Source organism: Theropithecus gelada, chromosome 8, assembly GCF_003255815.1.
Source record: "Theropithecus gelada isolate Dixy chromosome 8, Tgel_1.0, whole genome shotgun sequence".
Classification (NCBI taxonomy): Eukaryota; Metazoa; Chordata; class Mammalia; order Primates; family Cercopithecidae; genus Theropithecus; species Theropithecus gelada.
In genome coordinates this window covers 143,536,894-143,658,962 of record NC_037676.1, presented here as the reverse complement: position 1 = coordinate 143,658,962, position 122,069 = coordinate 143,536,894, and the positions used below count along the sequence as shown (strand labels likewise).

Here is a 122,069-nt window from a genome sequence, read left to right as displayed (position 1 = left end):
TCAGGCGGTCCTTCCACATGGAGCATCACCCCCACCTCCCAGCCTGGTACTCTGCACTGTGCCCCCCAGGCCCCTCCTCCACACCCCCTGTAACCCTGCCCCCCACCAAGGTGGAGCACCCCAAGGCCCCACCTCCATGCCCCCTATTCCCCCGTACCCCTGAGGAGGAGCACACCAAGGCCCCGCCTCCATGCCCCCATTACCCCATCCACCCCAAGGTGGAGCACCCCAAGGCCCCACCTCCATGCATCCTGTCTCCCAGGCCCCCAAGGTGGAGTATCCCAAGGCCCCACCTCCATGCCCCTGCTCCCCACCACCCCCCGAGGTGGAACACCCCTAGCTGTAACTGGGAGGCTTACCAGCCTGTCTTCCCCGCAACTCTCCTAGACTGTGAGCCTCTTGGGGCAGAGACATGGCTACACAGGGCCAGCAGAGGTGACCCCAAAACTTGGCTGGTGGATTGAAAAAATACAGCAAACTTCACCCAACACACATCGGATTTACTTGAGTTCCAAATGTGTTTGAGGAAAGGAGAGAGTAACCATCCGGGACAGCTGTTGCCCTTTCTCCACACAGGAGTTGGGGGAGCCAGGTCTGTGGCCCCCTTAGCCGTGTGTCAGTCTTGGAGGCAGGGCTGCTTGAGAAAGGGCTTTTGGGGTTTCCACATCTCCCCATCTTATCCACTGACCTCCTCCAGACCTGCCCCAATTGCTTCTTGCTGGAACCTCCTGGGGCCCCAGGACAGAGACCACTCCTAGGCTCTCCAAACCCTGGGGCCAGCCCCAGGCCCACCTTCCTCCCAGCGGGGGCCATGCCCGCCGTGCACCCTGGCCTAGGGTGGGGCCAGCCCCAGGCCCACCTTCCTCCCAGCGGGGGCCATGCCCGCCGTGCACCCTGGCCTAGGGTGGGGCCAGCCCCAGGCCCACCTTCCTCCCAGCGGGGGCCATGCACTCCGTGCACCCTGGCCTAGGGTGGGGCCAGCCCCAGGCCCACCTTCCTCCCAGCGGGGGCCATGCCCGCCGTACACCCTGGCCTAGGGTGGGGCCAGCCACCAACACAGACACAGCACCCAGGAACACACGAGCATCCAGTCCACGCCCTCCAGCAGGCTCCGGTCCAGGCCTCTCACATCCAGCCCCAGGTGCCCAGGAGGTACCCTCCCTCCCCGGGCTGATGGATGGAGCCTTCCTCCACCTGAGCCACCACCTGCACCCTTCTCTGCGCCTCGGAGCCTGAAATGTGGACACCTGGTTGGGGCAGGACAGGGACCAACCCGCCGGACACAGGCCCTGAGGAACTGCCAAATAAATCCCAGCCCATCCTGCAGAGGACAATGCTGGTGACCCACCTCGCCTTCTAATGTCACAGTCCCGAGAACCATCAACACGGCCACCCCGCCCAAAGCAGGGCTCCCGCCTGGGTTTCAAGACAAGGCAGGCCGGCCCCTGGGTCGGGGTGCAGGGACCCAGAGCGGCCACCAGAGGGCAGCGTAGGAGCACGCGGGAGCCCCATTCTGGGCAGCTGCCCAGCATCCCGACAGTGGCCTCCTGAGCCCTCCGGGGGCCCCCAGGCCACCGGCCCGCCCCGCCTGACGCCTCAGCCCACTCCACACACACACGGCCACGCCACGGCTCCTGATTTATTGCCTTCGAGTGTCCAGAACACCTGACTGCCCTGGGGTCTAATAATTTAAGGTGCCGAGAACAGGTCAGGGCAAGGGTCGCAGAAGACGGGCTGGGGGGGCCCAGTGGTTACAAAATGTACCCCCGCCCTGCAACAAACAGGCCAGAGGAGACCGGCCTGGGCTGGTGTGGGAGGGGGCGGGCGGGGGTCCAGGGAAGAGGGCGCCCGACCCACCTCAGAAAGACAGAGCCACGGCCAGCGCTGCCAGAGGGAGCGGCAGAGACAGGAGAAGGCCCAGAGGCCACACAGGCCAGGGGCCTCCTCGGACACAAGTGCGCGGAAGCGTCGGGGAGGAAAAGGCGATGTGGGGCCAGCCAAGGCCTGGAGCCCCTGCTGGGCTGGGCAGAGCAGGACTGGGCAGGGCCACCAGGCCCGGTCAACGTCCTGAGCTACATGACACAGCAGCGGGTCTTGTGCGTGTGTGGGTCTTTGAACCGCAGCCTCTGTTTGGGCCGGTATTTCTCCAGATAGGTGAGCTGCTTGCTGTTGATGGCTCCACGGCGCTTCCTGGGAAGAGGGGGACAACAGGGACAGGGTTCATCCAAGGCCCTGGCTCGGCCACCTCACCTGTCCCAGGGAGCTGGAAGCTGAGAGTGCAGTGAGCTGGAGTAAGGCCTTGCGGCTGGCCAAGCCCCTCCCATCCCAGGGCCTTGCCACGGCTGCTCCCAGAGTCACAGTCACCCTTTCCTGGCCTCCTGCAGCTTACCCCTGCTTGCCTTCCAAACTCACCTAAGCGCCACCTCCTCCAGGCTGACTCTGGGCTCCCTACGGCCCCCAGGCTTCCCCAGATGGGTAGGACCCACCCCAAGGCCATGAGCAGGCAACAAGGGTGGTGTCTGGGCACCTCTACCATCCAGGAAGGGGGGGCCTGTGAGTAAGGGAGGGGCTGAGCCCAGAATTCCAGCCCAGCTACACGACCTTCACTTACAGGGACCTCGGTTGCGTGCTCACCCTGTCCCCACCATCCCTGCCACCTGGTCCTTATAGCAGGGACCTGGGCTGTGTGCGCACCCTGCCCCTGCCACCTGGTCCTTACAGCGGGGACCTGGGCTATGTGCTCACCCTGTCCCTGCCACCTGGTCCTTGACCACAGGTACCTGGGCTGGGGTGGACAGGAAGACTTCCTGGAGGAGAGGATGCTGCAGCCACACCTGAGAGACCCTGAGGTGACAGGCGTCCGGGGCCTGGGGCTGCCCACCCAGCGCCTCTGGAGACTCATCCATCCTCACCCGCCATGGCCTCAGGTGTGCCCACGGGCTGGCCCTGGCCAAGGAAGTGGGAGCGGAAGTAGCGCGAGGAGTCTCTGTCCAGCAAAGCTGCAGGCACCCCGTGTGGCTCCAACATGCTCGCTTCCTCTGCCCAGCCACCGGCATGCTGGGGAAGGCGCAGCCCTCAGCCAGGCCTCCGCATAGGGCCCCCACCCACAGACACGCAACAGGGGCAAGAAACACCCATGCTGTTCTGGGCCTGGCCATTTCTGCAGCACCGCCCAACCTGTCCTGACCAGCGCAGCTTCAGGTGCAGGGAGCCACACAGCAAAAACCACAAGGGAGAGACAAGCCCTGGCTCGGTGAGACGTGGGGTCAGGAGAGGCCCCAGGGAACGTGCTCGCCTGTGTGCACCCGCATGTGTGAAAATGCATGTCATGTATGAGTGCACACGTGTGTTCATGCCTGAGTGCATCCATGTGTGTCTACGTGTGCACCCACTTGTCTGTATGTGCCTGTGTTCACACACCTGCCTGTACGTGTGTGCCTGCATATGTCTGCGTCTGTGTGTGCACACGTGTACTTATGTGTGCGCCTGCATGACCCCCATGCGTGTCTGTGTGTGAGCGTGCACATCCCAGGGCCCCCAAAGAGACCTGAGCACCTGCAGGCCACGCTGCCACACAGACCCACAGGGCAGGCCACGCTCTTGCACAGACCCGCAGGGCTGGCCACGCTCCCACACAGACCCACAGGGCAGGCCACACTCTTGCACGGACCCGCAGGGCTGGCCAGCCAGTATGGCCGGGAACAAGCCTGCCTCTGGGAGGAAGAGATGGCCTCGCTAGCCAAGCCTGTCCAAGTAGCACGGGTGTGTGGCACTCATGGGCACGCACATGGTGGGCTGAGCAGGGGCAGGCTTCAGGTGCCACATCCGTTCCTCCAGAGTTGGCCCTGCTGTCCCGGCCAGACTCCCCCAGGACCCCCTGGGCAGTGGGCAGATGGCAGCCTTCCCCAGAGAGGCCACCAAGTGACAGGGATGGGGCAGGCAAGCTGGACTGGAAGCCTCCAAGGAGGGCGGGGAGGGGTTGAGCTGGAGAGCTCAGGGTTGAGGGGAAGGGGTGGTGAGCAGCTGGACTCAGAGCAGCTCTGAGACACTAGCCCAGTGTGAGCGTCCCTAGGGGTGGACACGGTGTGGTATGGGGTTTCAGGCTCTTGTTTTTCATGGAGGGACTGAACGGGCTGGCTGAGGGTCCTTCCACCCCCGTCAGGATGGTTGGGAAGGAAGGAGCTCCGTCTGTGGAGGGCGGGCAGGACGGCATGGCGAGTGGTCTCGCTGTGTCCCTGCGTGGCTACATGGTCCCTCAGGGGCTGCTGTCCCCACCCATTAGAAACACCTCGGATTTCCCCGTTTCTGCAGCAAGTCCCAGCTTGTGCTGAGCGACGCAGCCTCAGGGCAACAGAACCACACAGTCAACACCAACACCCTTCGTGGGCAGCCAGATCTCCCCTCCCCCAGCGCTCACAGCCCACCCCGCCACCTCGGCCACTCACTGGCGGATGAACTGGATGGCGTCCTCGTACTTCATCCCACTCTCGATGAGGGCCAGCGCCACAAGGACTGGAGCCCTGGGGGCAAACAGAAGGGCCGGGGTCTTCGGAGCCTGCGCACCCCTGTCCCCTTGGCAGGGCACCTGCTGAAGACGCAGGGCACGGGGGCCCTAGGGGTCCAGACTCCCTGCTGCCTGAAGCTCCCCCATGGAGGCCACAGCCTCAGAGCCCAGCCTGAGCACTGGGTCCAAATCCTGGCTTCCTCCTAGGCAACCTCTCTGCGATCTGCTGGGGGAGGGTTAAATAAGGGCTCCCGGGTGAAGTGCTAAGAGCTGGATCCGTGCCTGCTATCAACCCTGCTCGCCTAGGCTTCCCTCTGAGGATGGGGTTGTCCCACTGGTCATTTCATCTGATCCCAGCTGCCATTCTTCCTCCCGTTCTCCCAGCAGGGGTCTGAGGCCCCAGCTGTGTGGGGGTGGATCTTTGTGTCTGGAGAGGGGGACGACAGCCCTTTCCTGAACAAGATGTCAGGATGGTTACAACCACAGCAGGAAGAAGTTGGGTTAGACTTTGGGAAGCACTTCCTCTCTGTGATGCTGGGAGAGGACCAGTCTGGGAGCCCCAGTACTTGGGGCAGGCCTCCTGGGAAGGTCGCATGGACGTGTGTTCAAGACCCACATCCAAAAGCGAGGCTATCAGACCACGAGACGCCCAACCACCTGACACGGCGAGCCCCACCCTGCCCCGACACTCACCGGCCCAGGCCCGCCACGCAGTGCACAGCCACGCAGCTGCCGGGGGCCTCACAGAACTTGGCCTTCACCAGGCTCAGCCAGTCTTCCACTACCTTGCCGGGCGGGGGCGCCCCGTCATCAAACGGCCAGTCCTGCGGAGGGAAGCGACATGAGGACCTACAGCTGCGGGAGAGTGGAGAGGTGGCCCTGGGGCTCAGGTGAGAACAGGGAGCCCTGAGAGGCAGAGGGTCCCAGGAGCCCGCTAGGGTGGGGGCAGCAGATCCAGAGGGCACACAGGAGGCGTACAGTTTGGCCATGGGCACCCCATGGTGGGTGCTTTAGACTCCTCATCATTCCCTGTACACTGCAGCTGTCCCCTCCTCCAGGAAGCCTTCCTAGACCACCCCACCCCTTTCTGACTGGAGCCTCGTCCAGAGTCACACAAATCCAATCCCCACACCTGTCAGCCCGAGCTCCGGTTCTGGGGTCACAATCCCTCACGCCTGTGTGCCGGCGGCAGCCTGACAGGTTTTGGGTCGGCTGGTGCAAGAGGTCTAGTCCCCTGTGGTGGCATGCAAAGACGGCTGGCACGTGCCACACACAGCCCAGGTGCCAGGAAGGACTGAAGACAGGGTTATGGGGCGAGACAGGGCCCGTGTTTCCAAAGGCACTCGAACCAGGCGGTTCCACTGGGACCCCGGCCCATTGTTCCTGGGGGTTAATTTGGTCTTAGAAGATGACCTGTGCTTCCCACTGTCCCGTTCCCCAGCGCCCTGGATCGGTGGGCAAGTGAGTCTTCCCAGGGGAGGGCCCGGGCCAGAGCGCTGCGGTGGGAATGGACACGTTTCAGTCTTGGGAAAGAGAGTTCGTGCAGGGCCGCGGGACGGTGCCAGGCCTGGGGCTGTCTGGTGCCAGGGAGAGCCCGCTGGGCCCACTGAGCAGACACGCAGCCTTTGGGGGCATCTCACCCCTCCCCAGCCTCCAGGCAGGGCAACTCCTAGAGACAAGTGGTCTGCACGGCTACTTACGTCTGACCCCAATCCCTCCCACTGCTGTGGAAGAGGAAGGAGGGTGTGGGTGCACCCCACGCGACAAGCGGGGACACGCCTTCACCTCCCATTCTTCCAAGCAGCCCCGCTTTGAGCTGAGGAACCCAAGGCTCGGAGTGACCTGCAGTGTCACAAGGCTGGGGAGGGCAGAGGTGGGACGCAGCCCAAGGCCTATCTGACCCCAAAGCGCCAGCACTGCCACCACTCCAAACCGCCAAGCTGAGGTTATGAAACAGCAACCACAGCCAAAAGCAGAGTCCTGGGATGAAAAGCAGTGACTGAGGGGTCACTCAAGCTCTGCACTGAGGAGACAGGCCCGGATGCAGCTGGGCGGGCCTGCACCAGGAGGCAGTCGTCTACCAGGCCAGGGGTGGACCCCCCTGCCCTGGGGCCGGCTCTGGGCCTGCAGCTGCTGTGGCCCACCCCCCAAGGATACGGCAGCAGAACCGCCCCACACCCCGCCCAGACCTGGGTCCCCAGGGCCAAAGGAGCCAAGGAAACTGCCCAAGGGTCCTCCCTAGGAACCTGCTGCCTGGCAACAGGGCCACAGCCACCCGGGCAGACTGAGATGGACCCAAGACAGGATGGGAGGAGGATCTGAGACAGGCGGAGGAGCCCAACCCCCACCTTGGCCCATGCACCAAGCATGTGCCAGCCACCCCTGCCTGGTGAGCCAGGCTGGCCCGATCTAGAGACAGAAAGATGGGGTACACAAGGGTGAATTTCTTGAGGTCACAAGGCCCAACACCCTGGCCTTCCCTTGATGTACCCAGACACACACGTGGCCCAAGCACAAACATGTCCAGGGCTGCCACAGGAGGGGCACCAAACCCTCTGTGCAGGCCCAGAGCCCCCCGCCCCACCCTCCCCCGGTGGCAGCAGCGACGAGGGTCCCCGTGGCCAGGGTCCCCGTGGCGCGCGCCTCACCACAACTGTGATGCCGTCCTTCTCCAGCGGCGTTTTGTCATAGGTCACTTCACACACGCGCACCACGGTGGTGGCCCCGTACTTCTTCAGGTCCTGAGCGGGGAGGACGGAGGAGGCAGGGCTGGGCTGGGGCTGTAGTGCTCAGGGAGCAGGACCCACTCACCAGGGCTCCCAGGGCACAGCTGTGTCCCCCACCGTCACCCAGGACTTGGACATGTCCCTTCAGACCCTTCGGGGTGGAGCCCTGTCCCCTCAGACCTCTCGGGGTGGAATCCTGTCCCCTCAGTCCCCTGGGGCAGGGGCATGGTCCCTGAAGCCCCCAGGGAAGGGCATGTCACCCTCCAGCCAGGCAGACCCTGACGCAGTGAGGCCCACCAAGAGTGGACTTCGGGCTCCGCGACTGGTCAAGGTGGTGTCTGGGTGTGAAAGAGCCTGTCCCAGGTCCCTTGGGCCACCCAGCAAAGGCAAAGGTGTCCCCACCTACATTCATGGTCACCGGCAGCTGGGACCCCAGCTCCCCAGCACACCACTCCCTCCTCTGGGGTGCTCAGGACCCCACATCTACCAGCAAGGACATTTCTTCCAGAAAAGCTACTGGGTCCCCGCAGCAGGAACTGGACCCCCCAGTCCACATGTGAGCCCCTGCATCTGAGCAGCGACCCCAGCTGAGCCGCAGGGATGGGTCCAGTCCAGGGGGACTTTGGGGTCTATGAGGGGCGGGTGTCAGCTGGGGCACCTCAGAGCAGGGAGGGTGGGCACCACTCAGATGGCGGCCAGGAGGGAGCTGGGCCCTGCACGCCACCAGGGAAGCCCCACACGACCAGGGAAAAGGTCGTGGTAGTTCACAGCCAGGCCGATATTTATACCCCCACTGCGGGGGATCCACTTCACGGGGGTCACGTGTGAGGGCTGTTCCCACCCCACCTGCTCTCACAGCTATTTTGGGAGGGGTGAGGAATCAGCTGCTGGGTCTTGCTGGTCACGGGACGGGTACCTAGAACACAGAGAGGCCAGTACCCAACTATCTGAGAATGCAGGGAGCAGGCGAGGTGCTGGGCTCTCTGGCCGTGGGGTACCTGCACCCTCAGCAGAGGGAATGGCCACCCAGCCTAGGACTCAGCCCTGGCCCTGGTCACAGGTTGAGCCCTTCCTGATCCTGGTCACACACTGAGCCCTGATCCTGGTCACATCCTGAGCCTTGACAGTCACACACCTGTGAGCCTTCATCCTGGTCACATGCTGAGCCCCAACCCTGGTGACATACTGAGCCCTGATCCTGGTCACATACTGAGCCTTGATCTTGGTTGCACACTGAGCCCTGATCCTGGACTGAGCCTTAACCCTGCTCCCTAACCCTGCTGACCTACTAAGCTCTAATCCTGGTCACACACTGAGCCCTGATCCTGGACACGCACTGAGCCTCGATCCTGGTCACATACTGAGCCCTGATCCCAGACACACACCAACCCCTGACCCTGGTCACACATGAGCACTGATCCTGGTCAAACACTGAGCCCCAACCTTGGTCACATACTGAGTGCTGATCCTGGACACACACAGAATCCCAACCTTGGTCACACACTGAGACCTGACCTTGGTTACAGGCTTAACCCTGATCCCAGTCATATTCTGAGGACTGACCCTGGCCACTCACCATGATGTTCTCGCCAATCTTTCTTATACATCCTGCTGTTATCTCAAGGGTCTCAGCTGTGAGAGGGACAGCCATCTTCTGTAGGGCACCTGGCTCAGTGTCCAGGGTCCAGGCTCCCTGATGGCAGGGTGCCCAATGCGTCCTGCTGCTCTACAGTTCTCAATACCCTCTCATGCCCAAATCCCTGTTTCATTATGACAAGACCATGATGGCTTATCTCATGTCACAGGGGAAAGGACTCAGTCATAAATGACCCTGCACACAGCTGCAGCCTCTGACACAGCTGGCACAGTCAGAGGCTGTCAACGGCCCCACACACCGCTGCAGACTCTGCAAATGGCCCCAGGCCTGCAAACAGCAGGGCGCTCTGCAGAGACCAGGCTCCTCTAGGAGGCCACACAGGTCTCTCCAGACTCCACTCCCAAGATAGCTTCTGTAAATGCATCTGGTCCCATCTGCCAGGGTTGCCAGTGGCAGGCATCTCTGCTGGCTCTCCAGGGCACAGCGGTCCCTCCCTTCTGTGGCCAGTGCTGACCTTTGCTCAGTCCCTCCTCACATAGAGATCTGGGCCCTGAAGCCCCCTGTCCAGCCTCGTCTAACCTGAGGTCTCACCCAGAGCCCAGCAGCGTGTGGAAGCCTGGGCTAGCCATGGAGCCGCCCTGCATACTTGTCCCCCATCTGCCTGTTTCCCCATTAAGCAGCCACTTCTCATACCAGGGCACCTCCTGCCTGCTCAGCCTATGCACAGAGGTCAAAAGGACAGCAAAGGGCTGGGGAGGGCCTCAGCCCAGGCCACGGCTGAGCACGCAGAGCCTGGCCCATGTATCCCCCCACCTCACCCCCTGCCTCTATCCACATGGCATGGAGTCCCTCCTATCACATGCCAGCCCCCTGCAGGCCTCCCAGGGGACCCAGTTGATCCCCCGACACCCTCACCCCCGACCCCCAGGATACCCCCATGTCTCTCTCCTCCAGGATCCTGCAACGGGGACTGGGCTTTGCTTCAAGGCTGTGAGCCCTGTCTGGCCAGCGGGGGCTGGGGACCCCTCTCGGGAGGCCTCAGGCAGCTCAGCCGGGCTTCCCAGATACCTGGGCCCCCTGCCTGCCACACCTCCGTCTCCACTCACCTCGATGAAGGTGCTGAGCGTGGCGTTGGTGGGGTTGTGGGTGATGAGGAAGCGCATGTGTTTGTAGCTCACCTCCACCGGGGCCGGGCGGTTCATCCGAGCCATGGCGCCTCCCAACAGGCCCGGCAGGGCAGAAGGGGCTGCACAGAAGGCTGAGGACACGTCCTGAGAAGTCCCCACGTACCCCCCAAAAATGAGGAGAACAAGATCCCTGTGCTTGTCCAAGAAAAGCGAGATTTAAAAACCCACCCCCATACCCCGCACAAATATTGTGCAAATACTTAGGTGTGGGGGAGGAAGCTGCCCAGTGTTTGGATAATTAAAAAAGAAAACCCAAGTCTTAAAAAAGAAAAGAGAAAAAACAGCCCCCTCCCCGCCCAAAGTAAAGCGGGCAACGCCAAACTCCTGTCTCTCACAGCTGGATAGTCATAAAGAGGCAAAAAATAAAAAGAACAACCAAAAAAAGCTCAGCAAAGAAAACTTAAAAGCCCAAAGAGAATCCGGCCGCCAAGCAGTGTCCAGAGCTGGACCCCACGCTGGGGGCGCCCTCTCCACATCGGTGGCTGGGCAGACAGCCCCCTTCACTCAGAGGTGGGCCCCAAGCCCCCAAGGGCCAAAGGAAGAATGAACTTGAACTGAACCAACTCCAGCAGCCTTGGGCCAGGGGTCACGGGCAGCGGCTGTGGGGACAGCGGCCTCTGACGTGCGGGGCCTCTGTCACGTTACCCCATCGGGGTACGGTGAGTCCTGGAGGGGGGCAGGGGGCTCAGGCGGTAGAGCTGGCCCCAGGCTGGGCAGCAGAGGCCATCGGCAGGCGAGGGCAATGGTGAGAGCCAGCAGCGTGGGGACTCCTCAGCAGCAGGCACGGCGAGCCTGGGTACAGCAGTGCTCAGGGCTGGGCCCCGTGGCCCACTCCATGAACCCCAGGCGGGTCCGCAGCACACAGCATCTGGGGGGAAGATGAAGAAAATGAATAGAAAGGGGTCACAGGGGGCCCCACCACCCACGAGGGGTTCATGCCTGCCCTGAGCCCGCAGTCACAGGCGACACCTCTCCCAGAGCGCTCCTCCTGACCATGCTGAGTGAATGACCCTCTTAGGTCTGTTTCCTTATGTGGGAGCACGAGGAAGCACGGCTCCTGCCAGGACTGACCCAGCGCCTGAAGGCCATAGGGCAGCCACCACACAGCCAGCAGGGCATGACGGAGGACAGAGGGGGACAGGGATTTCAGGGACACACACCCCCCCGAGGACATGATGAACCCAGCACACAGACAATGGGTCCCTCTGTGGGGACACAGGCCGAGTTCCCCTAAGAAGCCTGAGCCTGGCCGCTGCCCACCTGCCGTGATCTGTGGAAACCCCACCCCAGGACAGCTGCCCTCTCCTCTTCCGATTCTTGGCTACTGAGCCCAGGTCTCTCTGGGTGGCCCATCCTCAGGGCATGGGGCCCAGGCACTCAAGCTGCCAGTACAGGGAGGTGAGGGGCCTGGCCCCACACGCGGCCGTGGGCCACCCTAATTGCCTCTTGCTTTCTGCAGAGTCTCCTGCCTGTCAGTAGCCCCCTGCCCACCAGTGTCCCCCCGCCACTGTGTCTCCGCTGCTCACACAGGGCTCAGCCAGGCTCAGAGGATAAACAGGCCAGCTCTGCCCCTCCAGGAGCTCGCGGAGGCGGGGACAGACCACACCAACAGGCCAGCCATCAGGCACACATGCCAAGGTGGTGACAGCACAGGTGGCCAGGAGTGGCTTCACACCGTAACAGGGCCCTGAAGAGGGAGGGTGCAGGTGGGCCACAGTAACCTGAAGCACCTCCACGCCTGCCTCTCTCCCTCTCTGGGTCTCACAACCCCAAAGCTCCCGGGCAAGGGGGTTCCAGGAGCACGCAGCCTCCTTCCCTCTCTACGGAAAGGCTGGGAGACCTTGTACAAGGTGCCAGCCTCTTTGTTACCCCATTAGCACAACGAGGGGCCACACAAGTGACCCAAGCTCCCTCCGGCTGTGACCCAGCTGTTAGCAGACTCTCCAGCCCCCTAGACTCAACCCAAGCCCGGCCCTGTCACTACTGTCTACCACCCAAGGAAAGGCACTTCAGGGTCCCTTGTCCAGCAGAGCTCTCCATTCCCCAACCCACACCCTCTCACCTGTGCCCCTGCCCCAGCCCCAGCACCCCTTTCCCTGTTGCCCACCAGGCAGGCTGGGCCCTTGGAGTCTCAGCCCAGGCGCAGGGAGGGCTTGAGGCCTGGGCCCCTGGACTCGGAGGGTGGCTGCATGGGACCGTAGGCTCCTCCTTGCTTGCCCTCCACACCCTGGGTGGCCGCCAGTGCTCACGGGCTCCGAGCAAGCGCCACACCTCAGGATCTGTCCACTGCGTGGTTCTGGGAAGGTTAAAACAGATGGTGGGTGCAGTGGCTCATGCCTGTAATCCCAGCACTTTGGGAGGCTGAGGCAGGCAGATGACCTGAGGTCGGGAGTTCGAGACCAGCCTGACCAACATGGAGAAACCCCATCTCTACTAAAAACAAAAATAAAAAAAATTAGCCAGGCGTGGTGGTGCATGCCTGTAATCCCAGCTACTCAGGAGGCTGAGGCAGGAGAATCGCTTGAACCCAGGAGGCAGAGGTTGCAGTGAGCCGAGATCACGCCATTGCCCTCTAGCCTGGGCAACAGGAGCAAAACCCCGCCTAAAAAAAAAAAAACGGATGGTGGGGTGGGACCTCCAGCAGGAGGTAAAGGTGGAGACAAGGATCCTGCCCCTGGTCCCGCCAGCCCCCACCCTGCCCAGCTGGAGAGAGCACAGGCTCTGAGTGTGGGTGAGGGAAGCCACCGTGTGCTAACAGCACACAAACACCTGGGTCCCTCCTGGGACGGCAGGATGTCCCTGTGCGCGGGAGCCGAGTTCATGTTTACAGAAAGAAAGGAGGAAAAGCGCTGGAGAAGCCACAGCATTGGGCCTCTCCCTGAGGGGCTGACCAACCCCTCACGCCCACAGCTGCCAAGGACCTAGGAAGACCCCACAGGCAACAGCACGTGGCCTGGCCCTGCTGCCTAGTGGCGGCCCTGGACAGGTCCTCAGGGCTGCAGGCTGCTGCGAGGGAGGAGGCTCTGAACCACCTCAGGGGTCACAACCCAGGCTAGAACGGGGTCAGGGGTCCAGGGAGAGGCTAGACAAGGCTGGGCTGGGGTCTTGCCACATACCCCACTTGTCTCTGCACCCTGGAGCCCCTACCCCTGCCCCAGGTGAGAGCAAAGCAATGATGCCCTGGCACCACTATGTGGCTCTGCCCTGCCTGGTGGCTGTCCCCCAAGGGAGAACACCCTCCCTAACTGCACGCCCCCACTGAGGTCACCAGGTAGGGCCCTGAAAGCAAGGATTAAGGATCCCCAGGGATGGGCACTGAGAACTCCCTGAAGCCAAAGCCTCAGGCTTCCCATCTGCGAAATGGGGACAGGTTGCCCCTGCCTCCGTGTGTTGTGAGTCGCTACCACCCCCACCAAGCTCGTGGCCCACAGCACAGGGACCCACTGGCAGCCACGGCCCCTCCTTCCCTCCTGCTACCAAGCCCTGCAGCACCCTTCCCGAGATCCGGCTCAGCCTCCTCGGGCCAGCAGGCCCAGAGCCCTCAGCGATTTCTCAAGACCCTTAAAGGAAGAGTCCATCCTTGTCCCTGTTGGCCAGACGAGGACACAAGCCAGGGAGAGGGGAGGACATTCTCGGCCAGGGCCACGCCAGGCGTCCAGTTAAGTATGTTCTTTCTGCCTCAAGTCTAGGAGGCAGGAACAACACAGAGCCCCCTGCACAGAAGAGGAAATCGAGGTTCAGGGAGGCTACCGCCCTCCTTCCCGATGGCACAGCGGGTTAAGAAGTTTGAATCCAGCCCCCTTCACAGAGGGCCCCCCTGTGATACTGGGGAAGGAGTCTGGAGGCCCGGGGCTCAGTGGGTCTCAGAAGTAAGGCTGTGCCGCGGTCAGGGCTGAGGTGGGCGCTCCGGGGAGTCCCGGGGGACCAGTCGCGGATGGGGTCGTGGTAAGGGGCGCGGCCCCCTCCCTGGACGCCAGCGGGGCTCCCGCCCAGCCCTCCGGAGGGCGCCACCTCCTCCCCGGCGGGGCTGGGGTCCCGGAAGGCCTGGGTCCGCCGCGTCCCCACCTGCCAGGCTCACCCGCGCCGCAGGCGTCCTGCCGCCTCCATACGCGCCTGCCGGGCGGTGCCCACGGTGCTGGGCCCGGGTCGGGGCGCCGCCCCTCCGCCGCGGAGCCGGCTCCAGGCGCTGCCGCCACCGCCGCCTGCGGCTATTTATAGTGCCCGGGCGTCACGTGGGGGGCGTGACCGGCGGGCGACCCGGCTGCCGAGGGCTCCCACACCTGCCGCCTAAATATAGCCGCGCCCTGCCCGGGAAACAAAGGGGCCGCGCAGGGCGGGCGCGGGGAAGAGGAAGCCCGGCCAGGAAAGGGAAGTGCGGGGCGCGGCGAGGGCCGGGGGCGCTGCAGCCCGGGACCCCTCCTTCCTCCCGCCGGCCGGCCCAGCGCCCTCTCCCGTTGCCTGCCCTCCCTAGAACCTCGGAGCTCCCCCTGGCCCCTTCACGGGGCTGGGGGCTGGGGGTCCTGAGGGCAGGAGCCGCCGGGCTGCGCTCCTGGTGGGGAGGCCTGGAGGGAGCACGCCCAGCTTTGGAAATGTAAATGCGGCACCGCTGTGCAGGTGCTGTCCTGCACCCTGAGGATTAGGGCGCCCGAGTCCCTCCTGTTCAGACCCCCTGCCCAACTCACCAGCCCACAGCCCCAGCACTTTTCCATGTGTTTACTCAGCACCTGCCGTGTGCCAGACACTACTGTCCCCTCACTTAATCCTCACGACCCAGCTGTGGCTGCTACGCTGGTCTCCCCTAGCGTACTGGTGAGGAAACTGAGGCACTGAAACGAGGAACACACTCAGGTAACACCGGCAGGCAGGATTCAGCCAGGAAGAGGGCTCCACAAACTCCGAGGCTGGGCACTTCCGAAGCGGCGTCCCCTCTTCCAGGAAGCCCTCCCAGATCCTCTCAAGCAAAAGCCTCCCTGGGACTCCTGGCTCTGCCTCCTGGGAGCATTGTGCTGGGAACTCATGTGCTCCCCAGACTGGCCACCCAGAGCAGGGTGGAGGGGCATGGGGGGCACCCCCAGCACAGGGTCCCTGGAGGCCTGGCCTTGCTTGCAGCTCTCAAACAACCTGGTCCCTGCAATCTGAGGTCATCAAGGGACCCTGCTGAGAGCATGATCCACTCTCCCCCTGCCAGGCTCTCCCCACCCACACTTCCAGACAGCATCACCATCAGCCTGGCCCAGCTGTGCTGGCAACCCTCGTCTCCTCCCACCCCCAGGTGGGCAAGCAGGCCAGGGGCCGAGGACAGGAGGACTGTGCCCAGTCTGAAGGGACCCATGGGAGCCCCCACCCAAGGGCGCACCAAGCCAGGTAGCCCTGCCTGCCAGCTCATAGACCCCCCCCCAAGGGTGTGAGCTCCCTGGCAAGGACACCCACCCACATGGGTGCACCCAGCACCACAGGGAGACACTAGGCTCTGACTCCTGCCCAGTGCTCTCAGCTCACCACTTCCAGCAGCATCTCCGTGAAGGTCCAAGGCAGGAATGGGTCAGCTTCAGGGACTCTGCCCCACCAGTCTCCAACCTCAGCCACTTTCTAAGGATACCAGGCTAGACACTGCATTCCCCGAGCAAGGCACCAACACCTGCCACACTGCACTGGTGAACCACAACAGCTCAGAGAAGCTCAGCAACCCTCCTGAGTCACACAGCCAGAAGGCAGAGGAACCACAGTTGGAGCTGGGTCTTGCTGCCCCCCAGAGACCCTGCTTATCCCAACTCTAGCCCTCTAGGAGAGAGGACCTCTGGGGTAAGCTGCTCCTGCCACCCCAGCCTCAGTTTTCTTATCCATAAAAGGGTCTCAGAGTGAAAGTTCCCATCAAGCTCTGTGACGCTACAACCAGACAGAGCCCATCATGCCTCTGGGGCTACAAAGGTGGACCCCCGCATCCTCATCACCCCCACCCGGGCTCCACCTCCTTGCCTGGGGCCCTCTGGCCAGGCCTGGGGGGCACCTGCTGCAGCTGGCACAGCCCCAGGCCTTTCGGAGAAGTCTATTTATATCCGGGCAGGAGCCGTTCCTGGAATCCTCCCAGAGCGAGCCCAAGTCCGCCCATTGCTAGGGGGGCCAGAAGGGTAGACCCGAGCAGGCCAAGCCCATGCCTGATACGCTAGGATGCCTTCCCAGAGTCCTCCAGGCCCCTGCACCCGGCAGCTCCAAGAGCCCAGCTCCCTCACTGCCACTGCCCCCATGCCATCCTATCCCCTCTCCCCACCCCATCCCATCCCCTCTCCCCACCCCATCCCATCCCCTCTCCGCACCCCATCCCATCCCCTCTCCCCTTGCTATGTGTCCTTTAGAGCAGAGTGTCCCAGGCCCCAGGGAAGGCATCCCAACTGAAGGAGAGTTGAGAGGTCCTCAGTTTCACCCCACCTCCCACACAGGCCCTGGCACCAAGAGGGCTCCCACTTGTTTGTGGAAGGAACAAATGACCCAACGTTCTGGGCAGAGGTCCAGATCTGGGAAACATCTAGAACCCATCACAGAATCTCGACCCCTGAGGTCTAGAGGAACCTCAAAGGTCACCTACGCCACACCTAAGCCCCAGCTTGCACACCTCTGGTGATGGGGACCTCACTACTCCTTAGCATCCCTTGTGCCCTCCACCTTCAGGCAGCCTCTCAAGCTGTCCGTCCCAGGCCCCCTCTCTGGTGGTTCTGAGCAATCATTGCAGGGACAGGACCAGCAGGAGGAAAGCCCCTGAGCAGAAGCAGCCCCAGGGTGGCAGGTGATCTGGAGGGTGGGAGGTCAGGGGAGGATTCCTGGAAGAACTGGCCAGGAGGGAGGCAGGCATGTTCCCGATGCCTGGAGTCTCACATCAGGCTACTACCCCGACTCCCTGTGTAACTCTGGGCCAGTGCTAGCCCTCTGGGGCCCATGGCCACCTTTACAAATAGAGACACTGCCAGAGAGGAAAGCCACCTTCCGAGATGGTGTCAGCTCCAAGCCAGTCATGGGGTGCCTGGCTGCCACCTGGAAGCAGAGCTGTTGGGCAACGGCTCGGGTTCTACCCACTGGGCATCTACAGATGAGTGTGGGCTCCAAGGACACACCCCTGTGTTCAGCCACTGCTCCTCTGGGCCGCACACAGCTTTAACAGTGCCTTCTGGGGCATGGCGCTAACTCGCCAACCCAAGACGCCTGCCCTGCTCCTCCTGAAGCTGCTCACATGCCGCCAGCCACCAGCAGTGCCCAGGCAGGCCAAAGCTCCACCACAGACCTGGGGGCTGTAACCACTGCTTCCACAGGCAGGCAGGTAGGTGGGCACCTGGCGAGAGCATGGGCGAGGCCATGGGGCTCCACTCAGGCTGCCACTGGGCCCCAGGCACCCAGCATCAGGCAGGCAGCAAGTGATGCCCGCCAGGCACCAGGAGCCTCCCAAATCTGTGGCCACTCAGGCCCTGCCAGGCCCACCTGGAGCCTCCCAAGCTCCAATGGCACCAGGAGAACCACCCAGTGATGGGTAGAAACCTGACCCCAGGAGGTGCTTAGTACCACCCTGTGGCCTGCTGCAATGACCAATCCCAACCCAGGACTCAGACCCTACCCCCATAGCCCAGCACCAAGCCCCAGCCCCCCACATCTGGACTCAGCTCAGCCAGCCTCACCCCTGTGGGCCTGGACCGTCCCCTAATGGAACCAGGGATGCCAGAGGAAAGGAGCAAGGGAGCAGAGGTGGCAGGGGGAGGACGTAGAGGAGGGGGACAGTCACAGGGAGGAGTTCTGACCCCACTCACAAGGTGGCACCAAACCACGGCGGTCAGGACTGGGCTCTGGGCTCACAGGGCCTGGGGTCAAGGTCGGTGCTGTCTGTGACTGTTTCTCCCCTCTGAGCCCTGGTTCCCCACCTGTAAAAGGTATGGCAAGCCCTGGCTCACCGGGGTCTTGAGGGGACAAGGAGACAGTGGACACTGACAGCTGGAAGACGAGGCCCCTGGCAGCCGCTCAGATGAGGAAACTGAGGCACGGCCAGGGGAATTGTGACCCCAAATGTGGCCTTGCAAACCCTCCAGGTACCCCTTCTGCCACCCTAGAAGCCCACCTGGCGGCAGAGCAGGTAGAGCATCTTCCCTGCCTGGGGGTGTGACACAGCCAGGCCCCCTCCCAGCTCCCCTCACCCTGCCCTTGTCATTCCCCCAGCACCCCAGCCCCCCGCCTGCCCTTCCTGGGGGCAAGGATGGGGGTGTCAGTGCTTGGAAAGCATCCCAGCAGCCACTGCCAGCCAGGCCACCTGTTGACACCACACGGTGCCACGCTCCGGCACATAAGGCCTGCATCCTGGGCTACCTGCCCTGCACAAGGCCCACCACCCACCTCCCCATCCCTGCAGGGGCGTCCTGCTCTCTACACTGCTCTGCACCCTCCTGAAGCTCAGCAGTACCTCTGAGCCTTCCCTACCCCCACCCTGGACCACAGGACTCCCACCAACGAGGACTGGAGACCAGGCATTCATCCACTCATTCATCCATTCATTCATCCAATTTGGCAAATATGTACTGAGCACCTTCAAGGGCCAGGTGCTGGGCTAAGCTTGGAAGATTCAGGAAAGAAATGGACAGAACCAGCACACAGCCCACCCACCTTCTCCTGCCCTCCCAGGTGGGGTTGCCCAGTCACCCCTCTACCCCCTGCCCTGCCAAGCTGCCTCCCAGACTCCCCGGGCCAGTGGGCCAGGTAATGACAGTATCGTGGGTTTCCAGGGAGGGGTCTGAGACGCTGGCATCTCTACTGAGTCGGGGGTCACTTCCTCCCTGGAGCCAAGTCACTTGGTTCCTCAAAGAGACCCCATGCCAACCTGTGCCTCAGGTTCCCAGGCTGTCACAAACAGGGTTAGAAAATAGGATGCCTGGCTCATAGCGGAGACACTGCCATGGCAGGCAGATCAGGTCCCAGGGCCGTCAGGCCTCCACTCCCCCTATTGTCCCCAGCCATCGGCCTAGCAGAGGCCTCCACAAGCTGCCTCCACAGGGCTGCCCACCTCACCTCCCAGCCCACCCCCACAAGCTCCCTCCCCACCTCCTGGCCTGGGTCATGCTCTGCTGGGAACACCACCTCCTCAGGGGAACCTTCACTACCTAGTAACAGCCACTCCCTGCACCTTGGCTTCCTCCTGTCAAGAGGGACAGCAACCGTCCCTCCCTCACAGAGTTATCGGAAATCAATGGATGGGGGCATGAAAAGTGTTCAGAACGGTGCCTGGTGCTGCCTGTGTGGCCCCTGTATCCCCGAACCCCAGAGAGGATGCCACCCCTTCTCCTCTGGTCTTGGTCTGGGTCCAGGCAAGAATGGGACACTCAGGCCTGGGTGTCCTCCGAGGCCACAGTGAGCCCCTGGCCGCTGCCTCCCTGACCCCCACCTCGCTGTGGGCCCAGGTCTCAGGGCCTCTCACCCATGTCATTATGCCTTCTCCTTGTCAATGTCCCTGACACCCTTAGGCAGCTCAGGACCCCAACCAGAGAACCAAATGGGAGAGCACAGATCTGCCCCCAGAGGGCCACCACTGGGCCAGCCCTGCTTCTACCATTGAGGCACCAGGGGCCCACTGGTCTCCCCACCTGGTTGGGGTCTCTAGTCTACCACCCCTCCCATCCCCCACCCCCACCCAATCAGCCAGCCCAGCCTCCTCACCAGGGCAGGTATCAAGGGAGGTACACGCATCCTTGTCTCTTGAAGGCAGCTTGATTCAGGTTTGGTAAGTGTGCAGCCCACCTCCAGCCCAGACTAGACTTCAGGTCAAGAGCCCACGTCACCTGCCCACCCACCTGGCAAGCCACCCCCCTACAGCGAGGCCTGGCACAGGACTGGAGACACAATGGTGGTCCCCACCCTGCTGCTTCTCACATACTTTCCATGGCGCCCTATGGCCTACAAAACCAAGTTCCGGCTTCTCAGCCTGGCCCACTGGCCCCTCTGCCCTTGCCTCCCTCACAGGTGAGGAGGGGGAGGGATTGTAGGAGTCACACCTCCAGGTACCCTCTTCTCTCTCCCCAGAATGTCCCTGGACACACCTCCTCATGCTCAAGACCAGACCAGAGTCCCTCCTCCTCCAGGAAGCCTGCGGGTACCCTCAGTGCCTGGGTCTCCCCTACCACGTTTCCATTCATACAGGTACCTGCCAAACACGCTCTGGGCTCCAGGCCCCATGGTAGGTGCTGGGTGGGGGTCAGGAGTGAGCAAACCCCATCACCTACCCTCAGAGGGCACTGGTTGGGTGGTCAGTGGGGGCGGGGGGACACACACTAACCAGGCAAAGGATCATGGCAATGGGAAGTGGCATTCAACCCACAGAAACATTGAGTCCCGTCCCTCCTGTGATTGCTGGCGGAGGCGGGGCAATCACAGAGGCCTCTCTGAGGAGGTGGCCTTCAGGCAGGGTGAGATTCTCCCAGAGGGTGGTATGGGCTCCCAAGGTGGGGAATGTATCAGACTCCACTGAGCCTCACGAGCCAGCACACATCAAGTCTGTTCCCACTGGCATCTCAGAGCCCTTTCATGCCCCATGTTCCATCATCCCCACCCCCATGCGTGATGTCACCCCCACCAGAGACCCAAGCCTTATGAGCCCCATTTGACACAGAGGCCGGCCGGACGGGGCAGAGCCTCCGGAAACCAGGTTTGCCAGTGCTAAGCCCAGGGCTCCTTCTCTTCCACCCCAGCAAATCCTGAGAGCCTCATCTGTTCAGAGCCCAGGGGAGGCTGACGACGCACGAGCAGCCTGCAGAGCAGCCGAGCAGATGGCAGGAGACTCACGCCTGGACTCAGCCACTGCACCCCAGGCCAGCTTCTCAGATCCCCAACTCAGCCAGGGACTGGCCAACCAACCCAGAAAGCCACTGAGACTTTAGACCTCACAGGGATGATTAAAACCCAAGATAAGAGCCGATGACCACCTCAGCTGCCATTTGTTAACAATAATCGTGACGTTTGCCACATGGTGGGAACCTGATTTTTGACAGAGCCTGATGACTGTCGGGGTCAGAAGGTCTTGAGTCTTCTCTGCTTATTAGATGGGGAGCGTCTGCGGCTCTGAACCCCCGCTGACCGCGCACTGCACAGCGGGGTGGAGCAGCCTCGCCGGCTGCTGTGAGGATGAAGAGGTGAAGTTGGCCCACACTCTGGTGCGGGCGAGAGTCGCATCTGCTCTAATGGCCATGCCGACCACGGGGCCGCGTGGCCAGCCTGGTTCCGGTCCCACGGCACCTCCAAGGGCACCTGTGTGACTGGGGTGACCCAGGCAGCCCTGGCCCACCCTGCCGTCCTGGAGTGACCGCTCACAGGACCTCCTTTAGTGACAGAGTGATAAGGGACAAACCATGCGGCCACAGAGTGATGACCCTTAGCTATTAAGACAGGCCACGAGCAGAGAGGATCGGGAGCTCTCCTCCGCAGAAGAATCAGGTTGACCCCCACCCGCTGGACCCCCACCCCTGCCTCCGGATGGTGCAGCTGGGAGTCGAGGCCAGAGGTCAGCGATCTAGGGACACAGCTCAAAGAGCCGGCCTCCGCACATCGCCACGTGTGGTCTGGGGAGAGCGGGGTCCCGGCGCCATTCAGGGGGGCTCTGGAGGAGATGCTTTCGCCACCAGGGCGGCGCCCTCGCCCACCCGACCGACTGCACGCTCAAGCCCAGCGGCGCGCGTGCGCGGAAGGCAGGGCCCCCCCCTCCCTCGCGGGCCTCTCTCCCTGGTCTGTCCCACGTTCCGGGCCCGCCAAGGCCGGCGCAGACACTCACCCGGCAGGCCGGTCCTCCGCGCTCCGAGTCAGCTCAGCCGCGCCGCGGGCTTTATCCCCGCCTGCGCCTGCCCTCCCCGCCCCCGCGCCCCCCTCCCCTGCCTACCCGCCCCACTCCCCACGCCTTCCACTCCCCTCCCCAACCCTCTGCCCCCCCGCGGCCCCCTAACCCCCCCTCCCCGCCCCCTACCCCCCTCCCCGCCCCCTACCCCTCTCCCCGCCACGCCCCCTACCCCTCTCCCCGCCACGCCCCCTACCCTCCACTTCCCCCGCCCCCTACCCTCCACCCCCCGCCCCCTACCCTCCACCCCCCCGCCCCCTGCCGCCTATCTCCCCTCGCCCCGCCCCCTGCATCCCACCCCCCCCCCTCGCCCCGCCCCGCCCCCTGCCCCCCGCCCTCTGCCCACCGCGTACGTCCAAAGGGCCCACCCGGAGTCATGTGGGAGGCGGGGGCGCGGGGCTGGCCACTCCCCCGAAGGACCCCGGAACGCTTCGGCTGGGGCCTCGAATTGGGACCGGGGCCGCAGGGTCCCAGGGCTGAGGCGGGTACCGTGGTCCCGGCCAGAGGGCAGGAGGGCCCCTCCAGCGCTGGCCTGGGCTTTGGGGCCCACGGGGCACAGGGCGGTCCCTAGGGCCCTGTAACAGCGGGAGGGGGCGGGAGGAGGATGGCGCACGGAGACCCAGGCCCTGCAACTGGGGTGGGGAAAGACTGGGGGCTGCCCGTGGCTCCGGCCTGTCTCCTCACTTCCTGCAGTAGGCTGGGAAGAGGGTCCCAGGGCCTGCTCCTTGCTGTGCTGAAGGGAGCCTCACTGCATCCCCAGCACGCCCACCTGCCCACACAGAAGGGCCCGGACCCTGCAGCCCGCCTCGGCTGCTCAGCCCCCTGGGCCCCTTCCCTCCCAGGTGGCAGGCCTGGGCTCAGCAGGCCCTCACTTCATCCTGTTGTCCCCATTTCCTCCAGGAGGAAGTGCAGGCAGACAGGGGAGGCGACTTAGTGGTCCCCACCCAGGCCCCCCACCACCCACACCCCCCACCACCCACACCCAACCCCCACCCCCCACACACAAGTTCTAACATAGTTCCTTCCGCAGGAAGTGGGAACTTCACTAGGGGAGGAGGGGCTGTTCCTGCAGTCCAGGGCCAGGGTCACCTGCCCCTCCCCCATCAGGATGCTGCCCCAGGCCTGGTGAGATCAGGAGGGGGTGGAGCCCTCCTACTTCACCCTGGAAAGGATGAGGGGGCGTCTCTCAGCCCAGCCCAGCCTCCAGGACTCTACCTCCTGGGGCAGAGAACGGCCACTAAGAAGTCCACACTTATCCCTGCTCCCCCCAGCCACCCAGACAGCTGCCCCATAACTCACCACCCCTGCCTAGGCACCCCATCCACCTGTGCCAGTCTGGGACTGCCCAACAGTCACTACGCCCCAGCCTAGGGCTCTTCCCAAGCTCTGTGCCCGCACTGTCCTCAGCCGCCCACCCAAACCTCTCCTGCTCCTCAAGACAGAGTGCGGAGACTCACACCTGCCACCAGGCTGCTGCTCCCACGCGCCCTCTGTCTGGCTGCCCTTCTCTCTCCCTACCAAGCCACCTCTTCCAGCCTCCCGGTGAGTGAACCTCCCCTGCCGCAGCCACCATCCCCCACTACAGTCCCAGAAGCCAGGTCTACCTGGAGTCACCCACCAGGCTGGGCCCCCCAGACCCCAGAGTCACACTCAGCCCCTTTTGATCTCCCCAGGGTAGGATACAAACCTCAGGGATCATTGTACACAAGTGGCCTAATGTCCAGCGATTGGACAGGACAGCTTCACAACGGCAGGCCAAGTCAGTGGCTCAGACAGGACTCCCAGTTCAGTGCTCATGCCTCACCTCCCAGGATGCCTGAGAACCCAGTGTAGAAACTGCCCAGTGGGGAGCTCTGGCAAGCACACACACCTGCATACACAGATGTGTGCTCGCACGCACACACACACGTGCCACAGAAGCAGATGACCAGATCAGATGCCTGTGCTGGGAAGATGGGGACCCCATTGCCCTGCAGCAGTCCAGCCCTACGGTGCCCACCAGAGCCTCCAGGGACACCATGAGCCCTGAATCCTCCATGTCCTCCTGTCCACACCCCATCTTTCATCTTGCCTGGAAGGCCTCTGTCCAGGCTAGAAGGAGCATGGCACAGGAAGGAAGATGGCACAGCCACACCAGCTGTGGACCAGTCACTGCCCTCCCTGCAGCAACCCTGATGCATCTTGGAACAGACGCAGCTGGACTCCTGAGTGTTTCCAAAACCATGGCCTCCGTAACATGCAGGTTTCCAGGCCACACCCAGCTCAGGTGCCCCACTCACACACTCACGCGCACACGCGGCCGCACCTGGCCCTGGGCAGGTGGGAGCTGTGTTGTCGGCCCTAACCCTCCCTGCCCCCAGCCTCCCACCCCAGAGCTCTGTTATAACACACCTGCCGGCAGCAGCTTCTGTTGAGAGTCAGTCACTGGAGTACAGGGCGTTGGGTCGGAAATTGTGTGGCTCCAGGATTCTAGACGGGAGGAAGCAGGCATGAAGCCTGCCCTGGCCCTGGCATTAGGCCTGCATGCCCACGGTCCTGCTGCCTTCCTCCTGGGCACCATTTAGCCCGTGCTGTGCCACCCACATCCAAGGCCCCTAAAGGCCAGTACCCAGAAGTGGGCTTGGTGTCCCAGAGGGCATGGAGTTTCATTTGGAGCTCATGGCCTCTGAGAGGGAGCCTCTCCCCGCCCCAGTCCCTGAGCCCCTGCCAAGAATGCAGAGGCCCCCAGCAGGCCCAGAGGAGGCCCCTGATCTGGCCTCCCGGAGAGCTCAGGGCCTCCCTGGCACACCAGGGCACAGCCCCTACCCCTCCTGTGCCACACACCAGTGGACCCTCAGCAGACACAGCTGACTCCAGGACAGGAACCGACCCCCAAGCTCTCCAAGGGTCCACATGGCCTGATGGTCCCTTCTGCTGGCCGGAGGAGGCTGCCCAGGAAGGTCCTCACCCACCAGCATCAGCCAGAGGCCCCAAAGTGGTCCGCAGTGGGGGAAGGGCCTGAGGCCAGCCCTGAGCCCACTGGGCCTGGCTGAGCCTCCACCCAGGTGCCCCCTGGGAACTCCACAACCCTCCCTTGCATGCTGTGTGCCTCTGGGCCCCTCTCCCAAGCTCCCAGACCTTGTTAGTCACCCGCACAACATGGGAATCATGAACCCATCACCAGGTGAGAACACACAGGAACTGCCCCTGGCAGTGCCCACAGAGTTGTCCCAGAGGCCAAGAGGGCAGGGTGGGCAGCGGGTGCGCTTGCTGTGGGAAGGCTCAAGCTAAGCCTGCTCTGCAGAAAGGATCCAGGGTTTGACTGAATTCCATGTGCCTGCCTGGATGGAGCCAGGCCTTGGGCCCACGGGCCGTCTCCATGGAGAAGAGGCCATGGCTCCCCATTGGGACCCCTGGACCATCCAGGGGACAGGGCCCTGAGGGCCATGAGCATTCAATCAGCACTAGGCAGGCAGGCAGCCCCTGCCTGCTGTTCCTGGCATGCCTGTCCCCAAACCCAGGAGCAGGATCACACCCCACCCAGCACCTTCACGGGAAGGGGAGTTCTGCCCTCCAGCAGGGGAGTCCATCCCCCATGCCCACCCAGCCACCCGTGCTCACTTGGGAAGTGGGGAGCTGGGCCGACCTGTTCCTCCACAGTGGGACCCTGTCAGCAGGGTGTCCAGGAAGCTGGTGGTCCCAGAGGGTGGCTGGACCTTGGGGCCATTTCCACCATACCCAGATGCCCTGGGCAGGGCAGCAGTCATGTACACCTCTGCTGTATCACGGAAGAGGAAGAGCCAGCCTCAGCCACTGCCCAGCGCACCACCCCCATACGCCCCACAACGCCCCTCCCTGAACCCAGCGTCCAGTCCCGTGAAAGGCAGAGAAAGCCCAAGAACCCCTCTGTGTGGTAGCCTTGGACGGTGCCCTCAGCACAGGCAACGTCCATGTCTGTCCTCAGATCAGTCCTGGAAGGCGCCCATCACCCCCTTTTATGGATGAGTAAACTGAGGCTCAGGCTGTGCAGTCAGCAAGAGCTCTGAGAGGCTGAGACGGGATTCAGGGCCCACCCAAGGTGGGCACTTTCTCTGCATTTTCTTAAAACAGCCAAGCCCTACACTCCATGTCACCGTCCCAGCAGGCGCGGTCACCCTGTGCTCAGCCCCTGGGATTCCCTCCTCTGTGCCACCCAGGGCCTGTGGGGTCAGGGGGGCAAGAGGGGGGTTTGAGATCATGGAGCTGGCCAGGGCCACTGGCCAAGGCTCTAGTGGACGCACGTCAGAGGGGCCTGAGGAGCCGCGGGAAAGAGCTCTGACCTGGCCTCGGGAGGCCACGTCCAAAATAGCCAGCCCCGCACGGTGAGGGGACTCAGCCGGCGCGCACGTAGGACTCTCGGCCCCCAGCACTGCCAAGCTGGCTGCGGAAGGTCACAGCTATTTCTGGGCTGGCCCGATGGTGAGATGCAGCCTGGCACCCCCAGAGCCAGTGCACACGGTGCCACCGAGGCCCAGCGGGATGGGGCTACCCCCAGGATACACGGTGCAGGGGCTGGAGGGGCCCGCAGGCTCCCCATGGTTCCTAGATCCTGCTGGGGGAACGGGTGCGATGGCCTTTCCTCTCTGAGCCATCTCCCTCCCAAAAGGCATGTGCAGTGCTATGAGTGGATTAGTTTCATAGTCACACACTGGCTTTTAGAGGCCACCACCACATGCCAAGCCCTGTGCTGGGCACTTGGGTAGACGAAGAACCAAACCAGACCCGGTGCCTGAAACAATCAAGGGGGGTGCACAAAAAGCGGGGCTTGGCCACTGTCTTCAGCTTCCGTGACCCTGGCATACAGAAGGAGGGTGATTTGTGGCAGGGAGGCCACAGGGCACACACAGGTCCACCCCGTGCACACAGAGGCGCCCCACGCCTGGCAAACCCACACCACCAGTGCTGCCAGCACTGGCCCGGGCTCCATCTACCCTGGGTGTTGGCCTTCCCCATGTGACAAATGGGGAACCTGAGGCTCAGAGAGGGTGCGAGACTCAGCCGGTGACCCCCCAGGTAGAGCCTCAGCTCAAAGCCAAGGCAGGTAGGTTCTCTGGGGTCCAGGGAAGGGGTCAGCTCCTTTCAATCCCGGAGGCCTGGCCATTGCTCAGTCCGTGGCCACTGTCCTCACACAGGGCTGCCAGCTTGGGAGTGTGACCTGGTTCCCCTCCTGGCTCCCCATTGTGAGCTGTGTGATGGGCTCATCCCTCAACCTCACTCTGCTGTGTGCTCATCTGTGGGATGGGTTCACTGGAAGGCTGTCCTCTGTGCCTCAGTGTGCTCATCTGTGGGATGGGTTCACTGGAAGGCTGTCCTTCGTGGACCTGCCCTTGGTGTTCTCCTGGGATCAGAGGGACATTACCCTTTCCAAGAGGCCTCGCCTGAGTCCCTGGAACACTGGCACTGTGCCAGCTACCCACAGGGGCTGTGAGGACACCAAGCGCCCCAAGAAGACCACCACTTGGAGGACAGTTCCCAGCAGGCACCTGACAACCCTCAGGGGAACCTGGGCAGATGGGGCTTCTTCCCCGCAGGGCTTCTTAAAGCCCCTGTTTCTCCATAGATGTGGGGACCTCAGAGCCAGGCGGGTGGCCAACAGGGCATTTCTGGAATGTTTTTGAAACCAGGCACTAGCAACAATGGCACCTCACAGAACCCCACCTTGGCAACACCAGATTGGGCCAGCCCCATTCCCCTAGTCTGGCTGGGAGCCTGAGGGCCGGGGCCTCCCGACTCCTGCCCATCTGTGTGGCTGTGGGCAGTTCTGTGATCCTGGGGCCTCATCCGTGACATGGAACTTCAGACAACCCAGGCCATGGCATGAGGGGATGGCAGGCGGGCCATGTGGGCTGTGACCATGGTGACCATCCGCAGCAGGGCCTGGGCAGAACCAGGCCTGGTCACCTCCCCGACCCAGCCTGTATGTCCCCATGTTCATCACAGCCGTGGTGACGGTGGCTTGAGGGTAGCAAGTTTAGCTCCCGGCTGCAGGCATTGGCTGCCATGACAACAGCCAAGGCCAGACTGGATGCCCAGCCCAGGTGGGTGGCAGGCAGGCACTGCCCCAGGGAGGGGGCTCCCCATTAGCAGGCACCGCTGGGCACCCAGCCACGGCCCCTCACCCAGGCAGGGCAGCCCAGGCAGGGCAGGAGGGGGCCTGGGTCACATGGTGCAACCTGGGAGCTGGGCACGCTGAGCAGCCTACACTGCCCGCTTTGAGCACCTACCTGCCCAGCTCCCAGGAGAGAAGGAGGGGAACCATCAGAACCAGCAGACCTAAGGGAGACCTGCTCTCCCAGGCATCTGAAGACTCAGCAGGCAGGTGGGGAGCACCCCAGGGAGAAGCCAGAAACCTACAGGCGCTTTCCAAAGGACCTCAGCTCAGAATGCATCCTGCCAGCCTAGTGGCTATGCAGAGCCCTGTGCCATCTTATGCCCTCCTGCACAGCCCCTTGGGGGCTCTGGGCATTGTCGTGGTGCCCAGAAGGGGTGGGCAGGAGGTCAGGCCACAATCACCAGACCTGCAGGCAGACTAGGCACCGGGTCCACGGATGGAGGCTCCCATCCCTCCCATCCCCCTGCCCCACCAGGAGCTGCCACCAAATAGCCCTGGACCTGAAGGGTGGATCTGGGGGTGGAGGGAGCTCACAGGAGCTGGTCCCTACCCCGCCAGCTCCAGGACTCAGAGACAGCCCCGGGCCAGGAACTTTGCCCTGTCTGGCAGTGCTGCAGTCAGGCCATTCACATGGGCCTGCTAGATGCTGGCAGCTCCCAGGCCTCCCCCAGCAGGGCCCAGGGAGGACTTGGGAAGGCAGCAGTGGGTCAGCACCTTGGGGACTGGGAGACGCTCAGGTCACACTGCCTTCATGTTGGGGCCGGGAATCCCCAAGGAACCATGCAGACTGGAACCCCACCCTCCAGAATCAAATGCCCCACCAGTCCACCCAGATGAGCAAAGAAAACAGGTTATCCACATCGGGGCGTGGTGACGCTACACAGCAGCGTGGGTACCTCACAACCTTGTCTGTGCCTTCACTCAATTCCCCAGTGGCAAGGCACTCTGTGAAGGCCGGGGAAGGGCCTTCTCAGTCTAGTCTGTACCACCCACCAAGCTCCTGCCTTTCCCTGAGCCCTGGATGGGTGCCAGCAACCCCCTGTTCTCCAGTAGCCGGTGACGTCCCCATAGCACTGGGAACCCGGGGGCAGGGCAAGGACACTTTAACCCTGTTTTACAGACTTCTGAGAGCTGCTCAGGACAGAGTCTGTGTAGGCGGGGTGCTATCCTAACTTATTTTTTGAGATGAAATTCATAACGCATGAAATCCACCATTTTAGTCTTTTTTTTTTTTTTTTTTTTTTTTAGACGGAGTCTCGCTCTGTTACCCAGGCTGGAGTGCTGTGGTACGATCTCGGCTCACTGCAACCTCCGCCCCCGGGTTCAAGCAACTCTCCTACCTCAGGCTCCCAAGTAGCAGGGATTACAGACGCCTACCATCACACCCAGCTAATTTTTGTATTTTCAGTAGAGATGGGGTTTTGCTATGTTGGCCAGGCTGGTACCAAACTCCTGACCTCAGGTGATCCACCCGCCTTGGGCTCCCAAAGTGCTGGGATTACAGGCGTGAGCCACCAGGCCCAGCCATTTTAACCATCTTAAAGTGTACCCTTCAGTGTTTTTAATATATTCACAGTGCTGTGTAATCAACACCCCTAATTCCAGAACATTTCCATCACCCCCTCCCACCAGCAGTCACTCCGCCCCTCCTCCCCCAGCCCCTGGCAACCACCAGACTGCTTTCTGTCTCTGTGGACTTGCCTGTTTGGGACATTTTTTATGAATGGCCTCACCACGTGGCCTTCTGTGCCTCGTTCCTTTTGCTTCTCCTGGCGTTCTAAAGGCTCGGCCACAGCGCAGCCTGGGTCTGTGCCCACTCCACTTGTTGGCTGCTTATATTCTACTGCAGGAGTGTGCAATCTTTTGGCTTCCCTGGGCCTGGGCCACACTGGGAGAACTGTCTAGGACCACACATAAAATACACTAACACTAATGATGGCTGATCACCAAAAAAAAAAACCCTCATAATGTTTTAAGTAAGTTTATGAATTTGGCCGGGCACAGTGGCTCACGCCTGTAATCTTAGCACTTTGGGAGGCTGAGGCAGGTGGATCACTTGAGGTCAGGAGTTTGAAACCAGCCTGGCCAACATGGCAAAACCCCATGTCTACTAAAAATACAAAAATTAGCAGGGCATGGTGGTGGGCACCTGTAATCCCATCTACTCGGGAGGCTGAGGCAGGAGAATCACTTAAACCCAGGAGGCGGAGGTTGCAGTGAGCCAAGATCCCACCACTGCACTCCATCCTGGGCAACAGAGGGAGACTCCATCTCAAAAAAAAAAAAAGTTTACAAATGTGTGTCGGGCTGCATTCAAAGCCATCCTGGGCCACGCTGCGGGCTGGACAAGCTTGTTCTACCATATGGGCCTACCACATTTCATTTGTCCGTTCCTCAGCTGACAGACATTTGGGTCATTTCCAGGTCTGTCTGAATTTTATTCTCAGGGACCGAGCCAGGGGACTGTGCAAGGTTGAAGGGAGAGCTACACCTTAACCGTCATCCCACAACTTCTGTTCTCCCAAGACCCCATCACGTACAGGAGGTTGAGGTCCTACCAGATGCACCCTTGTGGGAGTCCCAGCTTTGTGTCCGCATGTGTGAAGGAATGGAGGGGGCAGGAGAGGGACTGGGGGTGGGGAGGCCTGGGAGTCCAGGCCAGCATGTAGACTGTGGGGACACAAGGCAGGTAGGCAGAATCCACACCTTCCAGGGTCTGTCCGGGCTGTGCCAGGCTGCTGAGGGAGGATGCTGGGCAGGTCAGGGTGGGAGGGAGGTCCCAGTGGCCAGGGGAGTTGGGGAGGGACCCTCCAGGATCCCCGACAGAGAGGGCAAAGGGTACCCCCCAAGGTCCACCCAGAAGGTGAAGGTGGCATCAGAGACGGGCCTTAGAGGACAAGAAAGATTTCTGAGCACATTTTTGGAAGTTCAAAGCATAACCTGCATGACCTTGCACGCAGGGCACAGGGCAGAGACTTATTTAATTCGCTCAGTGGGAACGGCAGGAGGCAAAGCCGGCTCAGAGGAGGATTCAGGGCGAAGTGCCTACAGACCTTGAGAGCTGGCAAGATGGATTAAGATGGAAAGAAGAGGTGGGCTGTTGGTGGCGTGCAGGCAACACAGCCGTCACCACTCGCCATCTTCTCTGCCACAAAGAATCCACTTGCACCTCTACCAAAACTGTAGTTCACGCAGGATGTCAATGAGTCTGGGCCCCATTTGATCACAAACACTGGGGACACACATCCCCGGAGTTGGCCTAATTGATCCAACAGAGCAGAGTGGAAGAAGCCGCATCCAGACGGGGGTGCGGCTTGAGCAAGGGCCAGAGGCAGGAGGGCAGGCAGCGGAGAGAGGAGGGCAGGACTTCCCAGGGGTACACCCCAGGGAACTGCTCTCCGGAAAGGGCGGGCTCTGGGTGGCAGCGAGAGAGGAGGGTAGGACTTCCCAGGGGTACACCCCAGGGAACTGCTCTCCGGAAAGGGCGGGCTCTGGGTGGCAGCGAGAGAGGGGGGCAGGACTTCCCAGGGGTACACCCCAGGGAACTGTTCCCCGGCTTCTCAGAAGTGCTTCAGGGCATGGACAGGCCTCCACAATCCCCAGTCCAGGCACGTCACGGAACCAAGTGCAAGGTGAAGAAGTGGAAAGTCCCCAGAATCCCCAGACGGGGCAGGAAAGCAGCCATGGGTGGCTGACAAGTGAAACGGTGACACCTGAGCCCAGATACCTACAGCCACCGCCCAGAGGGGCCACCGAGGGTCACCAAGAATCTGGGATACCCACTGGCATCCTGAGTATCCCCACTGCTGCCCCCACCACTGTCCTTGACCTAAGTCAGATCATAGCCCCCTCTGCTCAAAGCCTCCAATGGCGCCCACATCACTCAGGAAAGCCAAAAGTCCTTATCGCCCTAAAGGCCCCACACGACCTGCTCCCTGCCCTCTGACCTCCTACCACTGCCCCCTCCTCATCTGCTGCAGCCTCACCTGCCTCCCAGCTGTTCCTGCAACTTGCCAAGCACAGTCCTGCCTCCGACCCCTTGCACTGGCTGTGCCGGTGGCCAGGAGCATGCTCTGTCCCCACGTTGTCCGGTGCTGGCCCCTTCTTATCACTCGGATCTCAGGTTCCGCATCCTCCTGTTCCTCCTGCTAGCCACCGAGACCTGTCCTCCGTCCCCCACCCATGGTAGGGGTCATCTGTCCCCCTACTGGCAAACTCGTCCGCCTCTCTCCCCGCACAGGACAAGAGCCCGGCCACAGCCCCAACCTCGGCTCCCTGGTTCTGTGAGCCCCGTACACAGCAGGTGCTGGCTCAGTGGGTGTGTGAACACATTCGACTGTCCTGTGAGTGGGAGGAAGGCAGAGACAAGCATCCCCAGTGAGGGATGAGGATGCTGAGGACGGAGAAAGGAACACCCGCCAGCAGCCATTCCTTCTCACCCAAGCACTCCCAGCAACACAGTGACCAGGGCATCTGTGGATGGACCCAAAGTCACTGTTCGGGTGGTCTTAGGGAAAACTAACTCCGACCTCAGGGACCCGGAGGTTGGAGGGCCTGGAGGAAGGATCGTCTGCTGGGTGTCTAGCCAAAATTGCTTGGGGAGCCCCCAAGGAAGACAGGACATGCCAAGCACCCAGAAAGAACTGGGGGCCACTTCTACATGGGGCCCACAGGACAAGGAGCCAGGCATGCAAGGCCCAAGGGACCTGGGTCCCCACTACCTCGCTGCTCCCTCACCAGGGGGCCAGGGCCCTAAACAGTGCCAGAGAGGTCCTGCTTATTCCTGGGGCAGCCCCTGCAGCCCTGTTCGTGACTTGTCTGTCCCTGTCATGAACTGTGGGCAGCAGACCGGGAGTGTTGACTGACCCATGCCAGGTCCCCAGGATCAGACACAGGGTCAGGCCCAAAGCAGGTGCCGGTTAACGCTGTGGGATGAGGATTTCTGGCAGTTTAAATTACTTCTTGAACACTCCTGGCAATGTAGACAGTCAGTGCCCAATGAGTGCTGCCAGTTGGTGGTACTTCCTGAGTGCCAGGTGCTGCTCCATGCCCTACTTCTGCGCCTGCCCCATGGCTGCCTCCTCCTGGAGGCCCTCAGGGGATCCTTGAGGATGGAGCCCCTGCCTCTGCAGAGATGCTCTGCCTCCAAGCCTCTGCTGACTCGGTATCACCTCCCGAGGACCTGTCCATTCTGTCCATCCAAATCCCACCTCCCTGGAGGCCCATTCACCAGCCCACACTTACTGGGCACCTACTGAATACCATGGCTATACTGTGGGTCCAAGGGAGCTCACGAGGAGAAAGGTTCAGTTCCTGGCATGACAGCAAACTTGGCAGAGCAATCAGGAGCTGGACTCATGGCGGCCAGAGACCCCAGGACCCCAGGACAGGGGGAGAGAGGCCCTCAGCTGCTGGGGGGCCCTGCCCCAGTGGACCCTCCAACCCCATGAGAATCCCCTATCCTTGACCCAGTTTCTACCCGAACCCCTGAAAGGGGGAGAGGCACAGAGGCCCTGAAGATGGCCCACCTTGTCCTGCACCATCCATCAAGTACAGCAGCTCCTCAAATAACACTGTTGCTTTCAACGTGGTTTCGTGATAATGATGATGAGAAAAAAAATCGCTTCCCATTCAGGGCCATTGCGTGGCATGTGCACGAGCTCCCCAGGTCTGTGTGGGTTTTCTCCCCGTCCTCCAGCTCCCCCATACCCCAACGCGGCGCACATCAGGTGAACAGGCGTGTCGCCACGGCCCTGGCTGAGTGGGTGTGGCTGTGCATGTGAGTGTTCCCCGCAAGGGGACGGTGTTCTGAGCAGGGTCGGGTCCCACCTCATGCCCAGAGCTGCTGAGACAGGCTCGGCCACTCATGACCCTGAACTGGAAAGTGGGTTGGAAAAATGAATGAATAAATGAATAAAAATTATTGCAAAATAAAAATTCATCAAATAGACACAGTCAGACGAATGCATGGCAATACAGGAAGCCACCACGTTTGTGACTGTTTGATTTTGAAGTGCGTGGTAGCAGGAGGCACTCCCGACTACGGTCACCGTGCAGACGTGTGTTCCGCTGTCACTCACTGACCCGCGGAAAGCTGGGGAAGCAATTCTCTTCCCTGTTTAATTCACTTTTATTACATTATGTGTAGCTCACATTTACTTCAGTGTTTGGGGTCTTCATTTGAAGCGTGGTGATGTTTTTGTAACCAGAAGTACCTGGCAGGAACTTAACTCTTACCTATATTTATCAACTTATGGTAATACTAGTTTCCTTAAACCAATTTTCACTTACAACTGGCATCACTTTGCTTAAAGTCGGAGCTTCCAAGAACTTATGGATGACGTGACATGAGGACTCACTGTACACTGTACCCAGGAAAAAAGTCTGGGGTGCCCTGTGGCCAGCCTGGGCCCAGCGAGGCCCGGAACTCTCAGACCAGAGCTTCCCCCAACATCCCACAACATTCTCCCTTCTCAGCAGCATCGGCAACACCAGGGAGGGCAGTGCCACTGCGCACACGGTGCCCAGCCTCCTCAGCCCTGCGCGAGGCCACTGCAGCCTTTCCTCTGGGGCTGCGTGCTGGTTGCATGCCCTCTTTCACTTACTGTCTCGTAACGAGTCAGGATGGAGAGGCTGACGGGGCTCATCCTGGGGTTGGCCCGGCTCTGCCTGTCTGACCTGGGAAGGTGGCTAACCCTAAGTCCTATCACTCCCTCCGAATCAGGGGCACCACACCCCAGGGCTGCTGGGAGGCTGGATGGAAGAACAGTGGCCCTGGTGCACACAGGAGGTGCTTGGGACCAGCCAGGGACCCTCCTGAGACATCTATTCCTACTCTGGACCGGCCCGCTGGCCAGGCCCCCAACAGACAAGCCCCAGGGCTGCCTGCAGCACCTGGATCCGCCAAAGCCCAGGTTCTCACGCTCACTTCCTCTTCAGGGGAGGCTGGGGACGCCCGCCAGGCCCAAAACCCCAACACACTCTCAGGGAGGGCTCACCCTAGAAGATCCTGTGTAGACACCTTCTAAAGGGATGGGAAAGGGGAAGCAGAAGCGGGGAGGGGTGGAGGGAAAGTGAGGAAAGAGGGGAGCAGAAGGTATGGGGGAGGGGAAGAGGGGTAGCCAGAGGCGGAAGGGCCATTCCCCAGCCTCCCCATGTGGGCGGGGGCAGGGCTGCCCGCCCCACCCCACCCGACTCCTGAAGGCAGGAGGCCAGGACAGGCGCGAGGCCGCCAAGAACACAGGGCGCAAGGCCCCACAGAGGTCACAGATCCCCCTGTGGCCAGGCAGGCCCTGCTGGCAGTGTCTATGGGAAAGGCCCTGGACCCAGCCTGCTACATTCAGGCCTGTCAGTGGGCACTGGGGTTGCCACAAATGCCAGGGCAGCTGGACCCATCCTGTGGAGTGGAAGCCCAGGCCCCTGAGCCCGCTCCAGGAGGGTCCAGACCTACAGGGTGACCTCGGGGAGCCCTGAGCAGGGCACCAGAGGACGGAAGGAGGTGGTGGAGAGAGGGGTTCTGCAGGGCCACAAGCACCCCGACTGGTCCCATTCATGCCCTCAGCTCCCGCCAGCTGCACCTGCCCACCTCTCCCTTCACCCGCCTCACCCACACCTTGCAGCCTCAGACCCGTCACCCAGGGCGGCCTCCATTGTTCCCAGAGGTTGCACCCTCTGCCGGCACCCCTCTCCCCAACTCCCTTCTCCTGGACACCTCAGCTGCTGCCCAGGTCTCCTCCTCTAGCCCCAACCCAGGGTGGCTTGTGTGATATCAGGAGAGGTGTGGGATCCCGGGAGCTGGAGGAATGGCCCTGACATCACGCAGGCCACCCTGGGCTGAAGCTGGAGTGGCCTTGTCTGTGCCCCGAGACTGTGAACTTCATGGGACTGGGCCCTGCTGTGGCCACAGCGGGGAATGGGTAGGTGACTGTGTGGATGGACAGATGGATGCGCTCGGTGAATGGTTTGGTCCACGCTCCGGCCCACGTGCCCCAGCGCCCCGTTCCACCTGCTGTTCTCTGAGCTCCCTGCCCCCGCATGCTTTCCTGGGACTCCACGGCACAGACCTCTGAGCCGATGGCTGTCCTCACAGGCCCGGGGCCCCTCGGGACGGCCCTTCCGGTGACTTCCTGCCAGGGAGGCTGGGGGAGGGGTAAACAAGGCCTCCAGATGGCTTCCTGTGGCTGGGCAGCCGTGGGAACAGCCCGGCCCAGGGACGCCACCAAAGGAGGGGAGGGTGGGAGCAGGGGCCGGCCAGCAGTATCCATCAGCAGAGCATCTGCTGACATGGACCCGCTGCCCTCTTGGAGCCTCCGACATGGCCGGGGGGGATGTGACACCCTGTTTACAGAGGGGGACACTGAAGCACAGGCAAGTTACCCCAAGGCCAGCCGCGAGACCCCTGAGCCCATCAAACCCAGTGCCCTCCCCTCCACACCAGAGGCTCCTGTCTCTGGCCTCATCTGCAAAGGAGCAGACGAGCTGGCTGGCTGGAGGCCACAACACCACGACGTGCAGGCGTGCAGGTGCCAGCTCGTCTGTCTTCCGTCCCAGCACTGCCACTCCCCAACTGTGTCACCTAGCAGAGTGCCAGCCTCAGACACCAGCTTCCCTCCCTGGGAAACAGGGCAGCCATGGCAGCTGCCACCAGGGGACCCTGAGGTTTAAGGATGTGCCCTGGGTGAGCTCCGGCTGCCGGCCCAGAAGAGGCTCGCAACGGTGCCATTCAGAGTGATGCTGTTCCATCAGGTCCTGGGTGCCCAGGAGGAGCCTGTCCTCACCCGGCTTGCCCCTTCCTGGTGCCTCGTGCACGACTCCCTCTGCACCGTGATGCCATCTCCTCCCAAAAGCCCACCCTGACTAACTGCTTCCCGCCCCACCATGACTTCTAAGTCTTGGGGACACACGCTCCAGGAAGGGAACTGCCATCTCCAAGTCTGTCAATCTCTAGGGAACTGCCGTCTCTAGGTCTATAAGTCCTACTCATCCATGGGATCTCTTTGGGGTCACGACCGCCCCTCTCTGCCTACTGTCATCCCCACAGGGCCAGTGTGGGTCCGGGCAGCCCCCCAGGAGGTATGGGGAGGCGGGTACTACACAGCAGCCAGGATAGGGACGAAGCGGGTGGCAGGACACACAGCCGGGCACCAACCACCCTCCCGTCTGAGCCAGGGTTCTGCCAGTGGGCCAAGAAAGACTCACCCCAGTGCCGAGATGCACATCCTGGCTGTCCACGGCCTCACTTAGGAGAGCCCATCATGGGGGTGGGGGGATGGCTGGTTAATAAGCATCTGGCCAGACCCAGAGACCAGGGTCCAAGGGTGCCATCGGGAGAGGACCCCAGTCAACACCCAGGGAAATTTCAAGTGACACCGCAGAACAGCACCCGAGGCCGGCCTGGTTCTTGTGAAATGAAGCAGAAGCCCAGAGCTACTGCAGCCACGTATTCACCGGGCTGTTTGAATTTTTATAATGAACATGACCAAATGTGTGACTAAAACAATAACCACGTTTGGGCTGGGCACAGAGGCGGGCCGGGCGCAGCGGCAGGCCAGGCGCAGAGGCGGGCCGGGCACAGAGTGGGCCAGGCGCAGTGGCTCACACTATAATCCCGGCACTTTGGGAGGCCGAGGCAGGAGGATCCCTTGAGTCCAGGAGACCAGCCCAGCCAACATGGTGAAATGCCATCTCTACAAAAAATAGCTGGGCATAGTGGTACATGCCTGTGGTCCCAGCTACTCAGGAGGCTAAGTCAGGAGAATCGCTTGTGCCTGGGAGGCAGAGGTTGCAGTGAGCTGAGATCGTGCCATTGCACTCCAGCCTGGACAACAGAGTGAGACTCCATCTCAAAAAAGAGAAAACAATAACTACATGTTTGAAGTGTTGTTCAAATGTCACCTCTCCCCTATGTGAGCTCCTCGTGGGTCCCGTAGTGCTGCCATTGCAGGTCCCCAGCCTGCCCCAAGAACGCAACCTGGCAGGTGGGGAAACTGAGGCACCCGTGGGCAGCCCTCCGCCAGGTCACAGGCCTGGAAGAGAGTAAGAGGCGTGCCACCACGACCCGGTCCATCCATGGCAGTCACCGGCCCAGAAGCAAGCAGCTTGGCTCAGCTGGCTGGGGCTCACCCATCTGCTGTGGGGGCTGGGGTCTCCCCATTCTCCAAACAAAAACTGAGGCCCAGAAAGGGCAGGAGCAGGGAGAGCTGGCAGAGCCAGGGCCAGGCCTTGTAGCTCCCTAGGGCCATGCAGAGGAGACAGGGAGGCCACCGAGGGGAGGGGCAGCCGGGAGCCCCGGGCACCCCCAGGGACCCCCTGAGCTCCACACGGCAATTCCCAGCAGATGGGCCTCTGGGCAGCTGGCCAGAGGGAAGCAAAGCCCGGGAGGAAGGGCCTCTGCGGCTGACCCAGGACGGGGAGATTAAAGGAGAAGATGTTTGCCTTGGCAGGGGCCCCAGGACCAGGCGAGCCAGAGGAGGGGGCCAGCGTTCCAGGCATCAGTAGAAGATGCCAGAGTGGGGGTGGCAGGAGTAAGAGGTACCCGCTCTAGGGGCAGGGGCAGAGTGGATGAGCAGGTAAAGCACACTGTGTGCCGCAGCAGGGGTGGTGATGGGGACCTGAGGCAGGCGGGAAGAAACCCTGGGCGGGGTGGCGGGGAATCCTCTAAGCCCTCCCAAGCCTCTTCCAGGAAGCCTGAGTCACAGGAGGGCCCCAGGGCCAGGAGAGCAGCCGGGAGCACCGGTCCCGTGGGAAGGGGACCGAGATGGGGACAGGGACAGGGCAGGGCCACCCGTCACCTCCTCTAGCTGGGCCAGGCCTGGCTTCGAGGTCTCCGTGGCGGGTGAGGACGAGGCCGTGGGAACAGGCTTCTGCAGCTCTCCGGAGGGACGGGGGGGTAGTAAAGCTAGAGAGACTGGGTCCAGCCCATCCTGCAGAAGGGGAAACTGAGGTCCAAGAGAAGAGCCTCCTGGACAATGACGTCATCAACTGAAGCGTCGCCTGGGCAGCCCAGGCCCGGACACTGGGGAGACCAAGGCAAGCGTCTCCCCAGCCAGGCCCTGAGCACCCTCATCCGGGGGTGTTCAGCTTCCAGAGTCCGGGTCTAGCACATCCACCCTCAGCCACGGACCCGAGACCCTCCAACTCCCAGGGTTAGCGCCTCCCTCCTAATGCCCCATTTCCAGGACCCACCCCAGGGAACTCTGATCCCCCCAGGCCCTGCCCCACCTCACAGCCTTGCTCTAGAACATTCCCTGGCTCTGCCACTCCATGCCCCAGGATGGGAGTCAGGGACTTGAACCCTAGCATGCCACAGTCTAGGGGGTTCCCAGACTCCCATCTGCCCACATCAGTAATGGTGGCTCCTGCAGGGGTAGTGGAATCTCCGGGAGTTGGGGGCTGTGCCTCAAACAGAACCAAGCAATCCGGGGGTGCTTCCCCACCTTAAAACCACTCATCTGGTCCAGCCTCTTATTTGCAAGTGCAGAGCAGAGACTCCAAGGGATGTTATGCCCACCTCTGAGGGTCACCTAGCAGGAGACCTGGGCCCCACTGGCCCACTCCACCTCTCATCCAGCAGACAAACCCTGAGCACTGGCTAGGCCAAGCCCCGGGCAGAGGGCACAGAGGCCCTCTTCTCAGCCATCCCAACACCACTGGACCCTGACCACATCTTCCAGGGCCAAGGGCTCCAGCCTGGGCACCTCCAGGCAGGCCTCAAGCAGACACCTCCCTCCCTGCTCTGCCTGCGCTGACTGTCCAGAGTCCCACGTCCCGGTCTCGGCCCGTCCAGGACTCAGCCACACACAGCCAGGCTCACACATGATAAAGGCAGGAGCCAGGCCGACCCTGGACAGAGAGCGGGCTAGTGGTGCCAAAGCCTCAGAACCAGGGGCAGCAGGAGGAGCAATGCCCAACTCAGGTCTAATTTCTGCAAAACATTTTGTTCAACTCCCTTCCAGCTCCGATGGGCAAGGATAACAGAACCTCACTGAACTATCCAGAAAAATCACTGCCTTTTATAGACAAGAACACTGGTCCCAAAGAGGTCAAAACCAGGCTCCACAGCCACTGAGGCACTCAGGCCCCGAGGCAGGGTTCTCATGCCCAGTACCCGCCCCCCCAACCTGCCTTGTGAGGGTTTGCAGGGGACGTGCACCCCACCTTCACCTTCTGACTCACTGGACTCCCTACTGAGGCCAGTGGGGAGCATGTGCCCAGTGTGGGGCAGCCAGGTGGCAGAGCTGTCATTGTTCTGTACTTGTGGTAGGAGCTGGGCATGGCAGAGGCCCTTCCCAGCAGGACTCCTGTCCTCTCCCACCCAACCCCAACCCAGGACAGGCCTTACAGGAAGATGTCCCAACCCACCCAGGGGGCTCCATCAGGGTCACTGGGACCTCCTTCAGAGAGCCCCCATTGCCTGGAGCCTGTGTGACCTCATGAAGTGACAGAGCCTCAGCCTCTCACTGTATAATGGGCGGACAGCCTGCCCTGTTGTCACAGGGACCTACCAGAATGGGGTCGGCACAGCCCTGCACACCCTGGCAACTACCTTCCCCAAGCCCTGCTTCCCTGCCTGTAACACAGCCCTCACTCCTGCTCCAGGAGCCACTCTGGCCCTGAGGAGGCGGCTGAAGCCACATTCAACACAGATCAACCTGCGTTCATCCCTCTGAGCCCTCTGGGGCCTTCCAGCCTGGCCTTCTCCCTGGCCAGCAAAACAGCAAGGGAGGAGAGGCTGCGGGATCCAAGCCCCCAGCCAGCCCGGCCACCCTCCCAGCACCTGGCTCAAGGGCAGGTCCCAGAGAGTGCGGCCCAGGTTGTTTCGTTCCCTGGATCCTTCGTCCACTGTGCCTGGAACCCCAGCAGGCTCAGTGCACTCAGGGCCCGCACGTCAGCTTGTCTGCTCCGCACACACAGCCCATCAGGTTATGCGTGGTCTCATCCCACGAGAGAAGGGTACACTGAGACTCAGAAAGTGACATAGCCAAGCTGGCGTGGCCAAGTTAGCCTTTCCCGAGGCCACCTCCCCCCACTCTGTAGCCCCCATCCCCACCTCATCCCTTCCAGGCCCAATCATCAGCAGGTGCCCTTTGTCCCCCGTGTGCCTGTGGCACAGCTGCTCCACTTGGTGCCAGCTCCTCGGGGCAGGGCTTGGGACTGTCCTGTTCCCAATGGGCCAGAGCAGGCACACACAGTAGGTGCTCCAGGGTTGGGGGCTCGGTGAGAGAGGAATGCTGGACGGGCTGCCCGGGGCCAGATTCCATGCCACCTGATGACCTGGAGACAGGTCCTTAGGGCCACACCCTTGGTTGGGAGGAAGAGCCTCACCTTTTCTAAACTATCTTTTGTACAACAGCCTTGGCGCAGCTCAAAAGATAAGTGAGGTTCTCAGGATCCTGACCTGAGGCGCCCCAAGGAGGGGAGACACGTGCACCCTCTCTGCCAGGTGAACTACTGGGCCATCGGAACCCACAGCTCTTGCCCCACCCACACTGGCACCGGCTGTGTCCACGTAGCCCTGATCCCACTCGGCTAAAGAGCGCAGCTCTCAGCTGCCGTAGGTGGCTGCCAGGACCCTCCACTCTCTGCTCGGGCTCCTGGGTGGAAGGAAACACCTGTCTGTGTCCCCGTCCCACCTCCGGGAGGCCCTACCCCACCTGACCCCCAGGAAGGCCAGCCTACCCAATTGGCAGGCGTGGGGCACACCCCGGGCTGCCCCCAACCGCACCCACCCCACTCGCAGCACACCGAAATCAGGCAGTGGCGATGCCATCCCGACCACGTACCTGTGCGAAATGCAGTACCTCCTCCTGCGGCCCACAGCCACTCCCACCCAACTCTGAACCTCCACCCGCGGCCCACAGCCACTCCCACCCAACTCTGAACCTCCACCCGCGCCCCCCAGCCATTTCCACCCAACTCTGAACTGTGCAGAGAGGGCGGGGCTCATCGGCCCTCGGACCTTGCCCAGGTTCCTGCCTATGGGTCCTGCGAGCAGGTCCAGGTCAGAAGGAGGGGTGGGAAGTCTTTTTTACCTCACACATGTTCACCCGTGTGACCGAGCCTCACCACTTCCTGCCAGGAAGACCCATCATTGCTCCCATTTTACAGGTGTGGAAACAGAGGGGCAAGAAGTCAAGCATCCAGTAAGACACTGGGAAGCCAGGCCCTCCTGCCTCTAGCCCAGCCTTGGCCTGCTGCACTTGCTAGGAAACGCCACTGAGGGCAGGGAGGGGTGCCAGGGATCAGACGGAGTAGGTGACAGCAAGGGTGGCCAAGGTGGAGGTAGGGAGAAGCGGTGCTCTTGAGGTGAGAAGGTGGTCTGGGACAGTGACCATCTGGTTACAGCCTTTGGTCAGGTTTAGGACCTTCATGGAACAAGGCAAGCCCAAGGTCTTGGGGGGCAAAAAATCACTGCTGTCTGTCAGCCCCAGGCCCAGAAGCTCGCCGCTCAGCCCCTCTGGCCAAATGCCACCTGGGCACCAACCTGGTACCCTTTCCACTCAACTCTCCCTTTCGCCAGGACCTGCCAACCAGGGAGAGGCCTCCCCAAGCTGTATCACCGCCATCTGGATGTAACTCCCTAAGGAGGTCACGTGCATAGGCACTGGGCACCAGCGGACACTCTGCCCACCCTGGCGGTGAGTGCGAGGGCTCACACCAGCTTATGTGCCCCTCTCAGGCTGTGTGCACCTCTGCCCGAGTCCTCAGCCAGTAAAGTCACGTCTGTGTAGCTTGGGCGTAGTTACACCACAGAAATTGGCCAGTGCCAATTCAGGATTTAGTTAAGCATTCGTTAAGCGTGCCCTCATGTCATTTTTGAGCCCAGCCACCCATGGTGACTCCAAGACCTCCTCACCATCCAAACTGCCCACTTGTCTGAGAAAGAAGCCCACCCACCCGGCCTTCCTCCTGTCTCCCACGTCTAGTGCCTGACTGCATCAGCCAGCTACCCTTACCATGTCCTGGGCTGGTACTGAGGACAGAGAGAGGACCAACTGAGGCCCCCAGCCTTACTCAGGGCAGGCTTCCGGGAGGAGGGCAAAGGCAGAGAGGAGCAGGTAGCTGAGGAAACGACCTGGAGGCTGCGTCTCATCCCCGCCTGCATTTTCTCTCTCCTGCTGACTGCCTGTGGGGGCCTGTCCACAACCTGCCCCGCTCAGCCAGCCAGCCATGCCCCAGCTCCAGGTCCAGCACTGGGCCTGGCACAGAGTAAGTGCTTGGCGAACATGTTGGGGGTGTTGAGGGATGACCAGTTCCCTAGCGGGGCTATTTGGAAACAGTCCAGGAATTCCTACACAGGGCAGCTTCTCCTCCTTAGTAACCACAGTGAGGGGGGCCAGCGTGGTGATTGGGAGACCCCCAGTGGCTAATTCCACTCAGGTGACAGGCTCGGAGCCACCCATTGACAGCAGCTCCAACGCCCCCTTCACAGATGGGAACACCAAGGATCTGCTTAGCCCTACAGGCTAGGGGTTGCACCAACTCCACCTTTCTGGGCCTGCATCTCCTCATCTGAGAAATGGGGTTAATGAACTTCTTGGGAGGATTGCAGGAACTCTGGGAAGCACTGCTCTGCACAGGGCTGCCAGGGGGCTTCTGTCTGTGTAAGGCCACAGGCACCCTGTGTTCAGTGACCTCCTCTGGTCTGCAGCCGAGGACACTGCTCCAGCCTGGGAACAGGGCCCCCAGGGTCCGCAGACTAGGTGGACGCCCAGCACTCACCATCATGAGCAGGGCACACCCCAGAGCCCGCAGGCAGAGAGAGGAGGTGCAGCACGTGCCTTTCTGCCTTGGCTGAGGGTGCCTGGGCACACACTGTGACCAGCTAGCCTGGACCCCACGCTGCCCTTGGAGCCGCTATGAGAGAGGGCCAGGGAAGCCTCCCTCATAAAGGGCTTCCCTTTGGGAAGCGACAGGCCAGGGTGAAACTGCTCTGCCCACTTGGAGCTAAGCATGCCACCACCCCACCCCGGCGGCCACCAGCTGCCCAGGGGCGTATCAGGCGTCACCCGTTTAATTCTGAGGCACGTGGATCAAGGCTGCTGACCTGATTCTACCGGGGTGCTGCTTGAAGGGCTGAGGCGCCGCCCGAGTCCCAACACTGGTATGGTCTGAGCCGGACTCCACCCGGCCTGAGACCTGACGCTCGGCTTCCCTCCATTGACATCCACGACCCGCCCTGGAGGCACGGAAGGCTGTGGGGTTCCAGCCCTCCGAACTGTGCAGCTGAGGAAACTGAGCGCTTAACGGGGGTAGAGGCAGATCCTGAGCGGGACCCTGGCCAGGATGAACTCAGGGTAGGAGGTCTCCCGCGCACCCAGAAACGGGAGCGGGTCACCCCTTCCAGCCAGGGGTGTCCTGTGGCTCGCCTGGGGAAACAGCAGCCTCCCGGGGCTCGGCCCCGGCACGTGGTAGCCTCCAGGCCCACGTTCCCGCCGGAGCGGACGCCAGGCGAAGGGTCCCGGGACGCGCCGGCAGGGGGAAGGCGGCGGCCCTCCCGGCTGCGCGGCCCCGAGCCGTGCCCGGAGCGGGCGGCGAGCTCGCGCGCGGACGGCCCCCCACGCGCCTGCACAAAGCGCCGCGCGCCCCCGCCCCGAGCGGGCGCGGAGGAGACTGACCTGGCGGTCCGGGCGGCGCCGGCACGACGGGCGGAGGGCTCGGGACGCGCGCGCCCTCGTGCACAGGCGCGGCCGCGGCGCCGCCAGCTTGGGGCGCGCGCCGGACCCACCGGGTCACGTGGGGGCACGGCCCAATGGGAGCGTTCCCCACGCCGCGGCCGCGCGCTCGCCTCCCCCGAGGCCGCCCGTGGGCTGGGAGGAGGTGGCTGTGACCGCGCGGGCGGCCTCGGGCGCTGACCTTGGCTCGTGTACCTTGGCTCCTGTACCTGGCGGGCGCCTAGGCCAGGTCGGCCTGGGGCGGGTGGGCGTCGGAGGGGCAGTTTTGAAGCCCGAGTGAGGAGGCAGAGGGCGGGATGTGGACGAGGCCATGGAGTTGACGAAACTTCTGGAGTTCTCAGTTTCCCCCTAAGTCGACTGGGGCTGGGTCCCCTGCCGCCAGGCGGGCTGACTGAGGGGATGGGCTGGGGCGACAAGACAGCAGCCACCCGGCCCAGGTACTTGCGGTCAGACCGGCTTCGAGGCCCCCGGACCCCCGTGTTATCAGGACGGGTAGGGCGCCCACGGGACACGTGGTGCTCAGAAGAGCGGGAAGGCCTGTGGACGGGGCCTGCCTGAGCTGCACCACCCCGTGCCTCCAGGCTGCAAGGCCAGCCCAGGTGAGGGCGGCATCTCAGCCTCCAGCCCTTGGGGACCTTGAGGACATCCTCTTCTAGGTCAACCCTTCCTAGGGAAGCTTGTGGTTCCGGTTACTGGAAAAACCAGTGCTGGTTCATGCAGGAGGCCCCAGGACAGGGGGAAACAGAGGCAAGCTGGGGTCTCCCAGGGGGCCTTACCCACCCGGCCCTTTTCCATGCCAATCCCTGGGCCCTTGGCCCAGTCAGATGTTCAACTGCTCCAGTCCTGCCTCCACTTCCCCGAAAGATGCTCTTCCACCCATCCACCCTCAGCAGCCAGAGGAACCCCGGGAAGATGGGAGTGAGAGCCGCCTTCCTCTGCAAAAGCCTCCAGGCACCGCCCCACTGGTGAAGGCCAGAGACCCTAAACTGTCCCAAGACCACCTGACTGGGCTGCCTCCCCGCCACCTGGCTGCCACCTCTCTCAGCGCCAAGCTCTTCCTCCAACCCAAAGTTTGCTTCCCAGCTAAGGGCATTTGCACCTGCTGCTCCTTTTGCCTGGAAGTTCACCCCAGACTATTCCAGGGCTTCTGTCTTTCCCATTGCGTGGTCCCCATCAGCTGCCACCACCTCTGAGAGCTCAGCCTCCACTGGCCCTCCTGTCTCTCAGCCCACTACACTCTCTACTCTGCCAGAAAGTCCCCCAGTCAGTGACAACACAGGTCACGGTCCACACCTCATCGGGCTTGTCCCCGTGCCCAGCATCTGGCACAGAGCTGGTGCGTGCAAATCCTGGGCAGGTGGGCGAGCTGATGGTGTCCAGAGGCCCCTGGTCCTTAAGGGTAGGGGTGGGGATGTCTCAGAGGACATAACCTTGCAGACCCGGGTTCAAATCTGGGCTTATCAGCTCATTTAGTCCTCACACAGCCCATACTGGGAGGGCTAGTATTCTCCCTCTTTTGCTGATGAGGCACAGAGAATGTCAGCAACTCCCAAAGATTGCCCAGCAAGTTGGGAGTAAAGCTGGTACAAGTCCCATGTTTAACTGCTAAATAGGGTGTCCTGTACTTGGTGTGTTCAAAAAGAGATCCACACATGGGAAGGTCAAGGCAACATCCCTGGTGCTCCAGCTTTGAGGTCCTAGGAAAAAGGGAACCTCCCGTTAAATGCTTCTATTGCCGGGAAGTTCGGCACCTGTAAAAGCAGCCCCTTCCCATTTCATTGTGGCTGCATTTTAATTCTTATGTTTTAAATGTTTAGCTTCAGGCCAGGCACAGTGACTCACACTATAATCCCTGCACTTTGGGAGGCTGAGGCGGGAGGATCACTTGAGCCCAGGAATTCAAGACCAGTCTAGGTAACACAGTGGGACCCTATCTCTACAAAAAATAAAAAATGATCCAGACATGGTGTCATGCTCCTATAGTCCCAGCTGCTCGGGAGGCTAAGGGGGGAGGATCACCTGAGCCTAAGAGGTCAAGGCTAGAGTCAGCCCTGATTACACCACCGCACCCCAGCCTAAGTGAAAGAGCAAGAGCCTGTCTCAGAAAAAAGCATGAATAAATAAATGTTTGGCTTCATCTAGCCTGAGCAGCACCAACTCCCCCTGCCCGTTTCATGCTATTTTCCTCCTCTCCTGCCCAAAATCCCAGAGAGGTTCTATCCCAGCCACCCAAATTTGCTGGGGTGAGTGGGCTCCCAAGAGGCTGGAGTCTCCTTCCTCCCCACACTCTTGTCATCCTGCAGGGAGTTGGGAGCAAAGGAGGAGACTCCTCCTTGCCGGATTCTTTTCGGTTCTCAGACATTCACCGAGTGCTGACCACACGCCAGGGACTTACACCCACCCACCAAGTCCACACTGAGCCCTGCAGAGGAATCCCTGACACCCCCGTTTTGCAGATTAGGAAGCAGAAGCTAAGTGAAAACAGAGTCAAGATTCAAACCCAGTCCTGGTGAAGCCAGAGCCGTCCAACTGCTGTGAGTGGAAGGGCCGGGCATGAAGAGGCTTGGGGAGAATCCTGGGATTTCATAGCCGGAAGAGAGCTCAAAGTGATCGTGTTTGACAGAGGAGAAAATGGGGCCTCAGAGATGATGGCTGAGCCTTGAAAAGGTGGGGTTAGAAACCAGGCCCAGTCTTCTGAATTCCAGACTCCAGAATCTCCCCCAGGATTGAGGTATGTTCCACAGAAAGAATCCCAGCTCCACCTACCCCCGTCACTGGACTTGCCCTGCCCTGGAGGCATGGCCAGGAGGAGGCCCCCAGCAGGCAGGGGATTGCTGGAGGGGGCGCCGACCGTGCAGGACGGTCTAGACGGTGGTGAGGCCCTCTGGGTCTGGCAGGATTAGCAGATTAGCTCCAAGGAGGACAAAGACGAGGTCAGCGCTAAGTGGATTTCTGGAAAGCCTCCTCCAGCCCAGCAGGGCCCTACAGGAGGGGCCCAGGCTAGGGGACCTAGATCTAGCCACGGAGGGCATGGGTGGGCTAATGGCACCAGCAGCAGCTCTTGAGCCCCCATCACTGCGCTGCACACTTTCACCTCTCCTGGCCTCAGTTTCCCCATCTATAAATGTCATGGTAACAGCTCCAACCTCACAGGGCTCTTGGGAAGACCCCACAAGATGGTGCCTGTCAAGTGCTGCGTTGCTTCTGCCTGCGCAGAGCAGGTGCTCAGTAGATGTCTTTATGACTGTCTTTTGAATCCTCCTCCAGCCCTGAGGGTCAAACAAGATTAAAAAGAGCTTGTTGTTTAGTGGTAAGTTAGGTAAACAGAAGCGGGGTGCAGGAGTATACATCTAAGAAGAGAGTAAGTGTGGGGAACAATGCTCTCTGGGCCACCTCACATCCCCCCTGTGCCCTGATTTCAGTGGCAGTGGCCCATTCTGAGCGAGCTTGGACCCTCCTCCTCAGTGCCTGCCTTCCTTGTGTACCAAGCCCCGAAGGGCAGAGGAGGGCCAGCCCTCCGCAGTGTGGCCGGGCTCTGGCAGATACGCCTACCTCCCATCTGCAGAAGGACCTTCCTCAGGTGTCGGGCACACTTCCCAGGAGGTCCTGAAACCAGCTGAGGCCTCGATTACACACCTGTGTTGGCTCCCTCACCTGGTCATCACAAATAAACCACCTGTGCCCATGTCCCCATCTCAGGCTCTGCTATCGAGGGAACCAGCGTAAGCAGCCATGCCCCTGATGCGAAGAGGAAGTAGGGCTTGAGGGAGGCCAGGACTCAGGGGGTTGGCATGCAGGAGCTGCGAAGGTCATTTTCATGTCCCTCCTTCCCCGAGTTTCATTAATGCAACCATGCTACTATGATGATGCAATTTTTGTTTGTGTATTAGTGGTGCCTATGAAACCTGCTCTCTTTGTGCATCTGTGGTCAGAGTTCTGAGTGACTGGGCTAGGCGGTTCTGTCGGGGGTCTCATGAGATGCAGTCAGATGGCCAGGGTTCCAGACGTGCAAGGGCCTGACTACGGCTGGGGGATCCCCTTTGGAGCCCTCTCACCGTCCCAGCTGGCCAGGCCACGCAGGTTATTAGCTGCTGCTTCAGAGTCTTCCTCAAGATGCCCCTCTGTAGGGATGCTTGGGTGTCCTCCCAGCACTGGGGCTGGCCTCCCCCATATGGAGTGACCCAGGAGAGCAAGACACGTGTGATCTGGCCTCATAAGCCATCCAGCACCACCTCACTGTGTTCTGTGGGGCACCCAGGCCTGCCCTGACTTGGCATGGGCAGGGTGGGGCGACTTCCTGAGCCTGCAGCCGGTGCCGCCTGCAAGGATGAGGGAAGACCACTGCCGGCTGAGCTCCGGCCCCTTGGGGGCTGGGGTGGGCGTAGGGCAGTGTCTGACCTGGACTTCTGAGACCACCAATGAGGTAGGGTGTGGGAGCTTAGTGGGACACTGAGCTGGGACCACTGCACTGGTGGGGCTCCCCTAAGCCTGTATGCTCTAGCTGTGTGGCCCATTGACAGCTGAAAGGGCTCCTGGCTCCCACGGCTCCTGTGTTTGGCAAACTTTCATTGAGGACCTGTGCCAGGCCGCACTGGGACCTGCAGTGGGAGTCCCCTTAGACAGTGCCCCAGCTACCATACTGGGGGCACCCAGGAGGCACGTCCCAGGCACCGCATCTGAGCAGGGACCTGCCGGCCAAGCGTTCTTCCTGGAGGAAAGGGGCTGGTGCTCAGCAGGCAGGAGGGGCGCCTTGGTGGAGGGAGGATGGGGGAGTCAGCAGGGACCCTGTGGCCTGGTGCCAGGGTCCCAGGCAAGAGCTGGGGTGTCTCCTGGGGATGACGGGGCCTCCCTGGGGGTGACTGTGGCCAGGTGTCCCACCATACACAGCCCTGCTGGCCTCAGCCCCATCTGGCACCTGCCATTGCACTTGTGACCCCCAGCTCCCGGAGGACCACCGTCCATAGATGCTCCCGCCAGTGAGGAGGCCGGGACACCCACGCTGCAGCGTTGAGGATGCCCGGGAGGGTCGGGGCGGGCGGGCCTGCGGGGAGTGGGCCTCAGGCACGCCACACGGGCGCCCCCTCGTGGGGCCTGTGGTTAGGGCTGCTGCACTGGGTGCGAGCTGGGCGCAGGTCACGGGCGCTGCCCTCAGCCAGGTGGAATGCTCTGCTGTTGCTGTAGGGCGATGTTGAACATTTTTGAATGAGAGGCCTGCATTTCCATTTGGCCCTGGGTCCCTAAAATTGCGTGTCAGGTCCTGCCTGCAGCCCCACCTGGCCTCCTTATCTGCTGGGATTTAGGGGAGACGCCAGCAAAAAGCGTGCACATGCCAGCCCTGCAGCACCCCATTCAGGGCGAGAGGCAGAGCTGCAGCCGGGGTCTGCTCCTCACCCCACAGTCCCGGTGAAGGAGGATGCGATCTGCAAGCGCAGATCCCCCTGCTCAGTCCTTTGAGGCTGAGCATGTTCACAGTCTGACTGACGCTCCCGCACACACGGCACGGCCGAAGGGAGACCTCTCATGTGTCTGATGTGCCCCCATCCTGTGGCCCATCAAGGTGGGGTCCAGCTCCGTCCTCTCTGCCCTGCAGGGTCCAGCAGAGCTGGCCTGGAACTGCTGGTGGGGAGAGTAGCAGGGCTTTGGGATACCGCAGCTGGGTGTGGCCCCAAGGGTGGTGGAGGGCTCGGGGACTCTCGGAGCAGGCCTGGCAGCTGGTGGGTGTCAGGGGGCTGGCCCAGCCACCACCCCCTACTTCCATCCATGGAGACTATGGCCCTGGGAGAGGCCTCCTCAGCACCCAGGGCTCCCGGGGGTCAGGACCCTCCCCCAGAGATCAGCCTGGGTGGGCCTGTCTTTTCACCCCCACCAAGGTAGGGAGAGCCCGCTCCATGAGTTGCCCCCACCAGGTCCTGAGACCCAGAGCAGAAGCCCTCCCCAGATATAGCCCAGACCCCTGGCAAGTGGGGAGGGACAGGCTGGTCTGCAGGAAGACCCCCAGCTGGGCCTCAGCAAGCCCACCCCTCAGTGTGACTTAGGAAAATCTGTGTCTTCAGAGGGGCAGACCTCACGGGAGGTCTCCAGGGAGAGTAGGGAGTGGACTTCCGCCGGGGTCTGCCCAACTTACCCACCCACCCAGGTTCAGAACGCCCCTCTCCCCTGCACCCCTGGCCCACCAGGGGCCCCAGGAGTGGGGTTCCTGCCTCCTGTCCTAAAGCCCTCTCGTGTACCTCTGGGCAAGCGTATTGACAGAGGGCTTTCATCCCACCTCATTTTCTGGGAACCTCTTAGACCCTGGAGGGGCCCGGAGGGCTCAGAGACCACTGTCAAACCAGGAAAACAACACTGTTTCTGGCACTGAAGTTCCCAACCCTCAATCCAAGAACAATTTGGAGAATTTGTGATAAGGCTGTTTCTCCTGTTCTTTCCAGATTCAATGAATGTCCCTGAGCTGAGGAGAAGAGAGGAGAGATGAGGAAGGCAGAGAGGGGACAGGGGGAGGAAAGCAAGGAACAGAAGGAAGAAGGGGAGGACGGGGAAGGGAAAGAGAGGGAGGGAGGGAGAAAGGAGGGAGGTGGTGACGGGGAACATAAGAAGGGGAGGAGGCAGAAGATGTTCGGGGAAGGGATGAGAGATGGGCCTGGTGCCTGGGCCCCGTGCCTCCCACTCCTCAGCAGATGAGGCCTGTTGGGGAGGCTGAGGAAGGGAGATTGGTGTCCCCACAGGGAGCAGAGCAGGGCTGAATCTAGAGATGCAACAATGCAAAGGATCCAAATGTCCCCACCAGGCCCAGAAGAGGGCGGGGGCAGCTGGCTCCAGTGGGAGCCAGCTCCGGTGGGCTGTGCAGTGCCCAGCAGCAAGGAACGTGGGGCCAGGGCCTCCAGGCCTGATGTGTGCTGAGGCTGCATGCCGAGCCCCCCATGGGGAGCCCGGTGGGAAACAGAGGGCAGCCACAGAACAAGTGACCCTCCCTGGAGGTCGTGGGCCCAAAACACTGGATGCTGCCCAAGACACGGCAGGTCCAGGCTGAGGAACCCTGAGGTCCCGACCCTCTCACCATGGGACAGGGCCTGCAGGAGGCAGCCTCCAGGCCCCTTGAACCTGACAACACCTTGTCCTCCTGGTGTGTGGGTCTGTCTTCCATGGCGGTTGCCATCTCCCTCGTCCCCACCAGTGGGCACTCAGGGACAGGAGTTGAGTGAGGCTGCATATGCGATGCGGGGAACACAGGCACTGGTGGGAGCAGCACGGCTTGCTGGAGTCCCAGCTTCCTGGCGGCTCTGGAGTCAAGGAAGGCTGTGGGTCTCATACCATGTCCTCAGAGCTGCTGACTGCCCTCCACAGGGGCCTTTTTCCCAGGAAAAATCTCTCATTCCTGGGAAGCTACCACTGCCAAAAATATGGCCTGACAGGTACCCATCTGACGGGTGCTCCTCAAGCAGCCATCCGCGGACACATGCTGAACCTGTACGATGCTCTAAACGGGGGGTGCACACTGCAGCCCTCTCAGCATGGGGGCCATGCACCACCAGTTACCAGGAGAGTCCCCGTGGACATCGGATTACAGCCTGCTGGGCTGGGCTGGGGAAGTGGCCGCCTTCAGCGGGGCACATGCCTCTCCAATCATCCCAGTCCCCCTCTGCAATGACAGGGCCCCAGGGAGCTGCGGAGAAGGGGATTTCTTCTTGCAAACAAAACCCCACAGGGAACCCCAAGTTCTAGCTCTAGTTTATTCCTCTATCCAGCAAGCATCAGTCAAACACCTCCTGCCTGCCAGGCCTGTGCCAGGACAAGGCGACACCAGACCCTGTCCTCCGGCTACATCAGGGAGGAATTGGCGAACAAGGGAAGGAACAACAGGAAGGTAGCAGTGGAGAGGCCAGGCGCGTGCGGTGGCAGTGGTAGTCCTCTGTCCTGCAAATCATCCAAAACCAAACAGCAAGGAAATGCAGGCGGGGAAGCAAACCCAGGAGCCCCCGATGCCCACGCTCTTAGCCACCCATCCACCTGGGTGCGGAAGATGCTCTCGGGGTTCACACTGAGAGAGAGGCTGGAGCTGGGCGATGACCCAAGTGAGTTCAGAACAGGCTGTGGGGCGGGGGCACTCCCACATCTCTATCAGGGCTTAGAGAACAGTCAAAAGTGGATTCCAGTCTCGGCGAGGCAGTGAGTATCCCCCCCTTGGAAGGTAACCGAACCTCTCTGGGGACTCTTGGGATGGTAGATGGGAGAGAAGATTTCTCCCCAGAGGGGAGACCAGCCTGCTGTCCCGGGCTCGGCAGCAGCTGAAACTCCTTTTGGGGAATTTTCTTTGGAGCTGATTTATGAGGCACAGGAAGAGCCCAGCGTGGTGCAGCCCCATACCGCCTGTGTCCAAACACAGCCTGTTGCTGTGGGCACCCTCACCCCCTGCTCCTGGCCCAGGGTGGGGCGACTTGCCAGGGCACACAGAGGCCCCTACCAGGAGCCGGCCTGATCCCTGACCTCTGACCCTGGAAGCATTTGGGCAGTGCTGGCTGAGGAAGCAAAACCACCAGTGTGGCGTCCATCACACTTTCTACGTGTTTTAGCAGCCGGGTTTTTGTTTGTTTGTTTAAGAGACAGGGTCTCGCTCTGTTGCCCATGCTGGAGTGCAGTGGTGCAATCATGGCCCACTGCAGCCTTGAACAACTGGGCTCAAACGCTCCTCCTGCCTCAGCCTCCAGAGTTGCTAGGACTGTGGCATGTGCCTCCACGGCTGGCTAAGCAGCAGATTTCTTCTTGCAAACAAAACCTCATAAGGAGAAACTCCAAGTTAGAGAACTAGCTTATTCCTATACTAGCAAGCATCAGCCAAACACCTCCTGCATGTCAGGCCTGCACAGGACAGGGTGATACCAGGCCCCGTCCTCCGGACACATCAGGGAGGGGTCAGTGAACAAGCTAAGGAACGACAGGAAGATGCTGTGAGCGTGGCCAGGCGCGTGCAGGGGCAGCGGCTGGTTCCCCTCCCTGCAGAACGCACCACCTAAGATAGAGGCTGCTCGTAACTGGAGATCAGCAACATCCCCTGTTCACAGAGAGGGAAACAGAGGCACGGAGGGAGCACGTGAATGCAGAGAGGGATCAGCTGAGGAAGGAATTCAATGGGATGAGGCGTAGGTATCTGCCCAAAAGAATTAAAAGCCAGGACTCAAACAAGAACTTGTGGGTGAACATACGTAGCAGTGCTGTTCACAATGGCCAAAGCCGGGAAACACTCAAATGTCCGTCAACCATGACTAGATGAACAGACAAAGAAAAGCTGGTGAATCTCTGCAGTGGAATGGCAGGTGGCCGTGAAAAGGAAGGGCACTCTGACCCAGGCTGCGGTGTGGACGATTCTTGAGAAAATGAGGCTGAGGGAAAGAAGCCAGACACGATAGACTGTATATTGCATAATTCCATGTACACAAAATACCCAGAGTAGGCACATCATAGAGATGAGCACAGGTTGGTGGTTGCCAGGGCTGGGCGGGAAGAATGGGGGTTCCTATTTCGGGCGATGGAAATGTTTTGGAAGCAGAGACGATGGGGCTCCACCCTGTGAATGTACTAAACGAAGCCGGGGTGCACACTTTAACATGGTGACTTTTATGTTATGTGCATTTTTTCCCAAATAAGAACAGGACGCCGCTGTGAAGGGCAGAGATCGCTCATGGGGACTGGATGGCCAGGAAGCCACTGCTGTGTGCCAGGCCCCTTCCAGGCTTGGGGTCATGCCCCCTCATGTTAGGCATGGCCACCAGTGTGAGTAGAAGAGATGAATGTGATGGGCACTTCAGGGACAAAGCTTTTAGGAACTGGTGCCTGGTTCTTCCATTCTCCCCCACCACAGGGGACCTGAGGCCTTGTGTTGAGACAGCACCAGCTGCAGGCAGTGATGGAGCCTCTGTCATTCGGGTCCACAGGCCACCAAGGAGGAAAAGCCCCATCCCCTACCGCACTGACCAGCAATTTGTGGTGTGAGTGACACCCACACCTCCATCAATAAGGCCACGGAAGAATCAGGGGTGTGTGTGGCTGCAGCAAACCCAGATGGTCCTGGCCACTCACCTGCCCTGAGGGGCCAACATTTGAGCTCAGCCCTCAATGAGGTGAGCAGTGACCAGCCTAAAGGAAGAGCGCTCCTGGCCGAGGGAGGAGCAGTGCCAAGGCCCCACAGCAGATGTGTGCCTGGTGTGTTCAAGGACAGTCAGTGGCTGGCAGAGCTCGCAGTGGGAGGCATAGGCTGTGGGGCCCTGGCGGCCCAGGTGAAGCACTATGCTCCCTCATCAAGGGATGGGAGGCCCTGGCGGTTTTCAGCAGGGAGGGATGCAATCAGATGTGGGCTCTAGGAGGATGCTCTGGGCCATGTGGACACTGGGTACTTTGAGAAGCAAGTGGCAGGATCCCAGGCTTCCCAGTGAGGAAATTCAGGAACTCACATAATGGGAAGTGCAGAGGGACTGTGGGCTCCAGGACATGGTGACCACACCCAGCTGTGCGTCTCTAAGATTTTCCCCACCCTCATTCTCAGGCAGGCTTCCCTCATGCTCACAAAAAGGCTGCCTGTCTATCCGGGGACAGGAGAGAGCTCAGAACCCACAATAAGCCTCTGGTCACCTGTCACTGGCCCAAAGCTGGCTAGGCTAACCCACCCTAAACCAATTACTGGCCAGGAGGAAGGGTAGCCAATCTGTGATTTGTCAGCAGTGACAATATAAAACCCTCACAACCCAGCCATGCAGAAAAGGCTTTGAGAGCTCAGACCCTCAGAAAGCCAGCTCCAGCACTGCTCAGCCACTTGCCAAAACTCCCCACTGTCTATAGGGCAGAGCCCAACCTCCTGAGTGTGCCTTTCCAGGCTCTGTGTCCTTAGAAGATTTCACCCTTGCAATGATCCTGAGAAGTTAATGTGATTACTCCCTTGAGAGATGAGGCAACCGAGGTACAGGGAAGTTAAGTAACGTGCCCAAGGCCACTCAGCCATCAGGTGGTGGTGGCAGGACTCACACCCAGACAGTGGCCCAGAGCCTCCCCTGCCCATGCCACCAGCATCTGACTAGCGCTCTCCATGGACGGCTGTGGATTTCAAGCCCTCTGGCTTCTGCCTGAGGTTTTCTCTGCGGGTCATGCTGTTCACTCCACGGCAGGCAGGTTCACTCCACGGCAGGCAGGTTCGCTCCACGGCAGGCAGGTTCGCTCCACGGCAGGCAGGTTCGCTCCATGGCAGGCAGGTTCACTCCATGGCAGGCAGGTTTGCTCCCTGGTCTTCACAGAAAACCAATTCGGGGATCCCCCACTCAAAAAGCTTTCCTGGGCTCGCTCCTCTTAGCAGCCTGAGGCCTCACCTCAGCACTTCCCCTGGCCTGAGTGACCTCCAAGGCCTCGCCTGTGAGAACGAGGACGAGGCTGGGAACAGGGTGACCTGAGACACTGTGTGGAAAGGACGCCCCGAAACCCCTGTGGTCCCTGCCCTGTCTCCGGCCCCCCTCCCGCACCTGGAGTTTCCGCTGATGGCCCTAGTGTAAACACACCAAGGCGGGAGGAGGAGAAGTGTCAGCCTGGCCTTAAACAAACCTGCTCAGCCGGAGATGGGGAGCAGGCTTGCAGGCAGCAGGGGCTCTGGCTGGAGGGATTTGGATGGGATTTAAATAGGACTTGGTTTACAGAGGGAAAAAATAATTATCTACAAGTCCTCGGATAAAGTAAAGCCCATTTGTTCGTGAGTGAATGAAGGAACACGTGGAAACTGATGATGTCTACCTGAGACTGGGCTCAGGCAGTTACTCCGTGGGAGCCGGACTGGAGGCTGGCCGTGGGAAACAAGCGGGCCGACCCCCGGGATCCACTCGAACCGGCATCTCAGTGTGCGCAGGAGCCAAAGCCCAGCTCAGGCAAAGCCACCCTGGCAGCACATCAGAATCATGGCAGAGTCTTTAAAATGCTGATGACCGGCCCAGCGTGGTGGCTCACACCTGTAATCCCAGCACTTTGGGAGGCCGAGGTGGGCGGTCAGGAGTTCGAGACCAGTCTAGCAAACATGGTGAAACCCCATCTCTACTAAAAATACAAAAATTAGCCAGGCATGGTAGCGGGCACCTGTAATCCCAGCTACTTGGGAGGCTGAGGCAGGAGAATTGCTTGAACCCTGGAGGTGGAGGTTGCAGTGAGCTGAGATCGCACCACTGCACTCCAGCCTGGGCGACAGAGTGAAACTCTGTCTCGGAAAAAAAAAAAAAAAATGGTGATAACCAGGTCTCTGCCCAGACCGTTAAAATCAGCCTGTCTGGGCCAGGCCTGGACATCTGCGTTTGATGGGAGCTCCCGGTGGTTCTGATGCAAAGGCAGGCATGGGCACACATGGGCTCACTGGACCCCACACAGCCACAGACCAGACCCAAACCACAACTGTTGCCTCATTTACTCCTCACACAGCCCCAAACATTGCTATCCTCACTATGCGGATGGGGAAACTGAGGCACAGGGAGGCTAAGTAACTGCTTCTGGTGGGAGGCAGTGGGGCCTGGGTTGAGATCTAAATCTGCCATCCCAAAACGTCCCCATCACCCCGTTGATGGGTCAGTTTTCTGTTGCCTCCTCCCTCAGATCAGGGTCCCCAGGGCAGATACTGTCCTCATCAGACCTGCAGTCCTCAGGACCATGTCCTCCCTCCCTCCTGACTTGCTCCACAGGCTCCTGTGGGGAAGGAGCTGTGTGCTGGCATGGCTGGGCTTGGGTCTGAGTCCGGACTCTGCCCCCTGCCAGCTGAGTTGGGACCCCTGGGCCCTTGGGTAAGGGCTGGGTCCTGGCAGGCCTCGGGGTGGGGAGGGGGTTGGTTCCTGGGTCTGGGGCTCTGGGGCAGGCAGCTCTGGTGGGCAGGGAGGTGCTTCACCCCTGCCCTGCTCCTGCCCGGGTAGAGGACGTGACACATTAAGTATTCCCCCGGACAGTGGACAGTGCTGGGAGGCTTCCGTCGCCCTGCCCGGCAGTCCCACCCAGATGGACCCAAATGCTGAGTGAGGAAGTGCAGAGCCCATGGCCCAGCTCCCAGCAGGAAGAACACCGAGCCGGGGCAGGCTGGCCCTGAACACTCGTGGAACTTTGGCAATTCCCATGCCTCTGGGCTTCGGGTTCCTCATGGGTAAATTAAGGAGTCTGGACTCAATCCAGTCAGGGCCATGCTGCCCGCTGTGCTGGTCCAGTGGGCCGGTTTCCCAGAGGGCCCGGGGGAGGGTGTCCATCCAGGTTCCTGGGGAGCAAGAGCCTCATTGATTGGTGATAACTGCCTGGGACCAGCCAGGGATGAGGCAGGCGTGCACCAGGGCTTCTCTCCAGGCCTGCTGCACCCACGACCTGGGAAGGGAAGTCGGCATTGAGCGACACATTTCTGCCTCTACTGGTGTATAGGCCTGATGGTGACATGCAAGTGACTGAACAATTAGACAGCAGAGGAGTTTCTGTACTAAAATTTATTTTGTATAAGTTAATAATAAATACAAATCAGTGGAAAGAAGAAATTAACGGTCCCCTGCTTTCCCGCTGCCCAGAACGAATCCTTGCTAACGTCCTGTGAGCGTCGCTTGCAGTCGCTCCAGGCAGCTTTTCGCTGTTCTTTAAGGAAGAAAAGGACGTGTGTTTATAGAATGGCACGAGCTCACCGTAAAGATGTCAAACACGGCCAGGATGTACAAAGGTGAAGGACGAAAGCCTCCCGGACACTACTGCCTGGAAGTAAGCCCACACAGCGGTGTCCGGCCCCCCCGGTGGCCTTCTCTGCCAGGGTCCCGGAGAAGGACAGATAGACGCATGGTCGATTGGACAAGTGAGGCGGATCTTCCACAGCCCATTTCTCTGTGGGTGTTGACGGGGCTCATCTGAGGCTCATCCCAGTCTCTCTGACAGAAATCTGCCCCTGGAGGAGGGTCTGGGGCATGGGGGCAGAGAAGCCCTTCCCAACAGCTGACCTGGCTCTAACCCTCCAACTCTCAGTGTGGCTTTGGGGACGGCCTGCCCCACTGGCACTGAACGGGGCCGGACCACATGTGGTTCTAACCCACGTGGGTTTTTAGACCCTTGACAGCCCAGACGAACCCTCATGGCACAAACATGGGCAACTGCACACACACAAGGTCTGGGGGTTCGTGAAGCCATTGGAGCTTCCCAGGACCCCAGATCCAGATCTCTGAATCAAAGGATGTTGCCCGCACTTCCCCAGCTAAAGAGACGAAAGAGTCTAAGAGCTTCCTCTTGGAGAATGTTTTCAAATGACCTGACTGCCCACCTGCCCCCGACACAGGAGGTGCCTGGTAGAGACAGAGGCTGGACTGGTGGCTAGGACCCCAGGGTCTTTGCTGGGTCTGAGAGGGCCACACCCCCTTCCCCACCCATGGCCATGCCCTGCCTGCCCACTCCCCAGACACCCACAGGCAGGACGCAGCAAGCATCTGCTTCTACACACACTCCTGCAGTAGTCCACCCCCAGCAGTCCTGCCCCTGCCCCCGGCCATAGGAGGCCCCACCCAGAACTGGCCCTCAGCCGTGACTCCAGCCTGAGACCTGCTGCCCCTCCCACCACCCACCACTGGGGTCTCTCTCCTCCCACCCCTCCAGGAAGCCCCACCTGCTCCTCCACCGACCGCCAACCTTAATCCCACCTGCCACACCAGGCAGGGCCTTCAGGGACAGGGCTCCCCCGGGTCTGGCTGGGGTCTGCAGAGTTTCTCACTTGCAGCCCTTGCACCCCATGGCCTGGCCCTTGTGGGGAACAGCACAGGTGGCTCTGTGCCCTGGTGCGGGGCCACTTTCGTGAGGATACTGCCATCACCACCATTGCTATCAGGAAGGCCATTTGTCCCCTTGTGTTTGTGGATCTGCTGCCTAGTTTCCTGCCGGGCTCAAGGCTCTCACACCCCCACAGAGAGAGGCCTGAGTCACAGGGTCAGGGAGGGCACCCAGTATGGGCACAAGGCTCATTTCCTGAGAGTGGGGCGGGGAGCGGGGGGAGTGGGGACTGGAGCCCAGAGTCCAGCTCGTCAGAGGGAATGCAGGGCCCCGAACCCAGACCATGACCCTCTTCAAAAGCAGAGGCCCGGGCAGGATAGGAACCGGGGAGCTGGCCCTCCAAAAGCACCCCTGGCCATGGGCAGCCACCCTGCAGCCTGAGAATATGCCTGCCCCACCCAGGCTCCTTCACCTCTTCCCTGAGCTTCAGCCACTCCCAGTCGCTCCCACCAGCTAAGCAGCTTCCGGGCCTGCTCTCTGTCCTCCTGACACGCCTCATAAGCAGGAAGTGGTCTGGGGCCCTCCACAGGCAGGCCTGCTGGATCCCAGACCCCAGCAGCTCTACTGCGAGAAAGATGTGGGGAGCGCCTGGGAGGGGATGCAGGGAGTGCCTGGGAGGGAACTTTGAGCACCTCCCCATTCCTCACTGGAAGGAGGACCCTCACCTCCACCTCAGGTCAGGGCACAGAGGTCATGAGAAATGCCCGACATAGGGCCACCTGGGGTCTGTGAGAGGCTTTCTTAAGGGGGCCAGGGTAGATGGGGGGTGACCTGCATCGAACTGAGTGTCTTGATGGCTGACTCCAGTCAGAGGATGAGCCCTGATCCTGCTCACACACTGAGCCCTGATCCTGGTCACACACTGATCCCTGATCCTGCTCACACACTGAGCCCTGATCCTGGTCACACACTGATCCCTGATCCTGGTCACACACTGATCCCCGGCCCTGGTCACACACTGATCCTTGGTTCTAGTCACAGCCTGAGCCCTGATCCTGGTCACACAGTGAACCCTGACCCAGGCCTCACATTTGACCCCCCATATGGCCTCACGAGTTGGTCAGGACAGAGAGGTCAATGCTCTCGACTCCAAGTGAGCCAGCTGAGGCTCTGAGCCATGAAGCCCTGGCCTTGGTCAGCTGTCATGCTGGGACCTGAGCCTGGGGCTTAGATTTTGAGCCTGGTTCTCGCTCCCACCTCCGAAGCGCCTGAGGACTTGGCCTCAGCTGGTGCCCTGGAGGAGCAGTGACAGAGTTGAAGGAGGTAGCCCCTCCTGGATCAGTACCCAGGGGCTGAAGGCAGAGAGGGTCTGTGCCCCAGGCAGACAGTGAACAAAGGCTGGTAGGGGTCCAGAGCTAGGCAGAGCCAGGGCTGCCAGTGGGGGCTGAGCTCCCCTGGGAGGCCTCCAGGAAGACCGCTCAGGACAGAACAGGCCGATTTTAGGGGGTAGCAGAGACAGGGAAGGTACTTCCTTAGTGAGAGACTCCACAGCTCTTGGGACAACCTCAAACTGGGCCCCACCAGCAAGAGCTGGAATTCTGATCCCAAGGAGCCCTCGTCCCAGCTCCCAGGGCAGGCGCTGGCCACCCTCTGGTCCCTTTTTTAAGCCTCAGGTTTCTCGCCTGTAAAATGTAGGAGACAATCAGGTTCACAGTGGCTTGTAGAAACTTTTGAGGCTGTGTGCATTTCAGGATCTGGTTCAGATTTTAGAAAGACAGTAAGATGCACCTAGTGGATGTCACATACTCACATGCACCCCATGGGGTCTGGGAAGCACCTCCACCACGCACACTTCTGCCGCGAGCCTCATTGATATGCCCACAGGGAGGGACAGATGGATTCTGAATACCCTCAGGTTGGGTTCAGTCAGTTTATGCGGCTGAGTGAGCTTGTGTCAAACCTACCTAAATGCTTCCCTATCTCAGAGCAGTTTGGATTTCGGGATCCTGGGTTGGGGCTTCAGCAGGCACACATGAGATCTGGTCTGCAGCCCTCACCAGGGCTCCGCCTACCCTGTTGGGACCGCCCATTGGTGGGTGCCATCCACTCCCCTTTGCTTGGTTCCCAGTGCCCTCCCCTGCCTGCCAACCAGGAGACTTGGCATCAGCCTTCCGGAAAGTAACCTACCCCGCCAACAACAGCTTCCCTCCTCCCATTCCTGAGCACTCCTCCAGGGCGGCAGGCAGTCGGCAGAGGCAGCAGGCCTCTATAAATAGTGGCCCTGACTCCTGCGCCGCCTCGCTGGGGTTGTACCCCCACTGCCCAGATGGACAGACCCAGGTCGGGAAGGAGACAGGCCGGGACTTGCCCAGGGCTCCCCTGGGAGGTAGGGGTCAGCCCTGGTGAGTAGGGGAGGAACCCACTGCAGGAAGGTCTCTGCACAGAGAAATGTGAGGCTCACAGCCAGGGGGGCCAGTCCGAGACCCTGGGCTCACCTGAATGGTTCAAATCCTGGCTCCACTTCCCAGTAGCTGGGTGGTTCCTCGGAGCTTTAGTTTCCTTGCTTATGACGGTGAAGGTAATATCAGCAGACGGTGAAGGTAATATCAGCAGTCCATCCCACTGCCGCCATCCCCCAAGACCACTGCATCCCTTTCACTCACTAAGAGATGGTCTCCTGGCCCCTGGGAGGAGAGGGCAGGGTGAACGGGTCCAGTTCTTAGGAGCCTCAAAACCTAGACAGAATGAGATGAAGCTGCAGCAGGAAGGACTAAGGTTAGAAACGGGAAAGAACTTCCTGTTCGTTAGAGCAGTGTGTGCCACCCCGGAAGGCTCTGTGGGGAAGTTTATTCAGGCAGAAAAGGGGCCCAAGTGCTTGCAATGGGGCCATGCCAGCCTGGAGCCCTGCCCTTCCCACCCATTTTTAAAATGAGTGGGCATTCGCATTTATAGAGCTTCTACTATATACCTTCCCACATGCTCAGCAACAGAAAGGAGGAAGAAACAAGTGAAACATTGGCCCTGTCTCGGAGGAGTCAAACATTTGTCTGGAGACAAACTTGGCTCAGGAAAATCCCAGCAAACGATCCAGGCCCAGACTGCCCTCAGAATTCAGGGCTAAGACAAACCAGTCTGGGCAGGCTTCCTGAAAGAGGTGGCCGTGTGGCTAGAGGCCGGTTTGGACCTGTGGGAAAGGCCTTCTAGGTGGCGAGAACAGTTGTGCAGGTGGGAAGGCTGTCAGGCTTCTGCAGAGATGGTGAGGAGAGACTTTGGGGTCGCATTCTCGGTCCTGCGCTGGTGGCCAGTGCCTGGGAGGACTTGTTCCGGAAACCCTGAACCCAAACAACTTCCTAAAAGTTGCTCTCAGAGCCAGAGAGTTCAGAGCCTGGGTCCCCGCATCCCGCTCCTTAGAGGTCACCAGTTCCCTTGCCCATCAGTGCCAGATGTCCAGCCAATAGCTTTTAGCATGTGCTGGCCTAGGTCGTTTCGGCCACTCACAGTGACCAAAGCTCATTGCTATGAGGGAAGGTGGAGGGGTCGGGCAGAGAACAGCAGCCACCACCGCAGCGTCCCTGCATGGACACTACCCCTGGACATCCATGCTCCCAGCTCCTGGGCCAGTGAGGAAGCCATGGTCAGAAGAACCCGGGTACCCAGGGCCGCTCCTCTGAGGCCTGCCGAGCAGACAGACACAGACAGACACAGCTATTCCCGTCCCAAGGGGCCGTCGGGGGCTGGGAAGTGCTGAAATAGAAAGCAGGTCCCGAGCCCTGCTGGGGACGTGGCCTGTTCTTGACCTGAGTGGACTGGGCCAACTCTGGAGGGAGTTGCAGCTCAGCCCAGCCCGGCCAGTTTGTGGTGGCTGGTCTGGGCCACCCCGGGCAGGCGCCTGGGCCCAGAAGGGATCTTAGACCCCACAGTCTCTCCCCTGGGGTTCCCAGGCTGTGGGGTCCTTGTCACAGTTCCCCAGGGGATGGGTTCCTGGAGCTTCCAGAGAGAAAGCAGGCCTGGCTCAGCGGGGCAATTTGGGGGCTTTGTAAAGGCTGAGAGACTCCAGGCCTGGTCCCAGCTCCACCCTCCTAACTGCGTGACCTTGGACAAGTGACTGCCTCTCTGAGCCTCCCTTTCCTCTTCTGAAGATGGGAACAGGATGCCCCATTATAAGATTATTTGGTGAAGTAATCGACTTGAAGTGCTTCCCCTGTGCCTGGCATGCCAGAAGCGCTCAGTGAGTGGCAGCTGTTACAGGTTTGTCTCGGTGAGCACTGCTTGTTGAGTGACTGACCTGCTAGACCAGTGGTTTCAACCTGTGGATTACATCCTAGCAGGGCTCCACGCAGCGGTGCCTCGTACTCGGCCCTGTTTTGTGTTCCAGTGCCTGGGATAAAAGGTGCCAAGCAGGGCCCTCATGGCCACCATCCCCAGCCACCAAGCCCGCTGGACCTGTGGTTGCTCTGGCGCCTGTGCTGATCCCACTAGAGCCCTCCCTGGCTGGGCCAAGTGTCAGAGGAGGCCATGGAGGCAGGGAGCAGGGCCAGGCCCCTGAGAGGGCCCCGGGGAGTCTATTGCCCCTCTCCTGGGGAGTCTACTGCCCCAGCAGCCCCAACGGGGGTCAGACCCCAGAGTTTCGGCCGCCTCCTCAAACCCCAAGTGGAAGGCCCTGGGGTAGTGGGAGCCCAGTGGCCTGGCCTCTGAGCTCCCAGGTTCCAACCTGACTCTTCAGGGGCCAGCTGTGTGAGCCCAAGGGAGGAAAGGGACTTAGTCCCCTTGCTCCCTGTGGGGACCCTCACCAGGAGGTGGGTGATGATAAGTGCTAGTCCAGGCACAGTCCAGGTGGAACAGGACACACGGGAAGCGATCCTCCCACGGTGGCAATCCTCACCCTGCTGTCTCTGCCCTGGGGGAACCCGCCACTCACCCAGCACCTCACTCACCCAGCACCTCCTGGACTGGCCCTAGGTGGGCCTGGAGACCCAGATCATGGGAAGTGCACCCCCTCCCAACTGCAAGCTGGCCGGACACAAGGAGGCCAGGGCGTGAAGGGGCCCCCCTGCCCAGGTGGCAGGAAGACTGGCATGGAGCTGAGCTGCCTCAGAGCTTTGATAGCTGAACCCCCTCTCCAGGCCTTGGTCTCCTCATGTATAAAAGGTGGGGCCAACTTAGAGGATCCCAAGGTCCTCTGGTCTCAGTGTTCCCCCTGAGGCCCTGCTGCCCCATTCTGTAGGCTAAGACTCAGCTAGCCCCACCCACAAGCCACACTCAGACCTCACCCCAGGCTCCTGGACACATGGCAAGGCCAGGCAGAGCCAGTGTGAATCCTGGGAGAGCCTGGGAGGCTTGTGACCAGACCTCCTCCACCAGCAATCCCTCCCGGACTGGGTCTTTGGAGCCTGGGACTTTCCCTCTGCCTTCTCACCAATGAGCCCAGCACCACCATCCCCCACCATTCCCTGCAGGGACCCTCCCTTGGCTCCATGGGGCTCAAGGTTGCAGCTTCCTCCATACGGGTCCCCGCAGCAGCACCAGCCCACGCTGGGTCTCACCACCGTGTGCCAGCCGTGGCCAGGGCCACAGCCCTGCCAGAGCCCATGATGAGGCAGTGTTCTGGGGGTGCCCCTTCCCACAGTCCACGAGGCTGAGTTTAACAGAAGGATACTGGGAGGCTGCAAGCCAGGCATGGTTCCGGCCAGGGTCTGCATGCCCCCTTTGCTGTGTGACTTTGGACAGGCCTCCCTCCCTCTCTGGGCCTCAATTTCCCTGTGCGTAAGAGCAGGCGGTGAGATAAGATGCCCTGGAGGGACCCCTGAGTGTTGAGCAGGCATAGGGGGGTGTCTTGGGGCACTGAGGGAGCCAGCCCAGAGGGCGGCAGTCCCAGTAGCCACGCCAGGATGACACCCTAGAGCTCCAGAGCCAAGCGCTAACTGTGCACCGGGCACAGCACCAGGTACCCTGGACGTCCCCGGTTGTGACTGGATTCCAGGCATTCATCCCATCTCTGGGTACCTCCCCACCCATCTCTCAAAGGCTCTGCCCTGCAGGGCCTCATAGCCTGCCCTTGTTCCTCCAGCCTCCAACCCTTGGAGCCCCGACACGTTCTGCTACCGTCAAGTCCGCGTCTTCCCCTCAGATAGGAGGAGACCGCAGACTGAGCCCAGGCTGTCCCCTCACTGCTGTGGGCCTTGGGGCTGGTCCTGCCCCTGCGCCCCCAACCCGGTTTCCTTGGTTCCCACTGTGGAGCTGAGCCTCCCTGTGGAGCTGCGATGTGGCCGGCAGGACCTGGCACTTCCTGAGAAGAGGGACGCTGCTTCCCAGCCATCAGCACAGGCCACAGGGCTGAGGCTGAGGATCAGAGCAGACAAGAGAGGCACCAGGCTGGGCTCAAACCCAGGGCTGTGCAAGGGGCCCCCACATTCCTTGGACACGCAGGCTCACCTCTCCCTGGGGCAGAGAAGGGCCCCTGCCCACCCCAGCTCTCTGGCAGGTGCCTGCCTGCTACCCAGCAAGTCCAGAGTGCAGGAGAGGGCCTGTGGGCACGGAACCCCCCAGGAAGGAGCCTGCAGGTCTCCCGATCGCCCCTCATCTGGAAGCTCCGCACTCCCCCCCTGCCCCTCCTCTACAGCTCTGGCCTCTCGAGTAGGTGGGAGTCCTCCAGAGCTGGCTGGCATCACCCCATCTTGGCAGGTCCCCTCGGGCAGGCCTCACCCCTCGACACATGGCAGGAAACCGCTGCCAGGGGCCCGCGGCTGTTTACATCCTCAAGTGGCACCAAGACAAGGGTTCCACAGGAAGACAGACAAGGTCTGCAGTGTCAGGCACCAGCAGGGGTGGCCCGTTGTTGGCTTAATCCCTCAGGATGGGGACCCTGTAGCACCAGCACTGCCCGTGATGGGCGGGGCTTGTCAATCCTGATTGCAGCATGGGCGGGGCTTGTCAGTCCTGATTGCGGCATGGGCGGGGCTTGTCAGTCCTGATTGCGGCATAGGCGGGGCTTGTCAGTCCTGATTGCAGCATGGGCGGGGCTTGTCAGTCCTGATTGCAGCATTACAGGATTCCCAACTGCAGCCACCACAGCAAAAAGGCCTTGGCATCACAGGCCCATCCTCCTGGAAGCACAGGCTCTCGGACCCTCTCCAGGGTCACTGGAGCTGCAGGGTCGAGTCTTGGAGTCAAGGCCAAGGGTGGAGGACAGGAGCCATGGGTCTACCTGGTTCCTATGGGGGTTCACAAGGGGTCACTTCTGCATCCTGCCCAGGGTGGCCTAGTAGCCCTGCTGGTGGCTCATGTGGAGATATCATTGTGGCACTTCCCTGCACCCCATGGGGAAGGAGGAATGGTTAGGCTGCTGATGCCTCACCGCTGGCAGGGCCTCCAAGGATGCTTCCATGGGCTTGAGAGGGCTCTCCACCAGGCCCAGTTCCCTACAATGTCTGCCTAAGGGGCCCCTCCCACCCTGCAAAGTGTGCTGGAGCCCAGGATGAGCGGTAGGTGCGCTGGAGCCCAGGATGAGCGGTAGGTGCGCTGGAGCCCAGGATGAGCGGTAGGTGCGCTGGAGCCCAGGATGAGCTGTAGGTGTGCTGGAGCCCAGGATGAGCGGTAAGTAGGCTGGAGCCCAGGATGAGAGGTAGGTGCGCTGGAGCCCAGGATGAGCGGTAGGTGCGCTGGAGCCCAGGATGAGCGGTAGGGGCGCTGGAGCCCAGGATGAGCGGTAGGTGCGCTGGAGCCCAGGATGAGCGGTAGGTGCGCTGGAGCCCAGGATGAGCGGTAGGTGTGCTGGAGCCCAGGATGAGCGGTAGGTGTGCTGGAGCCCAGGATGAGCGGTAAGTAGGCTGGCGCCCAGGATGAGCGATAGGTGTGCTGGAGTCCAGGATGAGCGGTCCTTCCCTGCGAAGGGCCAGTCAGATACACATGAAGGGATCCTGACCCTGGGCACAGCCACTCTCTGACCTCTGACCCCAGTCACAGACAGCCTGGTCTGACTCGCCAGCCTGGTAAAGATGACAAGGGGGAAATGGTCCCTGTGCCCAGTCTCTTCTGAGGGTTGTGGGGGGTTGGCTCTGAGCTCGGGACCCCCATCCCTGGCATCCCCCCAAGAGGATCCCTGGGTCCTGCTGAGAAGAATCTCCCTGGGGGCGGAGTCAGGGAGGCTGGCCTGGGCTGTGACCCCTCCCCAGGCAGTTCCCCACTGTTTGCTGGGGGACCATCTCTGAGATTTCTTTGAGAACAAGCCTGAGTGCAAGGCTGGAGCCCCAGGCCCTCAGAGGTGGGCATGAGGCCTGGCACCAGTGCGGTAACTCAGCCACCCTCGCCTGCTCAGGAAATCCGAGGCTCCTCTGGCTCCAGCCCTGCCCAATCTGGGCTGCCTCCAGGCTACCCCCACACAAAAATGACATTGTGTCCACCCCCACCTTCCACAAGCCCGGTGAAACCCTGCCTGCCAGGAGCCAGTGCTGGTCCAGAGAGGTGCGAGAGGCTGATGGCCAGAGACTCCTGTGCCTCTCTGGGCCTCAGTTTCCCCAGCTAAAACAGACACGACAATGTTCTAAAGGAGATAATTGCAGCCTGTGGGCTCAGCCCTGCGGCAGCAGGGAGGCTGCTCCAGAGTAAAGAAACCCTCCTCTCCCAGATCTGTCAATGGCTCCCCGTTGCAGCACTCTGGTACCCATAGAGGCTGCTGAGACTCAGTGTGGAAGTCCCCTGCCCACTCCCAGCTTTGCTCCCCAGGAAGTATTCTGATGGCCTCCTGTCCCTCTGCCCATCTGGGCTGCCTGCCTCCCATTATACCTCCCTCTGCCCCCTCCAGGAAGCCTTCCCAGACTGCATCCCTCCCCAGCAGGCTGCGTCAGGACCCCAGGACCCACCTACTCTCTCTTGTTGTTCTGCATTGCAACCAGCCTGAGCTTGGGCACGCCCAGTGCCTCCTCTGGGGAGCCTTCCCTGAGTCTCCGGTGTGCAGCACAACCCACTCAGCAGGCCCTCGGCGCTCAGGTGGCTTGAAGATTAAAGTGTGAGTATGAACAGAAGCACATGGGATGGGAAAGAGAGGAGATGGCACTCTCGGCAGAGGAGACAGTACACGGTCCCAACCACTCCTCAACAACCCTGCTGCCACCCCAGGCTGGCCACAAGGCCTCCAGACTCTGAGGCTGTCTAGGGGGAGGGGCCCTCCAGCAGCCCTCTGGGATCAAGCCTGTCAATGAGCTCACGCTTCCTCCAGCACTGAGGTCTGGGAGCCATGCGCTCTCCCCACCTGCTGGTCTGGGTCACGTCCAGGTCTTTCCCACACACCCAACCCCATATGCCACGTGCCGCCAGTGCGTGGCTGCAAACAGAGGCCCAGATGCCAGGCGTGCAGGCTCTCGGTCATGGGCACACATGGGCACAGCCAGACCCAGGACACATGCAAAACAGAGAACCATGCAGGAACCTAGGCTTGCGTGGGCTGAAGCCTCCGTGCACATGCCCCTCCCGGGAAGGAACCTGGGCTTTCATGTGTTCCCACCTCCTGCCCCGTACACAGCACACACAAGTGCCAGCCACCCTCTCCTGGATGGTGCAGCTGAGGCTCAGCCCCTCCGTGCCTCAGTTTCCCACCTCCTGCCCCGCACACGACACACACAAGTGTCAGCCACCATCTCCTGGATGGTGCAGCTGAGGCTCAGCCCCTCTGTGCCTCAGTTTCCCCCTCTGTCTCCAGAGGGTGTGGGGACTCTGGCACCCCAGGCCCCTCCGTGCCTCAGTTTCTCCTTCTGTCTCCAGTGGGTGTGGGGACTCTGGCGGCCCAGGCACCCTCCCTCGGGCTCTGAGCCTCGGCTCCTCCTGGGGGCGGGGAAGGAGCCTGCCCCGCCCCCACCCTGCCTTTGCCCAAAAGGAGCCCCAAGCGCTGGCCTGACGTCAGGCCCTAGGAAGGCGAGGTCCGGGCTGCATGCAGAGCTGAGAGCTGAGGACTCACATCTCCAGCCTGCCCGGGTGAAGCACGGTAAGTGCCCCTGTAGGCTGGCCCCAGCCTCCCTCTCCCCAGCTCCCCTAGACAGGAGGCTCCTGAGCTGCTCCCTGCTGGGGTTCTCACTCCCAGCCAAGCAGGAGTGGGAAGGGAAGGGCAAAGAAACTGCCTCCAGATCCAGTCTGGGGAGAGCTCAGAGCAGGTCCTGCCTGACAGGGAGCCATTTCTCAGATGAGAAAACGGAGACCCGAGGGAGAACACGGGCGCGAGCTGGGCCGGCTGCATAAGGGGGAGCTGGCTGCCCACCCAATTCTGGATTTCATTCATTCACTCACTCATCCCTCCATTCAACACTCATCGAGCATCTGCTGGGCTCCCAGAGCTGGGTCTCGGTTTCCTCACCTGGCAAGGCAGCAGGGTTGCCCACAGACCAGGCCAGGGACAGAGCTGGGGGACCTCAGAGGCTCTTGGCAGGCTCTGGGGCCTCGGCCGCCACCACCCGCAGCTGGGGCAAGGCCATGGTGAAGGCTTTGTAGACATGGGCTCCAACGCCATGCTCCCTCTTCAGAGTGCCCGTCCTGCCATCCCACAGCTCAGGCCCTCTGCAGCAGCCTTGGTGCTTTCTCTACCCCTTAGGGGTGGGGAAACTGAGGCCCAGGGAAGGCTTGCTTGCCAGCCCCCAATGTGGACCTGGAAGCTGGCTCCAGCCCCGCGAAGCTCGCGTTGGGGCTGCGCTGTGAGAAGGCGGCGGGACAGGGTCCCGAGGGGGCAGCGGGCTGGGAACTGGCCAGCAGCCAAGGTGCTGGCGGGGCAGACGTGGAGCAGCTGGTGACCTCGCAGGACGGGGAATGCACCCCACAGGAGGCTGGGCCTGTCCACTTGCCCTGTCTTCTTCCTTCAACAGCTGGCCGTCCTGGGGCTTCCCTCCCCTCTCCCCACAGGACTCATCCAGTCGCTGGGCTCCGGGGCGGTCTGCTGTGTGGCCGTGGGCAAGTGGCTGCCCCTCTCTGAGCCACACGGTGCGGGCCCATCAGCAAAGGTGGGGTCTGTGGCTGGAGAGCCGGGCGTGGGGGTCATGCAGTTTGGACCGTTTCTGAGCAGCTCCTGGGGTCCACAGGGGTGGTCTCGTTGTCTTCTTGTTAAGTAGTGTTAGCATCTCCTCTTTATAGATGAGGAAACTGAGGCTCAAAGAGATCAGAGGGGTCTTTTAAAATCATTTGCTCAGTCACTCAGCAGTGACTCAGTGACTCCAAGGGGCCAGCCAAGGCCAGGGCCCCTGAGGCACTCCAGTTCAGTGAGGGAGGCACAACCAACAGGAAAGCAGGGACATAGGGAACTGCGCGTGGCAGGGCACTGCAAAGGGAGCCAGGCGGTGCAGGTGTGCGGGGCTGTGGGCTCAGGAGGGCCTCCCTGAGGAGGGACGTCTGGGCCCAAAGAAGCTTAAGTTGACCCCTCACCATACGTCCAGAAGCCCTCCCCACACCCCTGGCGTCTCACAGAGCCCTGAACACAGACTCTCCTTCCCACCTCTGTCCCTTCATGCTCACTGTGCCCTTCCCGCTGCCAGGAACACTGTTCCCTCTGATCCTCCCGAGGCCCATCCCAGCCGTGACCAGTCACCTCTCACCCTACCCCGAACTGTGAGATCAGAAAGGTGGGGCCAGGTCTGCCTGGGACCCCTTTGTGCTCCCAGCTATGGGTCTAAGTCCCGGTCTGACACCTCCAAACTGCACGGGGCCGTGTGGCCTGGAGCCTCTGATTCCCTCCGCACACAGGGCTGGGCACAGCAGAAGGCTGATCCCGGGCACTGGGACAAAGGGCCAGCAGGCAGATTGAGGCGGAGCTCAGCCCCTCCTGCACCCCAGCTGGGTGAGCCCGGGCACATGACTTAGCCCCTCTGGATTAGTTTCCCACAGGCACAGTGGGGCTAGAGGCACCCACCCGGGGCATCTTGAGGGAAGTCAATCAGACCCTGGGAAGGATGAGCCCAGCAGGTGCCCTTCGAATTGCGGGATCAGAGCTCTCCCCTGGGGCAGGGGCATCCAGGGCACTAGGGCATCAGAGGGGCTCAGGGAGGGCCCTGTGGGACAGTGACTGTGGGTGCCCGGAGCCTTCACCAGGTGGCACAGGCAGAGGAACAGCATTCCAGGCAGAGGGAACAGCACGTGCAGAGGGAACAGGCTGAGAGGACCAGGCTGAGGCCAGGCAGGTGTACAAGACAGAATATGCCCGTCCCAGCAGCTGCTGGAGAGGCTGAGGCTGGGGAGGGGATTTCAGGGGCTACTGCAGCCACAGCTATCCCAGCTAGAGGTGAGCAATGAACCCGGTGATGGAGAGGCAGGGAGGGGCCGGCAGGTGACATGCAGTACCTCCAACTGGCCATGCCCCTCCCAGAGACACTGGTGTTTCCATCAAAGCCACGGTCTCAGCAAAAGGGTTCTCAGCTGGTGGAACTGAGGCAGAGTCGGGCCAGATGGGGCCCAGGTGTCCTTCCCCACAGAGCTCAGTCCGTGCCCACCAGCGACATCTCTGTCTGCACGGGGTGGAGGGAGCCCCGGCCTGTGGGTGTGGGGGCTGGGGAGAAAGACTTAGCTTCTGGCCAGGGCCACCTGGGACCTGCTAGGTGACCTGGGGTGAGTCTGACCCCATTTGGAGAGCTCAGCAAGCACCCACCTGCCTCTGGGTGGAAGAAACAGCGGCTCAGACTTTGTCAAAAACAGCAGGTGATATTCAAAAGCAGATGCTGCGAAACCAAGAATAATCATAAAAATAAACAGGCAGACAGTTCCCCCAGTCATGGCTATTTTAGCCCTGGAAGGCCATGAGGGCCACCCCGTCTGGGGTGCAGGCTCAAGCACACACAGACCCATGGGCATACATGCGGCCTCAGGGCCTCGAGAATCCCCTTGGGTACAAACTCCTGGTCCAGAGATGCCTAATCCAGCCCCTCTCTCCCCAGCCTGCGCTGCGCTCCACTCTGGCCTGCGCTGGGTCCTGCCAGCTTGCCTGGGTCTGATTCCCAGCCCCACCAGCTCCATGCTGCGTAACCGTGAGGACACCACTCATCCCTCTGGGCCTCCGGTTCCTCATCTGTAACAGCTGGGACTGCTGTGTGGATGCTCAGAGCCCCTCTGTGGGGAAAAGGCTGGGCCCATCCTCCACACCTCCACAGGCAGCACACAGGGTCCTGAGCCAGACCCCCAGGCAGGCTCAACAGTCACCCTGGGCCACCTGCTGCCCTGGGGCCGGGGCCACTCTGCTGCCTGGTCTCACATGTGGCAGCACGGAGGCAGACAGGCTGTTGGGCAGCCAAGAGAGAACTCCCAGGTTGCAGGGTGGGTTTGAGAGGAGCCCAGGGAAGTAAGGACACAGCCCTCCCCACCCACCTGCCAAGGAGGGAGGCTGGCATGACCCTGGTGCCCCCCTGGAGACCTCTGGGTAGGTGCCAGCACCCCAAGTCCGGGGATCTGGCCTTCCATGGCCAGGTGCCCAGCAGAAATTCAACAAGCTGTGGGTGGGGGCAGGGAGGCAGCAGCCCCCATCAGTGCTCTGGGCACGGAGTGGTGGTGTGGCCATTGGGATGTATGGAGCAGGAATCCCCGGGGAGGGGACAAGGTCAAATAACGTCCATGCTCGATGCTCATTCCCACCCCTTGGAAGGTTCCCAGGACTGTGAGCTTCACAAAGGCTCTGAGAAGTCCTGTGCTGAGTACACGTGTTGGCCCTGGCCTCTCCCCGCCTGTGAGCAGGCTGGTCCAGACAGGGCCCCATCCAGGTGCCAAAACCAGGAGCCTCCAGGGCTCCTATGTCACACATCTCCCATGTTAGGGGCATCTGCGGTGTTTCTCACTTAGTCCAGATACCCTGCCTGATTTCATTCATTCCTTCAACAAGTATGGTTCCCAAAGTCCCAGCTGAGGGAACTGGGGCTCCCAGTGATGAAATGATTTGCCCAAGGCCTCGAAGGTGGCGGGTGGTAGAACTGGCTTGCAAACCAAAGACCATTGCCATCAAGAGTGGTGACGGGACCAGGTGCAATAGCTCACGCCTGTAATCCCAGTACTTTGGGAGGCCAACGTGGGTGGATCACTTGAGACCAGGAGTTTGAGACTAGCCTGGCCAACACGGTGAAACCCCCTCTCTACCAAAAATACAAAAATTACCCAGGTGTGGCGTGGGCACCTGCAATCCCAGCTACTCCGGAGGCTGAGGCATGAGACTCACTTGAACCCAGGAAATGGAGGTTGCAGTGAGCCGAGATTTCACCACTGCACTCCGTCTCCAAAAAAAAAAAACAAAAAAAAAAAGAAAAAGCAAGCAAGAAAGAGTGGTGATGGGAGATAGAGGGTGGGAAGGAATGTTAGTGTGGACACAATGGTCAGAGTGATTGGGACGGGCTTCCTGGAGGAGGTGTCAGCCTTGCTCGGCTGGGAGGACTTGTGGGTAGTGAGGATGGGGCTGGGAGTGGAAGCCAATTTCCAACCAGTACCAAGACACTAGGTAGGTAGGTTTCAGAGGGTCCAGGCCAGGTGGCATTCACCTTGAATGCCAGGGTGAGAAACCAGGCCACACCTTGCCAGCCTTGATGGGGCTTGCTCAGGGCGTTCATGCAGCCGAAGGGGAAGACGGGTGCTGCTCTCTGCCAGGCCGATCTGGGTGTGGGCTGGTGGGAGCCCTGCCCCCACCCACAGCCCTGCCTCGAGATGCTCAGAGTCCAGTGGGGAAGCCTGCAGCACACAGCAGCACCACAGGGTGAGTCCCGGGCTTGAGGAAGCGCAGGGTGCCCTGGGAGGACGCACCAGGGAGATGCAGCCCAGGGAGGAAGAAGAAGGCTTCCTTAAGGAGGCAAGTCCAAGGGGAAGGCCTAAAAATGGGCATGAATAAGCCGAAAGGGAGAGAGCAGGAACAGCTTGGGGATGGGCCCAGAGGGCGCGTGGAGTGTTCAGGCCCCGCTAGCAGATTCCTCTGCAGAAGCATCAGTCAGGTGCAGTGACTGGAGAGGCGCGTCCCCAGCCCCGCCCAGCAGTCTAGGCCTCAGGCCCCTCCCAGGGAGAACCCCCGAGCCAGCGACAGTCCCACCTTGGCAGGCTGTTTTGCGATGTGATACCTATGGGGAGGGCATGAGGGGCATCCTCCTTCACCCTCTGCCCCCTCCCCTGGAGGAGTCAGCAAAGCCTAGAAAGGCTGGGGCTCTCAGCGGTGTGCCCACCTGGAGGGGCGGGGGCTCTAAGGGTCTGCCCACCTCAAGGGGCGGGCCAGAAACAGAAAAGAAAGAGATGCTGCAGCGCACCTGCCCCTGCCCCACCACACCTGCAGCTGGTGCTCCGGCTCAGCCAAGGCCCGAGACAGCCCTGCAGGGCAGCGTGTCCGGCCATTCCCACTTCACAGGAGGAGAGACTGAGGCTCAGAGAGGACCCACCCAGGTCAGAGCCCTCCCTCCGTGCTGGCAGGAGCAGTGAGTAGTGTGGGAGCTGGACCTGGTCTAGGCTGCTCGCCCAGGTTGGAGTAGAGCTCGCCCACTCGCCCTCAGTACCCCGCTGGCAGCTTGTCCCGTCCTTTCACCACTTCCTGTGCCTGAACCTCTACTCTGGGCTGGCACATCAGGACAAGAACCCCCAAGGGAGATTCTATTTTGCCCACTCTACAGATGAGGAAACTGAGGCTCAGAGACTGTAAGGCCACATAGTCCCTTCAGAGATGGAGCCAGGCTTTGGCAGGGCCATCCAGGCCAGAGCCAGGGCTCCATGGCCACACTCCAGGTCCCCACCCTGCCAGGTCTCCACTCACTGACTCTCAGCCCTGGAGAGCAGGCCCTCGTTCCCTCTGTTCTGTCCCCAAGGAAGTACTTGTGTGTGGGTAGGGAGCAGAGCAGGCCTGGGCCAGTGGGGAAGAGGGGAAGAGAAACCTCCCAGCCCTGGCACAGCCTCCAGGCCCTGAGCCCCAGTACCATGGCAGCACAGTCAGGACATGGTGCCAGCCCCTGCCTACGGGGCTCTGGCCAGTTGGCCCCAGCCATGGAGTCTGCTGTCTCAGACAGGCCCAGGGTACCTGCCAGGAAAGAGGGAGGAGACAGGGCCATCTCCCCCACACCCAGGTTTGGCTTAGGGAAACTGGGCTTGAGGACAGGGCCCTGCCTCCCCTTTCTGGCCAGCTCTGAGGGTAAGACCATGCCTCTACCCTCAGTCCAGGCTCCCAGGGTGAGGCAGAGCTATGGAAGGCACAAGTGACCCCATTTAGCAGATGAGGACGGTCAGGCTCACTGACCAGGCCCAGGTCTCGGCTGAGGGAGTGGCAGAGCTGGACTCAAACCTGGGTCTCTGTGCTGGTGACTGCGCGTCACCCGGGCCCTCCAGAAAGCAGAGTCTGTGCCTCTTCCGCAGGCAGAGCCAGGCAGTCCCGGGAGGGGCAGAACCTTCTCCTTTCCCTAGTCGCACCCCAGGGAGCCACTTCCATGGGCCCGTGAAGGGTCTGGAGTCCCCGCCTGCGTTCCTCCTCCTTCTGAACAAAGAGGGTGGTGAGTGGGAGCCCCAGAGAGGCCCCTTAATAATCGAATCGGGACATCCATCACTGTGGGAGGCAGGTGGGGACTGACAATATGGAGACAGAGACAGCCAGAGAGGAGGGCAGAGACAGGGACAGAAGGTCTGGGCCGAGGGCCCAGGTCGTGGCTGGGATCAGGGCTCAGAGTGCCACAGGAATCAACGCCCATTGTGCTATTAGTTTTTGTTGTTGTTGTTGTTGTTGTTTTTTGAGATGGAGTCTTGCTCATCGTCCAGGCTGGAGTGCAGTGGCGCGATCTCGGCTCACTGCAAGCCCCGCCTCCCAGGTTCATGCCATTCTCCTGTCTCAGCCTCCCAAGTAGCTGGGACTACAGGCGTCTGCCACCGCGCTCGGCTAATTTTTTGTATTTTTAGCAGAGACAGGGTTTCACCATGTTAGCCAAGATGGTCTCGATCTCCTGACCTTGTGATCCGCCCGCCTCGGCCTCCCAAAGTGCTGGGATTACAGGCGTGAGCCACCGCGCTCAGCCCCATTGTGCTATTAGGATTGCGGTCAGTGTGTGACCAGGGTCAGGCTCAGAGTGGGACAGGGATCGAGGTTCATCACCTTACTGGGATCATGGCTCAGTGTGTCACCAAGATGAGGGCTCAGCTTTGTTTGAGATCAGGGTCAGACCCTTAGTGTTGGGAATCAGTGCATGCTCTGCTAGCTCCCTCTCCTCACCATTGTGGCCTCTGGGGTGTCCGGCACATTCTGCCCATCCCCCCAGCTCCAGAGGCCGCAGAGCCCCCACATCCCTAGCCAGGACCCCAACACCTCAGCGTTGTTGGTGAGCCTGATGGGCTGGCCCTGGGGAGTTTTCTGGGAGGGCAGAATCCCCAGGGGCCAGCATCACCCTGGGACTCGCTCCCAGAGGAAACGTTCTGTGTTGTTTACGATTTCTCTCTAATTGGGACACTAATATAGGCCCCGTACGGACAAATTGGAAAAGCAAAAGGCACACAGAAAGGAATCCGAAAATAGTTTTTTGGCCCTGCAGTCCCTCAGTCCAGCTGCGGAGCCTCCTGGACCTTTTCTGACAGTGTTTCATCCACAGCAGAGGAGGGACCCATCTCCTTCTGGGGACCTCTGGGGCTCCTGAAGCCCACAGCCCCGAGATGCCAGGTTCCCAGCCCCCATGTGCCCAGCCTCCTCCCCTCCCCTGGCTGCCTGCTGTGCCCCAAACCCCCTGACTCTGGTGGCCCACCAGGACTGAGGGAGGACTGATCTATTCATCCAACAAATGCACCCATCAATGCCCGCGTCTCAGGGCGTGGGGATAGAGAGCTTGCTTGTAGTCGGGGGGGAGCTGGGAGCTGAGCCTGGGCCCTTGTGTGGTGGGGGTGGCAGGAGGGGCTGGACACAGGCTTGGGCAGCACTTGACTCCTCCCAGCAGCCTCCAGGGTAGCACCCAGGGCTGGGGTCCCAGAGGCAGAGGGCATGCTGGGTGACCTCATGCAGGCACTGACCTCTCTGACCCTGAGGAAGAAGGTGGCCGCCGACTGGAGGGACCTGGCCCTCTGAAAGCAAGAGTTCTTTGCTGCCCTGAGCCAGGCCAGGGGCTGTTTGAAGTCAGGGCTCATTGTTCCCCAGGGGTGGGATGGGGCCACGCACTGGTCAGAGGGAGTGGCGGGGCGCAGCGTGTTTACAGCAGGCAGCCACCAGGAGGGGAAGGGGCAAGGGTCCTCCCTTCTCCAGCAGGTGGGGGAGGGGCGCGGTGCAGAAGAAACAGCCCACGAGCCTCCCCACCCTCCCTTACCCCAAAGGCTTCTCCTTTCTCCTGAAAAAGCCAGAAATGCCCTTATTTGGAGGGTCAGCCCAGCTCTAGGGTGGGGGTAGGGCCGTTAACCCTTCATTTATAAATAGAGGGATAAATCACTGCCGAGTTAAACACGCCAGGGCAGGAACATAAACAGAGTGGGTGGCTCCGGCACAGCCCCTCACCCGCTCCCCACCCCGGCCCCCCTGCCCAGGCCAGACGGGAGCTTGCTGTTTATTTGACTCACACCCTGGCTCCAGGCTTCAGCCCCAGCCAGCCACCCCACAGGGGCCTCTGTCTCCTTTTCTGTGGGTTTGGGGGATTATAGGGTGCCTGCCTCTCAGGGACAGTAGGAGCCTGGGGTGCCCAGTGGGACTGGACCTTGGCTCCCATCCAGCCCCACTGGACAGTCTAGTTCCCTTTGTGAAGGCCCCTCATGAGGACCCCCGTCCAGGGCATTGACCTGACGCTGGCCTGGGAGGAGGGGAGAACAGATGGGTGGTCCCGGAGGTTGGGGGCCATGACGGCGGGTGTGGGGACAGGGGAGTGGGCAGGGCAATCAGAGGTCCCCACCACCAGCAAGGCGACTGGTTCCTCGGCCACCAACTCTGCTGGTGCTGCTGTGCTGACCCGCTTGCTTCATCACCCCATCAGCAACGCCATCACAGTCATATAGATGAGGAAGCAGGTAGAGAGGCTACATGGCCTACCCGAGCACGCACACTAGTCAGTGGCAAAGCCGGGGCTGGAGCCAGGCCCTGGAACTGCACACTGGAGCCCCGTGGTCGTGCCCTTATCAGCTCTCCATCCTGAGGACAGCCCTGCACTGCACATGTTTCCACCTCCTCCTCCTGCCAGGACGGTCGCAGAAACCTCCACATTTTGTCAAGGCTCCATGCTGGCCAGTGCCAGGGCTGGAATTTGAACCCGTGTCTGAATCTGAAAGCCTGTGCCTTTTCTGCTGACGTCCGAGGCTCCCTCTGGGTAGAGCCAAGGGAGCAGGCATTTGAGGCCCTGGACGAGGCGAGGGCATGGAGGTGGGGGCTGCTGGGTGTGCAGGGGCAGATGGGCTGGCTGAGTTCCGGGCCTCAGGGCAGGGTTTAAGGCCAGGCTGGCGCCTGGGGTGACCTGGTCTCCTTGCTTCCAGGCCTGGGGTGTGCAGGCTGCCGTCATGCCCTCTGTGTCTCCAGTGGGGCCCTCGGCCGGGGCAGTCCCCAATGCCACCGCAGTGACAACAGTGTGGACCAATGCCAGCGGGCTGGAGGTACCCCTGTTCCACCTGTTTGCCCGGCTGGACGAGGAGCTGCATGGCACCTTCCCGGGCCTGTGGCTGGCGCTGATGGCGGTGCACGGAGCCATCTTCCTGGTGGGGCTGGTGCTCAACGGGCTGGCGCTGTACGTCTTCTGCTGCCGCACCCAGGCCAAGACACCATCAGTCATCTACACCATCAACCTGGTGGTGACCGATCTGCTGGTGGGGCTGTCCCTGCCCACGCGCTTCGCTGTGTACTACGGCGCCAGGGGCTGCCTGCACTGCGCCTTCCCGCATGTCCTAGGTTACTTCCTCAACATGCACTGCTCCATCCTCTTCCTCACCTGCATCTGTGTGGACCGCTACCTGGCCATCGTGCGGCCCGAAGGCTCCCGCCGCTGCCGCCAGCCTGCCTGTGCCAGGGCTGTGTGCGCCTTTGTGTGGCTGGCCGCCGGTGCTGTGACCCTGTCGGTGCTGGGCATGACGGGCGGCCGGCCCTGCTGCCGTGTCTTCGCGCTGACTGTTCTGGAGTTCCTTCTGCCCCTGCTGGTCATCAGCGTGTTCACCGGCCGTATCATGTGTGCACTGTCGCGGCCAGGTCTTCTCCGCCAGGGCCGCCAGCGCCGCGTGCGGGCCATGCAGCTCCTGCTCACGGTGCTCATCATCTTTCTCGTCTGCTTCACGCCCTTCCATGCCCGCCAGGTGGCCGTGGCGCTGTGGCCCGACATGCCACACCACGCAAGCCTCGTGGTCTACCACGTGGCTGTGACCCTCAGCAGCCTCAACAGCTGCATGGACCCCATCGTCTACTGCTTCGTCACCAGTGGCTTCCAGGCCACCGTCCGCGGCCTCTTTGGCCAGCACAGAGGAGAGCGTGAGCCCAGCAGCGGTGATGTGGTCAGCATGCACAGGAGCTCCAAGGGCTCGGGTCGTCATCACATCCTCAGTGCTGGCCCTCATGCCCTCACCCAGGCCCTGGCTAATGGGCCCGAGGCTTAGTCAGCAGGGCTCATGCCAGGGGCTGAAGGTCGGGGCTATCTGGGCATGCCAGCCTGGACACCCACCATGCCAGGGGTGGCAATCGGTTTCATCTCGATTGATTGGTGATGGCTACCCAGAACACCGCATTGAGTCTAAGGCCACTGTGCTGTGGTTGATTAGCAATGTGTGCCACTGGCTGCAGCTGGGATGTGGTGGCCTGAATGCCAGTGATTTGCTGTTCCTGGGGTATCGCGTGCCCACTGAAAACTCAGGGGTAGCCAGGAGCTGCTCCTCACTTTGGCCAGTTTGTCTCCAGAAGGAGTTCCTCAGAAAAAAGGACAAAGTGGATTCCATTGACTAGAAGGATGAGATGAAAAAGAAAAAAGAAAAAAGGACAAAGATTATTTAGGTACTCGGAATTCCCAAGAGAGTTAACAACAACAATGCTCCCTCCAACACCCACACAGAAGGAAAAACAAGGACAGAAAGCAAAGGCCAGGGAGCATTAATGTTGCATTAATTGAGGTGCGGGGGAGTGCATGTCTCTGCAGGACCCCCCCACCTGAGGCCTCTGTGAATTGCACGATAGAACAGCAGACACCCACAGGCCGCTCTGCTGTGAGCAAGCACTTTGATATCTGGGTTGACACTTGAACCCGCAACAACCCACAAAGAACAGGCGATTTTTCATCCATTTCTTGGTGCTGGAGGGGTCAAGTGACACACACAGGGGCCACAGCTGGGAAATGGCAGGGTCAGAATGAAAACCAGCCCCACCTCCTCCAGTGCCCTTGCACCTCCTTCCACAGAGACTGCACCATCTTCCCAAAGCCCTCACTCTAGGAATAGCCTCAGAACGGCCCACCTGCTGCCCCAGGCAGACGGCAGTGCTCACTGTCCCATCCTATGGGTAAGAAAACCAAGAACGAAGTCACACAGCAACGAACCCAGGCATGCCGGGTTGCAGCCACCATCTCCCCATGCAAAGAGACATTTTTCTCCCCTCGGGGGGCAGAGAGGTCGTGACCAGCTGCTCTGGCCCAGCTCACTATGCGTCCCCCTGCCTTCACTAGGGAGGGAATTTTCTCTGGCTGGGGCCTCTGGCCATCTGCTCGGAGCTGGACTCCAGGATTGCCTCCCTTTGTACCTTCTGCCGAGTGTCCAAGATCCCAACCCTTTCGGGACTGGTGTATGGGGAAGGGGGCCTGTGGCGACGGAGAGGAGTGTGGGGCATCCCTGGCACTTCTGGCTCCGAGGCCCTGCCATCATACCTGGCCATAGCCACTGAAGCAGGCGAGATGGGCTCGGGTCCCCAGGCCAGGCCTTTGGCTACAGAGAAGTCCTACACACTCAGGGTGACCGTGGCCTGTGTGGCTGCGAGCAGGAGGGGGAGGAGGAGGAAAAGACTGGGGCTCCCCGACTCGGCTTGAGGCAGAGTCTCCTATCCCCAGTTTAGGGTCCTGGACTTTATATCCCCATGTTACAAATGAGGAAACTGAGGCTCAGAGGGAGAAAGGGGCTTGCCAAGGTCATAGAGTGAGTGTCTGAGTCATCCAAGGCCAGTACTGTCCTCACCAACCCCAACTGTGGCCATGTGGGGCAGCTGGGGTGGGGGGTGCTGGCCCAGAGGAGGCAGAGGCGTGCCCAGTAAGGTGGTGGAACTGCCAGGGCTGCTTCCTTCCTGGGTCCGGATGTCCAAGAAACAGTGGGTATCGCCATGGCCACCAGCATTCTTGACACTTACCAGGCACCAGGCACAATTCTGGAACCTTCCCCCAGCCCCTAGCTCTCTGGCGTGGTTCAGAGAGGGGCTGTGGCTTACTAGGGACGCAGGGTTCCACAAGGCAGAGGGGTCCAGAAAGGAGGCGGCTGGGGGACGGGGCTGTGCATGCAGAAAAACCCCACTGACCCCAGGAGCAACCTTCATGGCGGCTTTCAGGCAAGCAGGCACCAGCGGCGAGCGAGCGGCCATTCCCAGGGCTGCGAGTCGGCACCCACGTGGTCACGCATCTAGAGCTGAGGAGCAAGGGGTCAGGGCTCAGGTGTCCTGCTCAGCCCAAGCCCAGCTGCGGGCGTCTCTTCCAGGTTCATGTGGCCCAGCAGTCCCTGAATGGCCTTGCTCCTCTGGGACCCCCCCACCCACGCTCACAAGTCATCCAGGGCCAGGGACTCTGGACTCCACTCCTCCAGGGGCTGTGGGTCCTCCTGCTCCATCTTAGGGGGTGCCCAAAGCCCCAGAGACTACCTGCTGGCTCCCACTCCTGCCCCTCAAGCAAGCTCTGCACATGGCCTGGGGTATGACACTCCTCTGCCCTTGGTCCCACACTGTGCTGTGAAGATCCCTCCAGGCTGGGGCCGCAAGGAGGCAGGGGGCAGCGGGAAGGGGTGCTCAGGCGAGGGGAAATGGCCTGGGCAAAGGTGAGGCCGAGTGCCGCCTCGCTGGGGCCAGTGAAGGGCCTTCCGTGCAGCTTCCCGGCCCCCATCCCCCTGCCAGTGTTTCCTGCCCCTCCTCCTCCAGTGTTCCCTGTCCCTTGGGCCTTCAGCTTCCCCGTCAGTGCCCCCCAATCTGGCTCCATTCCTGGTTGTCACTCTAATTCATGCTAAAGGGTGAATGGCTGACACTTGAGGACTGCTGTGCTCAAAGAGGCACGGCTTGCAGTTTTTCTGGAACAATCCCTGTCTTCAGGAGGAAGGCACTCTAAGGCAGGTGAGCCAGGTCCCCCTCTTTGTCCCCATGTCTGAAATCCCATCATTCAACTGGGGTTCCTCGGGCCTCAGAGGCTTCTCAGACTGCAAGAGGCCAGGAGGGGAAGGAGCTCCCTTGATAGGCAAGCCTCAATTTCTCCACACCCTACTCCTCTTTCTCCTCTCCTCAGCCTCATAGCTGGAGGGCAGGGGGCTGAGGGAGGGGGCACCCCAATGCCCTGGACTGCCCCACAGCTTCCCCAGCCGCTTGCTTTCTCCTCCTGATGGCTGGCTCCTTCCCACTTCAGCCTCCTCTGTACCCTCCACGGAGCTCCAGGAGCTTCAAAAGTCAGACCAAGACTGTCCTTGGTCCCACGGGGCAGAGGTGAGATCTGTGCACGCCCCCTCTCCACACTTTCATGGGGACAGAGCGTGAGATTTTTGCGCCCCCTCCCCACGATCCCCCTTTCCGGATTTTTAAAATGCCCCAGTGACGTGAAATGGTGTGTGTATTTATATCCGACATCAACAATCTCCTTCACGAGATGGCCTTGTCCGGAATTAAAGCTGTTTATTCTACTCCTGCCCACGACTCTGCTCCTGCGCTGGTGGGGGGCATGGAGCTGGCGGAGGGTATGGAGCAGGGTGGCGGCCCTACACACGCTCCAACTCCGTGTCCTGCGGACCAGCAGGGCTCCACAGGGAGGCAGTGACGGCTTTTTTGTGGTTTTGTCATCCCTGCTGGGAGGCAGATTTAGGGGCCTTGAGCTCCGCCCAGCTTTGATGGGCAGTGGATGGAGGGGGCACAGGTGGCCGACTTGCCAGCAGGATATGGGCACAGCAGCTTGGGTGGGGGTTGGCACGGACCAGCAGAACAAGGGGGCTCCATCCCTGATCCCAAGCCTGCCTACCCAGGGCAAGGACGTGGAGGTGGGTGAGGCAGCCAGACCACCCACAGCCGCTGAGTCTCCTATCATATCAGCAGAGATATGGCCTAGAAGGAGAGGGAGCAGATGGGTCGGCTGCTCCGACACCCCAGGGAGAGGGGGGACTGGCCGCCTTGTGGGCCTACTAAGTGCTGCTGCGTGGCCCCTTCTCTGAACCTGGGAAGGTGGGATGGCCACCTCCGTTCCCGGAGGAGAAACTGAGGCTTTGGGGGTGGCCAGGGAGGGGGCTCAAACCAGGGCCCCTGGGTGCCCAGTTCTCGGTCTCTGGTCTGGCGCAGCAGAGCTCCGGGTGGGGAGGCGCTGTCTGGGGGCTCGTCACTCCCACGGTCTGGCACCCGCGGCGGCCGGAGGCGTCTGGAGGTAAATATTAGGGTCTGTTTAGATTAAGCTCCATTAATAGCAGGAAATGTCGCCTGGGTGCCTGCCCCAGCTTCCTGGGGGCCTGAAGGCATGGGGCGGGGTGGGGGTGCACTGTCTGAGCTGGACACCCCTCCGTGTGCCCTATTGGAGCTGGACACCCCCTATCTCTACCCCTCCACGCCCTGCTTGCCGCCTCGCTTAGCGGCTCCGATTCCAGCCTCCCTGCCTCTTCACACACAGTCCTTCCTCTCTCCTTCAGGGCCTCCGCAGCCCAGCGCTCTGTGTTCCCCACCCCATCCCCTCTTGGGGTAAGGCCTCATGGGATGAGAGGGGACCCACGGGGCCACATTTGCCTACCCTCTGGAGCTGGGCCCCCACCTGAAGGGGTCTGTGCGCCCAGTTTACAGAGGAGAAAACTGAGGCTCAGAGACATCATGGGACCAACCCAACGTTCCCAGGCGCCACCTCAAAAAGGAGCTGGAATTCCCCTCCCAGCCCTGCCTGACTCCAGGGTCAAGGCCACCCCTACCTCCTGACCCCCCATCAGGAGTCACAGAAAGCTGTGGGCCAGGGAGAGGGGCAGTCAAGCTCAGCGTCTGCAGGTCTCTGACTGTGGAGGGGCGGGCCCAGGTGCAGGAGGGAGCGGAGGGATGAGTAGGAAAGGCGGGAGGGGAGAGAGGGGCCCAGGGGAGGGGCTGTGGTTGGAGGGCTAGGACAGGCCTGGGGAAGTGGCTCCACCCATGAGACCACAGTGTCCTGCTCCCAGGCCTGTCCCCTGCCATTCCCTCCCCCTGGATGGTCCCTCACCCAATCTCCTCGGACCACCTGCTCTGTGACTCCTGGCCCTCACCCCACTGGCCCAGCAGCCTGTGCTTATCGCTAGCCAGGGCCTTCCGCTTGTCATGTCCCAGCCCCTCCTCTGTCCCTGCTCTTCCTGGGGCCGCCTCTTGAAGCTGATTCCTCCCCACCCCCACCCCACCCCCACCCTAGGACAGGCCACAAGGCCGAGCCTCGCCCTCCAGACTGGACCCTGCCCCACCTTTCCTCGGCCTCACTGATCCCTCAAGGACTCAGCACGGATGACCCCTTCACCACCCCTCGGCTCGTTCTGGGCCTCCAGGTGTGTCTACCTAACCCTCCCCTGCAGCACCTCCCCGGAACTCAGCTGGAGCTGACGCCAGGCCCCCTGCAGAGCCCTGGGGAGTCCTGTGCTCTTGTGCACAGCTGCGGGGGTGCTCAGATCCTACCCCCATGTGGCCAGCCCCAGGGAGAACGGTCAAGTGTTGGGCACAGGACGGGGTCACCCAGGAGGGCTCCAGTGAGGAAGAGGTGCTCGACGTCCTTCCCTCCCGGTCATCTCTTTGCCCACCTGGGCCAGAAGGGACTTCTTCCAGATGGCTCCCAGCTGGCCTCTCATGGAGGGTGTGGTGCTGGGAGCGCCAAGTGACGCGAAGATCTGGACAGGCCAGCAGGGCCAGAGGTGTCATACCCCCATTTTACAGATGAGCTCACCTGCTGCGACTGCACACCCTGCTGCCCAGTCCAGCTCAGCCCCTGATTCGCTGATTCCAGGTTGCCTCTGAGCCTGGGCTTTGCCCCTGTAGGTGGGAGCCTAACACCAAACTGCAGGTACCCTTCGCACCTGCCCAAGGGAGGCAGTGGAGGCCTGGCAGCTCGGGGGTCCCCCTGAGACCCCAGCCATGTCCCTGCCCCTCTCTGGACCTCAGTTTTCCCATCTGTAATCCAGAGCTTAGAATGAATGGATCCCTAGCCCTGGTGTGTGAGGCACCCACCCAGTGCCTCTGGGCCCTGCCCACCTCCACTGCTGCCCCAGCCCTCAGCACAGCCTCTGCCTATCACGCCTGCATGGGGACGCCCTCCGAAGCTGACGCCAAGGGCTGCCGTGGGAAAAGCTCTCTGTGTTTGTAAACCAGCCCCAGGCTCTCTGTCTGTCCTTCTCCTACAGCCCGCCAGCTCCCCAGGGCACCAGCGTGGGAGTCCTGGGCAGAGCGGGGAACTCCCCCGCACCACACCACAACCGAGGCAGGCCTCGGGACGCTCTGTGCTGAGACCGAGTGGAGGTGGGGTGTGAACCTGGGTGGGAGGAGTGGGCCAGGTGGGCTGTCACCTGTCCTGTACTGGAACATCGGGGACCTGGGTGCCTCCCTGGCATGTCACAGCATCGAGGGCCCCTGGGTGTCCAGTGTGCTGTCTGACCACCCAGTGAGAGCTGCCCTTTGAACTACCACTTCACCCCAAGGGCCAATCAAGAAATGCCACATCATCGATGTGCTTACGATTTCGATGACATTGTAGCATCACTGGGTTTTGGGGAATCCTGGGTGTTTTACATAAAGGGAGTCCACAGGCATCTTCAGCCACCAAGGGTCCCTGGGGGAACAGGCACTGACCATCTGAACCTGGTGTGTCTGGGCAGGGCTCCCAGGGGACTGGGAGGGCTGGGGCCACCACTCTCCTGGTACCTGCCCCACTGCCCATGAGAGGCCCATCCCCTTCCAAATGCATTGCACATTTTACAAACTATTCTGCTTGGAAACTCAGCAAACGAGCTACCTGTGCCGGGAGGGGGGCAGCACGAGGGCCCAGCACCCATCGGGCCTTCACATCCGGGCCAGCCCCTGTGTACTGCAGGCATCCAGGCGGTATCAGTGACCTCGGGTCAGGGTTCTCCACTCACCCCCACGGGCACCCCTCCTAGTGGCCTGGTGGGGTTGCAGGGTTGAGGTCCAGGAGTCCAAATCCCCCACCTCAACCATCCTTTCCAGAACAAAGCCATGGAAGGGTTCGGGGGAGCTCCCAGAACCCTAACTCAGAAGATCACAGAGAGGCTGCCACCCCCAGCCCAGAGCAGGCCCTCCAGAATACAGCCCAGGTAACAGAATGGCCCGGTCGCCGGGCCCCTGAATCACACTAGCCCCTGAGCAAGTTACGCGTCTTTCCTGAGCCTCAGTTTCCTCTATGTCAAGGGAAGATTACGGACACGCTCTGCCTTGAGGCAAGGTTGCAATAAGTAAATGAGTGTGTGTGGATCTGTGTGTAGGCGTGTGTTGTGCATGCCTGCGTGTCTGTGTGTCTACATGTACGCAGGCATTCATGTGTACATGCAGGAATGTGTGTGTGTGCGTGTGTGTGTGTCTCAGTCCCCTTTCTGTTGCTATATCCACATGAACAGAACACTACAAACTGGGATAATTCCTAATGACTAGGGATTAATTGGCTCAACAAATTCCGGAGGCTGGGAAGTCCAAGATGGAGGGGCCCCAACTACTGAAGGCGAGACAGAGAGAGAGACAGAGACAGACAGCGTGCCAAACTTGTCCTTTCCTGAGCAACCCACTCCCAGGATAATGAACCATTCCCTGCTTTTACCTTTTGTTGCTTTGGGGGAAAAAGAACCATTCCTGAGATAACACATTAATCCATTCATGAGGGTGGTGCCCCCATGACTCAAACACCTCCCAAAGGCCCCTCATTCCAACACTGTCACACTGGTGATCGAGTTTCTGACATGCGAACCTAGGGGGACCTGTGGGAACTGTAGCAGGATGCATGTGTGAGTGTGTGTGTACGTGTATGTATGTACAGTGATGCGTCACTTACTGGCAAGATACATGCTGAGAAATGCATCATTAGACCATTTCCTCACTAGGTGAACATCACAGACTGTCCTTACACCAACCCAGACGGAATGGCCTCCAGCAGCCCTTGGCTGTACACTACAGCCTCTGCTCCTGGGCTGCAAACCTGTACTGCATGTTACTGTGCTGAATCCTGTAGGCAACTGTAACACGGTGGTTGGCACGTGTGCATCTAAACAATCTAAACTAGAAAAGGTAACTCATTGTGCCATAGTGTTAAGACTGCTAGGACATCATTGGGCAACAGCAATTTTTCAGCTATTTAGAATCCGATGGGACCACTGTCATAACAGGCAGCCCATCATTGACTCAAACGTTATGTGGAGCATGGTTGTATATGTGTCATGGATCTGTGTGTATGTTCGTGTATCTGTATGTGAGTCTGTGTGTATGTTTGTGAGTCTGTGTATGTATTGTATATGTGATGTGCGTATGTACGTGTGTATGTACGTGAGTCGGTGTGTATGTCTGTGTGCACGTGTGTGTATGTTTGTGTTTGTATGTATATGTGTGTATATTTGTGTGTGAGTCTGTATATGTGTGTGTACATGCATTTATGTTTGCGAGTCTGTGTGTGTATGTGCCTATGTATGTGTATATGTGCATGAGTCTGTGTGTGTGTGTGTGTGTGAGAGTCTGTGTTTGTGTGTGTGTATGTGAGTCTGTGTGTCTGTGTGTATGTTAGTCTGTATGTGTGTGTATGTGCTGTGGGGAAAAGAAAGAGTGATCAGACTGTTACTGTGTCTATATAGAAAGCAGTAGACATAAGAGACTCCATTTTGTTCTGTATTTGAGATGCTGTTAATCTGTGATCCGACCCCCAATCTTGTCCTTGCAAGAGACATGTGCTGTGGTGACTCAAGGTTTAACGGATTTTGGGCTGTGCAGGGTGTGCTTTGTTAAACAAGTACCTGAAGGCAGCATGCTTGTGAAAAGTCATCACCATTCTCTTAATCTCAAATACCCAGGGACACGTACACTGCCAAAGGTCGCAGGGACCTCTGCCTAGGAAAGCTAGGTATTGTCCAAGGTTTCTCCCCATGTGATAGTCTGAAATACGGCCTCGTGGGAAGGGAAAGACCTGATCATCCCCCAGCCTGATACCCATGAAGGGTCTGTGCTGAGGAGGACCAGTACAAGAGGAAAGAAGGCCTCTTGGCAGTTGAGATAGAGAAAAGCATCTGTCTCCTGCCCGTCCCTGGGCAATGGAACATCTCCGTGTAAAACCGATTGTGTGTTCTGTTTACTGAGAAAGGAGAAAACCGCCTTAGGGCTGAAGGTGGGACGTGCTAGCGGCAATGCTGCTCTTTATGCACTAGAAAGGTTTATGGAGATGTTTGCATATGCATATCAAGGCACAGCACTTTTCCTTAAACTTATTCATGTCACAGAGATCTTTATTCATATGTCTTACTGCACACCTACCTACGATGATCCTATTATCCTGCCACTTCCCTTTTTCTAAGATGGTAAAGATAATGATCAATAAATAGTGAGGGAACTCAGAGACCAGTACCAGCGCGGGTCCTCTGTATGCTGAGTGTCGGTCCCCTGGGCCCACTTTTTCTTTCTCTATACTTTGTCTCTGTGTCTCATGTCTTTTCTCAAGTCTCTCGTTCCACCTAACGAGAAATGCCCACAGGTGTGGAGGGGCAGGCCACCCCTTCAATGTGTGAGTGTGTATGAGTGTGTATGTGAGTCTGTGTGTGTATGTGAGGCTGTGTGTATATGTGAGTCTGTGTGTGTGTGTGTGTATGTGAGTCTGTATATGTGTATGTGAGTCTGTGTGTGTCTGTGTGTATGTGTCTGTGTGTATGTGTGTGTTTGTGAGTGTATGTATGTGTGTGTGAGTCGGTATCTATGTGAGTCTGTATGTGTGTGTCTGTGTGTATGTGAGTCTGTGTATGTGAGTCTGTATGTGTGTGTATGTGTGAGTGTGTATGAGTCTGTGTGTATATGAGTCTGTGTATGTGAATCTGTGTGTATGTGAGTCTGTGTGTATGTGAATCTGTGTGTATGTGAGTCTGTGTGTATCTGTGAGTCTGTGTGTGTGTGTATGTGTGTGTATGTGAGTCTATGTGAGTCTGTGTGTGTATGTGAATCTGTGTATGTGAGTCTGTGTGTGTGTGAGTCTGTATGTGTGTGTATGTGAGTCTGTGTGAGTCTGTGTGTGTATGTGAGTCTGTGTATGTATGTATGTGTGTGTATGTGAGTCTGTGTGTGTATGTGAGTCTGTGTGTGTGTGTATGTGAGTGTGTGTGTGTATGTGAGTGTGTGTGTATGTGTCCTCCCATGGTGTTTGGCACTCAATTAATGATTGAACTGAGCTAATGAAAGGAGCAGGGCTGTCCTCTGGAAGTCCCCAGCATGTTCATTCGTTAATTCAATCAACAGCTTCTCTACCCACCCAGTGCCAGGTATAACTGAGTGTCTCACTCCCAGCAGAACATTTGCCTCCCCCACCAACACACACACACACTTAGTCTATGCACCATGATCACAGTGGCCGACCCCTCCACTGGGGCTCATTCCCCTGGGGCCAGCCCTATTTTCTCTGGGCTTCCCCGGAACTTGCACACACGTGGGGGTGGGCAAAGCTAAGTGGGCACATTCTGGGCCCCAGACCAGCCGGGGCAAGCCACTCCAGCTGGCCCCAGCCCCTCCGCTGATCTGCTGGGAATGCCCGCGGGAGGGAAGTGCCTGGGGCATGTGACCACCAGGTGGCGCTGCTGGCCTGGGAGAGGCTGCAGAGGCACCGGGACCCTCTGACCTTCCTCTGCCACCTGTCTCTCAAGGAGTTGTCACCAGAGCTGGGCAATCCGGGAAGAATGCTTGGAGGATCTGTGACTTCCTGACTGGCCTGTGAGAGACCGCCCCTCCCTCTAGGTCTCTTTCCCCGCCTAGGGGAGGGCTTGTGCTCAGGGGTCACAGCCTGGAGAGAAAGTCTGCACTCCTCCTTACCTGAGTGACCTTGCAGGTTCCTTTGCCATCTCACCTTGGGGACAAGTGAGGACGTCTTCACCGTGTGCCTGCCCCCTGCCAGCCTTGCAGATGGAGTCGGGTACAAGTGCCCTCCACCCTCCACGCACAGGCAGGCTAGCTCCTCCCTCCTCTGTATACCCGGACACGAGGGGTTCTTTTTTTTTTTGAGACGGAGTCTCCCACTGTCACCCAGGCAGGAGTGCTGTGGTGCGATCTCGGCTCACTGCAACCTCTGCCTCCCGGGTTCAAGCGATTGTCCTGCCTCAGCCCCCTGAGTAGCTGGGACTACAGGTGCCCACCACCACGCCCAGCTAATTTTTGTATCTTTAGTAGAGACAGGGTTTCCCCATGTTGGCCAGGATGGTCTTGACCTCGTGATCTGCCTGCCTCGGCCTCCCAAAGTGCTGGGATTACAGGTGTGAGCCACAGTGCCCGGCCTGGAGGGATTCTTACAACGCCTCCTCCCAAGCAGAAGGAGGCTGAGGCACAGGAAGTGAGCCCTCGCTCTGCCCAGGGCACACAACTGGGTGCAGAGCCCACTCCTCACCTTCGCCTTCTCTCCAGGTCCTGACGCAGTGTGCTGCCTCACAGAGAGAAACTGTTTTCCCTGTTGTAGAGATGGGTGGGGAGCATGCAGGGAGACAGAAAATGCCTTGTCTGGAGTCACCCCAGCGAAGAGCAGTGGGGCTGGGGCTGGGCAGCTGCATATGGATCAGGGGGCCGCTGGGGCGCTGCCTCTCCTTCTGGATGACAGGCTGCACTTGCAGGGACTTGGGGGAAGCCAAGAGTCCCCACAGCCATCCATGGTCCCCAGGTTAAAAACCTCATTCACCACCTGTGAGCCTAGAGAGGCCAGAGCCCTCCACCCCAAGTCACATAGCCTGGCAGCCGAGCCCACTGTGTCACACAGCCTGGCAGCCGAGCCCACTGTGTCACATAACCTGGCAGCCGAGCCCACTGTGTGGGCAGGATCGAGAAACCAGCCCGATGGCTCGGATGTCCTGACAGGCAGTCCTGAGCATTGCTAACCAGATCACTGGCACCTGCCCCAAAGCCGGGTGGCAAGGGAGAGAGTGCTTTGGTGTGTGTCACTCGGCGGTCTCTGGCCCCTTGGGTCAGGCAGAGGGGACAGGCCCCATCTGTAGGGACAGAGGGAGACAGTGACAGTGTCCAGTAGACCCCTGGCCCGACAGCTGGGCCATGCCCCTGCCTGTGTATCCATCTGCCCACTGAGGTTCAACTGAGGGTGGCCTGGCCTGGCAGGTGGGCACAAGGCCCAGGTCCCAGATTTCTAGAGAGGTCGATGGGAGCTCCTGTCAGGGGGCCCAAGGGAGTGGGCAGTGTGGTCGCTGGGCCCTGAGACCCTCTGGGGAGCCCGGGCATGGCCGGGCCAGGGGTCTTTCCATCCCACTCCAGCTCCCAGGCTCCGAGTCGCCTGCCACCTGTCTCACGTCCTTCCTGTCCACCAGCCCGCAGGCTCCCTGCTGCCACCTGCTCCAGCGTTCACTCTGCCTCATCCATAGGCCTTTGCTGGACTGGGGGAGGCCGGAAAGATGGAAACAACTCCAGAAACCCAGAACCTTGATTCTTTTGGTTTGTTTTTAGTTTTGAGGCAGGGTCTTGCTCTGTCGCCCAGGCTGGAGTGCAGTGGTGCAATCACAGCTCACTGCAGCCTCGGCCTCCTGGGCTCAAGCGACCCGCTCACCTCAGCCACCCTCACCCCAATGCCCATAGTAGCTGGGACTACAGGCACATGGAACCATGGTCAGATCTTTTATATATATATATATATATACTTTTAGTAGAGATGGGGTCTCAACATGTTGTCCAGGTTGGTCTCCAATTCCTGGGCTCAAGGGATCCTCCTGCCTCAGCCTCCTAAAGAGCTATAATTAAAGGCATGAGCCACCGTGCCTGGCTGATTCTTTAAACCAGGATTTGAAATTCTTTCTTCGTATCTTGTCCCTGCAGTAGCTAATAGTTCTAGAACCTTCTATCCATTCACTTCCCTCTTCCCCTGTGGCATGACCCCCACAAATCTTTCACAGAGGAAGCCTCAGGCCACAGTGCTTTCCAAGGACCCCTCTAAGGGGACAAGTTGGGAGCCAGCCTGAGGGAAGGGGCTCCCGCTGTGTCTGTGTGGGAGCCCTTGGGAGACGATGCTGGCCCCCCAGGGTGGGTGCTGGGCCTGCGGGGGAAGGTAGAGATGCCACACCTGAGAGCCAGCCCAGGGGTCCGTGGGGCCACGGGTGCAGGGGAAGGAGAGGCCGAGTGGTCAGATAATACACTGCCCACCCCTAGGGCCCACCTGACCCCATGCTAGGTACATTGTTTGTGGGGCTGGGACCAAATCCCAGGTTCAGCCCTTGACTGTTGTGTGACCTTGGAGCAGGTGAGTTCACCTCTGTAAGCCTGTTTGCTCCTCAGTAAAACAGCCATCCTCATGCTAACTTCTTGGGTGGTTGAGATGAAATTCTGGGGAAGGGGCAAGGCACACAACTTAGCACCACACACAGCCCATCTATCATCCAGTATGCATTTATTGAGCACCTACTATAAGCCTTGGCATGGAATCAGGATGAATGAGGGACAATCCCTGCCCTCAAGGAGCCCGCAGCTCCAATCCCGGGCAGTGAGGGCCTGTCGGAAATGTAAGCTGGGCTCAACTGCCTGCGAGAGATGTGGGAAAGGCTTTTCAGAGGAAGTGACAGTTAGCTGGGTTTTGAAGAATGAATAGGAGTTTGCATCTGGAAGGGCATCTGCTGCAGCAGGAACTGTGGGGGCAGAAGTAGAGATGCAGCTGTGTCGTGGAAGCACGGGGGTCACAGGGCCTGGCTGGTTGGCAGAGGACCCTCAGGAAGGTCACCTCCCCTCTCTGGGCCACAGTTTCCCTATCTCTGAATGAGGATAAGCGTGTCCGCCTCCCAAATGGGGCGGTGGCCGTGGCAAGCGCGAGGTGAATGCTAATGTTCCCCATTTAATTTTCCATGTTCTGTTTTGAGGCCAGTCAGGGTTATTTCTGTCCACACTCAGCTATTTCCAGGCCCAGAGTCCTCCTTTCCCACAGAGGACAGCGCCGGGCCTGCCCCGCCCACTGCCTACTCCCAGGCCGTGGTGGGAGGCCGGGGCAGGGGGCACCTGGAGAAGAAATGCAGACTCAGGATGGATCAGGGGCAGGTGCGGCCCCAGCCACTCCAGGAAGCCCGGGGCTCCAAGGGCCCCGTTTGGGGTCCCCGAGGCCAAGCAGCCCCGTTCCAACCCCCTTTTCCAGGTGAGGTGGGATGGAAGCTCCCATGTAGTCAGGGGAAGAGAGCAGAACATTCACCATGCCCCCCCAGAGACTGCCCCGCTGCTGCCCAGCCTGCCCAGGCAAGGAATCTTCCCATCCCCACAGCCACAGTCCTGGTGGGCCCCACCCGGGCCCCTCCCTGGTCTCCCAGCTGCGCAGTTCCCACCATCACCCGCATTCCGGCCCAAGGGGTTGACCCGGGGGTGTGACATCTGGGAAGACAAGGGGTGGGCGTAGGGTGCTGCCTGACCTCCTACAAAACAAGTTGTCTTCCTGGTAGCCCTGGGCAGCTGGCCAAGGGATGGCCCATGGGGGCCCCGCCCTCTAGCCAGGTTCCCTGCTGCTGGCCAAGAAGCTGGGGTGCTCTGGGCCGCCTCCCTCTCCCTTCTGCAAAGCCCCTGATCCCCACAACCTCTCTCCCACCCTGAGAGCCTGCCAGGGGTTCTTCCTGGCCGTCCCTGGGCTCGGCCTCCTTGTGGTGGGGCACAGGATTGGGTGGCAGGAAAGAACAGGGGTGGCTGGGGCTGGGCAGCCAAGGTGGGCAGGGAAGAGGCACAGAGTGGTGGGTGGGGAGGGAGGGGCACAGCTGGAGACAACAGTGTGTGGAGGCTCTGGGCAAACACATCTCATCTCCAGCCTGTTCTGAGCGATCCATCAGTGTGGCTGTCCCTGGAATATGCGGGGGTGCCAAGGCAGAGTTGCAGAGACTGTTACTGATATGCATTGTGGCGTGAGTTGGGGTGGGGGACACATATCCCCACTCAGAACTCTGCATTGTAGATCCCATGCGTCCTAACACCTCAGTCTGCTAACATCTAGAAACCTCAGCATTTGAGAATCTTCAGGTCCAAGGGTTCTGAGAGCTTAGAATTGTAGGATTTGTGAATTCTGGAAACAGGCAGGAAGATCACCTGCAGGGTGTCTCCTCTGCTCATGCGGCCTGGAGGAACCTCTCGGTGATCCCTGGCCGACCCCCCCGCCAGCACCCAGCCCAAGAAGCAGCCTCAACCACCTCCCTTCCCAGCCCAGCCTCAGCAGTTGCCCAAGCTGCAATACCTCCTCCCATCCCCATCCTCAGGCAGCCCATCCCTCCTGCAAGGTCCAGTCTGAAGCTGCCACCTCCCCCAGGAGGCCCAGCCGTCCTCCTCAGCCCAGCCTGACTCTCAGGCTCACCCTGGGGAGGCTGAAGCCACCAAGTCATGGTCCCAGTCCCAAGGGGAGGGCAGGCCTAGAGCAGGGGGAGGTGTGGTGAGAACACAGCCTCGGACCCACAAAGAGGAGTTCAAACCCCCTCTCCAGCCCAAATGGCCTGGGCAGTGCCCTTGCCCGTCCACTTCAGTGGCCTCACCCAACTACTCACGATGGCTGCAGATGGAAAGCACCCACGTGTCCCTCAGCAGCTGAAAGGATGACTCCACAGTGGACAATTACTCGGGTGTAAAAAGGAGCAAAGCACTGGCACATGCGACAACGTGAAGGGACCTCAAAGGCATCATGCTAAGTGAAAGAAGCCGGACACGAAAGGCCACGTAGTGCACACGCCTCCAGAGACGTCCAGAACAGGCAAAGTCAGAGGCAGAACGCAGACGTGCCAGCCAGGACTGGCTCCCTCGGGGGCTCCCAGGGGGGATCTGTTTCCTTGCCTTTTCCAGCCCCTGGGGGCCCCCTGGACTCCGTGGCTGCGGGAGCGGATGCCAAGGCCCTGGGGCAGGGCACGACCACCAGGACCCATTGGGAGTTGGCATCTGACTCCCTTCCTCTGCCCTGGGTGCCCCCAGTGAGGAAGAGCAGACTCTCAGCAGCTCTGCCCAGAGTGGCCTGGCCCATCAGCCACGTGCCCCCTCAGCCTTCCTGCAACCATTCAGAGACAGCAGTAAACCCTCCTCCATCCCAGTGTGTGGGCCCAGAGCTGAGATCCCAGCCCAGGTCTCCCAGCTCACAGCACTGCCCGGGGCCACCCTCCTGCTAGACGTCACCACATCAATGAGCATCTACCCTGTGCAAGGAAGAGGCCAGCGATGGGGTCCAGGTGAGGGGACAGCCAAGCCCACCAGGAAGTGGCCTTCCCTCACCTGCCCATTCTGGGCCAGGTCAGCTCCACCTGGAGCCCGAGCCCAGGCCCCTCCAGTGGCCTCTGCTGGCTGCAGCAGACTGACCACCCTGGAGACCCTCCTGTGCCTGCCCCAAGACCCTCCATGCCACCCTGCCTCCAACTTCTGTCTTCTGCCCCCACCGCGCCTTCGTGGCCCTGCAGGCCGCCCATGCTCTGTAAATCCAGCCCACCTGGGCACCCCGAGAGACATCGGACCCATCACATCCTGCTCCCTCCTCTGCCCCCACCCCCCATCCCACTGGCACTCCCTTAGGGCAGCTTCTTCAGGTGGTGTCCTCTCTGAGTCCCAGGGCCTGGCACTCAGCAGGCCCTGGGAACATCAACCAGGGGCCCTTGAAGCTGTGTCCCTGGACACAGTCCCTCTGCCCCAAGCCCTGGCACTCTCAGCCCAGGCTTGGCAGAAGCTCCTTGTCCTCCAAGGACTCGGCTGCACTAGCCACTCAAATAAATTGATGTTCCCATCTCCGCTGACTCACGGATGAGAACATGGGGACTCCTGCCAATGGCCACACGCACCCCCAGCCCCACCTGGGAATAGCCCTGCACCCTGCGGGGACAATGTCATGAGCCTGAGAAGCCACCAGCTTCCCCCACTCCGTCAGCACCAAGCTTTAGCCTGCTTGAGCTGTTGGGGGCCCCCTGCCTTGGCACTGTTCCTAATAGAGCCTAGGCTGTTGTGTGAGCCTTACAAAGAGGAGGGACACCAGGCATCATCTTACAAATGAGGAAACTGAGGCTTGGGAAGGGGAGGAGGTTGTGGGTCCCCGTTCCCTGCCTGCTGTAACACTGTAGGCTTGGGAAGGGGAGGAGGTTGTGGGTCCCCGTTCCCTGCCTGCTGTAACACTGTAGGACTCAGAACCTGGCCAATGCCTGGAGGCGGCTTCCTCGGCCAGAGCTGAGCCTCAGGCTGCTCCCACCCCATCTCTCCCCCAGTCCCATTGCATATGGAAACCAGAAAATCAATCCTAAGTCCCCTAGTCAAATGAACGGACCCTCCTCTTGGCCAAGGACATTCCAAAGTTAACCTGAAAAACGAGTTCAGGCTGCGGTGGGAAGCGGGAGCCAGATACACCTTGCTATCCGTCCTCCCTTTTGGAATTACTGGCAGAACGGTCTTTCAGTCTGATAAGAAACATCCACCATTGATTCTCTCTGAAGCCTGCTGCCTGGAGGCTTCATCTGCATGATGAAACCTTGGTCTGCACAACCCAGTATCTCAACCCAGGCATTCCTATCTACTGACAATAACTCTTTCAACCAACTGCCAATCAGAAAATCTTCCAATCTGCCTATGACCTGGAAGCATCCCCGCTTCCAGTGTTCCGCCTGTCTAGGTGTAACCAATGTACAGCTTATGTGTATTGATTGATGCCTTGTGTCCCCCTAAAATGTAGGAAACCTAGCTGTGGCCTGACCACCTTGAGCACGTGGTCTCAGGGTCTCCTGGGGCTGTCATGGGCCACCAGCCAGTCATCGTTGGCTCAGAATAAATGTCTCAAATACTTTAGGGAGTTTGACTTTTTGTTGATATAGACCTCCAGGGAGGTCTCACTGCAGACTCACTGGGCCTCGGGGGCCTCAAGGACCAGTGTGGCCCCTCCTCTTGGAACAGACAGCAGAGGGAATCCCCCCAAGCCAAGAGGACTTGGGGACCCTGTGGCCCAAATGGGTCATTTCACAGAATGGGAGACTGAGGCCCACACAGGGAATGGAGGAGAGTGAGGTGGAGCAAGGCCCTTCCCAGCCCTGGACGGCCCCTTAACCCTTTTGTTTCCCCTCGCTGCCAGGCTTGTGGCTGGGTAGGCCTGCGTCTGCAGCCCTATGGGGCCTGGAGGGACAGCTGTGTGAGCAGAAGGTGCCTTGCGGGCCAAGGCACAGAGGCATCAGGGCCCAGCCGCGTTCAGCAGGAAGAAGGTCTGTGAGTGGAATGTGGGGGTGCAGCAGGGTAGGGGGGTGGCCAGCCTGCAGCTCAGATGCTGCTCTGGGGCCTCAGCTGTGACCACGCTCAGCCTCTGTGTCCTCCCCTGTAAGATGGGAGGAATCGCCTTCCACACAGGACTCAGGGCTGGATGAGGGCTGGGTGGCCACCACCACCTGCCCTGGGACAGCAGGAGCTGCAAAGTCAGGCTCAAGGCCTGGGGGAGGAACCCAGTGCTGGGTGCCCAGAGCCCAGACGAGATGGGTGTGGGGGCAAGGAACCTGGCGCTGGGTGCCCAGGGCCCACACAAGATGGGTGTGGGGGGAAGGAACTTGGTGCTGGGTGCCCAGGGCCCACACAAGATGGGTGTGGGGGGAGGGAACGTGGCACTGGGCACCCAGAGCCCACATGAGATGGGTGTCGGAGGAAGACGACCCCTCCCAGGGCACCCCAACCAGGGCTCAGGGACTTTGCCCACAGGTTACCCCCTGGATCTTTTGGAACATTCTGCTGAATAAAAACTGGATTTAAAAAAAGAGGCCAGGCACGGTGGCTCACGCTTGTAACTCCAGCACTTTGGGAGGCCAAGGTGGGCAGATCACTTGAGATCAGGAGTTCAAGACCAGCCTGACCAACATGGTGAAACCCTGTCTCTACTAAAAATACAAAAATTAGCCTGGCGTGGTGGCGCATGCCTGTAATCCCAGCTACTTAGGAGGCTGAGACAGGAGAATCACTTGAAACCGGGAGGCGGAGGTTGCAGTGAGCTGAGATCGTGCCACTGCACTCCAGCCTAGGCAACAGAGAGAGACTCCATCTAAAAAAAAAAAGAAAAATAAAAACGGTATATTCTATGAAACTCTATTTGGGGTGTGCTCTCGTTTTTAACAAGTATTTAAGAAGTATGCTGGTGCAAGGTGTCTCTAAATGCTTCACAGTGTTATCTTTAGCAAACATTTTATCTGATGGTCTTTTGAGTGAGGAGCTCCTGAACATTCGGCAGAGGAGGCAGAACAGAAGAGAGAGGGCAGGCAGGGGCGTCTCCCTTCTAATCAAGGTATGACTAAGGGCACAACCTTATTTCCAAACTGAATAGTGGACAAACCGGGAGAGGGAGAGTCTGGCGAGTTGAAGCGATGCTATCAGTGCGGCTGACATGTCAATCACGGGGCTGGCCACCGTTCACAGCTCTGAGGCTTCTGGATCTTTCCTGCTTCTCACCTCTACTCTGCTCAGGCAAGCCTAGCCGGGCAGGGACTGGAGTGGGGGGCTGTTTTCCAGTTCACAGAGTAAGTCACAAGGCCCTATGACACTCGGGGCCTCGGGAAAGCCAGCCAAGGACCAGGACAGCTGTTTCGGCCTGACAGTGTCTACTCTTGGGTTAAGCATCACCCTCCGTTTGAAAAATAGAAGTGAGGCTGGCAGTGGCTTATGCCTGTAACCCCAGCACTTTGGGAGGCCAAGGCGGGCAGATCACTTGAAGTCAGGAGTTCGAGATCAGTCTAGCCAACATGGTGAAACCCCCCGTCTCTACTAAAAAATACAAAAAACTAGCCAGGCGAGGTGGCGGGCGCCTGTAGTCCCAGCCACTCGGGAGGCTGAGGCAGGAGAATGGCGTAAACCCGGGAGGCTGAGCTTGCAGTGAGCTGAGATCCAGCCACCGCACTCCAGCCTGGGGACAGAGTGAGACTCCGTCTCAAAAAAAAAAAAAAAAAAAAAAAAACAAAAATTAGTCGGGCGTGGTGACAGACACCTGTAATCCCAGCTATTCAAGAGGTTGAGGCTGGAGAATTGCTTGAACCTAGGAGGCAGAGGTTGTGGTGAGCCGAGATTGCACCACTGCACTCCGCCTGGGCAACAGAGCAAGACCCTGTCTCAATAAATAAATAAATAAAATTTAAAAAAAAAAATAATAAAACAGGCTGGGCATGGTGGCTCACGCCTCTAATTCTAGCACTTTGGGAGGCCGAGATGGGTGGATCACTTAAGGTTGGGAGTTCAAAACCAGCCAACATGGTGAAGCCCTGTCTCTACTGAAAATACAAAAAATTAGCGGGTGTGGTGGCACACACCTGTAGTCCCAGCTACTTGGGAGGCTGAGGCAGGAGAATCACTTGAACCTGGGAGGTGGATGTTGCAGTGAGCTGAGATCGTGCCACTGCACTCCAGCCTGGGTGACAAAGCAAGACTCCATCTCAGATAATAATAATAATAATAAAACAGAAGTGGCATGGTGGTTGACACATGTAATCCCAGTACTTTGGGAGACTGAGGCAGGCAGATCGCTTGAGCCCAGGAGTCCAACATTAGCCTGAGAAACATAGTGAGACTCCATCTCTACAAAAATAAATAAATAAATTAGCCAGGCATAGTGGTGCCCACCCATAGACCCAGTTACTCAGGGGGCTGAGGCGGGACGATTGCTTGAGCCTAGGAGTTCAAGACCAACCTGGGCAACATAGGAGACTTTGTCTCTATTAATAATTTTTTAAAATTAGCCGTGCCTAGTGGCACACACCTGTAGTACCAGCTACTTGGGAGGCTGAGGCAGGAGGATCACTTGAGCCCAGGATGTCGAGGCAGCAGTAAGCTGTGATCGTGCCACCACACTCCTGCCTGGGCAACACAGCAAGATCCTGTCTCTAAAAATAAAAAAAGAAGAAGAAGAAGAAGAAGCAGCATTCGTAGGAGGATCACAGAAGACCCCCAACTCCCTGGTGATGTCACCCTGAAGTCCAAGAGAGCTGAGGCTGGAGTCTTGAGTGGAAGGACCTGGCCTGGATTGGGCTGCAGCCTTAGGGTGGAGCTGGATCTAAGACACTGCTCTCTATCACGCCGGGCTTCCCCTGCGGCACGGCACAGCGTGGGCTGGGCACCCTGTCTGGGATCAGTGTGCTCCCTGCAGGATGACAGGGTGGGCCTCAGGAACATGTATGGGACTCACCACCCACAGCAGGGACCCAGGTCCTTCCCCATCTGGCTGGGGTCAGCCTGCCTGATGCATTGCTTCTTGCTCACCACTCCCAAGCAATACTGCAGTCACTGCTTACTTCCGTACCAGGCCTTCGCTGCAGTCACTGCTTACTTCCGTACCAGGCCTTTGCACTTGCTGTTCCCTCTGTTTCCCTGGCCTTTCCTCAGGAGAGCTTCTATGCCTCCTTCAACACACAGCTGGGCCGCTATGTGGTCTGGGAAGCTCTCTCTGAGCAGAGGCAGCCACTGTACCCCAAGGCTTGTGGGCCCTCGTCCTCACCTCCATTCAGCTGTTGCCCTGCTGGATGGTCACCATCCAAGTTGATACTCTTTCCCAGGGCCCTGTGAGCCCAGGGACTCCATCTGCTGTCCCCCGACTCCCTGCTGCACCTGGCCCAGGGTTCTCCACGAAGAGCTACTCCATGAAGGCTCAGGGACCAAATGTGGAAGTCCCAAACATGGGCTCCAGGGAGGAGGAGAGACAGGCAGGGGCATGCGGCCAGATAGGGACAGTGAGGACACCATTCACATGCTGATCTGTGTCATCCACATAGGAACCTGGGGAGATGCCATTCTCTTCTTCCCAAGCTATAAGAAAGGGAAACTGAGGCTCAGAGACATAAGAAACCTGCTGGGTTTCAGGAGTCTCACCCACCCTCCCCAGGATGCCTCACACCCTCCCCAACCCCACTTCCCAGCACAAAGTTGAAGACAAACTGGACCCACACCCTGACCAAGGACCACCACCACCTGCCGCTGCCCACCTGCAGCCCCCGGTCTTCCTGCCTGGAAGCAGGTATGAGAGTGAGTGTGCACATGTCCACACAGGCGTCTGCTGCACACCCACCGGCTTTCTGGTCCCCTAAACAATCTGTCAGCTGTGACTGCCCACGTCCTGGCCCAGGTGTGTGCAGAGGGGTGGGATTAGGGAGGGAGCCTGGAGGATCTGCAGGGAAGGCCAGGTCTGGGTCAGGGACTCAACCAAGATAACTGATGGGGTGGAGATGGCTCAGGCTTTGAGCAAGGACTTGGAATGTAATCCTGTATCCAGATCATTGTCAACAGGAGGCTTAAAACATGGGCAAAAGGATGGCACTCAAGAATGACTGGCCTGCCCCTCCAGGGCCCAGGTAGGGTGCACCTGTTGGGTCAAAGCTCTGGCTTCTGGTCCAGCAAGATCCAGCTGAAGATGGTTACTAAGAGGCCTAACTTCAGAAAGCACCCTGAGCTCTATTACGTCCTGAGCCTCGGCCCTGGTCATTCCTGATACACGTCGAGCCCTGACCTCAATCCTAATCTGAGCCCTGGCCCTACCCACAGTCTCAACCAGGGGCCTTTAGCGGGCAGTGCCAGTGCCCAATGAGTCCTTGAGCTGCAGCTCCATGACCTCTTGGCCCCAGCTCCAGCCCCTGAGGATGTCAGAGCTGCGTCCCCTGCCTGCGAGCTGCCCCGTCTCTGGACCCCCAGCCTGCAGGTCAGTGGGAGTCCTCAGGGCTGGCAAGCGTGCTCCGCACGGATGTGGGCACCAGGTGCTGGGTGGAAAGCCGCATTACATCTGCTCTCCTGGGCACCCAGCAGGAGGCTGAAACAAGGGACTGGAGCTGAGGGTGGCGATTTCTCTCCAGAATATTTCCCGTGCTCCTACTGTTTTCCAGGATCTGAAAGACTCACAGGCCCATGGGTTCCCCTCTCTCCCAGGCTGCGGTCCGCAGAGGAGGTGCCGGCTGTGTGGGGTGCTGGGCATTTGAGCAGCCTCAGGCAGCCGGAGGTGTCAGCCAGGCAGAGTGGACAAGAGCCATGCAGACAGAAGTGCAGGGGCCACTGGGAGACCCCAACAGTCCACGGGAAGCTGGGGCATCTGGGTGACAACAGGAGGGTGGGGAGGACCCAAGGCCTGGAGGTCAGAGAGGGGATGGCAGCAGACTCTGGGAGAGCAGTGAGGCTGGGACAGAGAGGGATGAGGGGCTGTGCATTTGCCGGGGTCTTGGCCTGTGGTTGGGAAGCCTGGGGTCGGGTGGGGCTGGGGATAAGGGCCTGAGCTGAGCCCCAGGGCTCTGGTGAGGAGGCTGGGAAAGCGGTGGAGGTAGAAGACTGGCAGGAGGTGTGTGTCTGTGCACACGGGCGTACACACACACACACACACTCTCACACTGTGTTTGCACCATTGACTCCTGGGCAGATGCTTTTCCCCACTACCATCATAACTTCCCTTCCCCTCCACCCTGCCAGGACATCTTTTCCCAGACTTCCCACTCCCAGGCCGTTGCCCCACTTTCTCCCCATCTAAATCTTCCCAAACTGCCAGCTCTCCTCCTCCCAGAAGTCCTTCCTGCCAACTCCTGCCCCCAGGGCTCCCCATTTTGGCAGAGGTTGGCATGCAGTGACTGTCCCTCCCTTCCCCAGCATCCATCCAGCACCCACCGCAGCCAGACCTGTCCTGGATCCTGAGGGCCGAGGCACATGACATGTAGACATTCAGGGGACAGGTGGCATCCTACTGCACGTGCATATCCTCATCTAGCCCTCACACTCTGAGGGTGGGCACTGAGACAGTCCTGTTATGCAATGAGGAAACTGAGGCAGGAGGCTAAGACACTTACCCTCAGTCACAGAAGGAATTTTGTGTCTGAAAAAGACCAAATTCCCCACCTCCAGGTCTCTGTAAACATCTCTGGGAAAGGGTTTGGCTGCCTCTGCCATGCGATTGGGGCTGGTCATGGCCTGCCTGCGGTCTCACCCACCTGTGTCCTCCGTGGGTCCCTGCACACAACCCCAGGCTTTCCTCCAGCCCTTTCTCTCACCCCTCCCTTCACACTTTCCTCTGCTGCTTCCTCCTCCTCTTCCCTCCCACACTCCTGTCCATCTTTGGTGCAAAGACATGAACTTGCTTCCCACAGACCCTGATCCCATCCCTTCCAGGCCCCATCTTGACTTCTCTAGGTCTTTTCCTAAATAAATTCCAGGGAAGGACTGGGGGCTGGTCTCATGGTGATGGACTTTGCTTCCTTTGCCAAGTGCTATCACATTTCATCTTTGCAGTGACCTGGCTTCATCCAAAGCACCAGGCCCAGCCCCTCCAGCCTCACCTCCCTCCACCAGCCGCCCCTTTCTCTGGCTCCAGCCCCTCCCTCCCACCTCCAGGCCTGTCCCCAGGTGCACTCTCTCCACCCATCTCCTCCTTCACCTGCTCACCCCCTGCCCTCCACAGGTCCAGTTGAGATGCTGCTTGCTCCGGCAGCCATCCTGGCCTGCTCTGTCTCACCGATGATCCTTTGCAGTGCCCCTTCCCTCTGCCTGCAACACCCTGTCCCACCCTCCTTCTCGGGAAGCCTGGCTCTTTGTGCATCAGCAGGGGAGATGAACCAAATGCTCCGGATGGTCCAGAAATGCCATTCTTCTGGGCCTAGAAAAGAGAACTGGGTAGGAATCTCTTTTGAGGGGCCAAACCAGATGCCAAGCCCATGAGCCCAAGGATGGCATCTGCTCAGAGGGGATTTTTCTAGTTCTCAGGGAGGGCTGTAAACCTAAAGGCAGGCGCTGGCACAGTCACCCCGATGCCCAGGGGCACACTTCAGCCCTACCGGAACACCATTCCCTGCTCTGTGCCCCCTTTGCTAGAGATCAGTGTAAACACTAGCCCAATTATTTATTGTCAAACTAAATAGACAGGCTGCAGACTCTGGCAGGATCTTCCCATTGAATTCTCAAGAACATATTTTTGAATTATATCTTAGTATCCCATTTGATAAGAGGACACCAAGGCTCAGAGAGGTGAAATAACTTGCTCAAGGGCACACAGCCCATTGTGACTGAGCAGAGCTCGAATCCAGAACTGCGGAAGCCCAAGGGCAGCCTCCCTCCCTCTCCATCAGCTGCCTGGCTTCACCCAGCCTGCTTACAGGGACCTGCTGCCCCTACCTGGGTTAGGGGTGGGCTCTAAAGATGATCATGGTGCTCCTGGCGCCATCATCACATAGGCGGGGCTCCATCCTGCTTCTGCCACAAGCTGGGTGACCTTAGGCAACTTACCTAACCTCCCTGAGCTGCTGCTTTCTTTTCTGCAAATGAGTTACTAGGATTTATCCTGCATAAACAAGACATGTAAAAAATAAACCAAAAGGCTCAACACAAAGCCTGCTATGCAGATCACCCTCAGTACGTGTCAGCTTCTGCAACAGCTCATGACTGTATGCTTAACACTGGAAAATCGAGGAGTGTTACAGGACCAGAGCAATAAGGCCCTAGTGATGGGGTTTCAGGCACTGTGACAGCATTCAGGGGTACAGGAAGCTCCACAAAGGCCCTGAGGCCCATGGCCTCTCCCCCCGGCGGTCACCAGGACAGGTGGAGCAGTTATGGGCCCTCGGGATAGATGACCTGTTGCCGTCCATTCTTTTCGGGGTAAAGTGCTCCCCTCCTCTCAGGGAGTTTATGGGGAGCCCCCCTTTCTGCTTGGTCCTGGCCTGAGCATCTCCCAGCGTGGTGGCGCCACTGCTCTGTTCCCTGATGCCTCTGCCCAGACCTTGGCTGCAGGGCCCATGTAGCAGAGAATTACTCCCACTTCCATAGACAGTCCTGAGGCTAAGAGCAGAAGCAGGTGCTGGCCCAGCACCCACCTCTCGTCCGCATCCTTTCCCAGACTCCCTTCCTTCCTCCACACATCCTGGACATGCCCAGCTTGGGTCCTTGGCCGCACAGCCCTCAGCGTAAACCCAGAGGTCAAGTAGGTACCCCTGGCCACACGGGCATAGGAGCGAAGTCCTGCAGGGCTCCCCCTCCCCTAAGCTTCCAGCCCGTGCCCCCACCCCAGCTTCGTCTGGGCTTCGAAGGCTTGGTGGAGCCCCTTCGAGATGCTGCTCCCGCGGAGGAGGCCTGTCCCATTGCCGTGGGTTCACTCTTCTGCCACTTTATTTTCCCAAAAAAGGCAAAAGACAACTTGGGATAGGAGAGTGGGGACAGAATAGAGTCTGATATACTTGAAATTGGAAGCAAAAATCCCAGCTCCCAGGGGCTGGGAGAGAGGCCGAGGGCAGGGAGAAGGTGGAGCGGGGACACACCAGGACGCAGGAGTCTGCAGGATCACAGCCGAGGGCGTGGGGCCCACCTGACCAAGGAAGAGCAGGGGGCCCAAATTAGGAACTTCCCGAGGGGAGCAAGCCCTGGAGCAAGCCCAGCGTGCCCGGCTGCCCTCTGCGTCCCCGCGGGCTTCTACACCTCTAGCCCACAGGCGACCCAGGCAGGGACCTGACCTCGACTCTTCTGGCCTGCAACCTCCTGCACCAGCGCCAGCAAATGCTGCCCCTCCTGCCGCTCCCCAGCTTAATTCCCAGCTGAAAACAGAGGAAAGGCATTGGCAAGACCAAAGCCACTTCTTTCCGGAGGCCCTGGATTCTGAAGCAGGTGCCCAGGTGTACGGCCACACCGGACTCCCTCTCGATCCTCCCTGGATCTGAGCTAAGGCCAAGGGCCGGCCCCAGCCCTGGCTGCCTGGTAACTATGCCCAGAGGCCCAGCACAGAACGTGTAGCCTGCAGAGGCACTGGGCAGAGGGACGGAGCCCTGAACGTGCGCAGAGGACACACCCTCTGCGGGAAAGCAAGGCCGTGGGACGGAGTGAGTGGTGCAAGGTGCCCTGCCCACCAGCAGGGACCCCCATCCATCTGCTACGTGCTCCTCCAAGGCCATCCAGGTGTCTCTGCTAGAGACAGTCACAGTCTGTGATCTGTTCATTTGATTAGTGTCTGCCACAGCCTGTCAGCTCCCGGAGGGCAGGGTTCTGTCTCTGTCCCTTCCAGCTGGACCCCCATATCCTAGCAGGAGCTCGGCCCATATCTGTGAGAAGAAGAGGAAGAGGGAAGGAGAAGCAGGCACCCTAGGGCTGGCGCAGAGGGCAGGTTGGAGGGTCTGGGGAACGGATTCAGAAGATGGGCGTGGAGCAGGGGTGAGTTAGCCTCCACAGCAGCTCAGGCTTTGAGTCCTGGGAGCAGAGTTCAGCCCAGGTGGGAAGAGGCCACATCCCAGGAATGAGGAGGTGGGCCTGACACCTTCCTTTGTGGCTGTGGACCGCTCTCCTTTAGGGACCACGTGCACTCACTGCCATCTCATGCTGGCCCTAGGAGGGGTGAACACCCTGATACCTCCATTTTCACAGAGGAGCAGCAGGAGTCCCAGAGGTGAAGGTCCTCACCAGGCAGGCAGCTGGGATCTGCTCCTACACTTGTCCTCTGCTGCCCCAGGTGCAGACAGGGGCCGAGGCTGAAGCAGGAGCTGGCCTGCTTGCCTGCTCTGTGTTCCCTGAGAACCCTGGCTGTCTAGTGGGGGCAACCCTGGCACTTCCAGAGACCCCACGCTGTGGGGGGGAGCCCCTCATGGGCTCAGGTGCAGGTGCATGTCCTCCCTGCCCCAGAGGCTCTCGCCTCCTGCCGCAGCTGGGGGCCGCCTTGGCTGAGCGCCCAACAAAGTGTGAAGTGCTTCCCGAGGGAGTCCCTGGGGAAGCCCCAGCCCCGCCTGCTGTGGCTGCATCAAGGAGGCGGCCTTCCTTCCGGGCTCATCGCCTGGGCCTCTGGGGTCAGGCCTCGGGTCACCCTCCGGCTGGGACAGGAAGCCTGACATGAGTCTGGAGTTGGGGGTAGGGCAGGGCCGGGAGCCGGCCCAGCGGGATGGGGATGCTGGCTGTCTGGGCAGACACCAGCAGGGTTAGGGAGGAGACTGGGGCAGGGTAGCTGCCCTGTGACCTGCCCCCCAGGGATGCCGCAGAGCCCAGGCCTGCCCCTCCCCTCCTGTGCAGGCTGTGATGGGCTGGCATCTGAGGGGAGGGCCAGGAATCCCGCCACAGCTCCAGGCCAGGCACCATCATTCCTGCCCTGGAAAAGGGCCTCCCTGCCTCTACTCTGGCCACCACAGCCCGATGTCCACATCTGTGTCATCCAAGACTGCAGCCTGAGTCTCTTCTGAGTACGTGAGGTGCAGCTAGTCCGAACTGAGTTGTATAGTAAGCGTGGAATACGTCCCCACGTAGTATGAGACAGACAATGTGAAATACCCCATTCATACTTTGTTATATGAATGACACGTTGAGATAATATATTGGATATATTAGATTCCATAAAATATTTTATTAAAATAATTTGCATCAAATTCTTTTACCCTTTTCCTAACGTGGCTACTAGAAAATTAGAAATTATTCACAAGGCTGGCATGAGATTTCTATTAGAGAGTGCTGTCTCTGACAGAGGGAGTGTCTCCAATCTAATTGACACCCGTCCCTCCCTTGCTTAAATAAAGCCCATCGGGTCTGGGGAAAGTCTCCCGTACCCAGTGTGGACTTCTCCCAGGACTCAGTCTCACCTCTGCCCGCCAACCCCACCTTCCAGCTGCCCCTGTGGGGCCACATCTCCTCCCACTGCTGGGCCCCCGTAAGCTGCTCCTTCGCTAGGAGTGCCCTTCCCTAACCCTGCTTCCTCCTTTGTCTGGGGATGTCCTCTGGGCTTTCACAGATGCCTGGAGTGTCACCCTTTCTTCAGTGCTCCCATGCCCACCTCCCCTGTCCACCCCCAGCAGCCCCTGCCTCTACTCCACTGGCTTGGGCTCAAGAGGCGGGGCACGGTGCCGGGCTCAGGTAACTTGCCTCGGAGCGTCAGTTTGCTCATCTGTGAAATAGGACCCACACTCATGGGACCCACGTCCCAGGCGGTCACTCAGCTCAAGCGAGGTCATCTAGACAGCTCCCTTGGGGCTGCTGCACAGAAGGAAGCTTTGGCTGGAGGATTAAATGTCCAGGTCACCAAGCTGGCCACCCTCCTGAACAGAGCTGGTGAATTCTGAAAGAAACAGAAAAAGTGTTTCCTGAGCACCACCCCTGAACTGGGCCCGAAGGTGATCAAGCAGGTCCAGCCTGGCGCCTCCCAGTGCTGTGCTGAGAGGGCCTCTTCACCTAGGGCAGGGCTGGCTTTCAGACCAAAGCTGGCCAGCCACCTGTTTCTGTAGGACTGCAATCTAAAATGGTTTTTACATTTTTAAATGGTTGAGAAGAAAACTAAAGAAGGGGCCAGGTGCAGTGGCTCACACCTGTAATCCCAGCACTTTGGGAGGCTGAGGCAGGCAGATGACCTGAAGTCAGGAGTTCAAGACCAGCCTGGTCAACATGGTGAAACCCCGTCTCTACTGAAAATACAAAAATTAGCTGGGCGTGGTGACGCGAACCTGTAATCCCAGCTACCAAGGAGGCTGAGGTGGGAGGATTGCTTGAACCCGGGAGGTGGAGGCTGCAGTGAGCCAAGATCGCACCACTGCACCCCAGCCTGGGTGACAGAGCGAGACCCTGTCTCAAAAAACAAACAAACAAAACGAAAACCAAAGAATGAGAATATTATATGAAGTTCTATTTTCAGTGTCCACAAATCAAGTTTTGTTGGAAGCCAGCCACACCCACTCCTTTACATCTGCTCTAAGGCTGCTCACAAACTGCAGCTGCAGAGGTGAGTCTTGCAACACAGACCTCATGGCCCACAAAAGAGAAAAGATTTACTCCCTGGGCCCTTCCCGAAAGAGTTGGCCAACCCCTGCCTTAGGTAATCCTCCAACCCCTTGGGTGGGTGCTATTGGCCAAGGGAGAAACCGAAGCACAGAGGGACTAAGTGTGTCCCCTGAGGGTCCCAGCCTTCAGCTGTGCTCCTACCCGTCATGATGCCTGGTGCCCACCCCCAGCCCCCGGACCCAGAGGTCAACTACGAGTCCTGCTTTTCCCGCCCACCTCACACCCGATCTTGGTGTTGTCTTGTTTTGTTGGCTATGTGCCGTGTTCTTAACGTGAAGGAGTCACTCACACTTACCGGAGGCCCTCGTCTGCTGGGCGGTGCTCCGTGCCTCACACACATCTAAACAACCGTATAACAACCCCCTGTCATCTGCCGGGGCTGCCGGAACAAAGTTCCACTCGCCAGGCCCGGGTGGCTGAAACAACAGGCATTTATTGCCTCGCAGCTCTGGAGGCCAGAAGTCTGAAATCAAGGTGTCAGCAGGCCGGGTCCCTCCAAGGGCCAGAGGGAGGGGTCTGTGCCAGGCCTACCTCCTTGGCTTGCAGAGGGCCGTCCTCTCCTTCATGTGGCACATCTGTCTCCAAATCTCCCTTTTTCTAAGGACACAGTCACATTGGATTAGGGCCACTCCCATGACCTTATTTAACTTGATTACCTCTGTAGAGACTCCCTCCAAATAAGGTCACATTCTAAGGACTTCAATTTGAACTTGGGGAGTTGCAATTCAACCCGTAACACCCCAAGAAAGAAGACCCTCCCCCATTTCACAGACGAAGAAAGAAGACCCTCCCCCATTTCACAGACGAAGAAAGAAGACCCTCCCCCATTTCACAGACGAAGAAAGAAGACGCTCCCCCATTTCACAGACGAAGAGGGCTGGGACCCCTGCTTCAATGTGGGCTGGGGGCTGCAGCCCTCCCTGGAGAGGGAAGCTTCAGGAGAAAGTGGTTCCCAGCCTGGTGGGGCAAACCAAGTTTACCAGGACGATTGTCACAGCTACATTTCAAAATCTAGGCCCTTGCAACAGCCTCCTCCTCCTCGACCTCCTCCTCCTCGATTAATTGACCTCAGGTGCCCACAGGGGTATTGGTGTGTCTTCTCCAGGTCCCACCACGCCTGAGGAGCTGCCCTGGCACCTCCAGCCCGGCTGCCCCACCCCCGGTTGGCATATTCTCAGCTCAGCACATTCTCAGGTCAGCCTGCTGCTGTCTAGCTGTGCGCCCCGGCAGGCATCTCTCTGTGCCCACCTGTGAAATGCGTGTGATGTAGCTCACATGAGTTCTTACTGTAGCAGGAAACCCCGAAGGAAACCCTGAGCCCTAGAAGGAGCTTTGTGGGAAGCACGCTGCCAGAGACCCCCCAGTAGGCAGTCATGGCCATCTGCTGAGCTCCGGGGTGAAAGCTGGCAAACTGGGGAAATATCTTCAGTGCTTAGGGCACTCCTGCAGGGCTGGACTTGCCTAACGGCGGGGTAGGCAAAGTAGAGCTGGACCTCGGGCTGCTTGCTCCAACCAAAGCTTCCCCTCCTCCACCCCTCCTTGTCCCCGCCCCTCGTCCTCCCTGGCCTCCAAGTCCCCACTGTCTCCAGTAAGTCTATCGGGGTATCCGTGTCTTGAGCTGGTCCCAGCGCCTTTGTTTTTTTTTTTTTTTTTTTTTGAGACGGAGTCTCGCTTTGTCGCCCAGGCTGGAATGCAGTGGCGCAATCTCGGCTCACTGCAAGCTCCACCTCCCGGGTTCACGCCATTCTCCTGCCTCAGCCTCCGAGTAGCTGGGACTACAGGCGCCCGCCACCTCGCCCGGCTAATTTTTTGTATTTTTAGTAGAGACGGGGTTTCACCACGTTAGCCAGGATGGTCTCGATCTCCCAACCTCGTGATCCACCTGCCTCGGCCTCCCAAAGTGCTGGGATTACAGGCGTGAGCCACTGCATCCGGTCCCCAGTGCCTTTGTTCCTGCTCTGGAATAGGAATGGCCAAGAAAGCCTTTGGGAGGGGCGCTGTGTTTTAGTTTAGATTGGAGGGCATGCGAGCTGGGCAAGGCTGGGCAGCATCTGACTGAAAGAACAGTGTGTGCAAAGAGGCCAGAGTGTGAATGACCTTTGACCCCAGGCCCTCTCTCCTTGCTCCCACCACCCCACCCCCGCCTTCTGTGGCTGTGGCCCTCCAAGGGGCTGGCAGCCTTAGAGGGTCTCCAGGCCTTGCTGTTTTTGCAGTGCTGCTCCTTCAGCCCGGAATGCCTTTCTATCTTCTCCGTCTGCAGAGACCCTGCCTGCCCCATACCTCCTGGCCAGGAGTCCAGTCCCCGTGTGCCCTTCACGTCCCTGGGCCTCAGTTTCTCCATTCACAAAGTGGGCTGATCCTGTCCTTGCCGCCCCTCATGGTGGGGGTTGGTTATAGGGTCGGCAGAGCCCCTGGGAGTAGAATCCTCTGTCAACCACATGATGTCCTATGTGTGTCGGGGCCACAGCAGGTGGCGGGGGGCTCAGACCCAGGCATGGCAGGCACCACGTGCAGCTTGCTTAGCAGCCCCAGGGCCTCCACATCCCCCGGGGGGTGATGTAGCAGCAGCCACGCCACGGGGCGCTGCCAGGGTCCATGCCGAAGGCTGGCCAGTCTCAGGACCGGGGCCGGCTCTTGTCTCTTTGTTTTTCTTCACCGTTCTGGGTTCGATATCGAGGGACTGCCACGTGTTGATGCGAGAGCCCACTGTCACCCCCAGAGCTCAGTCAGAGCTGGGGCTGTGCTTCCCGGGGTGTCATGCTAGGTGACCCAGACAGAACGCTTGTAGTTCCCCAGCAGCTTCAGGGAGCCTGAGAAGCTTCTGGAAGGAGCTCACTCTCAGGGGTGCTCTGGCCTTGGACTGAAGAGCTTGTGTCTCATTGCTGCCGTCTCATCGCTGCCCACTTTATGGAGGGCATATCACACCCTCCTGCAAGCCCTGTGGGCCGGTCGGGCTGCATTCCCTGTCATGGATGAGGAGACTAAGGCTCGAGGTGAAGGCTCCTCCCACCCAATGTGGGCAGAGTCCTGGGACGGAGCACAGGGTTCTTGAAGGAGCCGCCAGGGATAAGCAGAGACCTTATTCAGGGGACCCCAGGATTATGGCCAGCTCTGGAGGCAGATGAGTGTCCTGGAGCCACCTGAATGGGGGATCAAGACCCTCCAGCCCATCCAAGTCGGCACCTCCTATAGCAGGCCAGCCTTCCCGGAGCCTCCGTGTGGCACCACTTCAGCCAGGGCCACCCATTAGTCCTCCCCTCCCAGGGCCCCTGAGGTGGGTACTGCTGGTGTTCCCACTGTACAGGTGAGGGGACCGAAGTAGAGCCCAGCACTTCCCAGCGGCCAAGGTTGGAGCCAGCATTCCAGCCAGCCCTCTGGCTTCTGAGCTGAGGCCCTGGCCCCTCCACCACACCCCACTCATGGTGACGAGGGGAGGGAGGGCCCCTGGACTCCTCGTCAGGACAGATACGTGAGGCCCAGAGGAGCACAAGGCCTTCTGGAGGGCTCCACACACGGCCAGGACAGACTATGCCCTGGGCCTGCACAGCTTCTGGTGGCTTCACCCTGGGGAGCCCAGAGCCCGGGCATGAGGCTTCTGGTCTTGTGTCTGCTGCAGGCCGGTCAGCAAGACTCTGTGCCTTGGACAGCCCTGGTTGGGCGGAGCAGCCATGTTTAAGGTGGGTGGGTTTTGTTCCTCACTGGCCTCCCACAGACCAGGCTCTGGGCTGGGCACCAGGATGGGACGGACAGCCTTAGTCCCTGCAGAAGTCACCATGGCGTCATCACGGGGGCCGCTGGGAGGTGACAGCTGCGCATCAGGGTCCTCCCCCGAGAGGCATCTGTCCACCTGATCAGTGCTGTGCATGCAGCCGGACGCACAGGAGTCTGCACACAGGACTCGCCTGGTCAGTGAGGCCCGCATTTCCAAGCCCAGTGGGCCCACAGGACAGTGGCAAAGAGGCTGTGACTGGCATTCCTTGCAGAAAGCAGGGGTCTCCTCGAGGGGCGCCTGGAGACACATCCCAGAACAGCTGCTGGGCTGAGAGCCAACAGGGTGCCCAGCACAGGTAGATGGAACATCAGCCACTAACAGGAGGAGAGGTGGGGTGGCCTTGGCTTTCAGGGACCCCCACTGAGGCCCAGGCCATGGCAGCAGGAAGAAGGAGCTTTGGTCCTGCGCCTGGCCAGTTCCTGTTTCTCTGAAGCTGTTCAAACCCTTAAGCCCAGGGCAAACTCCCTCCGGAAGACGTGCACGACAGACAGAAGCATGTGTCAGAAAAAAGGGGCAGGGGACAAAATGCAAAGCAAGACACCCTGGGGCTGGGGCATGGGACACTGAGGGACTGTGAGTGTGAGCAAGGGACAGGCGGGGTGTGTGTGTGCCTGTGCAGCGGGGCACACCCAGTGGGGCAGGATCTGTGGGCACACATAGACCAGCGGGACAGTGGCAAAAGGGGAGTGTGGGACAGCTGCCGGCGTGGGCATGTGGATGTGTACATGTTTGTGCATGCACACGTATGCGAACCTGTTCACCTGCAGTCTGAGGCAGAATGTGGGCACGCCTGTGCGCTCTCAAATCCCCATCTGGTGCCCTGGTGGCCCCCACTCAATGGGCTACAAATCTCTCTCATTGGCATCAGAGAAGTGAATGCTCACAACAACCTGTACCAGTGCCATGTGCTATACACATGGGGAGACTGAGGCACAGAGCAGTGAAGCAGGTTGTCTGATGTCATAGCTTGCAGAGAGTGGAAGGGACTCCAACACCTGGGTCCAACTGTGCCTGTGCCCTTTGACCCCACCCCATCTTGGGGCCGGGATAGCCAGGATGCAGCCTCCAGGTGGGCCTGGGGTTCATTCATCCATGAAGCCAGCCTCTCATGGCCCTGGAACAAAGGGGCTGAGCTGTGGTGTGTCACCTGCTGGGCCAGCATTCACAGCAGATTCCCTGACCCTCCCCAGGCCTCTGTGAGGGGACGTCGTGGCCGAATGTTGTATATGTGGAAAGTTGGCCTCGACCCTCCATGTGATCTCCCCAGTCACAGACCCGGCTCCCCGGACATGCCTGCCTCCCGCGGTGGCTGTGCACCTGCCCTCACCCTGGAAGCTGGTGGGACTGAGGCTTTGCCTGGAGGCCCAGGAGGGTCAAGCCCAGCTCCTCAAAGCCATGCTCTCTGGAGACTAAGGAGGATATCCCAAAGGCCCGGACCCCCCACGGCTGGGGCCCCCAGACCAGCTGCGGCCACAGAAGTTTTGGGAAGGAGCGGGTGGGGAGGGCGTAGCCTGAGGGTGTTCCAGGTGTGGGGTGTCAGCAGGGTCAAACCAACCTAGCAGGTTGAGCAAGAACTGGGTTGGTCTCGTTCATTTCTGTACCCCACCCCTGCAGGATGAGAGTGACCTTATTACCAACCTTAAGGACAGCCTAGGGCAATGGACACAGGGGCCAGGGCTCTGCCTTCCCCTAATGAGTGTCCAGGCCACTGGGCCACGCCCAGGCCCATTTCTGCATCGGTAAAGGGAGATCAGAATATGGCCCTAAAATTGCAGGTGGCCTCGAATGAGCAAGGGATGAAAAGTGTCTAGCATGGAAAATGCTCCATGGATGTCAGCTGTCATTGGTCATTGAGGCTCAAATGGCATCATGGCTGTGAGAGCAATGGGGTCATACCTGTGTCAGAAACCTGAACAGGAGTTGAGGGGCAGCAGGGGGTGAGGGGCCCCCCAAATGCCCAGTCACCTCTGAACTCAGAGATGGTATACTCTCACATCCAGCCCTTTGACCAACACAAGGCTCCAGTCTTTTTATTTTGTATTTTATTTTATGTATATTTTTATTTTTATTTATGTATTATTATTATTTTTTGAGACACAGTCTCACTCTGTTGCCCAGGCTACAGTGCAGTGGCGCGATCTCTGCTCACCGCAACCTCTGCCTCCCGAGTTCAAGTGATGATCCTGCCTCAGCCTCCCAAGTAGCTGGAATTACAGGCGCCCACCACCATGCCTGGCTAATTTTTGTACTTTTAATAGAGATGGGGTTTCACCATGTTGGCCAGGCTGGTTTCAAACTCCTGACCTCAAGTGATCCACTCGAAATCCCAGCCTCCCAAAGTGCTGGGATTATGGGTGTGAGCCACTGTGCCCAGCCATTTTTTGTATATTTTTATTTCATTTTATTTTGTTTTATTTTTAATTTTTAAAATTTTTTTGATTTTTATTTTTTGAGGTCGAGTCTCGCCATGTTGCCCAGGCTGAAGTGCAGTGGTGCAATCTTGGCTCACTGCATGCTCCACCTCCAGGGTTTACACCATCCTCCTGCCTCAGCCTCCCGCGTAGCTGGAACTACAGGTGCCTGCCACCACGCCCGGCTAATTTTTTGTATTTTTAGTAGAGACGGGTTTCACCGTGTTAGACAGGATGGTCTTGATCTCCTGACCTCATGATCCTCCTGCCTTGGCCTCCCAAAGTGCTGGGATTACAGGCGTGAGCCACCGCGCCTGGCCCTTATGTATATTTTTAAATTTTTGGTAGAGACAGGGGTCTCACTTTGTTGCCCAGGTTGGTCTTGAACTCCGGGACTCAAGCGATCCTCTCACCTCAGCCTCCCAATGTGCTGGGATTACAGGCATGAGCCACCGCGCCCAGCCTTACTTTACTTCTAATTCGAGTCCTCTTGCTGGGGAAGAGGCTCCACTATTAATGACCCTGACCACTCTTGGGATCAGCAGTCTGGACTCTATGGCTGGGTGACTTTGATGTGTCACTTAACTGCTCCAGGTCTCAGTTTCCTCATCTGAGCAGAGGGAATCGTGTTAGCACCTGGTCCAATGAAGCAGGCTCTTAGAGGGTTGGATGAGTTGCTGTGAGAGGTGCTGGCCCTTCAATCCCACCAGCGCCCTGGCTGCCCCTGCCCTGTCAGCAGGCTCAGGCCTCCTCCTCCTAGCCAGCCCCTGCACCCCAATCCCTCCTGCTTTGGGGCCTCAGAGTTCTCCCGGGGAGGCACCCCCCTGCCCCTCCGACAGCCTGCACTCTCCCCAGCCCTGTCTCTGGTCTCTGGGGATGGGTTGCCAGGGGAAGGGGTGGGAAGGAATGAGAAGAGGAGTCAGTTTTGAAAGAATTCTCAGATGGAAAGGCCTCAAAGGAGCTGGTCGCCTGGTCCAGGCCTTGGGCAGCAGGAGTGTCAAGAAGAAAAAGATGATTCTGGAAGCTCTGTGAAGATGGGCATGGAGAGGGCCAGGCTGGACACCAAAGCTGAGGTCTCGGGGAGGTGGGAGGCCGGGGCCCAGCAAACCAAGGCCATGTAGCTCTGTCCTTCCAGGTGCCCACCCGCCCAGTCCCTGAGCCTGCACACCGCTGCACAGATGGCAGAGCAGAGGGCTTAGAGGTCCCCCAGGCAAAGCCTTCAAGCAAGAGGTGGGCGGATGGGGCCTCGAGGCTGCAGGGATTTGGCCATTCCATCAAGCTCCCAGAGGATGGTACCCACCCGGGGACTCAGCCACCAAGGTCCCCTCACACACCAGTGTGCCTCTTGTTGGGTTTTTTCTTTCCAGGGCACTCCCCACCCTCCCCTGCTCTCCAACCTGGCCTCACCCACCCTTCCGCACCCATCCGCCCCCTTCCACCCGCCATCCTTGTCTGCCTCACGCAGGTTCATTCCTTTCCATTGTCTCCTGGACTCTGGTCCACCCAAAGTGGGCGGCCTCCAGAGCAGGGAGTGCCCACCGGCTGCTAGAGCAACTACTGTCACCTGGCAGGAACCTGCTGGGGCCACTCAGAGCCCGTGGAGACCCACTGTCTGATAACCAAGCCCTCTTCGCACATAGGTGACTCCAGCTCCCGACACTGGCCAAGCACTCATCTTGGCAACCAGCCTCTGTGCCTTTGCTCAGGTGGTACCTGCTGCCTGGAATGCCCACTCCTTCAAGTGACCCCGACTGCAAAGCCTTCTCCAGAGAGCCTTACTGAGTCCCTGGGGAGGGATGCCTCCCTGGCCCTCCCCGAGCCTCTAAATTATCTTGGTGTGTTGTACAATTGAGACCCGACTGGGCTGCCTGGGAGATGGGAGGTCATTCAGGGCTGGGACTGTGGCTAAGTGGCCGTTGAGTCTGTAGTACCTAGGACAGGTCCTGGCACAGAGAAGATGGTTCTCAAATGAAAGAGAAAGAATGATGAATGGGGCTACTGGTTCAGAGAAAAGAGACCAGGTCACCCTGAGTCCACTTTAGGGCTGTGACTGTCACATCACCTTCATGCTGAGTCCTGGCCTCAGTCACAGACTGAGTCTTGATGCCACTCCTTACCAATCCTCATAACTGACCGTCCTGATCCACACTGAACTCTCTAGTCACATTCTGAAACCTGTCACAGGCTGCACTTTAACCCTGGTCACACACTGAGCCCTGATTCTGGTCACACACCAAACCCTGATCCTGGTCACACACTGAACCCTGATCCTAGTCACAGACAGAGCCCTGATCCTGGTCACTGAGCCCTGACCCTGGTCACACTCTGAGCCCTGATCCTGGTCACACACTGAGCCCTGAACCTGGTCACACTCTGAGCCCTGATCCCGGTCACACACTGAACCCTGATCCCAGTCACAGACAGAGCTCTGATCCTGGTCACACACTGAGCCCTGAACCTGGTCACACTCTGAGCCCTGATCCTGGTCACACACTGAGCCCTGATCCTGGTCACTGATCCTGGTCACTGATCCTGGTCACACTCTGAGCCCTGACCCTGGTCACACTCTGAGCCCTGACCCTGATCACACACTGAGCCCTGACCCTGGTCACACACTGAGCCCTGATCCTGGTCATACACTGAGCCCTGACCCTGGTCACACTCTGGGCCCTGATCCTGGTCACAGACAGAGCCCCTGGTTACACATGGAGCCCTGGCCCTGGTCATAAACAAAGCCCTGATCCTGGTCACAGATGGAGCCCTGACCCTAGTCACACACTGAGCCCTGACCCTGGTCACAGACAGAGTCCTGGGCCCAGTCACACACTGATCCCTGATCCTGGTCACACACTGAACCCTGATCCTGGTCACACTCTGAGCCCTGATCCTGGTCACACACTGAGTTCTGTCCCTGGTCACACTCTGAGTGCTGATGCTGCTCACACACTGAGTTCTGACCCTAGTCACACTCTGAGCCCTGACCCTGGTCACACACTGAACCCTGACCCTGGTCATACATTGAGTCCTGATCTTGGTTACATACTGAGTTCTGACCCTGGTCACACTCTGAGCCCTGATCCTGGTCACAGACTGAGCCCTTGCTTGGACATTAATCCCTGACCCTGGTTATATGTTAAACTCTGATCCTTTCCTCGACTTAGCATTGGCTCTCATTTTACCCACTAAGCCCTGACCCTGTTTGCTTCCCGGCTGAGCCTAACCCTGTTGACTGACTTGTGACCTCTTTGCTGTCTGCTGTACCCCTCCCTCACCAGGTAGCCTGGAAAAGGGCTCCCAGCTCAGCTCCACCCAAATCAGAGGTGGGCCTGGGAAGTGTCTGCTCAGGCTGCGGTTGAGGAGGGTGGAGCCTCCCTTCCCACTCATGGGTTGCCAGGCAGTCTGCTGCCTCCACCCTAACCCACTGGCCCAGGGTGGCACCAGCACAGCCGCCCCCACCTCCCAGCGTGCTGTCGAGGGGCTGACCCTGGGCACTTGGCCCAAATAGAGCCGGAAAGCCCAGTAAACACCCTGGAAAACAAGCCTCCTGGCACCACTGCCTCGGGAAATGGGGTCAGCCCTCTCTGCAGCCTGCGTTCCTGGCTCCAGACCTCAGGCACCCCGGGTAACTTCTCTTGGGCTGTCCCGCCTCAGGGCCAGACAGTAGCAACCCTGCCATGGGCAGCTGCCTAACAGTCTGCCACCCTTCACCCAGGATGCCCTGCTGCACCCAGTTGCTATGGCCCCAGTCGCCTTTGGCTTCAGCATTGCCCTATCCCACCTCCCTTTTTGTTTTTTTCTTTTGAGTCAGGGTCTCACTCCCATCGTCCAGGCTGGAGTGTAGTGGTGCAGTCTCATCTCACCGCAGCCTCAACTTCCCAGGCTCAGGTGATTCTCCTACATCAGCCTCCCAAGTAGCTGGGACTACAAGCGCACCATCGTGCCCAGCTAATTGTTTGTATTTTTAGTAGAGATGGGGTTTCACCATGTTGGCCAGGCTGGTCTTGAAATTTCAGGCTCAAGTGATCTGCCCACCTCAGCCTCCCAAAGTGGTGGAATTACCACTGGCTCACTGCAGCCTCAAACTCTTGAGCTCAAGTGATCCTCCCTCCTCACTTTCTGGAGTAGCTGGGACTAGAGGTGGGTGCCACCATGCCTGGCAAATTTTTAAAATTTTCTGTAGGGTCTCACTATGTTGCCCAGGCTTCAGCTGATCTTCCCACTTTGCCCTCCCAAATGTTGAGGTCACAGGCACGAGCCAGCATGCCCAGCAAAAACCACTATTTGTTAAGTGCCTGTTGGGTGTTGTGTACCCACGCTTAGACCAGTGCCCAGCATGGGTGGGGCCCCATTGAGGCTTTGCTGAGCCAACGAGGGCTGGCTTCACACCCACATTTTCCCTGGTTGCTTCTCACTAGGGCCTTGGCAGTGAGGTGCTAGCACCCCACTTCACAGGTGAGAAAACTGAGCCTTCAGGAGGCTTATGTAAGCTTTTACAGTTGTGTTCTACTCCCAGCCCTCCAGTGATTGCGCCCTGCAGCTTCAATGTTTACCAAGAATCCAGCCACGGCTCCTCCACTGCCAGCACCCTGCCTGCAGCCATCAGCTCCCTGAATTGTCAAGAAGCATCCCACGCCCTGTGCCCTCCAGCCACCCTCAGCAGCAGCCTGAGCCTTTTAAAAATACCAAGATCCCTGAGTCCCTCCTCTGCTCAGACCCTCCTGGGGTTCCTGTACCCCACTCAGGGGGCTTTGCTGGCCACCTGCTATCCGTAGCAACACCTTCCTTGCTCTGCCCTCTTCGCGTATTTAGTACCACCCGGTCTCCCACTATGTATTTATGGTTATGTTTCTTGGATGTGACACCCTTGAGAGCAGGAACTTTATCTATTTTGCTTCACACTCCATGGGACCCTGACCACCTGTGCTTCTTGCAGAATGGGAGGATGCATGAATGAACGCATGTGTGCATGAATGCAGGAACGTGTGAGCACGTGAGTGAACAGGAGAGCATCAGACCTGGGATGTGCCCCATTGCCACTAGTTTCTCCAGGGCGTGCCGTTTCCTACAGGGCCTCCTTCTAGGGGAGGGCACATGCCTGTACCCACCTGTACCCTAGACAAGATGCAGCTGGGAGCCAGGCCAGGCACGCTCGCTCATTCACTCCTTTCTTGTCCATTCCTTTGCAAGTTGTGAACTGTGTACCAGGGACCCAGGGATGGACAAGGTGAGCTAGAGCCCACCCACATAGTGCTCACAGCTGAGGGCAGCGGGTTGAAGGCAGCTGGGACTGGAAGGGGGCTGGCTGGCAGGGCCAGGAGAACTGCAGCAAGGGGGCTCAGGGCAGCACTACTGTGCCTGATGGTGGGGTAGGGGGTGTCCAACTCCCACTGGGAGACCAAGCTAACTCCTCTGCCCATTCCCTCTCTTCCTTCAGGCCCCTCCTCAAAGTCCCCTTCAAGGGGGAGTCCCCCTGTCCCCTTCCCTGCATCTCCACAGCAGCTGTCACTGGCCAGCTTACTGCATGTCACTTGCTTCCTTGCTCCTTGGCCATCTCTCGGCGGGGATGCAGATTCGAGGAGGTGTGGCCTCCCTAGCATCTATGGCAGGGTGCCTGGAGCAGAGCAGGTGCTCAATGTTTTTTTTTTTTTTTTTTTTTTTTTGAGACAAAGTCTGGCTCTGTCGCCCAGGCTAGAGTGCAGTGGCACGATCTCGGCTCACCGCAACCTCTGCCTCCCGGGTTCACACCATTCTCCTGCCTCAGCCTCCCGAGTAACTTGGACTATACGCGCCTGCCACCACACCCGGCTAATTTTTTGTATTTTTAGTAGAAACGGGGTTTCACTGTGTTCGCCAGGATGGTCTCGATCTCTGACCTTGTGATCCACCCGCCTCGGCCTCCCAAAGTGCTGGGATTACAGGCGTGAACCACCGCGCCCGGCCAAGGTGCTCAATGTTTAGTGACTGAGTGAATGAACGAATGAATGATTAGAAATCACATAGGCCAGCCTTTGGCACCTGGGCAGGTCTCAGTGAGTATTAACTATTGGTGCAGTGACACCCCAGGTGAGCTCTGGTCCTGCCCTTGCCTTTTAGGCCCCCATCTGTAAGGGAAGACAAGAACTGACTCCACAGGTCTGCTCAGAGGCTCCAATGAGACTGTGGACAGGAAAAGCATGTTGTAAAGTATAGGTGATTCTTTAAATGATGATTCAGGACTTAAAGCCTAGGTGGGCTTTATTTTTGCTATGTGCTGGGGGAGGCAGGAATTATTGAGAGCTGGGGTGGTCTGGGAGGGCTTCCTGGAGGAGGACATATGGGACAGGCAGACCCAAGGGAAATGCTGGGCACTACTAGCAGGATGAGCAGTGTAAGCAAACCCAGGAAAAGGGAGAGCCAACCCAGAGGGCTGAGGGGGCTGCTGACTGAGCAGGGGCAGGGGTGGGAGTCTGGAGACGAAGCTAGGCTGAGGACCGTGGCCTGGAGGCGATGTCTGGGAGGGAGGCTTACCCTGGGTTCCACCCTGCCCTGGTGCCATCAGCAGGTGGGGCCTGCCCCAGGGACCTTGGGTGG

The 122,069-nt window shown here is 59.8% G+C and overlaps 2 protein-coding genes across 2 annotated transcripts; one reads left to right on the top strand and one right to left on the bottom strand.

The window, feature by feature from the left end:
• Nucleotides 1-2,048: 2,048 nt before the first annotated feature.
• Nucleotides 2,049-44,694, bottom strand: PTP4A3 (protein tyrosine phosphatase type IVA, member 3). The gene is made up of 7 exons (XM_025393808.1): nt 44,606-44,694; nt 10,660-10,882; nt 9,934-10,149; nt 7,153-7,245; nt 5,198-5,328; nt 4,446-4,520; nt 2,049-2,190 (listed from the first exon to the last, which is right to left on the bottom strand). Exons 3-7 carry the CDS (start codon nt 10,036-10,038, stop codon nt 2,073-2,075), a joined length of 522 nt encoding a protein of 173 aa, XP_025249593.1. The 5' UTR covers nt 10,039-10,149; nt 10,660-10,882; nt 44,606-44,694; the 3' UTR covers nt 2,049-2,072.
• A 24,600-nt stretch (nt 44,695-69,294) lies between these two features.
• GPR20 (G protein-coupled receptor 20) lies at nt 69,295-80,228 on the top strand. Its single transcript, XM_025394878.1, has 2 exons — nt 69,295-69,359; nt 78,770-80,228. The coding sequence occupies exon 2, from the start codon at nt 78,794-78,796 to the stop codon at nt 79,871-79,873; it is 1,080 nt and encodes a 359-aa protein (XP_025250663.1). The 5' UTR covers nt 69,295-69,359; nt 78,770-78,793; the 3' UTR covers nt 79,874-80,228.
• The last annotated feature ends 41,841 nt before the right edge of the window (nt 80,229-122,069 follow it).

What these genes read in the sequence shown, in the direction of transcription:
- PTP4A3 (XM_025393808.1), bottom strand. Translation starts at nt 10,038, where the DNA reads ATGGCTCGGATGAACCGCCCGGCCCCGGTGGAGGTGAGCTACAAACAC. An exon ending in AGGACGGCATCACAGTTGTG is followed by an intron (nt 5,329 to 7,152) that starts GTGAGGCGCGCG and finishes TTCCCTCCGCAG; the next exon opens with GACTGGCCGTTTGATGACGG. An exon ending in TGCGTGGCGGGCCTGGGCCG is followed by an intron (nt 4,521 to 5,197) that starts GTGAGTGTCGGG and finishes GTTTGCCCCCAG; the next exon opens with GGCTCCAGTCCTTGTGGCGC.
- GPR20 (XM_025394878.1), top strand. Translation starts at nt 78,794, where the DNA reads ATGCCCTCTGTGTCTCCAGTGGGGCCCTCGGCCGGGGCAGTCCCCAAT.